Source organism: Cetorhinus maximus, chromosome 15 (genome assembly GCF_964194155.1).
Source record: "Cetorhinus maximus chromosome 15, sCetMax3.hap1.1, whole genome shotgun sequence".
In the NCBI taxonomy this organism is placed as follows: Eukaryota; Metazoa; Chordata; class Chondrichthyes; order Lamniformes; family Cetorhinidae; genus Cetorhinus; species Cetorhinus maximus.
The window spans coordinates 69,799,038-69,920,933 of NC_135893.1; the positions used below are offsets into that span (position 1 = coordinate 69,799,038).

Below are 121,896 nucleotides of genomic sequence, written 5' to 3' on the forward strand. Positions count from 1 at the left end.
GTGTACAGGTCCACAGGTCACTGAAAGTGGCAACGCAGGTGGATAAGGTAGTCAGGAAGGCATATGGCATGCTTGCCTTCATTGGCAGGGGTATTGAGTATAAAAGCTGGGAAGTCATGCTGCAGTTGTATAGAACCTTGGTTAGGCCACACTTGAAACATGGCGTGCAATTCTGGTCGTCACATTACCAGAAGGATATGGAGGCATTGGAGAGGGTGCAGAGGAGGTTTACCAGGATGCTGCCTGGTCTGGAGGTTATTAGCTATGAGGAGAGGTTGGAGAAACTCGGATTGTTCTCACTAAAGCGACAGAGATTGAGGGGCGACTTGATAGAAGTTTACAAAATTATGAGTGGCATGGACAGAGTAGATAGTCAGAAGCTTTTTCCCAGAGTGGAAGAGTCAATTACTAGGGGACATAGATTTAAGGTGAGAGGAGAAAACTATAGAGGAGATGTGCGGGGCAAGTTTTTTACGCAGAGGGTAGTGAGTGTCTGGAATTTGCTGCCAGAGGAGGTGGTGGAAGCAGGTACAATAGTGGTGTTTAAGAGGCAGCTTGACAAATACATGAATAGGATGGGAATAGAGGGATACGGACCCCGAAGGTGCAAAATGTTTTAGTTGACGGGCAATATGATCAGCGCAGGCTTGGAGGGCCGAAGGGCCTGTTCCTATGCTGTACTTTTCTTTGTTCTTTGTTCTAAAGGACTTTTACTTTGCTTTGACAAATTTTCTCTTGCTGGGCTATGAGTTTACAGGGTGTCAGCATCTGTTCTGGACATCACTCAAGTGGTCATATTTCACATATATACAAGAACACAAGAAATAGCAGAAGTAGATCACACGGCCCGTCAAGCCTGCTCTGCCATTCATTAAGATCATGGCTGATCCTGGGCTTCAATGACACAAAGCTGGGTGGGAGGGTGAGCTGTGAGGAGGATGCAGAGATGCTTCAGTGTGATTTGGACAAGCTGAGTGAGTGGGCAGATGCAGTATAATGTGGTTAATGTGAGGTTATCCACTTTGGTAGCAAAAACAGGAAGGCAGATTATTATCTGAATGGCTATAAATTGAGAGGGGGGAATGTGCAATGAGACCTGGGTGTCCTCGCACACCAGTCACTGAAGGTAAGCATGCAGGTGCAGCAGGTGGTAAAGAAGGCAAATGGTATGTTGGCCTTCATAGTGAGAGGATTCGAGTTCAGGAGCAGGAATGTCTTGCTGCAATTATACAGGGCCTTGGTGAGACCACACTTGGAATATTGTGTGCAGTTTTGGTCTCCTTATCTGAGGAAGGATGTTCTTGCTATAGAGGGAGTGCAGCGAAGGTTTACCAGGCTGATTCCTGGGATGGCAGGACTGGCATATGAGGAGAGATTGAGTCGGTTAGGATTATATTCGCTGGAGTTCAGAAGAATGAGGGGGGATCTCATAGAAATTTATAAAATTCTAACAGGACTAGACAGGGTAGATGCAGGAAGGATGTTCCAGATGGTGGGGGAGTCCAGAACCAGGGGTCACAGTCTGAGGATACGGGGTAGACCATTTAGGACTGAGATGAGGAGCGATTTCTCCACCCAGCCTGTGGAATTCGCTACCACAGAGAGTAGTTGAGGCCAAAACATTGTATGTTTTCAAGAAGGAGTTAGATATATCTCTTGGGGCAAAAGGGATCAAAGGATCTGGGGAGAAAGCGGGAGCAGGCCATTGTGTTGGATCATAATGAATGGCAGAGCAGACTCAAAGGGCTGAATGGCCTACCCCTGCTCCTATTTTCTATGTTTCTATGTTTCAACTCCACTTCCTTGCCCGTTCCCCCTATTCCTTAATTCCCTGAGAGACCAAAAAATCTGTCTATCCCAGCCTTAAATGTATTCACTGATGGAGCATCCACAACCCTCTGGGGTAGAGAATTCCAAAAATTCACAACCCTTTGAGTGAAGAAATTTCTCCTCATCTCAGTTCTAAATGATTGACCCCTTATCCTGAGACTGTGCCCCGCATTTTAGATTCCTCTACCAGCAGAAAGAATCTCTCAGCTTCTACCCTAGCAAGTCCCTTCAGAATCTTGTATGTTTCGATGAGATCTCCTTCCGTTCTTCTAAATTCCAGAGAAAATAGACCCAATTTGCTCAGCCTCTCATCAAAGGGCAACCCCCTCATCCCGTGGACCAATTTCGTGAACCTTCGCTGCACTGCCTCCAATGCAAGTGGATCCTAGAGAATGGGTGTTGGTAAACTATTTGACTGTGGAAGGCATCACTTCATGCTATGTTCACAAACGTCAATTTTCCAACTGGATAGCAGTCAGGAATTATGACCTTGGGTGAATTCTCACCTCCCCACATCTTCCCCCACCCCCCCAGCCTAGAGACCTGAGGCCAAGACAGCATCTCAACTGGGGTTCCACTAACTCAGTACACACTGTGAATCAATTCTGGAGCTTCCTTGGCCTGTGTGGCTTATCTCTGCATTGGGTGATGCATTTACATGCTAAGCTACAAGAAAGCTAAGGCACAATTAAGGGGCATTATTTTATTTATGAGCTTTGGCTCCAGCAGTAGCCTGAACAGAAAACACCCTTCATTGCTGCTGTTGTGTTAACCAGTTTGAGTCGAAGCTGAGTCTGTTTATCTGCTTTAATAGAATCATGGTGCATTTAAAAAAAAATTAGTTTGTATCACCACATGCAACAGCCAGGGTTAGTGTATTACCAGTAATTTCCATTTGTACATCTTAGAGAATTTTCCTGCAGGACTATGTGGATCCTTTAATAATAAACAGTGTAAACAATAAATATGGGGATTTTAGTGCCCTATCATTGTATTTAGTCACTCATTGGTACAGGATTTGAATATTGCTGTAAAAGAGACATGTCCAAACCTTTCATCTTGCACTCATCAGGGCACCTCACAAGAATACCAATATAAGGGGAAAAAACAATAACTTATACTGTTGTGAATAATTTATACTGTATGTGAAGAGAATGCTGATTGGTTAACAAGTAGTGTTGCCATGGAGAATGCACCAGTGATGGTGACTGAAAGTTAACTGCCAAGCATTGTTTGAAATTTAAACCAGGTAGCTTGACCCTGATTGGTCAAGGCATTGCCCTGAGGAATGAGTCAGCGAATGGCTGTGTAATGTGTGTACATGTTCTTTCTGTCTGCAAAGAACAGGACCCTGTGTATTAATATATGTAGCTTCCAGTATACACACATGTGCCACACTGCGAGCCTGACTGGCAATCTTAAATTGGTTGTCAGCGTAGTTCTTAGCACATTGAGGATTATTTAGCAAATGTTGACCAATCGCAGAATCACATCTAATTGTTGTTTTCCCCTTATATTGGTATTCTTGCAAGTGTCCTGATGAGTGCAAGATGAAAAGCTTAGACAGTTCTCATTTTTTCTGCCATCACTACTTAGTAAATCACTTCCACATGCAAAATAAATGTTTCAATTGCGAATAAAATGAATGATGTTTTATCCTTAGGAGCTAATGAGTGAGGCTCTCAGCCTTGTTGAAGAGTTAGATCATCCTGCAGTTGCCAATGTTTTCAAGGTCCAATTTCAGACTCGATCATGCACTAAGAACTGACTGATCAAACTAATATTCCCCCCTCCTTGCAAACATTTTGCCCAGAATATAATATTCCATCTCTTTACTGTATTCATTTATTGGTCACCGTTTACTTACTTTTCAATAAACCCATTTTCTCTCCCCCAGTCTGTAGATTGAGCCCACTTGTCTCAATAGCTAGCTAACACCATACAGATACATACCCATCAATCCCAATTACAGAGAATACTGTATATAGAAAGAGAAACAGGCCATTTGGCCCAACAAGTCTATCCCTGTGTTTATAATCCATTCAAGCCTCTTCCTATCACTGCTCTTCATCCAACTATATCAGCATAACCTTCTATTCTTTTCCCTCATGTTCATCTGCTTTCCCTTAAATGTGACTATACTATTCACCTTGACCACTCTATGTGGTAGGAAGTTCCACATTCTAACCATGCTCTGGGTAAAGAAATTTCTGTGGAATTCCCAATGGATTTATTAGTGATTGTCTTATATTTATGATCCCTAGTTTTCATCTTCCCCCATAAGTGGAACCATCTTCTCACTATCTATGCTACCAGACTCTTTCATAATTTTAAAGACCTCTACCAGATCACTTTGTGTTTTGTATTGTGAGCATGTGACAATCAATGGCCCTTTCATGACTGTGTCCACCTGTTTGGGAAGATGTAAAAGATCCCATGGCAGTTTCACGTGTTATTTCCTTTGGATCAGCAAACACAACAGCCAATGCCCACAAGGCAAGGTTTTGCAAACACGATTTCAGCAGGCTGTAGCACTATTGTGATAAAACCACAAGTGGTTTCCCCGTAGGAGGCCGAGTTCCTCGCTGATAGGCTAGGTACTGATTCCGGTTTGGTTTAGGTGGAAAATTTGCTTCAAGTATGGAAATGAGACGTGCCAGTTAAAAATGGCCCTGGCCTAAGGATAGCCTAATGCTCATGCCTCTGACACGCCGCAATCAGTTAACATTTGAACTTTTGTGTCTTTTGCCTCACTAAATTCAGAATCATAGAATTCAGAATCAGAACCATTTGGTTTGTCGTGCCTGTGCCAGCTCTTTGAAAGACTAACCTCCAAATAGTCCCAGTCCCTCTGCTTCTTTCCAATAGCCCCATGATTTTCTTTCCTTCTAAAGAATATATGCATTTTGAAAATTACTATTGAAACTACTTCCATCACCCTTTCAGGCAGTGCATTCCAAATCGTAACAACTTGCTGAGTAAAGAAATTTCTCCTCATCTCCCCATCAGTTCGTTTCCCAATTATCATCAATCTGTCCTCCTGATCTGTTACCAATTCTCCTTTCAAGTGAAGCAGCACTTCACTTGCACTTCCCTCAATTTAGTCTACTGCATTCGCTGCTCCCAATGCGGTCTCCTCTACATTGGAGAGACGAAACGCAGACTGGGTGACCGCTTTGCGGAACACCTTTGGTCTGTCTGCAAGCATGACCCCGACCTCGCTGTCGCTTGCCATTTCAACACACTACCCTGCTCTCATGCCCACATGCCCGTCCTTGGCCTGCTGCAATGTTCCAGTGAAGCTCAATGCAAACTGGAGGAACGGCACCTCATCTCCCGATTAGGCACTTTACAGCCTTCCGGACTTAACAGTGAGTTCAACAACTTCAGATCATGAACTCCCTCCTCCAGCCCCACCCCCTTTCCGATCCTCCTTTTTTCTAATAATTTATAATTTTAAAAAATATATTTTTCTTTTCCCACCTATTTATTATTTTTAAATTTATTTCCATCAATTGTTTTATCTCCGCCTTTTAGCCCATTTTGATCCCTTCCCCCCACCCCACCCCCACTAGGGCTATCTGTCACTTGCTTATCCTGCTTTCTACCCTTAATGTAACCATTAGCACATTCCTTAGCTAATATCACCACCGTCAACACCCCTTTGTCCTTTTGTCTATGACATCTTTGGCAATCTCTTCTTTGCCTCCACTATCACTGGCCCTCTATCCAGCTCTACCTGTCCCACCCCTCTCAAACAGCTTATATTTCACCTCATTTCTATTTTTCTTTAATTCTGATGAAGAGTCATACAGATTCAAAACGTTGACTGTATTCATCTCCGCAGATACTGTTAGACCTGCTGAGTTTTTCCAGCCATTTTTGTTTTTGTTTCAGATTTCCAGCATCCGCAGTATTTTGCTTTTATTTTAGTGCTTAATTGACTGCCGCTTCTCACCAGGAATACCTACCTTGAAGAAGTACTGCTCTTCTCTCCGACAGGATTTACGCTTGTCTCATTTGCCCTGTTCACCCTCATTGCTTTCCATTTCTCTCCTGGTGTTTACTAAAATTTGCTTTCACAGCCATATTTCATTCCTCGGTGACTGTCTCCGTCTCCGACTTACCCCACGTGGATTCCAACTGAAGTTCCATCCCTCATGTTTCAAACCCACCCAGGATTACAGGTATCTCCGGGACATACAATGCTCCTTGGACTGCTGTTCTCGACGCATCTTGAGATCCGCACTCAGTGCCATGCGCCGCCATATGAACACACTCGACCTCTCCCTCCAGCAGCACCGACGCACCCTATCTCTAAGCTGTCCTTGCCCCCAGTTTCATTTTATTCTTCGTCTCATCTGACGCCGCAACAAGAAACTTTGTCTCTTTCTTTCAGGTGCTAAGGAACGCAAGCTCCAATAACTTATCAACATCAACGCCCATCCAGGACCCTCCACCCCTGCCTGTCCCTCTGGCCCCATCCCGTCTTCCAATCCCAGCCCCGGCCATGTATTCACCATACCCCCTGACCTTCCGCTCTCTGATGCTGAACGTTCAGTGCTCAGCAAAGGACTCAGTTTCATACCCTTATGCCCTCGCCTCAATGAATTTTGGGCTCGGCACGATGCTGAACTCTTCTTCCGCCGCCTTCGTCTCCGTGCTCACTTCTTTGGGCAGGAGTCATCTCCCTGTTCAATGGATCCTTTTACCCGCCTCCAATATTCTCCCTCCACCTGGAACCCTCCCTCTGGATTCTTACCTGCTTTTGATCTTTTCATTGAGAACTGTCAGTGTGATATCAGTCGTCTCAATTTCTCTGCTCCTCTCACCCACTCTAGCCAGTCTCTTTCTGAACTTGCCACATTCCGCTCTCTCAGGTCCAACCCTGACTTTGTCATCAAACCTGCTGACAAGGGTGGTCCTGTTGTTGTCTGGCGCACTGACCTCTACCTCGCAGAGCCTGAGCGTCAACTCGCAGACACTTCCTCCCACCTCCCCCTGGACCATGACCCCACTACTGAACATTAAGCCATTGTTTCCAGGACTGTTACTGACCTCATCTCCTCTGGAGATCTTCCCTCTACAGCTTCCAACCTCATAGTCTCCCAACCTTGGACGGCCCGCTTCTACCTCCTACCCAAAATCCACAAACAGGACTGTCCCGGCAGACAAATCGTGTCAGCCTGTTCCTACCCCATTTCTTGTTATCTTGACTCTATTCTCTCTCCCCTTGTCCAGTCTCTTCCCACCTACATCCGTGATTCCTCTGACGTACTACATCATATCAACAATTTCCAGTTCCCTGGCCCCAACTGCCTCCTCTTCACCATGGACGTCTAATCCTTCTACACCTCCATCCCCCACCAGGATGGTCTGAGGGCTCTCTGCTTCTTCCTCGAACAGAGGCCCGAACAATCCCCGTCCACCACCACTCTCCTCCATCTGGCTGAACTTGTTCTCTCACTGAACAATTTCTCCTTAAACTCATCTCACTTCCTCCAAATAAAAGGTGTGGCTATGGGTACCCACATGGGTCCCAGTTATGCCTGTCTCTTTATGGGGTATGTGGAACATTGCTTGTTCCAGTCCTACTCAGGCTCCCTCCCACAACTCTTTCTCCGGTACATCGATGACTGCTTCGGTGTCGCTTCATGCTCTTGTCTGGAAAAATTTATTAATTTTGCTTCCAATTTCCACCCCTCCGTCATTTTCACATGGTCCATCACTGACACTTCCCTTCCCTTCCTTGACCTCTCTGTCTCAATTTCTGGTGATAGACTGTCCACCAATATTCATTACAATCCTACCGACTCCCACAGCTACCTTGACTACAGCTCCTCACACCCTGCTTCCTGTAAGGACTCCATCCCATTCCCTCAGTTCCTTCGCCTCTGTTGCATCTGTTCTGATGATGCCACTTTCCAAAACAGTTCCTCTGACATGTCTTCCTTCTTCCTTAACTGAGGTTTTCCACCCATGGTGGTTGACAGAGCCCTCAACCATGTCTGGCCCATCTCCCGCGCATCCGCCCTCACACCTTTCTCTCCCTCACACCTTTCTCTCCCTCCCAGAACCATGATAGAGTCCCCCTTGTCCTCACTTATCACCCCACCAGCCTCTGCATTCAAAGGATCATCCTCCGCTATTTCCGCCAACTCCAGCATGATGCCACCACCAAACGCATCATCCCTTCATCCCCCGTCGGCATTCCATAGGTGTTCCATTCCTATGGACCCTGGTCCATTCCTCCATCACCCCCTACGCCTCAACCTCCTCCCACGGCACCTTGCCATGAAACCGCAGAAGGTGCAACACCTGCCCCTTTACTTCCCCCTTCCTCACCGTCCAAGAGCCCAAACACTCCTTTCAAGTGATGCAGCACTTCACTTCCACTTCCCTAAATTTAGTCTACTGCATTTGCTGCTCCCAATGCGGTCTCCTCTACATTGGAGAGACCAAACACAGACTGGGTGACTGCTTCATGGAACACCTTTGGTCTGTCTGCAAGCATGACCCGGACCTTCCTGTCGCTTGCCATTTCAACACACCACCTGGTTCTCATGCCTACATGTCTGTCCTTGGCCTGCTGCAATGTTCCAGTGAAGCTCAACGCAAACTGGAGGAACAGCACCTCATCTCCCGATTAGGCACTTTACAGCCTTCTGGACTTAACATTGAGTTCAACAACTTCAGATCATGAACTCCCTCCTCCAGCCCCACCCCCTTTCCGATCCTCCTTTTTTCTAATAATTTATAATTTTTTAAAATATATTTTTCTTTTCCCACCTATTTCTATTATTTTTAAATTTATTTCCATCAATTGTTTTATCTCCACCTTTTAGCCCATTTTGATCCCTTCCCCCTACCCCACCCCCACTAGGGCCATCTGTCACTTGCTCATCTGCTTTCTACCCTTAATGTCACCATTAGCACATTCCTTAGCTAATATCACCACCGTCAACACCCCTTTGTCCTTTTGTCTATGACATCTTTGGCAATCTCTTCCTTGCCTCCACCTATCACTGGCCCTCTATCCAGCTCTACTTGTCCCACTCACCTCAAACAGCTTATATTTCACCTCATTTCCATTTTTCTTTAGTTCTGATGAAGAGTCATACGGACTCGAAACGTTGACTGTATTCCTCTCCGCAGATGCTGTCAGACCTGCTGAGTTTTTCCAGCCATTTTTGTTTGTGTTTCAGATTTCCAGCATCCGCAGTATTTTGCTTTTATCTCCTCTTAATGGAAACAGTTTCTCAAAAATGTATCTATGTTTCAGAGATTAGAACCAACTTTTAGAAATTGTCCAGCCCTGTGGCTACAAGAGCAGGTCAGAGGCTGGGAATTCTGCAGCGAGTTACTCACTTCCTGACTCCCCCTAAGCCTGTCCACCATCTACAAGGCACAAGTCAGGAGTGTGGTGGAATACTCTCCATGTGCCTGGATAAATGCAGCTCTAACAACACTCAAGAAGCTCAACACCATCCAAGACAAAACTGTCTGCTTGATTAGCACCCCATTCACCACCTTAAATATTCACTCCCTTCACCATTTGCACACAGTGGCAGCACTGTGTTTCAAAGCGAAGATGCAGCAATGATAGGAAGATAGCGCACAACTTCTGCATACAGTTTGAAAATCAACCAGATTCAAAAACCTCTCATGTATCCTCAAAGATCATGGTTTAGTCTCATAAGGGATTAACACAGACAAATACACAACTAAAACAGAAAATAAAGTAACCACAACAAACAGGGACAAAACAATAGATGCAATAAATTACTGCTCCACAAATCCTACAAGCCAAGCTTTGTTAAATGTAAATAATGCACAGATACTCCATATTTTCTATAGGCTAAAGCCACACTTAAAACTTATCACCCATTGCTCTAATGTATGATTCCAAGTTCTGTTTTGACACAATCAGGAACACTAAACCTGTAGAATCAAGGATGACCACACAATTATGAAAGAAGACACATCTAGGATGTGTGAGGTATAACCATGACAACAGTCTCCAAGTACAACATTTTCTTTCTTAAAAAATGTCAGTTTCAGTACACATAATGTAGTGCAACAAAGAGCAGTTTTACATTGAATACATTTCTAACCACTGCAGTTTCCTTAAGCAGAGTTTATTATAGAGGATGCAGCAGGGCATAAAGAAATACATCAAATGACGTCAGGCTTAATAATAAGTTACAGCCTCAATGTCATAAGCAGTTTATTTTCATTCACCCTGATACAGTATTTTTTTGTACTGCATATGATCTACGTATGTCTGTCTATGTAAGTTTTGAAAGCATTCAAATGCTTTGCATATGTCACACTGCAGACGTCATGCTTGGTTACATTGGCAAAGCAGTCCTCAACAAAAGGGAAAGAAAGAAAGCTTCCTGTTAGTTTGTTTGACCTTGGGAAAGAGCCAGAATTTCATAAGTAGCTACCAATCTACAGAGGAGCAATTAACCACAAATTGACTGGAGGATATGCTTAAGAGGAAATAGGCTCTTAATAGACCTCCAGACTCATTTACTGCAATTGGACCTTGTAGTTTTACATAGTTGTACATGCTATGGTGTAACGCTATTGTTCTTATCAAACATCAGTACCCAAAGGACATGGATTTAAGATAATTAGCAAATGAGTGGAGGGAGATGAGACATTTATTTATGCTGCAAGTTGTTGAGATCTGGAATGCACTACCTGAAAGTGTCATGGAAGCAGATTCAATGGTAACTTTCAAAAGAGAATTGGAAAATTTGCAAGGCCATGAGGAAACAGTAGGAAGAGTGGGTCTAATTGTATAGCTTTTCCATATAGCCAACATAGGAATGATGAGCCTAATGGCCCTCTTCTGAGCTGCATGATTCTATGGTTCGATTACTGACCACCAGCCACACCATAGGATAAATGGTTGAGCAGTTCATCAGTGGCTGGTTGCATTCCGGAGCAAATGCCAATGTTCTCACACCAGGGGGAGGTCCATTGTTTTACATACATACGTATTTGAATAAACATACATACAAATTAGGAGTAAGAGTAGGCCACTCAGCCTTTCGAGCCTGCTCCAAAATTCAATAAGATCATGGCTGATCTGATTGTAATCTCAACTCCACATTCCCGCCTACCCCCAATAATCTCTCACCCCCTTGCTTATCAAGAATCTATCTAGCTCTGCCTTAAAAATATTCAAAGACTAGGCTTCCACTGCCTTTTGAGGAAGAGGGTTCCAAAGACTCTCAACCCTCTGAGAGAAAAAATTTCTCCTCATCTCTGTCTTAAATGGGCGACTCTTTCCCCAGAAAGGGAAACACCCTCTCCACACCCACCCTTTCAAGACATGAAAGCGGTAGGTGCCTGCACCATGAGGATCTAGGATGCACTGCGCTGCATTCCTTCTATGCCATTATATCCTCCCAGTGGCATAGTTCCCAAACTGAACATAGTATTCCAGTTGGGGTCTCACCAAGGCTTTATAGAACTGAAATATAATTTCTCCCTTTTGCATTCCAGAGCTCTTGAGATAAAAGCCAACATTTCAATAACCTTTTTGATTTATTTTTGTACTTGTCTACTGACTTTTAATGGTTTTTGTACTTGGATTCCCAAATCTCTTTGCTCCGCAATACAAATCCGTGTTGATTTGTGGCCATTTTGTGTTTTAGGCCCTAAAACTTTGGGAACTGGATTTCTTTTAATTCATTCACGGGATGTGGGCTTCGCTGACTGGGCCAGCATTTGTTGCCCATCCTGAATTGCCCTTAAGGTGGTGCTGAGCTGCCTTCTTTGACAGCTGTAGTCCATGTGGTGTAGGTACACCCACAGTGCTGTTAGGGAGGGAGTTCTAGGACTTTAACCCAGTGATAGTGAAGGAATGGTGATATATTTCCAAGTCAGGGTGGTGAGTGACTTGGAGGGGAACTTCCAAGTGGTGCTATTCCCATGTGTCTGCTGCCCTTGTCCTTCTACATGGTAGTGGTCGTGGGTTTGGAAGGTGCTGTCTATACGTTTGTGAGTTCCTGCAGTGCATCTTTTAGATGGTACACACTGCTGCCACTGTGTGTTGGTGGTGGAGGGAGTGAATGTTTCCGGATGTGGTGCCAGTCAAGTGGGCTGCTTTGTCTTGGATGGTGTCAAGCTTCTTGAGTATTGTTGGAGCTGCACTCATCCAGGCAAGTGGGGAGTATTCCATTACACTTCTGACTTGTGCCTTGTAGATGGTGGACAGCTTTGGTGAGTCAGGAGGTGAGTTACTCGCCACAGGATTCCTAGCCTCTGAACTGCTCTTATAGCCACAGTATTTATATGGCTAGTCCAGTTCAGTTTATGGTCAATGGTAACCACCAGGATGTTGATAGTGGGGGATTCAGAGATGGTAATGCCATTGAACATCAAGGGGCAATGGTTGGATTCTCTCTTGTTGGAGATGGTCATTGCCTGGCGCTTGTGTGGCTTGAACCTTACTTGCCACTTGTCAGCCCAAGCCTGGATATTGTCCAGGTCTTGCTGCATTTGGACATGGACTGCAGTCAACCTCACAGCAAGCTAGAGAGGTAGAGGTAAAGCATTGGCATGGACTTGTACCTAGGACCAATTTCACTCCCCATGTGTCAGCTCCTGATCCATTCTGCCTATTTCTGTCTCCAGTAGCTGCTTTGTTTTTAGTTTATCTTTTTTTTAAAAGAAATTATATATTATTTTCCCCAGCCAATTCTTTTCCTTACCCTCCTCATCTGGGGTGCTGATTCCTTGATGGGGTATGGTTCCTCAGAAACTGGCTTCCCCCTCACCGGTATATCAGCGTAGTGGCCGTTATTCATGTCTGAGTCTATATAGGAGTGTTGATTGAGGCCATCAACCAATCTGTAGAAATGTCAGTGATATAAAAAGAACAGCAATTTTGAACACATCTTTCAAGACAGTGAGGAAGCCACAGAATAAAATGGGAGCAAAATACAACAATGAGCGATCGTGTTGTAAGTGTTCAGGAAAGGAAACAGTAAATAAATGGTATTGTTTCCTGATCATTTTAACGTTGAGAATTGTCGCGTTTCAATGATCAACAATTCAACACCAAGAAACTGAGCTTGGTGGTGTCATGTAAACACTCCTCATGTGGCTGTTGATATTTGAGCCTGGGTAAGAGATTTCTGCTGAAAGCAGTGAACGTATTATTAATACAGCACTGAATTAAACAGAGGATTAATGTTGCAGTCACTAGTTTCCTATTACAATTTAAAGCAATTTTAGTAATAATTTAAAATACTGTTAAACTGTTGCCTGGCATCAACCAAAGTCACAAACAGTGAAACTACCGCAATCTTTTCAATAGTTTTAATGTTTCAAATATTCAACATGTAATTATAAAACACTTTTAAGAATTAATCTGGAAGCCGCCGATCATTAGGCTGTGTGTGGGGAATGTTCGTTGATCTGAAAATGGAGCGTGTTTGAATTTGGTCTCTGCTCTCTAAGTTGATTTATGGCTCATATTGTGAGTGTTAGGATCTCATCCCAATTAGTGTGAGATATGGTCAATGGGTAACACTCTCACCTGAGTCAGATGGTTGTGGCTTTAAGCCCCAATACAGAGATTTCAGCACCAGGACTAGGTTGATGTTTGTATTGAGGGAATGCTGCACTGTCAGTGGTGCCATTTTTAGGATGAGACATTAAACCAAGTCCATGTCTGCCCTTTCAGGTGAACGTATAAGAGTCAAGCAGTTCTCCCCAGAGGCCTGGACAATATTTATCCCTGATCCAACACCATTAAAATGGTTTATTGAGTCCTTATGTTGGAAGTGTTGTGTTCCACACTACAGTGACCACACTACAAAAGGTACCTCATCAGCTGTAAAGTGCTTTGGGACATCCAGAGATTGTGAAAATATCAGATCAGCCATGATCTTATTGAATGGCAGAGGAGGCTTGAGGGGCTGGATGGCCTACCCCTGCTCTAATTCATATGTACATACATTTGTAAAGCGCTATACAAATGCAGTTTTCTTTATCTTCTCCAAGAAGCATCATACCACAAATATCTAACAATATTACATAATTCCATAGAAAACAGGAAAATAATCAGCCTCAGTACCTACTCCCGATCCATGGCCTCTGCTAAAAGATGTGTGCAGGTATCAGAATGGACTTTATTGTGAGGCCCCTGCATGCTCTAATTCTACCTGCTGATGCTTGATGCAAAGGCTCCTAGATCTAATATGGCTATTTGGCCAAGATATTGGAGGATTGTCAGTGGCCATGGCGTTATACCCTGGCATAAGTTACCATTTCCAGGAATGCAGGGGAGAAATGGGTGAAAAAGAACTCCATACAAAGACACCAGGTTGCATTTATATAGAAGGGTGATAATAACATACATGAAAAACACAGAGCCTGTGCATCATCCCGGGATATGTTTTCTATTTACTATAATTACAATGACAGAGAACGTATGCTTGTTAAAAAGAGAGAATTGGGGTTTGGTGTTAATTTACAAATGCCTGGATATCATTCAAATTGTCCTTCCATTTGAATTGGATTACATACAGATTAAGCTTTCTTTGAAACCCTGCTGCCTCTAAATTAATTTATTTTGTGAAATGCAAACTCTCATTATTTTTTGTCAAGATCTCATTCCTCAATCTCACTGAAAATATACATGAACCTTCATTTAGATCTTTTTTACAGACAATTATTATTTCAAAAGAATCTTTTACCGAAAAAAATATTTACCTTTATATGGTGCCTTATTACATTGCAATGTTTTATAGTCCTTTACATAATCAACTTGTTTTGGAGTTTTATGAAGGCAGAAGTTTTGCACCACAGTTTTCCCTTGAATGTTCATTGCTCTGTTGAAGATTACATTATAGTCATAGCAAAGTTCAGCACTTAATTGCAAAAAGAAAGACTTACGAAACACTAACAGTGGCACTGACATTGTAAAATGGTTGAAACTATTCCCTCAGAGAATTGTTAACATAGGTTGCAAGACCGATGAAATGAATAATGGTGTTTCTTTTTAAAACTATCAGGACGACATAAAGAAGTTATAACTCTTTTCACACACAAAAAAATGATGACTCACTGAAATACATCAAGTTCACCAGATCTAAAAATGTAACTTTCAATAATATGCAGTTACTCAGTATGGCAGTTCGATACCACAACTGGCTTCTGGTGATGGTAAGGGGAGAAAAGAATAACACAGGGTGCCCAGTCCTGATAAGTTTTATTCATTCATGGGATGCGAGAGTTGCTGGCAAGGCCAATATTTATTGCCCATCCTTAGTTGCTCTTGAGAAGGGGGTAGGTCACTTTCATGAACCACAGAAGTCCTCGTGGTGAAAATGCTCCCAACAATGCTGTTAGTTAGAGGGTTTCATCCTGACTTTAACATGTATCACCATTCCTTTATCAGTGTTGGGTCATAATCCTGTTGCTGTCATGCCAAGCAATGACTGATGCTGAACCAATGTGCATGTCGACATAGGCCTGGCTATCGGTGAAGCTTCAGTGATGCTTCCTGAATCAAGTAGTCTAATGTCACTCACTGTCTAGACTTACCCTTGAAGAATTGTCATTTGGGTGAGTTAATGAAGAGTTGTCAGTACAATGAGAAGTTAACATAAGATAAATTAATGACTTCACCAGAGCACAGAATGAAAATGGAAAAAAGAAATATCTTTAAATATTCTAAAAATGTAAAGCAAGGATTTTTAAAAATTAATTCATGGGATGTGGGCGTCACTGTCTAATAAGTATTTATTGTCCATCTCTAATTGCCCTTGAGAAGGTGATGGTGAGCTGCCTTCTTGAACCACTGCAGTCCATTTGGTGTAGGTACACTCACAGTGCTGTTCGGGAGGGAGGTCCAGGATTTTGACCCAGCAACAGTGAAGGGGTGGCGATACAGTTCCAGATTAAGCAAGGGTTTTTCAATTTTCTAAGTAATATCAGTGACATTAACTCCTTATAGTCTTCATGTTCTGTACCTATTTCTTAGTAAGTTACAGAGCAATCAGCGTTGGAAAAAATGTTTCAAGTCATATTTATCTTGGCCAACATTTATCTCTTAACCAACACCTAAAAATAAGATTATCTGGCCATTTATCACGTTGTGGAACTTTGCAGTGAGCAAATTGGTTTGTGTGTTTCCTCCATTACAACGATAATTACACTTTAAAAGCGTTTTGTGACATCCAGAGGTCATGAGTCAATGGGAACCACGGGGAAATCTCTCTGCTGGTTGGAGTCATACCTAGCACAAAGGAAGATGGCTGTAGTTGTTCAAGGTCAATAATCTCAATTCCAGGACATCACTGCAGGAGTTCCTCAGGGTAGTATCCTGTGCCCTACCATCTTCAGCTACTTCATCAATGACCTTCCTTCTATCATGAGGTCAGAAGTGGGGATGTTCGTTGACGATTGCACAATGTTCAGCACCATTCATGACCCCTCAATTACTGAAGCAGTCCATGTCCGAATGCAGCAAGACCTGGACAATATCCAGACATGGGCTGACAAGTGGTAAGTAACATTTACGCCACATAAGTCCCAGGCAATGACCATCTCCAATAAGAGAGAATCTAACCATCGCCCCTTGACATTCAATGGCATTACCATCACTGAATCCCCAACTGACAACATCTTGGGGGTTACCATTGACCAGAAACTGAACAGGACTAGCCATATAAATACTGTGGCTACAAGAGCAGGTCGGAGGCTGGGAATCCTATGACAAGTAAATCACCTCCTGACGCCCCAAAGCTTGTCCACAATCTACAAGGCACAAGTCAGGAGTGTGATGGAATACTCTCCACTTTCCTGGATGAGTGCAGCTCCTACAACACTGAAGAAGCTAGACACCATCCAGGACAAAGCAGCCTGCTTGATTGGCATCCCATCCACAAACATTCATTCCCTCCATCACTGACACACAGTGGCAGTAGTGTGTACCATGTACAAGATGCACTGCAGGAACTCACCAAGGGTCCTTAGACGGCACCTTCCAAACCCACAACTGCTACCATGTAGAAGGACAAGGGCAGCAGACACATAGGAACACCACCACTTGGAAGTTCCCCTACAAGCCACTCACCATCCTGATATATCACTGTTCCTTTACTGTCGCTGGGCCAAAATCCCGGAACTCCCTTCCTAACAACACTGTGGGTGTACCTACACCACATGGACTGCAGCAATTCAAGAAGGCTGCTCACCACCACCTTCTCAGGGGCAATTAGGGATAGGCAATAAATGCCCACATCTCGTGAATGAATAAAAAAAAAAGAAAGGTGCCATATAAATGCAAAGGTTTTAATCTAGTGGTGTAATTATTTTAAATCAACATCCCCTGGTTGCCAAGTCTAGAAATAGTTGTTTATTATATTCAAAAATAATTTAGAAAATCAGGAAGATCTGAGTATGAAGGCCGTGGAATCAAATCCCACTCAGGAGACATGAGACTTTACATGCTGACACTCCAGTACAGTACTAAGGAAGTGCTGACATGTCAGAGGTGCTGTCTTTCGGCGAGATGTTAAAGTAAGATCTCGTCTACTCAGTGAGGTGATGTAAAGGATTCCATGGCATTATTTGAAGAAGAGCATGGTAGTTATCCCCAATGTCAATATTTATCCCTCAATCAACGTCACAAAAACAGATAGCATCACATTGCTGTGTGAAAATTGGCTGCTGCATTTCCTACATTACGACAGTGACTACACATCAAAAGATTTCATTGGCTCTTTGGGTTTTGAAAGGCACTATGTAAATGCATTTTCTTCATTCATTCAGCTCCTGTTGTCTGTGTTGGAGGGGATTCCAGTCCGGGTTTTCTATCCTCCCTTTCCCACCCCCCCCCCCCCCCCCCTCCCCCGGCTTGTTATGACTTCTCGCTAACGGGAGGCACTCAGCGCTGCTCAGCCGCCGACTGGAGGCTGTGCCTGGCCGCGGACACTGACTCTCAGGCCCTGGAACAACCCCCCCCCCTCCTCCCCTCCCCACCCCACCCCACTACGTCCTCCCCCCTGGAGCCCACAGCTCAGCTGCCCGCGTCTCTCACTCCCCCCTGCGCCATGCAGGCTGCCCTCTTCCCCTCCGACAGCGAAGGCGACGACACGGGCGCCCGGGCGCTGCTGGCTCTCAAATCGGCCCCTTGCAGCCCGAGCCGGCTGAGTGCTCAGCTCAAGAGCGGCGCCGTGCGCTGGGAGCTGGGCCTCGACCCGCAGGCCCCGCCCGACGCCGCTATCGCCAAGCTCGAGGGCCGGGATTTCGAGTACCTGATGCGGCAGGAGTCCGTGACCATCGGCCGCAACTCGAGCCAGGGGCCCGTGGACGTGAACATGGGCCACTCGAGCTTCATCTCCCGCCGGCACCTGCAGATCACCTTCCAGGAGCCGCACTTCTACCTGAAATGCCTCGGCAAGAACGGCGTCTTCGTGGACGGAGCCTTCCAGAGGAGGGGTGCTCCGCCGCTGCTGCTGCCCCGACAGTGAGTAAACCACATGCAGCAGAAATAAAATCAATCAAACCCGGCTTCAAGAAAAAATGAGGCCTACACCGGGGTGGGAGTTGAAGCCAAAGCCGGGCTTGGTCGCTGCGTCACCCGGCTCCTCGATAACTCGAGGGCGGAGACTTCCACCTGGCGAGTAGGCCCCTAGCATCTAATGTAAACACAGCAAGCAGACAGCGTGTCAGAGCCAAGTTTGGAGAAAGGGGGAGGGAGCAGGGCTGTGGCTGGGAGGAGAAATCCGCACATGGAACTAAATAAAAACAGAGTTCTATATTGCCCTGAGAAATTCTAATGACTACTATATTGGATTTGTGATTTGAAGATTTTTTTTAATGTGGACTCAGAGCAGGTCATCTTATCTTACATGGTCCTTCACTCTTAAAAGGGCTGCATGCAACATATATACATGGTATGATTTATTACAGAAGGTTGTCAGGAAATGCAGTACAGCAGCCAAATGACACATTTAGTACCTCTGGTTTGCATGTGTATCATTGAAAAACAAACCGGTTTCCAGTGGAATTATAAATTGCATATTTTGCTTCAAAATATGAATTGATTTTTTTTTTCTATAAGAAAATCTCTTTGTGACTTGTAAGTATTTTAACATTTATAGGTTTTGAGTGCTGACTTTTGTGGGAGTATGTATGTATTCAATAAAGTTAATAGGTTTAAACAAGAAAAGCAGTTCCAATCCCCTCCCTTGCTCTGGGGGGAAAAAAGCTTTGCATTTATATAATGCCTTTCATGATCTCTGGACCTCCTGAAATGCAGCACAAGCTGTGAACTACTTTTGACATAGTCTGTTGCGCTGCCAATTTGTACACAGCAACAAGATAAAAATAACCAGATAATCTGTTTTTAGTGGCATTGGTTGAGGGGTAAATGTTGGCCAGCATACTGGGAAAGTTCCCCAGTTCTTCTAATAGGCCCATAGGACTTTTTTCTACCCAGCTGAAAGGGGAGACAGCACCTCCCAAGAGTACAGTGCTCTTGCAGTAAAGCATTGGAATGTTTGCCTACCCTAGATAGAGAGGTTTGAATCTGCAACCTTCTGACTGAAATATAGTACCATGAGCCAAATGTAATGCTAAATGAATAGATAGGAAATGCTAGTAAAAACTCGTGTTCTTTGAGATCCAGTTCCTTGTAATAAAAGCACATTGTTTAGAAATGATGTCTAGTAAACATGCTTCTTGATGATCTAACAAACTGTAATCAAACGTGTTTTCACTTGATGCTGAGAGGAAGTGTGATTCTAATGACCAGTACTGGTTGAAGTAAAATCCAGCAAAATTGGATTTTTTTCGATTCTGAGAAGGAATTTTGTTTAATTATGATTTAAATCTGCTGGAGTGACATTGAGCTGCTGTTACTGTTTAATGTGCCACTTCAGTAAATTGAAGGAGCGCTATGCTTTGTTTTTAAAATGAGGCTATATTGTAACCTCAAATCTATAAAGACTGATTGTTAGGATTGTATTTAAGTGGTTGGCAGTGCTTAGAAAGATTACTTGTTAATAAGTCCGCTAGTAAAATGGGTGTCAAACTTTTGCAGGGTTTTTGACTCATCTTTGTTGGTGTCCTCCCCTCACTAGAAGCCTGTGAATGGTTTCCATTTACAGAGAAGTGAACTATTTTTGAAAATATTTCATTTCTCAGAATTTGATCAAGGGACTTTCCCTTCTCGCTCTTGGTTGCTTTTGACTACTTGTATGGAATCTGTACTGACATGCACATAATACTGTCTTCTGCCCTCAATAAATAATCTGTGTTAGAATTTTTTACCGTATGTATGTGTATTTTTTTAATATCACATGTGTGTTTACTGATTTTTTTTACAATTGGAATAATTAAAGCTTCCTGCTTGTACAGTTACAACTGTAAGCATAAAACAGCCTGCAAATATTGGTGTGTGATTTTGAGAAGAGTAGGCTGTCTTGTGGGCTTGCATGCCTCTGTGCTTCCATTTTATTTCTTTTCGGATTCTTCACAGATGCATCTCTTGCAATTATGGGGATTGGCAGGTGGCCTTCTGTTAGCCTGCTGCCAATGCTGTCGTCATATGGTTTTCAGGAGACCTGCAAGATTATCTTGATGAAGGTCCTTTTATTTGGCGATAGCTTCCTTTTTTCCCAATGGTCAGTACATTTTCTTTTTGACTGTTCCTGGAGTGCAGCAAGTCAGGTGACATCTCTTTCCCAGAGACTGAGACCACTGTTCTGTGGTGCCAGAAGTTAATGTTCCAGTACCTGCTGTTACTTAGGTTACCAGTATATTTTAAGTATTTTTTTTGAAAAGGCCAAACCCATTCCTACCAAAACTGGCCATTTCATTTTTCAGTAAGGTTTGCGTACCTCCTCATTTTCTTCGAATGACTTGCAGAGCTGCGTTTATTGCTGTCCATTCACACAAGCTGCAATGGTTCAAGTAGAAGTCTGATCACCACCACAAGGCATTTAGGGATGGACAAGGAATATCAGCCATGTTAGTGATACCCATATGCTGAATTTTTTTCAAAAAATGGACGTTTTCTTTGTATTGCATACTTTTCTCGTTTTAGTTTTCGTGATTCCAGAAAATGCATTGCAAAGTATTAAATAATGATCTAAGTGTTAGTTCTTGGAAATTAATGATCAATTTCCAGTGATTGTCACAGCCCTGAATTCTTCAGTTTAGGTGTCACCATGCATCAGTGATGTGGGATTGCACAAAATAGGGAGAGATAAGGTTGTGGTGGCATGAGTGTGAAAAAGGGTGCACATTTTCTTTGTTGAGGCAAGTGTATGCACAAATTTTTAGCAGCATGGAATGAAGAGGGCATTGAGAGAATCCAGTTTTCATTTTTGGGGGTGAAGATCCTTACTCCAGTAGCATTGGATGACATATAACACAAGAGCATGGTGATATGGGCAGCTATCCCTGGACATGGGTCATAAGGCTTTGTGGAAGTTGCTGTACTGAAGAGCTACTTGTTATACTGTTGGATCAGTGATTCATTTTGAGACTAAAATTCTTGTGCTGACAATAGACAAATGCTTAACTCATTCCTTTTACCGGTATTTTAAACAGAGGTGCTAGCCCATGTCAAATTAATGGGTTAACACCTGTGTTAAAACATTGGATAGAGGAATATATGAATATCATCATTGCATATTTTTAAGCTGCAAAGGTGCAAGATACAAGTACATTTTTAATAGATTGCCACAGTACTATATCCTAGTTCTTTGTTACTATTCTAATTTATTTATCCCATTTAGTGGGGCATATTGGCTTGTGAAGTACATATGTGAAATTTGATGCTAAAATGATGGTAACTACACCAAATAAAGTCTTAAATCAACATTTTATCAGCGCATTAATGTAGACCCCTTCCTAGGGAAAAGAAATCTTGTGCTGATGTGTATGGTAATTCCACTTATGAAATTGCTACTAAGTCACTGCATGGAAGGGTTTGCAGAAAAGGGCAGAGATTTTCATATTGTTGCATGGGAGGTTGGTGAACATGGGAGAAATGAGACTTTGTTCACACCCTATACTGGCCTTATGCCATTTTGGATGAGCTGCAATTTGTGAAGGATGGAACTGAAAAGACTGGGAAGGAGCATGGAAGTAATTGGGTTCATCTCCATGGCACTTTGTTTTTTAAATGATAACTTTAGATTGATTATCTCTAGATAGTCTCTAGGTTCAAATGATGTTAGTTGTGGTTTATGGCAGGGGTTAAGCCTTTCATTCTTTGTGGGTCATGTGGGTGTGTTGCAAATGCATGAAATGGGTCACACTTAATGTTTAATTTAATGTTTCCTTCAGTTTACATATATCCCAAATTTTAACAAGCATTGATGCTCTAATTCAGGATTTATCCAACCAGACAGGCAATAAGGCCCCTTTAAAACCTCCCAGTCCACAAAATTCAAACTGTGAAAGCAATAAATAAGATTTGTTCAAATTGGACCGAGTGGCTTGGCTGTCACATTTTGGACGTCTCTGATTTTGATATCTGAACTATTGGTACTCTACTAAGGTGAAAACAGAAAGAAACTGCTGGAAATACTCAGGCCAGACAGCACAGCATCTGTGGAGAGAGAAACAGAAGTAATGTTTCTGGTCAGTGACCTTTCGGCACAACTGAGAAATGTTTTCCAGTGAGATTTTAGCTTGCATCAATTTGTCATTCCAGGTGTTCACTCATATTAACAGGTGATTTGGGACTGATGACAGATTGCAGACTTAAGAAATTGTGTTTGGTTTCTTGGTTTTTTATCATGTTGTCACAGTCCTATTCCTACTTAATTAATAATAGTAATTGCGTAAGTGGTTTGTGAAGATGTAATGTTTCAGTTCAAATGGAACTACTGTGTTCTGGTGAATGAATGCATTATATCATAAGTGTCAGTACTGATTGAAAATTGTTATTAGTACATGTATGCCTATCTCATGCCATCAGGGATAAAATGCACTCCTCCATGTCTCCTTGTAATGGCTATGCTTTGTGCTGCTCTATGTAGAGAATTATGGTTGACTGATGTTTTAATGACGTTCTAATGCATTTGGAGTGTAGCAAAAGGCATCGAAATGCGGAAATTGTCAAGTGAAGGGTATGCTTCCAGCTATATTCTATATTCATGGTTTCATACTGAGTTGTTACTGCTGGCATTTCGTCCTTAAATACACCATAAAATTTTGAAACTTATCATATCAAATATTTTATTATTTTCACAATTGGAAAATGGAATATGGTCTGTCCTCAATAGGAAGAGTGATGCACAGAACATTAATTAGCTTTTTTATGAGATTCTCTGGACATGGGCACGTTATTATGATAGGATATTGAAGCATTGTGTGTGTGGGCATCTGTGTTCTTATTGAGGTCAAAGCTCAGTTGAACTTTACCGCATGTAGGTTATTTACTGTTTATGTCTAAAATGAAATACTGACAAGCAATCGGAAATAAGGTTTCACAGATTTTTTTTTACATACGTGCTTGCCGACAGACGCTAAATGTGAAACATCAAATAAATTAGAGATTCTAGCACTATCCTCATGCCATAATTAGTTTACCCAGTTTTCTAATTTGAGGCAAAACAATTTGATAGTTCCATTGTTTGGGTGCTAGTATCAGGAATATAGAAACAGGAGTCAGCCATTCAGCCCCTCCACCCTGTTCCGTTTTTCTATTAGATCATGGTTGATGTGGACCTCAATACCTGTCTTTTCTCCAGATACCTTGACACCCTTACCTAAAGAAATCCATTGATTTCCATCTTGAAACTTTCAATGGACCTAGCATCCATTGCCTGTTTGGGTGAGAATTCCAGATTTTCACTACACTTTGTTTGGGGGAGAAGAAGTGTTTCTTGATTTCACTCCTAATGAAATGAGCTCTACCTTTGAGGATTATGTTGTTTTGGATCCCCCACCAGAGGAAACGGTTTCACTTTTTTATGGAAAACTGCTTATCGGGGGAAAGGTACACAAAGTTATCTGTGCCCTGAATTTCTTGTGCTAAGGATGCTTGATGAACGTATTTGTTAAGCTTTCTTAGTGCTTCCGCAGTATTGCAAGGAGCTGCTTGAAGTTCTCCCACCTTGCTAATGTATACCTGTTTAAAAAATCAAATTGTTTCAGTTGGCTGTCTAATCTGTTTGAATGTGGTTCTGTACAGATTTTGAGAATCATGGAATCAAAGGTTTGCAACACAGGAGGAGGACCATTAGCCCACTGTTCCTGCGCCAGCCCTCTAAAAGGCAAATAAAAAGAGAAGATGCTGGAAAAACTCAGCAGATCTGGCAGCATCTGTGGAGAGAGAAACAAACTTAATGTTTTGAGTCTGTTTGACTCTTCAGGGCTGCAGATTATTTTGTTTTGTACTGTATTGCCAGGACAATACAATCTAATAATGCCCTTTGTTAGCTTTCCCTGTACCCAGCTTACATTGCTTGTGCACCTCATGAATGATTTTGACCCAATTAAGTTATCTGAATGGGGAGGTTTCTTGCTTACCCCGTGTTTGCTATGTAACTGGGTACAGCTGGTGACTTTGCAAGATGTCACATGAATTTTAGAATGTAGCCAGAGTTTGTCATTTATAAAAAGTTCTGGGATTCTGCAGTTAGGGCCCTAATTTGATTTATTTTCTAGCTGTACCCCTTAACTAGCAACAAATGATTTTAGTACATTATGAAAATGTTGTAATGAGGCTACCCCATGGGTGCAGCAAGTTCATCAGATTGAGGACTGCAGACCAGAGAGACCTTTGGTTGAAGTTTCAGCCTTGGCCCAGTGGGAGCACTCTCACCTGCTCTAAAAGGTGATATAGATTCAAGCCCTACTCCACTTACTTGAGCACACAATCTAGGTTGACACAACAGTGCAGTACTTAGGCGGTGCTGCACTGTCTGTGATACTGACTTTCAGATGAGATGCTAAACTTAAGTGAGATTCTGCGGCACTATTTGAAGAGCAGGAGAGTTCCTCAGATGTCCTGATCAATATTTATCTTTCCACCAATGTCCTTAAATCACATGACCTAGTCACAGTTGCATTACTGTTTATGGGACCTTGGCTGTGTGCAAATTTGCTGCTGTGCTTTCCAACATTACAACAATTACAACCTTTAAAAATGTGCTTAATTGGCTGTGAAGTGCTTTGGGATATAGGAGGTCATGAAACGCTCCATATAAATGCAAGTTCATTCTTCTTTCATCCCTACTTGGTACTGATCTCAGAACGAATGGCACTACAATTGGTTTCAATGCCTTGGGTTAAGGAAGGAAAAATTGGCTAATTTTGGCATATTTATCCAGTAATCTGTGCCGTAAGTGTGGAGATGCTGAGAGAATTTGGTTTGGCTGTGATGGCCTTTGTGCTTGAAGAGCATGTTTGGTCTCTCTTTAATAATTGCCACTTCTGCCAGGCGCAAGAGAATGCCCCTAAAACTGATGTGCAGCAGGTCAGAGCAGGGCTAGACACGCCTTCGTTGTGGTCAGACTTTAAACTGGAATGTGAATTGCTCAATTCTTACTGTGAAGTGATTTATAATTCATTTTGCACAGCGGGACTGGAGCAGCTTACGTTCCGGTTACTTTGAGTCTAATCTGATTGGGGTCTGTATTGATACTGCTCTGGCCCATTGCACAATGCTTGGAGCTTGAGTCTTCAGATCATGAATTTTCTGTCCTGGATATCCAATGTACTGAAGTTGTGACTATGGTGTAATGCAGAACTGTAATCTATTCCCTAGTGCTGCTCAATTTTGACATTGACATTGCTTTGAAGTGAGCAACAAGGGATTTTTGTATCTGCAGTTTGCATTTTTTATCTTTATCCTATTCTTTTTGTTCCCTTTTCCACCATTCTGTGTAGAAAGATCATTTAAGATGATCGTATTTCTGTTGGCACATGGAATTTCACTGACTGGCGAGATGCCTCTTTGAGTGGTATAAATCTCTCTATCAAACCTTTTCCTTTGCCTTACTCCTAGACATGGATCTTCACCTTGGCTAACAACCTGTACCACCTGCAAAATCTGAATGCCAGCCAAGGATAGGATTTGAATTTTGCCCATAGCTGAGAGCTTTTTTTTTTGTTATTGCAATGTTTCACTATTTCTCTTGTTTTTGCTTTGTGGTAAGAGATCATTGCTGATGTTTCTTCAGAGATATAAACCCATCCTTTGAAGTCCTACAATTATTATAGAAATATTGATCTTCTAAATATTTTTGTGCAAACATGCAGGTGTAGCATAAATACTTTATTTGGGAAAATTGCTCTTATCAAGCAGAGAGCATTGTGAATTATGTAATAACTCTGTAGGGAACCAAGTCCATACTCTATATTGAAGCTGGAAGTCAGGACAACTTGATTCTTGTTCTCTGAAGTTATTTGCTGCTCAATATGAGGGGTGCTAACGCTGGGGAAGGAAACACGTTTTTTTATACACTGCATGTTGGCATCAAGCACTCTCTGTTCATATATATTTGCCACGCCCAGCATATTGTACCGTGTGACAATTTTCCAATTCTTATGCCAGTGATCCCGCAGCCTGGGGAGTTGCCAATCAAGGTGTCAAACATTGGACGATTTTGTACTGTGAATTCATGCTTGTTTAAAGCTGGCTTGAGACTGCCCAAATACACTTCATATAGAATTCTTAGAGTCAGCAGGCATCTCAACAGACTGGCTGGATTTAAACGCCAATGCAGAGTTACAAAATCAGCGTCTTATCACATTGCACCATCTAGCCTCCCTGTCTCCCACCTCCCAGTCTAGGTCAAAGAAGTGGAAAAATAATAAAAATTTGATACATTGTCCAGTTTTTAAAAAAAACACAGCTACTGCATTTAACCTAAAGCGATAGAGAAAATAAGAGATAAATTTATCTTTAGAATTGTACTTCTTGTTAATTTTGGCTTTCAAATATAATTTTATACAATATTTCATATGCAAGTTTGATTAGTAGCAGATGTGTATTTCTGGAAAAAGGAAGAGGTAGACACAAATAAACTATAGTAACCATGCATTAATTGATAACCTTGCCTGCATATTGCTGCACTAAAAGATTTAAATAGAACTGTTAATATGCAACTATGGTTTAATCTTGTCTTTTTTAGGCAACCCATTTACTTCATTTATAAAAAAAAACGAAATTCAGCAGTTCTGAAAACCTGTAATATAAACAGAAAATGCTAGAAATACTCAACAGGTCTGGAAGAATCTGTGAAGAGAGAAACAGAGTTAAGATTTCTGGCCAATGACCTTTCATCAGAACTTCCTTTAGGGAAAGAAACCTGTTATTACCTAGTCTGGGTGATATGTGACTGCTGTCCTCACAGCAATATGGTTAACTCTTAACTGCCATGGCATGCCACTGAATTCAGTCAGAAACTGATGAATGATTATCAACCTGACGTGTTATCTGTGGAGAGAGAAATAGAGTTGTTACCATATCTACTAAGTATTTCCTGCATTTTTTTGTTTTTATTATTTCATTTAATAATTCCAGAAAGGTGAGAGATACCATCACAAACATTTCAAACGGAGAAAATTCACATTTTAGATCAGATTCGTATGCAAGTTAAATTTTTAGCCACTTTTTAAGAAAACATTATCAAGGTAGTGTGTTGCATCATCTTGGTAACAATCTTGCCACTGTATCAATGACTTTTGTGGGCCTGAGCCTTGCACTAGAGGCATGAGCTCCTAATCTGAACTGACTTCACTGTTATACTGAAGGAACTGACATCCTTCCGATGAGATGTTAAATCAAAGCCCTTTTTGCCTGTTGCATTGGTTCAGACAGACAGTAAAAAAATCATGCCCACTAATTCAAGAAGCTTCAAGGTTCTTATTACTCTGATCAAACTTCAATAAAACAATAACTGATTATTTATTGCATTGGTGATTGTGGGATCTTGTTTGCAAAATGCCTGCTACATTTTTAAAAATTCTTTCAGGGATGCTAGTGTGCACTAGGGATGCAGGGCCAGCATTTATTGCCCATCCCAAATTGCCTTTGAGAAGGTGGTGGTGAGTCGCCTTCTTGAACTGCATGTGGTGTAGGTACACCCATAGTGCTGTTAGGGAGGGAGTTCCAGGATTTTGAACCAATGATTTTTATTTAGAAAAATGTACTTTATTCATAAAACACCTGAAAGAACATTACACAACATTTCTAAATGGCCATCACAAAAAGTGCAATCGGATTCAACTTTTACACATGGATCACGAGGTGCTTCAATACAATCAATGAATATTAGAGTCATTTCAATATGGTCATTACAGACAGTCAGACAACTCCAATACCATTGCACTATCGACATACATGATGTTGCACTCTGTGGTGCTTCAGTGCAATTATGATACATTTAGTATTCACTACATACACTTAATGTGAGTCGTACAGCCTGAGGGGTCTATACCTTTCCTAGCCCCTCGGTGCACTATGGCAGAAAGGTCTTAGACAGCGACCGTTCCTCTTTGCGGCGGCTGGCCCAAGCTTTAGTGCGTCCCTCAGCACGTAGTCCTGGACCTTGGAATGTGCCAGTCTACAACACTCAGTTGGGGATGACTCTTTGCACTGAAAGATCTTTTGAACCAATGATAGTGAAGAAACAGTGATACTACACCAAGTCAAGATGATGTGTGGCTTGGAGGGATTCTTCTATGTAACATTAGTCACTGCACTTCAAAGTAACTCATTTTGTCTGAAATGATCTCGGCCTACCCTATTCTTAAGTGCTCTCCCCGAGCCCTGAAACTCTGAGAGCTTTATTTTTCCTCCACCCTCCCACTGCTGTTTTCACCCTGGCAATGGTGGTCATGTCTTTGACCATCTCGGCCTTATCCTTAGAAATTCCTTCCCTACATCTCTCAGCATCTCCAGCTCCCTGTCCTTTTAAGACCTGCTTAAACCCTACTGCTTTGACCAAGCTTTTAATTTCTCCTTTTAATATCTCCTCCTTTGATTTGCCATTGATTTTTTTTTTGTCCTCATGAACTGCCTTGGGATGTTTCTACTTGAAGGTAAGTTGTTGAACTGTTTTGAAATAATGTCTCAAGACATTTTTATAGCACAGGTCACATTGATTCTGAGCTGAGAGTAATCTGCTGTCTGATATCTGTGTCACAAAGCGTTCATGATTGGTATTCTTAAGGCACTTTTAAAATAAAAAAACAGGAAGGCTCTACACAAATGATTCAACTTTCATGTCTTTTCATTAAAATTTTTTTTTCAAGCAGTACACCATTGAATGTTCATGTGATGAATAATCGGTGTTGGTGCTGTGGGATTAGCATTCATGGCATTGACATGGCCAGTACTTTTCCACTTCTGGACAGAAAGCCTATAGGAAATTGTACAAGTTGAGGTGCTCAATTCACCACAAAGTATGCCATGAAGCACGGTTTGTCGGCCATGAATTTCAAAAACAGTTACATTGTTGAGTGAAAAGGTGGTAGTATAGTTTATAATGAAATATGGTAGCTCTGGTTAAAAAAAAACTAAGGGATATGAATGGACTGTAGAGTTCAGTTTTTCATTACCTCTATTCTCTAATATATATGAATGAATGTGAAGGCTAGGAGAGAGCCATGTATTGATACTGAACTTGAGAGTATAAGGGTTTGTCTCGAAGAATCTCTAGGCTGGAATAGGGTTACATCAGAACAAAGAGCATACAGTTTATAGTGGAATCATCTTCCCCTCCCCGCTAGTGCTTCACTAACTCCCACTATAGATTTCAGCACCTAATCTAGGCTGACATTTCAATGCAGTACTAAGGGAGTGTTGCATTGTCAGGGTGCTGTGATTTTGGATGAAATGTTAAATTTTTGAGCTCCAATCTGCCTGTGGTGTGTGAGAAATTTCCCAGGGTACTGTTTGGAGAAGAGCAGGGACGTTTTCCTGGGCCCTGGCCAACATTCTTCCTTCAGCCAACATCACCAAAAACTGATTATTCATTTGTTATTTCGGAATCTTCCTCGGCGCCGATTAGCTGTTGATATTCCCTATGTGACAGCAGCCAGGTTACAACTTGCCTTCCCATATTCTTCTACCTAGTGATCATAGGACACTTCTGGAAGTGATCTACAAGATTAGGCTGGTACACTCGAACTTTTGCTAATGTTGCTCCATGGCGAACCACGAAGGAGTTGCAGAGCCTGTAAAGTCATTTACACTTTATTTGCACGTGGAATACGGTTTAGAAAGTGAGATGCACAATTTTAAAATTAATTGAATGAGTCTGATTGCAAAAGAACAAAAGTTGGCGGCCACTTTTACATTGACCTAATGCTGTTGATGGTAAATGTGTGAAATTCCCGCTGTTTACAGCAGTATAATGCGAGAACCATGGTTGTGATAAACAGAAAATATTTCGTCTGTATTAATTATGCTTTTTTTCCCTTTTGTGTGTGCATATTGATATTGGTTAATTTGCACACAAGTGGAGGCCAAGTCATTCAATTTAAAAATAAACATCTGATTTGTCTTTTACAGTATATGCTTTGAAGTTGTACTTGAGCTGAAGATGCATTTTGCTTTCCTCTTTTTTTATATAAATAAGCTTCAAAGGATTTTATAAGTTTATCTCAGAGAGTAATGGCAGTATCTCAGTCCTTTTGAAGCCATCAGAGAGAGGAAGGGGTTTGGTGAAAAGTTAGGAACTCTCCATGCATGGTTATCACTGGTTATTACAAAAAGCACTTGAGGCTGAGGAGGGGTGGGTGGATAGAGTTAAGATGTGGGTCAACCATGATTGAATTGAATGATAGCACAGGCTTGAAAGGCTGGATGGCCTCCTTCTTTTCCTATGTTTCTTGAACATCCACATTGAAAATACTTGAGCAATGGTTTGAGCAGAATTCTGTAGTTTGATCATGACTTCACTTTGTTTCAGGTCCTGTTTTACAATAAACTTTAGCACAGGACCTTATTATTTTCTACAATTCAATGATTATTTAAGTTTTGTATATATTGTGAAGTGATTCATTTTGGTTGGAAGAATATGGAGAGACAACACCAAAGGGTACAATTCTAAAGGGAATGCAGGAGCTGAGGGACCTGGGTGTATATGTGCATAAATCATTGAAGGTGGCAGGACAGGTTGAGAGAATGGTTAATAAAGCATTTGGCATACTGGGCTTTATCAATAGGGGCATAAAGTAAAAAGCAATGAAATTATGTTAAATCTGCATAAAACACTGATTCAGCCTCAACTGGAGCATTGCGAACAGTGCTGGGCACCACAATTTGGGAAGGATGTGAAGGCATTAGAGAAGGTGCAGAAAAGATTCACGAGAATGGTTCCAGGGATGTGGAACTTCAGTTACGTAGTAAGATTGGAGAAGTTGGAACTGGTCTCCTTGGAAAAGGTTGAGAGGAAATTTGATAGATGTATTCAAAATCGTGAACAATCTGGCCAGAGTAGATGGGGAGAAATTATTCCTATTGGTGGAAGGATTGAGAACCAAAGGGCACAGATTTAAGGTAATTGGTTTTAAAAAAAAAGCAATGGAGACATGAGGAGAAACCTTTTCACGCCACAAGTGGTTACAACCTGGAATGCGCTGCCTGAGACTGTGGTAGAGGCATGGTCAATTGAGGCTTTGAAAAGGGAATTGGATCATTATCTGAAAAGGGAAAAAAAAAGTGTTGTGGGGAAAAGGCAGGGGAGTGGCATTAGGTGAATTGCTCTTTCAGAGTGCTAGCACAGGCAAGATGGGACAAATGGCTGCCTTCTGTGCTGTAACCATCCTATCATTCAATGATTACTGTAGATAAGCTGTTATTTTACTTTTAGTAAATTTGAATGGTAGTTTAAAGCCTAAACCACAATTTGATAGAATTGTCTTTGCCTTTCTAGTCAAGATGATCGTGTGAGGCACATGATATATGTAGGAGTTAAAAGACGGTGGCTAGTGTTTTTATCTTCTCACCCTGGGACTGCTGCAGTCACCTTGATGCTGAACAGGCACACTCCAAAGTTGCACCTCACGTGGCCTTGCCTCAGAACATAAGATAAGAGATAGGAGCATGAGAGAGCCATATGGCCCATCAATCCTGCTCTGCCATTCATTAAGATCATGGCTGACCTTGGACTTCAACTCCACTTTTCCGCTCACTCCTGATATCCATTGATCCCCTGAGAGACCAAAAATCCGTCTATCTCAGCCTTAAATATATTCAATGATAGCACATCCACAACTCACCTAGGTAGAGAATGCCGAGGATTCACAACCCTTTGGGTGAGTTACCAGCCAGGGGAAACAACATCTCCTGCTTAATACGAATAGTGTTTGAGTCTGAACCTGAGGAAAATATTTGAGTATCTGTTCTATCTACTTCATCAAATCTACGCTGTATCTCCACAATTGTCTGCTCTGAAGTATGGTCCTTCTGGCAAATGCCAAATTTACTAGCAGTGTATTGCAAATTGGCAGCTAGTAAATCATTGTAGGCTCACTTACCTATTTCCATTTTTGTGCATGCAAATTATAATGAACTTTAAATAATTGAATGTTTAGCTATCCTGTCTACAGCTAACTGAAATGATTGAGAAATCAAATGGAATCCAATTAGTTATTCCTGATTTGTTTTATGGGTAAAATTTGTGTTCAGTGTGCATGCTTTTCTCCTGTAGTGCAATCAATGAAACCAAATGAAATGGTTGGCTTTATATATGATTGTATGTGGTAGACATGCTGATTTTAACGTGACTTTAATCTACATATCGATTGGACAAACCAAACTAGCAATAATACTGTGGAGGAGGATTTCCTGGAGTGTGGATGTGATGGTTGTTTAGACCAATACGTTGAGGAACCAACTAGAGAGCAGGCTATCCTAGACTGGATATTGTGCAATGAGAAAGGATTAATTAACAATCTTGTGCGGGGTCCCTTGGGGAAGAGCGACCATAAAATGAAAGAATTGATCATTAGGATGGAGAGTGAAGAAGTTGAATCCGAAACTAGGGTCCTGAATCTAAATAAAGGGAACTACGAGGGTATGAAGCATGAGTCGGCAATGATGGACTGGGGAACCTTACTAAAAGGGTTGACGGTGGATTGGCAATGGCTAATATCTTTAAGGAACATATGCACGAATTACAACAATTATTTGCAGAAGGTGCAACACCTGCCCCTTTACTTCCCCCCTCCTCACCGTCCAAGGGCTCAAACACTCGTTTCAAGTGAAGCAGCACTTCACTTGCACTTCCCTCAATTTAGTCTACTGCATTCGCTGCTCCCAATGCGGTCTCCTCTACATTGGAGAGACCAAATGCAGACTGGGTGACCGCTTTGCAGAACACCTTCGGTCTGTCCACAAGCATGACCCAGACCTCCCTGTCGCTTGCCATTTTAACACACCACCCTGCTCCCATGCCCACATGTCCGTCCTTGGCCTGCTGCAATGTTCCAGTAAAGCTCAACGCAAACTGAAGGAACAGCACCTCATCTTCCGATTAGGCACTTTACAGTCTTCCGGACTTAACATTGAGTTCAACAACTTCAGATCATGATGTCTCACCTCCATTCCCACCCCCTTTCTGATCCCCCGTTTTCCAATAATTTATAATTTTTTAAATAATATTTTTTAAAATATATTTTTCTTTTCCCACCTATTTCTATTATTTTTAAATGTATTTCCATCAATTGTTTTATCTCCACCTTTTAGCCCATTTTGATCCCTTCCCCCTACCCCACCCCCACTAGGGCTATCTGTCACTTGCTTATCCTGCTTTCTACCCTTAATGTCACCATTGGCACATTCCTTAGCTAATGTCACCACCGTCAACACCCCTTTGTCCTTTTGTCTATGACATCTTTGGCAATCTCTTCTTTGCCTCCACCTATCACTGGCCCTCTATCCAGCTCTACCTGTCCCACCCCCCCTCAACCAGCTATATTTCACTTCATTTCTATTTTTCCTTAGTTCTGTTGAAGAGTCATACGGACTCGAAACGTTAACTGTATTACTCTCCGCAGATGCTGCCAGACTTGCTGAGTTTTTCCAGCTATTTTTGTTTTTGTTTCAGATTTCCAGCATCCGCAGTATTTTCCTTTTAAATTATTTATCCCTGTCTGGCGCAAAAATAAAACAGGAAAGGTGGCTCAACCATGGCATACAAAAGAAATTAGGGATAGTATTAGATCCAAAGAGGAGACATATAAAATTGCCAGAAAAAGCAGCAAGCCTGAGGATTGGGAGCAGTTTAGAATTCAGCAAAAGTGGATAAAAAGATTGATCAAGAAGGGGAAAATGAGTATGAGAGTAAACTTGCAGGGAACATAAAAACTGACTGTTCTAGCTTCTGTAAATATGTGAAGAGAAAAAGGTTAGCGAAGACAAACATAGGTCCCTTACAGTCAGAAACGGGGGAAATTATAATGGGGAACAAAGAAATGGCAGAAGAATTGAACACACACTTTGGTTCTGTCTTCACAAAAGAGGACACAAATAATTTCCCAGAAATGTTAGGGAACCAAGGGTCTAGTGAGAGGGAGAAATTGAAGAAAATCAATATTAGTAAAAAAAAAATGGTGCTAAGGAAATTAATGGGGTTAAAGGCTGAAAAATGCCCAGGGCCTGATGACCTACATCCCAGAGTACTAAAGGATGTGGCCCTGGAAATATTGGATGCCTTGGTGGTCATTTTCCAAAATTCTATCGACTCTGAAGCAGTTCCTACAGATTGGAGGGTGGCAAATGTAACCTCACTATTTAAAAAAGGAGGGAGAGAAAAACACAGAATTACAGACCAGTTAGCCTAACATCAGTAGTGGGGAAAATGCTAGAGTCTATTATAAAAGATGTGGTAACAGAACACTTGGAAAGCATTAACAGGATTAGACAAAGTCAGCATGGGTTTATGAAAGGGAAATCATGCTCAACTAATCTATTGGAGTTTTTTGAGGATATAACTAGTAGAATAGATGAGGGAGAACCAGTGGATGTGGCACATTTGGATTTCAAGAAGGCTTTCGATAAGGTCCCACCTTAGTGGCTAGTGGGCAAAATTAAAGCACATGGGATTGGGGGTAATATACTGGCATGGATTGAGAATTGGTTGATAGACCGGAAACAGAAAGTGGGAATAAATGGGTCTTTTTCCGTTTGGCAGGCGGTGACTAGTGGTGTACCGCAGGGATCAATCCTCAGGCCCCAGCTATTCATGATATATATAAATGACTTGGATTAGGGAACCAAATGGAATATTTCCAAGTTTGCTGATGACACAAAACTGGGCGTGGTTGTGAGGAGGATGCAAGGAGGCTTCAGAGCGATTTAGACAAATTGCGTGTGGCAAACACATGGCAGATGCAGTATAACATGGATAAATGTGAAGTTATACGCTTTGGTGTGAAAAACAAAGGCAGAGCGTTATTAACGGTGATATATTGGGAAATGTGGATGTACAAAGGGATCTGGGTGTCCTTGTACACCAGTCAATGAAAGTAAACAGGCAGGTGCAGCAAGCAATTAGGAAGGCAAATGGTATGTTGGCCTGCATTGCAAGATGATTTGAGTTCAGAAGTAAGGATGTCTTACTGCAGTTATATAGGGCCTAGGTGAGACCACACCTAGAGTATTGTGTGCAGTTTTGATCTCCCTGCCTAAGAAAGGATATACTTGCCATAGGGGGAGTACAGGGAAGGTTCGCTAGGCTGATACCGAGGATAGCAGGACTGTTGTATGAGGAGAGATTGGTTCGACTGGCCTGCATTCACTAGAGCTTAGAAGAATGAGTGGGGATCTGATTGAAACGTATAAAATACTAGCAGGGCTAGACGGACTAGATGCAGGGAGGTTATTTCTAGAACCAGCGGCCACGGTCTCAGGATACAGGGCAGGCCATTTAGGACTGAGATGAGGAAAAATTTCTTCACCCAGAGGGTGGTTAACCTGTGGAATTCTCTACCACAGAAGGCTGTGGAGGCCAGGTCACTGAGTATATTCAAGAAAGAAATTGATAAATTTTTGGATATTAGGGGTATCAAGGGGTTATGGAGAGAAAGCGGGAATATGGGTTTGAGATAGAGGGTCAGCCAGGATCATATTGAATGATGGAGCAGGCTTGAAGGGCCGAATGGCATACTCCTGCTCCTAGTTTCTATGTTTCTAAGTATTTATCTCCTAGAAGACAAATAAAGGTCTTATATTTTTTCTGGGGATAATCAGGTTAGGTATAGATTGTTAATTTATTTATGCTGCTTAAAGCATAAAAATATTTTGTAGAAGATGTTGGGTTCTGCAGAACACTCAAAATCCTTCACTGCTGCCTGTCCAGTAGTACACTGCATATATTAGATTGGTTATTTGATAACTTTGGTCATAATTCATTGTGGGCTATGTTACCTCTATGTATAGTCAATAGGTCTGCAATTAAATCTATTCCCCAGTGTGCTCCAAGGATGCTGAAGTCAAGGTAGCCAAAAGTGTCATTGAGTGGTCTGCCTGTTGGCAGTAAATTTGGGGTTTCCATGTCAACCTTTGATCAAATATTGTAAAAATATTTTCTGAAACTCTAAATTCTTTTTGTGGTCAGTCCCTCCCCAGGGACCAGTTATGGTGTCGTCCATCATCCATGTCTGAGAGAAGGATTTGCCACCAGATTTTAATCAAACTCTGTCATTGCACACTGCATTTATGAGACTCAAGTGATCTGGCCAGATGCAAAACTATTTAATACACGCTGCACTCACTGTATACAAAAAAAATCATTTAGAAATCATTTGTTGGAGTACCAGTGAATAAGTTTGAGATTTAGGAACAGAAGTCAGCTATTCAACTGCTTAAGCCTTTTCAGCCATTTAATCAGATCATGGCTGATTTCTACCTTTACTCCACTTGACCACCTTTGATCCATGTCCCTGCATACCTTTGTCTAACAAAAAATCTTTCGTCCTCAATCTTGATGTATCAATTTCAGATTTTCACTACCCTTTGTGTGGAACCAGTATTTCCTGAGAAAATAGTTTCTATTCTGTATGATGGTTTTCACAGTTCGCAGAGCAGTAGGAAATAGATGGGAAACTGTTCTGTTCATTCATCATTTCATATAAAGTAAACCAGTTTAGTGGTTTGTAATCATGCTTTGTGTTGCTAGAGTGCATCTCATTTGCCTTCAGAATGCAGCTGGCGGTGTGTGTGATGTCATAATGTCTAGTACGTGCAATAGGACTGTCATGATCCACAGTCATAAGAACATCAGAAGTAGAACATATGGTTCCTCGATCATGGGTGATCTTCAACCTCATCTCCATTTAACCTTCCCCCCCACTTTTCCTATGTACCTTGATTCTTTTGCATGCAATCATATAACAGTGTATAGTAAAAGTGCATTGCAGATTGTAAGGGGGCTGGGGTACAAAGTCCCTATGTCAGTGACTGGTGACACTGAACCTAAGGGAATATCTACCAGAGATGCACGAAATTCGTCACCCAACAATTTTGCTTCTTGTTTCAAACACAGAATTAACAATTGCTTTTTAAACTTGGATTTTTTTTTGCAATAATTAGGCTGTGCAAGCTCTTAACTTTTCTTTTGCTACACCAGTTAATGACTTCCTATCAAAAAGAGAAGATTTTAAAGTCCTTCCTGTGTCTGTCTTGTTTAAAAGTGCCAGGGCCACTGACTCCCAATTATGCTGGTCTGGCAGGAGGTGGTAATTCCGGATTAAATTTAATGGATTCCTTCAAGCTGACTGTGCCAAGAAAACTTGATAAATGCTTGTATATATTGACGCTGGCATGAAAACCATGTTTTAAAATTGCCTGGAAGGGGCAAACTTAATCATAAAAGTTAGTGCAGCAGTTTAGTATAAAATAACATGCTTTCAATAATCACCATCATTATTGACAATTTCTGCCTCCATCCTCTCAAGATAATACAGGTGCAGATGAGATGCTATTCTATTCATCTCCATTCCATGTAGAGTCTACAGAACCCCCTGGCAACATCCAGCTGCTCTTTAGCAATTCCAGGGTTTCTTTTACTAAGTTGTCTTATTGGAAGTCCAGTCAATATGTTGCTTATCTTCTCTACAAATAGTAACTTTCTGACATTAGTTAAATTTGCCTCTTGCTAGTTTACATCAGTGTTTCCTTGTTCTCCTGTCTCAGCTTAGCTTAAAGTAATGTTCAGGATTTATCTTTGTCAATGCAGTTTATCATTTTATATACCTTCTATGAGGTCTGGACTCCATAGCTTTATTTCAAGGCTGTGAAGTCGAAGTTTCTCCAGTGTTTTCTCGTGTCTTAACCCTCTTGCAATTGGGATCAGTTTGGTGACCTCTTCACACAGCCTCCAAGGCTTGAATATCTCTGTCCCTTATTTCTTGTTGACTAGAATTGAATGTGTTACTCAAGATGCAATTCAACCATTTCTTGTGCGGCTTTGTCCAGCTTGTGCTGTATTATAGCACATAATTTAATATTTAATTTGCTTTGTAAGTGATTAAACGTTTGCTATCTGCAAATGGACTGCCATGATTACTACATTTCATCAATGACTACACTTCAAAAGCATTCCATTGGCAGTGAAATGTTTTGGGATATCCGGAAGTAGTGAAAGGCTATTTAAATGCAAAACTTTTTTCTTTAATTGACCACTAGAGACCACTGGGCATAGATTTATTTGATGGTCTCTATTATTTTCTCTCCATTAGCATGCAGAACAGCAATCACTTGAATATGCACCATGTGAAGATTGCACATAGAAACTAGGAGCAGGAGTAGGTCATTCGGCCTTTCGAGCCTGCTCCGCAATTCATCATGATCATGGCTGATCATTCAACTCAATAGCCTGCTCCTGCTTTCTCCCCATATCCTTTGATCCCTTTCGCCCCAAGAGCTATAATCTAACTCCTTCTTGAAAACATACAATGTTTCGGTCTCAACTACTTTCTGTAGTAGCGAATTCCATAGGCTCACGACTCTCTGAGTGAAGAAATTTCTTCTCATCTCAGTCCTAAATGGTCTACCCCGTATCCTCAGACTGTGACACCTGGTTCTGGACTCTCCCACCATCGGGAACACCCTTCCTGCATCTACCCTGTCTAGTCCTGTTAGAATTTTATAGGTTTATATGAGATTCCTTCTCTCCCCCCCCTCACCCCGGTCATCCCAGGAATCAGCCTGGTAAACCTTCGCTGCACTCCCTCTATAGCAAGAACATCCTTCCTTAGATAAGAAGACCAGAACTGCACACAATATTCCAGTTGTGATCTCACCAAGGCCCTGTATAATTGCAGTAAGACATCCCTATTCCTGTACTCGAATCCTCTCGCTATGAAGGCCAACATATTGCCGCCTTTACCGCCTGCTGCACCTGCATGCTTACCTTCAGTGACTGGTGTACGAGGACACCCAGGTTTCGTTGCACATTCCTCCCTCTCAATTTATAGCTGTTCAGATAATAATCTGCCTTCCTGTTTTTGCTACCAAAGTGGATAACCTCACATTTATCCACATTATACTGCACCTGCCATGCATTTGCCCACTCACTCAACTTGTCCAAATCACACTGAAGCATCTCTGCATCCTCCTCACAGCTCACCCTCCCACTCAGCTTTGTGTCATCTGCAAATTTGGAGATATTACATTTAGTTCCCTCATCTAAATCATTAATATATATATTGTGAATAGCTGGGGTCCCAGCATTGACCCCTGCTGTACCCCACTAGTCACTGCCTGCCATTCGGAAAAAGACCCGTTTATTCCTACTCTTTGTTTCCTGTCTGCCAACCAGTTTTCTATCCATCTCAATACACTACCCTCAATCCTATGCGCTTTAATTTTACACGCCAATCTCTTATGTGGGATTTTGTCAAAAGCCTTCTGAAAGTCCAAATAAACCACATCCACTGGCTCCCCCTCATCAACTCTGTACTAGTTACATCCTCAAAAAATTCCAGTAGATTTGTCAAGCATGATTTCCCTTTCGTAAATCCATGCTGACTCTGTCCGATTCTGCCACTGTTTTCCAAGTGCTCAGCTATTAAAGCTTTTATAATGGACTCTAGAATTTTTCCCACTATCGATGTCAGGCTGACTGGCCTATAATTCCCTGTTTTCTCTCTACCTCCCTTTTTAAATAGTGGGGTTACATGAGCTACCCTCCAATCTGTAGGAACTATTCCAGAGTGCATAGAATCTCGGAAGATGACCACCAATGCGTCCATGAGTTGCATTGTACTGCTCTGACTGAACTGTTTGTCGGCATGCTAATTTATTTTCCAACAATAAAGCTTCATCCTGTTTACTTTATCTTCACCATTCTTTAAGTAAGTGCTGAGTATTTGCAGCTGCCACAACATGTTGATCATGTAACATCTGCAGAAACCTTCTGCCAAACGTGTAGGAGAATTGGAAATAGGTAGCATTGTACTATAAGTTTGTAAATGGTTCTCCAACTGATAGAACCATCAAGTGCAGTTGTGATCATAAAATGTGATGAATGTAGAATTGCCACAACCATTTAATGTTACACACCTACCCTCTGATGCACTTGGATAGATTTAGCAATGGAGACCGCTGTGAAATCTCTTATACACAGGAGGCATCATCCATGTAGCAATGCCTTGTGTAACGAGGGCACTGGCTGTTAAGTTTCTATGGCAGCCACTTATGCAACTGATTGTTCAGTCCATGTAATGATATTCTGTGTTGGTGATTGCATTGGAGTGCACTGAACTTAAGAAATTATACATGCACTGATATAGTAAAATGAATTCAAATCTTCATGCTATGACAGTTACTTGAACGTTCATAATTTATGCTATAAATTGCTTCTGTATGAATATGAATCTTTATGACAAGTACCACACTGAAGGAAATGTTTTGCACCTAGCAATTTTAATGTCCAATGGTTGCCATGGTGTTTTTCCTGTAGGGATGTAGGTTTCAAAGCATATACTTTTGCTCCTGCCCCATTTCAATCATTGCAGGATGTCCAGCCTACCACCACCCGTTTCCCACACCCCCAGTGTTGTTGACAGAGGGTAGACAGGGAATTGCCACTATTGCTTTAGAGCTGGCTGCTGGGTTTCCAGAGTGGCTATTATTTAATTACCTATTTTCCTATGTGCCTTGAGGGTGCTTCTTTATGATGACGTGGTAGAAATTAGGGACTCAACTTGAGGCATGCTAGCAGTACAAACCAAATTATTGGATTTATTCTGTACATGCACTCTCCTTTTTCCTGTCCTAATGTGTAAAACTGACTATTAAGAGCTCCAGAATTGCAGGAAACTGCCAAGTACTTTTTTTTATCAGCAGCATTCTCTGATCACTTAACATTTTGGAGCATTGGTTTCTGTGGCACTGTCTCACTTTTGAAAGCCATGGTATTGGATTGTAAATTAAAATCTTCAGTAACTTCAGATACAACGCCAAGAAAAGACCACACTAATAAATGCTGTTTGCTGGAACAATGGAGTCATCTACATTTTTGTGTGAAAAATGCATTGATATTTTCATAAAGCCTGCTTATATTATTTTTGCTTGTCAGAAGTGCTTCAAAGATTTAAACGTGGCTGCAGATTAATGTTGTACTTGGAATAAGTAATGTGTGTGTTGCAGCCGCAGTCATTCTTGTGGTTAGCTCGTGCTTGTTTTTTCTTTATTCATTCTGCAAGTTTGAACGTTCTGCCCAACCCACAGATTTAACTGCCTACAATTAGGCAGTACTGGATTAAAGCAGTAATGCTGTCATTCTGTAGCCTTTTGAGTCTCTGCATGCCCAAATCAATTGCACATTTACCACCTTCAGGCTTGTATGTTGTCTGTTCTTCCCTAATGCTGTTTTATATTTCTGCAAAATTATAAATGTCAGTGCATCAATGTACACTTTGTTTCAGGATGTTGAATATATTTCCTGGTGACAAACCAAGAACTGATTTTTTTGAGCCTTTGTAGAGTTGATTAGGGCTTTTATTTTGACACCCTACATTCTCTTGAGCTGTAACCTCTTTGATACTGAAGTAACACTATGTATTTCTAACTCGTTGATTTTTATATGTGTGTACCTATCGCATGACCTTTTTGTTTGGGTTTCAGTCTTGAGTGCAACCCCAGCAGTTTGACCTGAAAAAATGCGGTCAGTTTTGCCAATGTCAAGTTATACCCTGGTATCCCCCCAACCTTTATTAGAATACACCCAAACTTAAAATAAGTATAGATTGTGTTTTAGAATATAACTTTTAACTTTAAGAATTAGAGTTTAACTGTAGATAAATAGGGACATCTGGTTGAGAAACTGCTAAAGACAACTGTAATGTAAATGCTGGTCAGACAAGCCTAGGTTTAATTAACCTGTTTTTATCTTAAGGTTTGAGTTGAATGTTCAAGTTTTTTCACTATATCTAAGCTTGTAATGGAGTCAGAAGGTCTGGAGAAAGGGTCGTAAACATCATTAGCAATATAAGTTATTCATATGGATTACTGAATCAAAGACTTGAGTTGAAGGTAAAATAATTAATTTAAATTTCTGTTTGAAGACATCGCAAAGAATACCACATCGTCATAGAGTTGGACTGTAAGGGTAGAAGGTTTGTTTGTTTAATTTGGCTGGGTGTTTCTCTCAGAACACAGTTGCAACTTTGAGACTGCATCTCACCAGATTGAGTCAGTTAGGCCTGTACTTTAAGCAGAGAAAATACTAACTTTATTGTTTACTGCGTGGAGTGTGGGTGGTGCTCTACCTCAGTTTGGATTTCATGAGGTAAAACCTACTGGAAGATTTACTATAGCTTGCAACCAATGGAAAAAAATCTACAGTGGTTCTTACGGAGCTTTGAGACAGAAAGCAGTCAGCAGAGTTAGCTTGGAAAGCTGTAGGAAGGCAGTTGGGCATCTGCTGGCAATCTGAACAAGAAGCTGTGGCATCCACAGTCATGAGGTCTGTAAAGAAAAAGTGGGGAGTCGCATAACCTAAAGCTAATGGAAGAACCCCATAGAATCTTACCTTGGAGGATAGCTGGAACATTGAGGAAAATTAAAGTGAATTCCTGAGGACTGTGGTGTACCTTTGGGTTGGTCCCTAGAGAAGTGAATGCACCTTCAAGATTGTTCTGACATATAAGGGAATTCTTGGTTGGGGTGGGGGGTGATCTATGTAGTTGTAAACTATAGCGTTCAGTTAATAGTGCTTACTTTGTTTAATTCTTTTTGATACACAAAAAAGCTTGTTTAAAAACATGGAATCTTGTGGCCTAATTCTCTTGGTTAATTGCTGGGTGTTCGGATTTCTCTAAATGTTAACAGTCCCTAACAGGGTTCTAACAATTGACTTGAACAAGGAAATGGCAAACCCGCACTGATATATTATTTTTTGAGTCATAAAATTTTAAGTTTCCACTCATTCAGCCATCATTCTTGCATATCAGGTACAACATGCTTATGTGCCGCTGTTCAGTTTTTAATGTAACTTATGCCAATGCAATAAAAACCTATTCAAAGAAACAGAAAATGTAGAGTGTAGAGTAGGTCTCAGTGAGGATAACTTTTTTTCTAAAAGTTCAAAACATTGCAATTAAAAAGATTTAAAGATTGTGTTTCCTGCAACACCTGAAAATCTGGTCACAGTGTTGCTAGACCACTGGACAAGTTCCGTTGGAGGATTCCCACGTTTGAGACTTAAGCATGGCCAGTTTTGTGGGATGCAGTAAGTTAAATCATGGGTTTGATGGGCGGATGTAAGAGATCAGAGAACCTTGGGCCTATTTCAATTACATGTGTATCTCCCAAGTCCAAAATTCTGCGATCTTTTAAGTCACGTAATTGGTTTGCTCCAGAGTTATGGGTGTGTCTGGGAACAAATGTGCAGGAAGTTCCAAGCATGTGTTTATTTGTTGGTATTCCCTCGTAGGCAATGGTAGGCACTTCAACCTGCCTATGATGCTGTTTTATTCAAAGGCTATTCCAGCACTGCTCCCCCCCCAGACAGTAGACAGCTGGGAAGTGTAAACAGATGCAGCATAAGAACTAGGAGCTGGAGTAGACAATTCAGCCCCTCGAGCCTGTCCCGCCATTCATTACGATCATGGCTGATCTCATTTCGGCCTCAAATCCAATTTCCCGCCCTCTCCCCATAACCTATCAACCTGTTACCAATCAAAAATCTGTCTACTCCTCAAATTTATTCAACGTCCCAGCATCCACTGCACTCTGAGGTAGTGAATTCCACAGATTCACGACCCTTTGAGAAAAGTAATTCCTCCTCATCTCTGATTTAAATCTATCACCCCTTAGCCTAAAACTATGGCCTCTCGCTCTAGAATGCCCCACAAGGGGAAACATCCGCTCCACGTCTATTTTGTCTATCCCCTTTAGCATCTTATATACCTCAATTAGATCTCCTCTCATCCGTCTAAACTCTAGCGAGTATAGGCCTAAACTGCTCAATCTCTCCTCATAAGACAAGCCCCGCATCTCTGGAATCAATATACAGCGTGCAATATACAGAGTTTTCAAAAAAACCTAGGCTGACACTCCGGTGCAACACTGAGGTTCTGGTCAGAGTTGCTGACTTTAGAATGAGGTGTGAAACTGGGGCCCTGTCTACTCTGTCAGTTGGATGTAAAAGATCCCATGGCGAAAAGTGGAAGAGCACACAACTGTTCCCCCTTTTCCCTCTTCCTCTACCCTCTCTAACTAGGCTCCTGATAGTAGTTTGGCTGGATATTCGCTAAAAGTGCAGAGAGAATAGAAAGAAAGACTTGCATTTATTTGTGCCTTTCACAGCCTTAGGATATCCCAAATCACTACAGCCAATTAAGTACTTCTTGATAAAAGCAAAATACTACGGATGCTGGAAATCTAGAACAAAAACAAAAATACCTGGAAAAACTCAGCAGGTCTGACAGCATCTGCGGAGAGGGATACAGTTGACGTTTCGAGTCCGTATGACCCTTCATCAGAACTAAGACATATAGAAATGAGATGAAATATAAGCTAGTAGAAGGGGGTGGGACAGGAGAGCTCGATAGGAGGCCAGTGATAGGTGGAGGCCAAGAATAGACTGCCAAAGATGTCATAGACAAAAGAACAAAGGGGTGATGACGGTGGTGATATTATCTAAAAGATGTGCTAATGGGGACATTAAGGGAAGCAAGCTAGTGGCAGATGGCCCTAGTGGGGTGGTGGGGTGGGGAGAAGGGATCGAAATGGGCTAAAAGGTGGAGATGAAACAATAGATCGAAATAAATTTAAAAATAGGGAAGAGAAAAAATAGTTGTAAAAGTAAATAAATAAATTATTGGGAAAAGGGGGATCAGAAAGTGGGTGTGGATGGAGGAGAGAGTTCATGATCTGAAATTGTTGAACTCAATAATAAGTCCGGAAGGTTGTAGAGTGCCTAGTCGGAAAATGAGGTGCAAGTACTTCTTGATGTGTGGTTACCCATGTACTGGGGAAAATGCGACAGTCAGTTTGCACACAGCAAGCTCCCACAAACAGCAATCTGATAAACTGCTGGTGATGTTGATTGAGGTATAAATATAGCACCCCAGGATGAACTCTCCTGTTCTGCAAAATAGTGCCATTAAGTCCACCTGAGAGAGCAGACAAAACCTCGGTTTAAAGCCTTATTCAAAAGACCACATCTCTGAGCAGCGCTGCGCACCTTCAGTACTGCACTTGAGTGTCAGTCTGGTTCTTTTTTTTACTCAAGTCTCTGTATGTTGTACATTGCATATATTTAGACTTTCCAGCTGTCTGCCCTCTGGGGAGCAATGCTGGGATATCTCTAGAATAAAAGAGCATCATAGACAGCTTGAAATGTCAAGCATGGCCTATGAGGGACTATCAACAAGCCTGTTTAGGTGAGTATTGTAATTCAAAGTGGACCAAGGACGAGACCATGCAACGTGTCGATCTTGTAAATGCATCACTGTTGGATTAGCAGGAGTTCATCATCATGTTTCAAAGGGTTGTGGTTTCAAAAACAGAAGTTAATCAATGTAATTTTTTTCTATAAAAATGTATACGGGGTACTCTTAATTACAGTGTAATTGCAGCAGTTAAAACCTGGGAATGGGATCTGTTGCATGGATATGTGTAATAACAGTTATGGGATTAGTTGCGTGGCAACACCAAACATTCCATAATGACATCAGATAGCAACAACAAACTTACATAAATATATCGTAACATCTGGTCTCGCCACAAACTGAGCAGCTTATTGCATATATTTCATGTTCTCTGTGTGTGGCATTCTGTGAATGAAGTACAGCAGCCAGAGTGTAATGTAGAAAGGCTAGATATAGTGCCTATTTTTAAACTAGCCATAAGGGAGACACTTATGTATATCAACAGTTGCTGCTTACATTGACCATAGAGTCATCGAGGTCTACAGTGCAGAAAATGGCCCATCGAGCCTGCGCTGGTCAAACAAGTACCGAACTATTCTAATCCCATTTTCCAGCACTAGGCCCATAGCCTTGTATGCCATGGCATTGCAAGTGTACATCCAAATACTTCTTAAATGTTATGAGGGTTTCTGCCTCTACCACCCTTTCAGGCAGTGAGTTCCAGATTCCCACCACCCCCTGGGTGAAAAATTCTTCCTCACATCCCCTCTAAACCTCCTGCCCCTTATATTAAATCTATGCCCCCTGGTTATTGATCCCTCCACCAAGGGGAAAGGTTCCTTCCTGTCTACCCTATTTATGCCCCTCATAATTTTATACACCTCAAATCATGTCCCCCCCTCAATCTCCTCTGCTCCAAGGAAAATAACCCCAGTCTATTCAATCTTTCCTCATAACTAAAATTCTCCAGCCTAGGCAACATCCTGGTAAATATCCTCTGCCCTCTCTCTAGTGCAATCACATCCTTCCTATAATGCGGATTCCAGAACTGCACGCAATACTCTAGCTGTGGCTTAACCAGTGTTTTATACAGTTCCAGCATAACCTCCCTGCTCTTATATTCTATGCCTTCGCTAATAAAGGCAAGTATTTCATGCCTTCTTAACCACCTTATCTACCTGTCCCGCTGCCTTAAGGGACCGGTGGACATGCACACCAAGGTCCCTCTGATCTTCAGTACTTCCCAGAGTCCTTCCATTCATTGTGTATTCCCGTGCCTTGTTTGTCCTGCCCAAGTGCATCATCTCACACTTAGCCGGATTAAATTCCATTTGCCACTGATCAGTCCATATGACCAGCCCATCTATATCCTCCTGTAATCTAAGGCTATCCTCGTCACTGTTTACCACCCTACCAATTTTCGTGTCACCTGCGAACTTACTGATCAACCCTCCTACATTCAAGCCTAAATCATTTATACATACCACAAACAGCAAGGGACCCAACACCGATCCCTGTGGAACCCCACTGGAGACAGGCATCCAGTCACAAAAACACCCCTCGACCATCACCCTCTGCTTCCTGCTACTTAGCCAATTCTGGATCCAATTTGCCAAATTGCCTTGGATCCCATGGGCTCTTAGCTTCGTTATCGGTTTGCCATGCAGGACCTTATCAAAAGCCTTGCTGAAGTCCAAGTAGACTACGTCAAATGCATTGCCCTCATCTACATACCTGGTCATCTCTTCGAACAATTCAATCGAATTGGTCAGACATGACCTCCCCTTAACAAAACCATGCTGACTGTCTTTGATTAATCCCTCCCTCTCCAAGTGTAGATTAATTCTGCCCCTCAGAATTGCTTCCAATAGTTCCCCCACCACTGAGGTTAGACTGACTGGCCTGTAGTTCCCTGGTTTATCCCTTCCTCCCTTCTTGAATCGTGGTACCACATTGGCTGTCCTCCAGTCGTCTGGCACCTCTCTTGTGGCCAGAGAGGTATTGAAAATTGCCAGCGCCCCTGCTATCTCCTCTCTTGCCTCACCAACAGCCTTGGATACATTTCATCCTCAGAGGATACCACTCCTCTGTTGATTCTAAAGACCCACCTAAAATTATACCTTTAACAGCTTTGCAAGGAAATGTTGATTTAAATTAGTTGGGTAGAAGTTCTGTAACTTGGGTCCTTTTTAAAATGTTATGTTAGGTTTTGGTGATACCAATAAGCAAGTCAGCAATTGGTGAAGTTACAGAATGCAGCAATTAAAGTCAATTGGAGTTTGTAGCACAAGGTGTCAGCTGTGGCTTAGTCCATAGCACCCTCGCCTTTGAATCAGAAGGTTGTGGGTTCATGTCCCACTCCCGGAAACCAAGAACTGTGATTGTACTCAAAAGAGTTGCAATCTGTGACTGTTGATAACTCGAAAGAATTTTTTGAAGGATAACGATGAACGCCTAGTGAGAGAAGTCACCTCTTCACTGACATCCTTCCATCTACGAAAGATGACTGACATGCAGCAAACCAGCCCATTTCAGATGGGATGTCTTCATTTGTCTCACATATGCTAATGGATGAAGAGGCCAGTATTTCAGAGATAGGTTCTACCTGAAGTGCTGTATAAGAAGCTACCAGGTGTCATTTTGGGTTGTTGTTTTCGGTATTAGTGTCTGTTGCCAAGCCTCTGTAGTCAGTGGTGGTCATGGTGGTGTATGCTAGTCCATAGGAGGTGTCGCTATTTTCCTTGGTCATCAGCTAGTGACTCCCTAGTGCAATAATCAAGGTCTAGGACCATCATGTCATGCTTACAAGCATCCTTGAAAGGGAGCTTTGGGTGTCCTACTGGTCATTGGCTCCAACTACCTCACCATACAGAAAGTCCTTGGGTATGCAACCGTCTTCCATCCAGTGGACATGCCTGGAAAAACAAAGCTGTTTGATGAGTGCCAACAAACTTAGGAGCTCTGCCTTTGAGAGGACTGCTGCATTCATGATTTTGACATGCCAGAGTATTCTCATAATGTGCCACAGACAGTGAAGGTGGAATTTGTTGAGCATCTTGAGAGAAGCAAGAACTCCAAAGACGTGCAACATTGTGTTAAGTGAGCTGTTATCCTCTTTGATCAATGAACGCTCAAACATGATGTGTAGTTGTCTGTGCTGCATTGCACCTCATCTGGGTTCAGCAGACTAGTCATTGAGCAACATTTGTTTTGAATAAGTAAGGGAATTGGACAATAAATCTGCTTGGTCTGCCTTTCATGTTACCTCTCTGGTGCTGAAAGCTAATGACATGCTATGCAGGTTTCATTTGAAATTTTTAAAAGAATGGTCAGTATTTAGTGGAAGTGAAGCCTTAACTTAAGAAAAGCATAAATTAGCTATCACACTCCTAAAACTTTGAGTAGAGCTGTTTAAATGAATAGCCATTATAGAGCTACCATAGACTGGAAGGATTCACTCACCTCCAGACTCCCCAAAGCCTGTCCGTCTACAAGGCACAGTTATGAGTGTGTTGGAATACTCTCCACTCGCCTAGATGAGTGCAGCTCCAACAACACTCAAGAAGCTCAACACCATCCAGGACAAAGCAGCCTGCTTGATTGGCACCCCATCCACAAACATTTGTTCTCTCCACCACCGATGCACAGTGGCAGCAGTGTGTACCATCGACAAGATACACTGCAGGAACTCACCAAGGCTCCTTCTTCAGCACCTTCCAAACCCATGACCTCTACTGTCTCGAAGGACAAGAGCAGTAGATACATGGGAACATTACCTGCAAGTTCCCCTCTAAGCCACACATCATCCTGATTTGGAACTATAGCGCCATTTCTTCACTGTCATTGGGTCAAAATCCTGGGACTCCCTAACAGCACTGTGGGTGTCCCTACATCACATGAACTGCAGCTGTTCAACAAGGCAGCTCACCGCCACCTTCTCAAGGGCACTTGGAGATGGGCAATAAATGATGCTCACACCCCATGAAAGAATTAAAAAAATTCAAAAAATGTGATCATGTTTCTCATAGTGTATTTAAATCCTACTTTTATGGAGTTGTGCAGTCCCCAGTCTTTTTGAATAATATCGTGAGTAAAGTTGTAGATTTGCTTCGGAATGTGGCTGTGTTTCTTTTTGAAGACACCATGTCAACTTCTGACCTTGGAGCAGTTTCACCACCAGGAGGAAGATGGAGTGACTATTCCAGTCCAGGTTCTTGCCATCCACACTCCTGCCCCTGCTGCACTTTAACTGCTTTTCAACAGTTGGGACTTTCAATTTGGACATACAGCTCAACAATGCTAATATAAAAAGAGAAAAACATGCAAAACCTGGTACTCTGAAATAAAAACAGAAAATGCTTTAAAGAGAAAAGGCAAGTTTAATGCTTTCAGGTGCATGCCCTTCAGAACTGAATGCTAGTCAGTGAACAAGCCACTTTTGTAGGATAAGAAAATGGGAGGGTGGGGGGGAAGGTAGGAAATCATGACTGATCAAAACCATTGGAAAGAAGTTGATGGGTTGTATAACGTCAAACTGCTTAATAGAGAAACTGGAACCTGGTGGATATATTTTTTAAAATCTGTGAGAATGAAAGGACTGGAGAGCAATTAAAGAAAGCACAAATTACTAAGATGGTAGGAAGCATGGAAAAAAAATTAAGTTTGAATTGAAAACCGCTAGTGCTGAAAACCTTCATGAAGCTTGCCAGTCCTAAAAAGAGAAAAACAGAGTAGTCTGGGTCCATAGTCACTCCCATCCACCAGCCCAGCAAGAGCTGTGTTTGATAAAGAGTTTACATTTTGAGATATCAGCTGCCTTCCTGCACCCCAGTCAACCGCATACCCACTCTGCCTCCTTAGTGTGCCCTACTGAAAGAAAATTGGGAGGGGGGGTGGCGGTGAAGGGAGAAACGGTTGAGGTCTGCAGTTGCTAAAGTTTAATGTCCACACCGGGGGGTTGCTGAGGGAAAGTTGAGCTTGCCTGAGATTTGTGTTGAGGAAGAGTGGAGGAGGCAAAGATGAGTCAGAATGGGAATCGGAGGGGCATAGAGATGAGCTGCAGGAAGATCAGGATCACAATTGCAGGCAGAATGGAATATTCAGCAATGTTGTCATCTAATTTCCTTTTGGTCTTTCTAGTTATACAATGTGATATGTGATGAACAGCAATTCCAGTAATTTTATGCTGCTAGGATCCTAAAATAAACACAACCTTCTTGAAAAAATGGGTTTTGTTTTATTTTGGATGACCAGACATTCTACATTTATAAAGGAGCTGAATCATCAATATTAAATTATTTGGAGGAATGTGTGGGGTTCCTTGCCTGTGGCTTTATACTTAATGCTTTCTAATTCAGGTGGAAGTTCGCCCTGAACACTTAGCTAGAAGTAAATACTGGAAAGTGGAGATATTAATAATTTCTTTCCCGTTTTTGGACCTTTTGTTTACTCAGTGTGGTTCTATTAGTAAGTATTGAGGTTTCTTAATTAACAATATCTGTATGAGTACTATTGTAAGCACTGTTCTACAATCGTACTTGCATTCCTATTAGCATTTCCTTACCAAATATAAGCATATTACCAATGTCTGAGGTTTTCCAAACTCATTATTTCTAAACAAGTGTAAACAGTTTTTGTTTTGGCCTGAAAAGAAAATCATTTAAGTTACCACAGTGTATGGTCCTGTAGCACAGCTTTATGCACAAACATCCCAGATCAACACTATGCTTGGCATAAGCCTGTGTACAGTATTTTGTAATATAGCACCACAAAGTTCTAAGAATGTGATTTGTTTTCTTCCTGCCCTATGTTGATTCTTGCATTCATGCCTTCCTCTTTTCAGGATGGTAGTCCACCTGGCGCACGCACTGCAGATGTTTTCATGACTTCCTTTTGACCAGGATTGGCCCTGTTTGAGAACTGGTAAAAAGGGACCTTTATTGTTGGGTTCCTTTCCTTTTCTTGAGGTGATAGTGTGAACTGGTCTAAATTTTCCTGGAGAAGAAAAGTTGAGGGTATTATTTTAAGGACCCCTGGCCTTGTATTGTTGCGGTTACCATTTATTTGAGCAAAGCTGTCTTTGAAGAGTTATCTACCTATTTTGTTGCACAGTGGTGAAACAATTTTTGCTTCCTCCTTCTATCTCTTTAAAGTGGCGAGTAGCTTTGTCTGTGTATTAAGTATTTGGTTCTAGGAATTGATGACTACCCTACTTATCTGAAACCCCCCTCTCTTCCAGAGTAAAGATCCATTTTTTGGACCTCCATTCTGCCTTGAAGCCCTGACAGTGTGTCTAAAGTCAATACCTAAATCTGAAAGGGGATCAGATGCACAATCTTATTTTGAGGTTATTACTGATACTAAAGTGCATGTGTGTGCATCAGGCATAATAAGGATGCACTAAAAAAATGTATATTATGTCTCCTGCAAATTGAAGATTTTATAAAATGCGGTCAAACAGGGTATTTGCAAACAGGGTATTGATGCCTGTCGTATTTCACTATGAATATTAAGTGGATTAAACTAGAATTTTAAAAAAGGATCCTGATAACCATATTCTAGGTACCTAGTATGGAGCATATTTAGACAGCCTGGAATTCACCTACTGTCCTTAAGTCTGTTAGAAAGATGGGGAGTGGCAGGGTTCTGACCCACCATTTATCTTGCTGACAGCTGTATCATTTGTTGTGCCACATTGTGTCTGCTAATTCTCAAACTAAACCATCTTACCAGAAAAGTTATACTAGAGCTGAATAATCAGTAACATATCTCTCCTGATTAGAACCAGGTGATGGAAGAGACCCAGGTATTTGATACTGCAAATGAGGGAGGTGAGGCACAGTAACAAACTGTAATGTATGTGTGACGCTCTGTATTTATGTTGGGGAGTCACCCTGTAATGAGCTCCAGATGAAACCATTGTGGTTAAGCTCCTTTCTGCTAATGAGAGTCAAGTGACACAATAACTTGGTAATTGTAAAGTGAGAAAAAGAAACTCTTATACTTGTAAAATAATTTGACATCCCATAGTTGGATTTGTATGTTGTGCTTGGTAATCATTTCTGTAGAATGGAATGGCATGTCAATATTTGCATCAGGAAAGCTTTATACTCCATATCATCTGGCTGGTTATCTCGCTTTGCGATTCTTGTAGATATTTGACATTCTGCTTTTCTTCCTTTCTAATACAATACTTGTGGCTATCTACATTAAGTCCATGGTAATTCAACAAATATGAATGTTTGGTTTCTTGGTTTTGTTTAGTGAAATATTTATAAACCTTGTATAATCTCACTTCCTGCTTGCTCAATATACTCTTTTTTTCAGTGATCTAAGCCAAAATAATTTATGGGTTCTATTCAACAATTTGTGGCAGGGAATTTCACCATCTCTGTAAATGAATATTTCTAACCGCGCTTTTAATTCCTTTTGTGATCATAAATTTGTGACTCCTTTATAATCTCACTGACCAGTGCAAACAATATGTCTCTATTTCACTTATCATAATTCTTCAAATATTGACGTCTGTCAAGTCATGCCTCAACCTTCTGTGCATTTTAATTTCTCTAGCTTGTCTGCTTAAGGGTAACTGCTTGTCCCAGTGCTTCCCAGATTTTTTGTTGGTGTGGCCCCATTTTAATGCCTCAGACTTTGTTTGACCACAGAGTGAAGATTGTTGGGGGGTGGAGGCTACAAGAACCATTGAACAGGGGGTGGGGATAGTGAGTGTCTTCAGTTGTTGAGTGGGGAACGAGGGAGAGAGGCTTGTGACAAGATGTTTACTGATGAGGAATTTCCTGATAACCCTCCTAAATTTACATTTTGTTAATTTAAGCCTTGGCCCCTTTATTTACCCATTAATTATAAGGCAAAACAATTTTCCAGATTTATCTATTCCTCACCATTTATTACCATTTAATACCTTTGCTATCTTTATGGGCTGAATTTTATGGGGTGGTTGGTGTGTGTGTATTGCTTGTCCCCATCTCTTGCTGTCACAAAAGTGGGTCTCACCCTGACCAATTTTATATTTAGAAAAAGCCATCCCATAGTAATATGCTGGGGGCAACCTCACCAAAGAGAGAGTGGGACTTCCACCTCTCAGTCGGAAGAAGACCTTGAGACCTCATTGGCTGGCAGCTCTAGCAGTGCCAGAACTTAGCAGTGGACGCTGCAGGGACTGCAAGCAGGCTCCGGGAAGAAGAGCAATGGATCCCAGGCTTTTAGGGTGGGAAAGGATCAGGCATCCTGGGGCGGGGCTGAGGAGTTGGGGGGCAATGGGTTTTGGAGGCCAGGGAGGGAGGCACGAAGGTGGGTAGGGTATCATCTTAGTGAAGGGGTGCCCCTGATGTGTACAGGGTACCCTTCTTCACCCTGAGGGACTTATCCCACCTTTCTATCCTGTCCTTTAACCAGTTCGGTTAAAAAAAAATGACCTGCCTGCTCCCACCAGCTGACCTATGCCAACCATATTATAGCAATAACGTAATATTTGAGTCAATTGGTTGCCGATTTCAGTGCCCACCCAGGGATGGGCAGGAAGGTGGTGGGCTAGGCATCTGTTGTCTGAAAATTCACCCGGCAGGGGTGGGTTGGTGTGTTTAAAATCCAGCCCTATATTTCTTCTCAGATGCGAAGACGCATGTTTCTCCAGCCTTTCCTCTTAACACCAGGATCAATCTTCTTGTTGCATGGAGAGGAGTTAGCATAGACTTGATGGGGCTGAATGGCCCCCCAAGCTGTAAATGACTCTTTGCTCTGCTATCTTAATGCTTGAATATCTCCCTTGTGTTTCAGTGATGAGGGGTGGACTCAGTTGTGGAAAATTTTCCATACCAGTATTAGTACATGCAGTGGGCAAGATATCTAATATAATGGAATCGGTCCCACTCTCCCAACTTCATAGCTTTGATATATAGTTTATATATCTCTTGGGGCAAGATATGTCCATGAGGGGGAATAGAATGTCTCTCTACCTGGTATTGTTTATCCAGATCGAGTCCTCCAGCCCAAAGTTCAGTATCTACTATGCTTTTAAAAACCCACCACCCTTGATCTCTACATCAGCCATTTTAAATGCTATCAATGAGAGCACTATTGAATGATAGATGGTATGCTATGGTGCCTTGATTCCCAGTTAAGCAATGCCTCTAATTTAAAATTCTTGCCTGTTTTTAAATCTCTCCATGGCCTCTCCCCACCCTATCACTTTAATCACTTACAGCCTTACAACCCTCTTGAGATCTCTGCATTTCACCAATTTTGGTCTCTTGAGCGTTCCCAATTTTAATTGCTCCACCATTGGTTCCATGCCTTCAGCTGCCTAGGCTCTGAACTCTGAAATTCCCTCTCTAACTCTCTCTGTCCCTCTACCACTGTCTCCTTTTGTGACATTCCTTGAAACTTTCCTTTTTGAGCAAGCTTTTGGTTATCTGTCCTGATATCTTTCTGTGGCTCAGTGCCAAATTTCGTTTGATAATGCTCCTGTAAAGCACCTTGAAACATCTTACGAGGTTAAAAGCGCTATGCAAGTTGTTATTGTTCTGTCTGTTTGAAATTGTGAGAGGATATCTCATCCTCTTACAGAAGCCCTTTAGAATTGTGAAAGAAGACCGATTTGATTTGTTTGAGTTGGATTGAGATTCAGGGCCTGCAAGTGAACAACTGGGTGCTAAAGTAATACACAGCTCTGTTCCCTGAAACATTATTTTCAGAATTCTTGAACTCTTGCTCCCAGAAGGAAGGTTGACTTCTGTATTGTTTATAATTGGGGAAGCAGCTGGAATTGGCAGGCTGTATTATTTATCCAGTTTTGTAATGCGTTATCAGGAAAGAACAGTCATGTGACTGGCAATGTTTTGGAAGCTGGAAGGTAGCTGTGTTTGAGTCGTTTTAAAGTTGTTGGGTATCTTTTTGTCAACGGCTCACTTAATGGTCAGCTTAATAAATGTAATCAACTAACAAGTGAACTCTTAGCCCTGCTGTTATTTTAGTTGTGCAGTCAGGAAATCGATTGTCATAGAGTCAGAGGACTTTTAAATCTATCGAGCAATTGTTTGTCAATGATTGTCAGGTTCTCATAGGAATGTGTGTCTATAAATGGAGGGTTCAAAGAATCGTGTACCATACTTAGTCATAATGATGGTACAAAGAATTTGGGGTTACTCCAGTTTTGCTCCACCAACCAGTTGTTTGCAAAACAAAGCTATTGCGTGATTTGTTTATAATGCTTGTTGAGGCGAAGGATGTCCCGAGCTTTGGGCACTTAATATATCGAGAGCTCCAATGGGGAGGCAACGGCATAGTGGTAATGTCACTGGACTGGTAATCCAGAGACCCAGAGTAATGGGTTCGAATCCCGCCATGGCACATGGTGGAATTTGAATCCAATAAAAATCTGGAACTAATGAAACCATTGTCGATTGTTGTAAAAACCCATCTGACTCACAAATGTCCTTTTAGGGAAGGAGATCTGCTGTGCTTACCTGGTCTGGTGTGACATGTGACTCCAGACCCAGAGCAATGCCCTCTGAACAAGGGCAATTAAAGATGGGCAATGAATGCTGGCCTTGCCAGCGACACCCACATCCCAAGAATGAATAAAAAAAAGATGAAATGTAATGCTGCTCAATTCTACTTTTGCTATCTGGTGCTTTAACTGCAACTTTAAAAAGCCATTTTCCAAGGTCATTTTCTACTGCACCATAGTACTTTCAGCAGTTGCAGTGTTGGTGCAATGTTCTGGGCATTTTTGCAGGTAGACAAAATAACCTTGCTGTTGCTCTTCAGTTCTTTTCTGATATGCTTGATGACTCGCTTCTGAGCACTACTTGTACTATGACTTGCAAACTACATCAAGTCTCATCCTTCAGATGAGAGAAAGTATTTACATTCACATTTGAGTTAATTGTATTGAAATCTCTTTTATGCTCATGAATTTCCATCATCGTTGGTTCTCCCTTCATGTCCTGAAGATCAATGACATTCTGTAGCTGTAATTTCCAACAGGTACTGGTAATGTTATTTTTTTTTTGGTACCGCTCCCAAGTTGGCATTGTGCTTGTCAGCAGCACCCCAGCTGTATCTCACCTGAAATCAACACTTTGGGATACTACCAGTGGGAGCAGGAACCTTGGCTGACTTTTGTTTCTGTTCCTGCACAGTGTGATTGAGCTGCTCATTGGATGCATTCACTGAGCCGTCAAGGGTGCATGTCCTTACCAAAGCTATAGGCACAAACGCTGCTTAACTACCTTTTAAAAATCAAACAAGTCACCCAGAATTGTGATTTTTTTTTTGCGTAGCATTCTCCAGCAACTGAAATTATAAGAAACACTGAAAGCTGTGGCTCAGTTTGTAGAGGTTGTGTGTTAAGGTCCCACTCCAGAGACTTGAGTACAAGGTCTAGGCTGACACTTCAGTGTAGTAACAAAGAAATGCTGCACTGTTAAAGGTGCCGTCTTTAGGATGAAATGTTAAATCAAGGCCCTTGTTACCCTCATGGGTGGATGTAAAAGATTCCATGACACTATTTCAAAGAAGAGCAGGGCAGTTCTCCCTAGAGTCCTGTCCCATATTTATTCCTCAACCAACAGATTGTCATGATTACATTGCTGTTCATAGGGAGCTTTCTACATTACAACAGTGACTACAGTTCCAAATCGCTTTGTGATACCCTGAGGTAATGAAAGGTGCTGTATGGCAATAAGTCATCTTTGCTTTCTTTACTTCACTGAAATTATCTTATCACATTCCTGGCTGCTCTCTCACATTCTGCCCTTTGCAAACTTCAGGTCATCTAAAACTCTGCTGCCTGTGTCCTAACTCGTACCAAATCCCACTCACTTATCACGCCGATGGCTCGCTGACCAATTGTGTGGAACAATTAGGACTCAGAGAGCAGTCCATTAGACGACACCCACCAACAAAAAAAATAATTTATAGGGGCCTCGCTGCTGTCAAAAATCAGTCTGAGCTGCATGGCAGCCATTGTTGCCTCTGAGCTTGTGACCCCAAAATCTCATTTCGCGAACCCCAGTGGGGTCCACATTTTGGGGAGCCCTACCTCGCTGTATACAGTTGAAAGATTTTATTTCCAGCTATGCGTATTACATATCAGATAGCTCCAATCCAACAACAAAACTTTCAGCCTGTTTGGAAACACAAGGCAGGCCCCAATTAATATCACCACCTTGAATAGAATTAACCTCCAATTGATAGCAATTAACCTTGAATGGATTAATTTCCCTTTAACATGTGTAATTCTGGACAGCTTCCTTGTATTTTAACAGTTTGCTTCAAATATTTTGTTGTTTAACTAACATTTACAAGATGCATAATTAAGATTTTTCACCTAAAACAGCCATCAAATAAACAGCAGTGCTAAAAATATATACTGGAAGTATTAAAAACATTTTAAAAACTCTACAACAACCTTGTATTGAAACCCATAGAATCAAATGTACTTATAGTATGTTGAAAAGTAAATATTTTTTACAGTCATTACATAGAAACCTGTTTGCATTCAGTAGATAGAACCAATGGATAAAGTAGCGTATATCAATTTGAATAGAATGTGTTTGGCATTGACAGTAATGAGTTGCTTTATGTGAAATGAATCCTTGAGGCTTATTGTCCCTTCTATTTATCTATCCAAAAACCACTTCTGTTTTGTTTCATTTATCAGTCACAAAGGTTAAAATGCCACTTTTCCTTTCGTAATTTACCACCATTTTTCCCAACAATTTTCTCCCTTTCTTTCTCCCTTGCCCACCTCTTGACTCACACTTTAGAAAGTGCAGATTTCTTGTAGCATTGTTCTGTGACCATTGGGCATTCTCCAGTAGGTTACCCAATTTGCCACTCTAGTCTGATCCTAGGTTGTGAAAATCATCTGACTGTTTCCCTCTTAAAGACACCAAAGCCAAACTGACTTCTGCCCTCACATGATGTGTACACAGATTTCTGGGGAGTTACTAGATGGTATTCAGGTGTGGGACTGTGGCTAACTTCTGCTGCTACCCATTTGCTGCCATAATCTTCATCCAGACTTGACTATCTCAATGCTCTCCCGGTCCACCTTCCATAAGCTTCAGTTCATCCAAAACTCTGCTGCCTGTATCCTTCCCTCATGTATCACTCCTGTCCTTGTTGACCTACATTGATTTCCAGTCCTCCAACACTTCAACACTTCAAATTTAAACTCCTTGATGACCTCACCCGCTCCCTATCTCTATAACCTTCTTCAACCCTACAATTCTCCAAAAACAGTGTTCTTTAACTCTCGATTCTTGTACATTGCTCAATCCTATTTCACCACCTTTGCTGGACGTGCCTTCAGCGGTCTAGATCCTAACCTCATTGCTTCATTTCTCCAGCTCTCTCTCCTCCATTAACAACTTCCTTAACACCTGCAGACATGATGGGCTGAATGGCCACCTGTGTTGTTACAATTCTGTGAGCCACCTTTTTAACTAATCTTTTAGTTACCCAACTAACATCTCTTCCTGTTGGCTTGGTACCAATTGTTGTTTGATTACATTTTTATGAAGCACCTTGGGACATTTTTCTGTGTTAAAGATATTATGCAGGTTGCTGTTACCTCTGCCCTAATAAGATGAGCTAATTCAGCAGGACAGGGATGGGGTGGGGGTGTGGTATGTTAAACCTTGGGATCTCCTAACCCAGCTAAAGCTGAGTGGGGAGCACACTTTCTTTAAAAAATAAATCCCTGATTAAATTTTTACTTTCTTGTTTCCTTTACACCTGACACTATTCTGTGGCTGAGTGAGTGTGCTTAATTATAGCAAGCCACATGCTGGGACATTGTAGTGCAAGTTCATGCTCTGTTCTGTAGCAAGGTTATTGGTATATTAGTGTGCTGTAGTGTTGGGTACTCTCCAATGCTGCCATGTGTTATGGTGAGAAAATCACAGTAGAACCACAGATTGCCATGTTGACACTATAGAGCACCAGTAATTGTTTTGATTGTAACAGCTTATTTCCTTGACGATTATCATGTAACTATGAGCACAATTTGCTTCCTTGAAAATTATAACATGACCAAAAGGTTCTGTTTGTATAAGAGTTCATTATAAAAACAAAAATATTTGTTTAAAGGAAACCTAGGGATGGATGGGTGGGTGTGTGTGTGCACGTGTGGTAGGGAAAAAAGCATGGCTATGTAACCTTGCTTATTCTTGCATCTGTCAGAAAACTACATTGTAAGGAACAAAAATGTGTAATGTGTGCATATTGGGTAATTGCAATGAACGAGCTCCGCCAGAATTACGTGCACACTTTGTGGGTTCGCTTTTTTTTGCTTTCAACTGCCTGGATCCAGTAACTAATAGTCTTTTTTAAAAATCTATGTTTATTGCATTAATTCTGCAATTTATGTTGCATAAAATGCCGATGTAGGCAGGATTTTACCTGAAGTGTTTTCAGTTCTTTTTTAAAATAGTGCACATTACTGTTTATGATATTGCAGTGTCATGGTTCATGTGAAGGTTATTGCCATCTTCATTTGATCAGATGTGATGTAGCATAAAGGAGCTGCATATGTCTCTAATTACTGATCTTTGAGAGTGCTCTTTACAGTGAGAGGAGCCCGCCAAAAGTGGGAAGAATTTAGAGTTTGGATCTACTATGTTTTGAGACCCCTTCAACTTGGCTTTTCTCCCTTCAGTGTGAAGCACTGGGAGCCATTTTTCTGTTTGAGGCACACTCCCTGTACAGTCTGCACAGAGCCAATGGCCATGAGGAATGCTGAATACTGCTTCCACAGTGTGCACAGGGCAATTTGCCATGAGGGGCGCTGTACAGTGCTTCAGATGTGAATCCAGAATGGTTTTGTTGCTTCCCTGGTGCCAGTATCAAGGATGTCACTGAGCAGCTACACAACACTCTGGTGGGGGAGGATGGACAGCCAGCGGTTGTAGGTCCATATTGGTAACAACGACATAAGTAGAAAGAGGGATGAGGGCTGCAGGCAGATTTTTGGGGAGCGAAGGGGAAAAAACTAGCAAGCAGGACCTTGAAGGTAGTAATCTCCGGGTTATTCCCGATGCTGAGTACTAGTGAGTATAGAAATAAAGAGGATAAAGCAGATGAATGTGTGGCTGGAGGCGCAGGAGGGAGGTCTTTAGATTCTTGGGATATTGGTACTATTTCTGGAGGAGATGGGACCTGTACAGGTCGGATGGGCTGCACCTAAACAGAGCTGAAAGCAGTGTCTTTGCTGGGCAGTTTGCTAGTGCTATTTGGGAGGGTTTAAGCTAACTTGACGGGGATGGGAACCAGGAGATAGGATTAGAGAGGAAAAACAGAGTTCACAAAGGATTAAGAGATGCAGATAGTGTTAGAGAAAGAAATAATTAGGTAGGGTCAGAGCATGAGGGAATGCACGAAGGTCTAAACTAGGTTTACTGTGCATGTATGTGAAAACAGTGTAGTAATTTAATTAGGTTGATGAGCTGCAGGCGCAGATAGGCATGTGGGATTGTGATGCAGTGGATTAACTATTCAAAGTGCCTGGCTGTACACTCAAATGCATGAAGGAAAGATCATAGAACTGGTCAGAATAACAGCTTTACAGAAATTCCGGATATGACGGTTGGCGGCGTATACAGTTTGGGTACTTCATAAAGGTCACAAAAATATATAAGTATGTATGGGTGGGGAAGCCATTTGGCCCATCTAGCTCAGCCTTACATAGAATCCTACGTTGAAGGTCACAGCATCTAAGTGTATCTTGAATAATTCCAGGAATGTTGTGGTTTTATCAGGTTGGGATCAGAAGCTGAAGAGACAAAGGGGGCAATTTTAGCCTAACCCACACATGGGGAAACTTGCTGGATCAGGTGCAGTTTACCTGCATTTTGTTCTTGCACTTCAGTGGAGAATAATATTGGGAGAATTGTAAAAACAGCCTGCCGTCCAATCCCAGGGGTCTCTAGCCTAGCAGATTTGGTTTAATTTTCTCCCTTGACCCACGGTGCCTGCCGTTCCAGGCTTACTTGACTTTCTTTCTCATCCCATTCCTTTGGTAGACTTTGAGATTCACTGATTTTTTTTTTTAGACATAACCTGCTTGCTATTGGCATGACTATATTTGTAAAAGATTTCTAGCTTGTTATTTATATTTCATTTTATCAATTCTCCAATAATGGCTAGCAATTTTGTGGAAATTGTTCCAGCACAGGAACCCACTAGTGCAAAGTGCAAACCAGCAATTATGCATACTGTACTACTTGCTCTTAAGCTCCGTTTACATTGTTTTAATGATGTGCTCAAGTTCCTAGCACTCAGGTTTCAAGCAGTTGGTGACATTCCCAAAGTAAGCTTGCTGAATTTGCTGAAATCATGAAAACCTGATTTCAAAAACTATACACAACTCTTCTTCCCTGCTTTAATGATTCTGGCAATGTTTACTTCATGAAGATTGCAGTACGTGTGAAAGCCTCATGTTGGAAGCTAGTAGGACTATCAGACCACTAAATCCAACAGCCAAAATGTACAAGATTACTTAATTTGTCCACTTGTATTCACATCCAAAAGTACGGAGAAAAACCACCTCAAGATGATGTTCTGCCTCTCTGTCTCTCCCCCCACCCCCACACCCGGACTCCTGGCTCCTGGTTCCCTCTAACCCCACTGAATACAGGCTGCTCCAAAGTACAATAGCTGAGCTGTTCAGTAAAATTACAACTTTATGGACCAACTTCACTGGTAAACTGTGACCATAAATTCTTAGCTAGCATTCTTGCACTTAGGCTTGGAAACATGAAACACCAGCTGGCTCATGAGGGCCAGACAGGATTTGTCTGTGGGCGGCAATTGCAGTAATATAAGCCATTTTTGAGGATTTTAATTTAATAAAACAAATGAAATTTCATCTGTTGATCCTTTCATTAAATGCTGAGAAAGCATTTGTTAAAATGGGCTTCTTTTCATAGCTCTTGATTATTATTTTGGGTTTGTACAAGGAATGGTTGGCTACAAGTCTCCATCTGCGATTTCCCGTTCTTGGTTGGGGTGTCTGGGAAAGCAGGAAGCACAGATTTATTACTTACTCTGCTAGAGGTGCAGAGAACAAAAGGAGTCATTTTAAATGAGATTAGTAACCAAATGCCCCAGGCTATGCTCTCACAATTTCTAGTAGCCAGTTCCAGGCTTGTGTTGACAGAAATAAAAGCAAAAAATGCTGGGAAAACTCAGCAGGTTGGACAGCTTCTGTGGAGGGAGAAACAAAATTTGATGTTTTAAGTGAACTTTTGTCAAAATTAGAACAAGTTTTAAGCAAGCACAGAAAAGAGGAGGATCGGAAAGAACAAAAGGGGAGGTCTGTGATGTGATGGAAGACGGAAGAGATGAAATGACAAAAGTGATGAAGGTGCAAGGCAAAAGGAGACGGTAATGGGTCAAACAAAGAAACAATCTAAAAGAGGTGTAAATGGGAAAATCAGAATCATTATCAACAACTGTCTCCTGAAAATACAGGAGCAAAAATTATGATCTGAAATTGTTGAACTCAATGAATCGGGAAAGCAGCGAGGTACCTAATTGAAAGATGAAGTGCTGTTCCTCAGACTTATATTTAGTATTGAGCTTCAAGGAACAGTTTAGGAGACCAAGGACAACATGGGAGAGAGGTGGGACTTTTTCCAATTCTGGTGAAAGGTCATTGCCTGAAACGTTAACCCCTTTCTCTATCCAAAACAAAAATAAAAATACCTGGAAAAACTCAGCAGGTCTGACAGCATCTGCTGAGAGGAACACAGTTAACGTTTCGAGTCCGTATGACTCTTCAACAGAACTAAGGAAAAATAGAAGTGAGGTGAAATATAAGCTGGTTTAAGGGGCGGGGGGGCGGTGGTGGTGGGACAAGTAGAGCTGGATAGAGGACCAGTGATAGGTGGAGATTGCCAAAAAATGTCATAGACAAAAGGACAAAGAGGTGTTGAAGGTGGTGATATTATCTAAGGAATGTGCTAATAGGTGGCATTAAGGGTAGAAAGCAGGATGAGCAAGGTACCATTTGAACACACCACCCTGCTCTCATGCCCACATGTCCGTCCTCGGCCTGCTGCAATGTTCCAGTGAAGCTCAACGCAAACTGGAGTAACAGCACCTCATCTTCCGACCAGGCACTTTACAGACTTCCGGACTGAATATTGAGTTCAACAACTTCAGATCATGAACTCTCTCCTCCATCCCCATCCCCTTTCCGATCCCCCTTTTTCCATTAATTCATATATATTTTCCTTTTCCCACCTATTTCCATTATTTTTGAATGTATTTCCATCCATTGTTTTATCTCTACCTTTTTAGCCTATTTCGATCCCTTCCTCCCACCCCACCCCACCCCCACTAGGGTATCTGTACCTTGCTCGTCCTGCTTTCTACCCTTAATGTCACCATTAGCACATTTCTTAGCTAATATCACCACCGTCAACACCTCTTTGTCCTTTTGTCTATGAGATCTTTTGGCAATCTCCATCTATCACTGGCCCTCTATCCAGCTCTACCTGTCCTCCCCCCCCCTCCCCCCTAAACCAGCTTATGTTTCACCTCTTCTCTATTTTTCCTTAGTTCTGTTGAAGAGTCATACGGACCTGTTAACTGTATTCCTCTCCGCAGATACTGTCAGACCTGCTGAGTTTTTCCAGGTATTTTTGTTTTTGTCATAGGTTGACATGTCTGAGAAGAATTGCTATTGTTCCAAGGATTTGCTAATAGAATTTATAAAGTCAGAGGGTGGCGATTCAGCCTAGTATGCCTGTGCTCACGCTAGCCCTTCATCTGGAGCTTTTGACTTAATCCTATTTTCTTGTGTATTTCCGGTATTTCATATTCATTTCAAATAGTTATTCAATTCGTTTTTTAAATGGTGTTGGTCCCTGGCTAAATGGTACTTATGGTAAAGTATTCCACCTTTGTAAAAAAAAGTTCTACTAGCTTCCTCCTCCTCCTCCTCCTCATGATACACTGAAATCTAACAACTGATTCACTAAGAAGTGGAAACTATCTTTCACTATTTACAGTCAAAACCATTTAATATCTTGAAAGCCTCCAGTGGAAAAAGCCCCAATTTTTCAAGCCTTTCTTCATGGCAACAACCTCATTTTCCTGGTATGATTCCAAAGAATATTTGCTGTATACTTTGTGGTTCTGATGTATTTCCTATATTAGGTACCCTACAATTTTCCAACCTGGCCTAACCAATGTGTTTTACCAATTCACCGTTACTTCCTTTTTATACTTTGTGCCTCTATTTATAACACCCGATATCCCATTTTACATTGATCTTTTCTATTTGCAGTCTAATCATTTAAAAGATTTGAATATCTGTACTCTTAAGAAGTGTATAATTTAGGATAACTTCCTTTGGGTATATTACTACAAAAGTGCACTTCACTGCATTGAATTGTTTCTGCCAGCTATCTGCTTACTCTGTTAACTTGTCTGTTTTCTTACAGCTTTCTGCATTCTCTTAGTTTGCCAAAGCCCTTACTTGATATTGATGTTTGCTGCTGATACTGTTATCTTTGGTACTTCTGCCTCTTGGGTTCAAGCTTTATTCCAGAACTTGAGCATATACTTAAGCTTATACTTAATTAATGGGGGAGTACTGCATTATCAGAAATGCTGTATTCAGATGAGATGCTTCTTATTGTGGCCATCTCCCAATCAGTGCCATGCATCTTAACTTTGGCGGCCAGCCTTCTATACAGCATTAAATACTCAGTGGAAATCCATACATATTCATTGCATTCTTTTTATCCATACACTGATTTTTCTCTCAAAAAATAGCCAACCACGATCTGTCATTTACAAACCTATTCGGACACTTCCTGATTAGCCCAAGACTCTCTCAAGTGTTCAATAACTTCATACTATATTAGGGACTGTAGGAGTTTATCTACAGCGAACATGAAACAAATTGGCCGTTAATTTCCTGGTTTATTCTCTGCCCCCCCACCCCCCACCCTTTTTTAAAAAAAAACGTTTGCCACCCATTGGCATAACTCCCATTTCCAAAAGCTTTTGGTTCAAGCCTCTATCTTTTCCTTAACTACTTCAATATTTTCGGATGCCTTATACTTGAGCATGTATTTCCTTTGAAAACTCATCTCTACTAGTGGGCATTTCACATTTTTCATAAGAACATAAGAAATAGCAGGACTAGGCCATTCAGCCCTTCGAACCTGCTCCGCCAATCAGTAAGCTCATCGCTGATCTACCGCAACACCTCCTTTCTGCACTATCCTCATATTCCATGATTCCCTTTACATCCAGAAATCTATTGATCTTTATCTTGAATATATCCTGAGCATCTGCAGCTCTCCGGGTACAGAATTCCAAAGATTCACCAGCCTTTTCAGTGAAGAAATGTTTCCTCATCTCAGTCTAAAATGGTTCATGTGACCCTTGGTTCTAGACTCGCAGTCATGGGAAATGTTTTTCCAACATCTGCCCTTAAGAATGTTATGAGTTTTAGTGAGATCATGTTTCATTTGTCTATATTCTAAGGAATATAGTTCTAGTCTACTCAATTTCTCCTCGTAGGACAATTCCCTCTCCCTAGGAATCTATCTAGTGAACTTTTGTTGCTATTTCAAGTGACCAGCAGTTACAGTCCTCTTCTTAACCTTAGTCCATTTTTATCACTTCCTTTTTATATCCCTGATTTCTTCTGTTACCACACGGTTGTTTAAAGCTCATTTTTACTTTGGCCTTTTGATCTAAGGCATCTCTACTTCTGATATGTCCCTTTCATTCCTAGTTAAAATATACTTATCTTGTATCTTCTCCAGCATTCTTCCACTGCTGGTCTGCTGTTTGTTCAATTTTCCCAGCCAGTTATTCTAGATTAGGTCCTCTTTCATCCCAGCAAAATTTAATTCCAGATAAATTGGATTATCAGCATTTTCTTTTAACCAAGAAGGGGTTGGAATGTAATATTGCTGCTTAGAAAGTCTGGTAGTCAATTTGTGTCTCTCTGTGTAACAGGATGTTACCAAATTGTGTGTTTCCTTATATAAACTCCACTTGTTCCCCACCCCCTCAAAAGCTTTATAAACCTTGTCCCTTTTTAAAAAGTTCCTATTCTGTGCCATCAGACTGCCTGTTTCTTTTGAGTTCCTTATAAATACTTATAAGGAACATTGCTTTATGCTTTTTATTGCCATGCTGCTGCCAACAGCTGCTCTGACTTCAGTGGAAGCGCTGTAGAGTAAAAGAGGTGACACTGCTGTGTTCGGAGGTGCCCAGAGACCTGGCTTTTAGGTTTGCCCATATAGGTTGGCAAAGGTGTTTCTCACTTGCTGACTTGACCTATATGGACTTTACCTCCGTCTGGTAACCAGAAAATGAGGCTGACTGCCTGGCTTGTACATGAAAGCTCGATTACAGAATGCTGTATCCCCCGCCTTTTATTCCTCCACTACCAGCTGTTTCATTTTACCCCTACTCCTTCTAGCCTCACCACCATATATGAGGAGCTCATGGACATTGTTCATCACTAAGATTGAGACCATTTGTTCAGTTATTTCTGCTACTGCCTGGATTACTTTCTGAAATAGCTGCATGCTTGGGAGCCAATAACCAGTAAATGAATGTTCTAAATATTGGCAATTCAATGCCGATGATCAGCTGCGCTAATTTGCACAGAACCTGGCTGGCATCGCAACACAATCAATTATTCCTGCTGTATTTTAAATTTCATGGCATGGAAGCCTTGTACTGAGCATTTGCTGCTAGCAATTTGTGGCACAGTGATTCCTGCTTCACTGGCTTCACGGTGGTTCTGCTTTACATGAGTCACATAAACGTAAAATGGCATATGCTGGGGATCTGAAATAGAAAGTACCAAAAATATATAATGGATTAGTTATAGTGATAGGGGGAGGGAGGGAGAGAGGTTAATATTTTGGGGTAGGACATGTCGTCAGTATTGTGGAAATGTGGTGAAAGTGCAAAAGAATGAATTGGATATGAGTGGAGTATTTAGGCGACATGTTCGAGCGCAGCCTTGAGAAGCTGAAAATGTAGCGGTTTTGCTGTTTGTGCAATGTTGACTAAAGAGGAAGGTGCCAGCTTACTTGATTTTTGATAGGTATCAGAAAGTTTTGTAGAAATGTTTGACAACTTAACCTTTTGTCTAGTCATTGGATTGCTTTGTAGAGAAAGAAATATTAGCCTTGTTCATGTAGCCAAATAGGTTACATTAATATCCTATTTGGGTAGTTTGCGATCTTATCTTTCCCACCATCCCTTGCTGACTCTCTTTCCCTTTCTCCTTTCAGGTGTATGTTTCGTTTTCCCAGCACTGTGATAAAGATTACGTTTACGTCGCTTTACAGTAAGCAGGAGGTGAAGGAGGAGCAGCCACCATCTCCCATCCGTCCGCTCCGCCCGCAGATCTCGCCACTCAAAATTAACATTCCTGATCCAAACATTGACCTGGTCAGCCCCATCCCCTCACCCACTGGTACCATCAGGTAGGAGCCTCAAAAACTGAGAATTGTATCTCCTATGAAAGAGTGCCACTGTATGTCCCAATTGGGAGCCCTGGGACGTGGAAGAGACTTGTTGTTGGGTATTGGGGACAGTGCATGTGGCAACAGGACTGGTTGCAAGAGTGGCCTAGGCCACTCTGAGATGGGCAGTTTACTGCACCAGAATTGTGGTTACAAAGTCCTGCTTTTAACTCCCATGACAGAGCATTGGGAACCATGTTGTATTTTGCTCCTTTACTAAGTTGGAGGTTTTTTTTTGTTGTGTGTGTGTTTGATTAAAGCAACACAAACATGAGTGCAAAGTTCATTATCAGTGCATTGAACTATATGTTTTTGGTTAATTTTAAACAAGCATTTTTGCAATAGCTGTAAAGGCAATCCTTCTGTCAAGCTCATTATTATGTGACTGAAGCCAGTCTTTTAGTGATGCAGTAAGGATTAACTTGCATGTGCACAGTTGGGCTGTTAGTTCAGTGATGAAGATAACTTTGACACCACTTGGTTTGATGTTGGATGGAAATTAGCTTCAAAGGCTGATTATTTTTTTCAAACCATCAGAGACCAATTTTTTTTCCAGTGGTGAGGGGGACCGGGTGTTGGGTTGAGTGGGCAGGATTTCTCTTTCCCCAAAAGAATAGTAACACGTGAAGACTAAAATTTAAGAAATAAATAGCCAATATAAGGAATGTTAATTTGAAAAGGTTAAAAATAGCTTGAAGTAAAAATAGAGAAGAGGAACATGGGGAGGGGGACAAAGATGGAATCACAATGGGAAGACAGGGCAGACAAGTTTGAAATTTTATTTTAAGATGGCTGCAACAAGATGAGGCAGCTGCAGCAAATTGCCATCAGGAATAGAACAGGGAGTTGGAGACAAACCCCATTAAAATTAACCAGGAACTTTTGTGAATCGTAAAGGCTTCTATACTAGTCGGAACCTTGGGCAGAAATCTCTTGAGTTTGGGCCTTGTTTTGCAGGCTTTAGATTACAAAGTTAGACCATTTGATCAGTTTTTAAGAGCCAACTGAGGCGCAAAAGGCAGTAGTGGACAGACAGGAGGTCTTTTTAAAGTTAGCTGAGGTGGAAAGAGCTTTCTAGCTGGTTGAGCTGAAAAGAGCAATAGTGGGGTGTGCTGTTGGGCTTGGGTGAGCATAAAATAAATTCCTGTCCAATTTGGAACCAGTATTCCTGAAAGCCTTTTGGATATCTCAGGAAACTCTCAGTAGTGCTTTGATTTCAGTGTTGGCAAATTCCACTGTTTATAGCTACAGGCTTATCTTGCTATTGAATATTGACTGCAAAGAAATGACGAAGGTACTAACATTACATATGGAAGCAGTGGTTCCACATATTATAGTGATCAGGTAGGATTTGCTAAAGGCTGTTAATCGGAGTAAACTTGCACACATTTTCAAACTACTTGCAGTGAATACCATATCCCAGGGACATCCGATTGGATGCTGAGAAAGTGTTCAATAGGATAGAATGACGGTATTTGCTGTGTAGCTTGGAGAAATTTAACTTTGGCCCTCATTTCTTCAACAGGATAAGAGTGCTGTACAAACTAGCTTTAGTTACAATAACTATTATCTCCCTTTTTGATTGTGCTGGCCAAGTGTACGAGGCTTGTTGCTTGCTTTTTTTATTATTATTTGTAGAGTCTGAGAATCCCTGACAATTACCATAAGGCTGGATCCTCATACAAGGTTCAAGTGTGAAAAACAGAAGATTTTCTGAATGCACACTATTAGTATTGTTACCTGTCCCCCTCCTGTCTAATGATGCTCATCAGATTAAGGCCCAATTTTAGAATACAGTATTAAATGGTGCAAGTCAGACACTCTTAGCTTAAATGGCTTAATTTTACTAAGGGTTTGAAGGTGTAATGTGAAATGTTGCCCACCTTTGGTAAATACCTACATGTCTATGTTGACTAGCTTAAGTTTGACGTGTCACATTTTAAGGAAATTGCCTTGTTTATTGTATGAGATAGCAATCACCCATACATTGTAATTTTTCTTGGTTCTATTTGGGAAGAGTGGCCTCTGTGCCAGTTCCCTGTCTTTAGATCATCATCATCATCATCATCTGGCATGGGCTTCCCTTGAGTTTTTGGAGGGTAATACATATCTAAGGAGACCCATTTTTCTGTACATACACGAGTGGGGCGATTGCATAAAATGACACATAATTACATAGAATATGCAGCACAGAAACAGTCCATCCAGCCCAACTAGTTTGTGTTAATGTTCATACTCCATGCTGGTTTTCTCCAATTCCAACGATCTGATCTTTAGCCTTTCAACATATCTATTTCCCTTTTCTCATGTACTCCTCTAGTTTCCATTTGAAAGTATCTAAGCTATTTGCCTCACCCACTTCCTGTGGTAGGGAGTTCAACTTTTGAGTAAAGAAATTTCCCTATTAGATTTATTAGTAACTTGTATTTATGGTCCCTAGTTTTGGATTCTCCCACAAGTTTTCTTTTTCTTTCATAGGATGAGGGCATTGCTGGCAAGGTCAGCATTTGTTGCCTATCCCTAATTGACCTTGAACTGGGTGGCTTGCTAGGCCATTTCAGAGGGCAGTCAAGAGTCAACCACATTGCTGTGGGTCGGGAATCACATGTAGGCCAGACCGGGTAAGGATGACAGATTTTGTTCCCTGTCGGGCATAAGTGAACCAGGTGGATTATTACAACAATCAATGATGGCTGTCATTGGTACCATTACTAAGATTAGCTTTATATTCCAGAATTATGAAGAGTTTAAATTCCACCATGCTCCCCAGGGCATTTGCCTGGGCCTCTGGATTACTAGTCCAGTGACATTACCACTATGCCACCATCTCCCCCTAAAGTGGAAAAAGTCTCTTCACATTCTACTGTGTCCAACCCAGTCATAATTTTTAAAGATCTCTAATTCTTCTCTTAAGAAGTAAGCCCCAACCTGTTCAATCTCTCTTCATTGCTGGAACCTCTTGTTTCTTGTACCATCCTTGTAAGTCTTTTGTGCACTTTCCCCAGTGCTGCTATATCCTTTTTATAGTATGCTATACCAGAACTGTACACAGTATTCAAAGTGCATCCTGACCAGAGTCCTATAGAAGTTTAACATAATTCTTATTCTAGCAGGGGGCAAGAAAAGCCACTGAAATTATATATTTATCTGTAGTGGCATATATGTAGCAAATGCCATAAAATGGAAAGGACTATACAGTGTTCCCTGAACAGTGGGAGTTGCAGAGGCCAGAAACGGATTCAGTGTTGGGTCTGCACAATGCAAGCATACTTGCAAGATAAAGTAAATTCACTGATGATATGAAAACTGTGCATCTGTTGTCTATTGCCACCTTGCCCCATCCATCAGTGCTCAGAGACAGCTGCTGCTGTGATGTGGAGCAGTCGGCATTTTCCACTACTTGGTTTTTAAAATTGTACAGAAAAGGATTCGACAGCCTAATGATATTAGTTAGTGGTGCTGAGAATTGTTAATGTAATTTTAAATGATTTGGTGTGCACCTTGTAGGCACCACTTTCAAGGTAAAGGTTGTTTTTTTGTTTTAAGTAATCATCTATTGATGTATTACAAACTAATACTTGGCTAGATTGTGTTACATGGCAACAACTGATTGAGAGCTCAGACGATGTTCGAATCCATTTGAACAAAGCTGGAGTGATTGAATATAGTTCCAAAGTGCTTGCTGTTTAACAAAGCATAGCTATGCACTTTTTCTTCTTCTTCCATGAGATGTGGGTGTTGATGGAAAGGTCAGTATTTGTTGCCCATCCCTAATTCCCTTGAGTGGTTGGTGGTGAACCTTCTCCTTGAACCCTTGCTGTCCATGTGATGTAGGTACACTCACAGTGCTGTCAGGAAGGGAATTCTAGGATTGACCCAGCGACAGTAAAATAATGACTATGTAGTTCCAAGTCAGGGTGTTGTGTGACTTGGCTGCCCTTGTCCTTCTAGGTAGTAGAGGTCATAGGTTTGGAAAGTGCTGTTGGAGGAGCCTTGGTGAATTGCTGCAGTGCATCTTGTAGGTGGTACACACTGCTGCCACTGTGCATTGGTGGTGGAGGGAGTGTTCTGTTGAAGGGTCATGAGGACTCGAAACATCAACTGTACTCTTCTCCGCCGATGCTGCCAGACCTGCTGAGTTTTTCCAGGTATTCCTGTTTCTGTTTTCGTTGTGGAGGGAGTGAATGTTGAAGGTGGGGTGCCAGTCAAGTGGGCCATTATGTCCTGGATTGTGTTGAGCTTCTTGCGTATTGCTGAAGCCGCACCCATCCAAGCAAGTGGAGATTATTCCATCAGGCTCCTGACTTGTGCCTTGTAGATGGTCGACAGACTTTGGGGAGTAAGGAGTTCCTCGCTGAAGAATTCCGCAGTATTTGTATGGCTTTTCCGGTTCAGTTTCTGGTCAATGGTAACCCTCGGGATGTTGATAGTGGGGGATTCAGCGATGGTAATGCCATTGAATCTCAAGGGGTGATGGTTAGATTCTCTCTTGTTGAAGAAGGTGATTGCCTGGCACTTGCGTGCCCCAAATGTTACATGCCACTTATCAGCCCAAGCCTGAATATTGTCCAGGTCCTGCTGCATATGGACATGGACTGCTTCAGTATCTGAGTTGCAAATGGTGTGGAACATTGTGCAATCATCAGCAAACATCCCCACTTCTGACCTTTATGACAGAGGGAAGATCAAGCAGCTGAAGATGGTTGGGCCTAGGACACATTTAAAAAAAAAAATAGTTTAGTGTATTTTAAAAGACACAAATTAAGTACAATTAACAACCAGGCACAAGTCAGGAGTGTGATGGGTTTACTGTCCACTTGCCTTGGATGATTGCAATTCCAACAGCACTCAAGAAGCTCGACACCATGCAGGACAAAGTAGCCTGCTTGATAGGCACCTTTTCCACCAACTTAAACATTTACTACCTCTGCCACTGCCACAGTGGCAGCTGTGTGTACCACCTACAAGATGCACTGCAGCAGCTAGTCAAGTCTCCCTTGACAGCACCTTTCAAACCGGCAAGCTCTATTACGTAGAAGAACAAGGGTAGCAGATGAATGGGAACACCTCCGTCTGCAAGTTGCCTTCCAAGCCTCACACCATCTTGGGTGTACGGCATTACCTGGACTGCGGCGTTCAAGATGCCGGCTCGCCACCACCTTCTCGAGGGCAATTGGGAGTGGGCAATAAATGCTCAACTTCCCAGCTCCGCTTACATCCCATGAACGAATGAATAAATAGAGAAAAAAAATGACAGTGAACTGACTAATAGAAGTGATTTTATTTGAGCTGTTTGGTACTGCTATGCATTGCACAGAAGATACTGGATATAGCTAGTGGAATGCAAGAACCAAATTCAGTTGAGTATTATGAGAGTGTAGGTTAGGTGAAGTTTTGTACCTGGAACAATTCTTGAAGTTCCTAATTGAAATTTATTTTGCACTACCAAGAAAGTAGGATGGTTTCTGTGAAATGATTAGGATTTCAGGAGTGCAGTGGAGCAGCACATAATGTATGGCATGGAAGGATACAGGTTCAATCCATCAGATTCAGTTTCCAATCTCCGTGGCGTTGCTGTCAAGAGGTTAATAGTTAGAAAGGAGTTGTTCCTAAGCTGGAAACTGGTTAAATAGAGATGGCCGTTTGATCTCTCAGCTGCTGCAGATACATGACCCAGTGAGATGCGTATGAGGATTAAGACAAAATGTAGGGTTTTATATTTCAAAAAACGCTGTTAGGCTAATGGGAACAAGAGCAGACTTTTCTCAAGCCTGTTTCATCATTCATTAGATCGTGGCTGATCTGTATCTAATTCCATTTTACCTGTCTTGGTTCCATATCCCTTAATACCCTTAACCTAACAAAAATCTATTGATCACAGTTTTGAAACATTCAATTGATTTTCAGCTTTAACAGCCTTTTTGAGGGAAAGAAGAGATGTGCTGGAAGTGACAGCATGCTCTTACAGGTTATTTAAAATCATATAAAATCCAGATACCGGCCACAGTGTAGAAGGGTGGAGCAGGGCCAAAAGCCAATATGACTGGGTATGGTAGCATATTGGTTATAGTCTTGTACTGGTAAACTACATGTGAGGAGGTTTTGTGGCGCAGTGGGTAGTGCCTCTGCCTCTGAGCCAGAAGCTCAAGTCCGACTGCAAGACTTAATGGCCATGGAAGGCGCATTTATAACGTGGCCGAACAGTTTGAGTAAATCTTTCCAATATGCCTATGGGGGTGGTAAATGTGGGAGATATTCCTGGTCAGTCATGTGATAGAAAGAAAATTGAAGTCTCTATTATCACAATCCATGGCTCCAGACTAATATCCATGCAAATGTGCATGTTGCCACAGTAACTTGGACTCTTTGGGGGATGGGAAGTTGGCTGGCTCAGTTGGCTGGAAGGCCAATGTGGATCAGATTGGTGCCAGCATCATAGGGTTTGATCCCTGTTCCAGCTACGGTGGATTTGGGACCTGCCTCCTTGTCCTACCTGTGGCGGAGATTGCAACGCTATGGGTTGGACCTGCCTTCAGGCAGAGAACTGAAGAAGAATCCACATGCAAGTTTAAATTCCGCATGGCATTTAAAATAAATCTATGTAAAAGTAACCACATTGCCCACCAGCATCTTTGCCGAACAACTAGAGATGGCTAATAAATGCCTAGATTCAAAAAATGAATTTTAAAAATAAATGCTCATACCAGAGACATTGAATATTGCAGAGGAGAGAGAAAGTGTACCTCAACCATGGGGCCAACATTCATGAGTGAGCCTTGATGTAATTGTCGACAGGGTGTTTTAGACGGTGTATAGCCTGACATTCACACTTACACTTCCAGCAATTGGAATAGGAACTATGACTGACTGTTTTCCTCTGCCTCCCCCCCCGCCCCAGTAACTTAGGTGAGCTGAAGCAAGTTACAGTGGTCCTATCACCCAGCTGAGATCAGCTAACTTAGCTGGAATCTCTCTGTTCTGAATCACTCTGCTGTTCATTGAATTACATAGGGTATGTGGCAAAGAAACAGGCCATTTGGGTCATCCAGTCCAAGCCGGCATTTATGCTCCGCTTGAGCCTCCTCCCATCTTTTCATCACCCTCTATCCGCTTCTCCCTCAGTGATGGGAGAGCCTTATTTATAAATTTTTTAAAATCTCTAACCAGATTTAACAATGTTTTAAGGCTCGATGTTGCAAGGTGATTTGAGTATTAATAAATAATGAATGTGTTAAAGCCCTTAGCAAATCCTCTGGTCAGCAGGCAAGTGACTAAATAATCAAGTTGATGTGATGCTGCAGTATTGTGGGATTGTTGGGGTTCTAAGCAGCCAGTTGTTCCGAGGAAGAATTTAGCCAATGTTCCTGATTGTTGTCCTCTGACATCAGAAGGAAGGGAATACATTTGGTGAAAAGATGATCAGTTTGATTGTGATTGACTGTTCTCTTTCTCCACCTCCCTGCCTTAACGTTAGCTACCATCTTTCCCCACTGTCCATGCTCATTTGGGTTATGTGCGAGCAGGCTGCCTTGCCTATGGTATGGGTCAACAACCTCTGGTAAGCTGGGGTAACAAGAGCGAGGCAGAGGCAGCTTTTTGCAGAAGACATGAGGAAGAATGGGAGGAGGCTTGAGTGGAGCATAAATGCTGGGATGGACTGGTTGGACCTGATTGCTGTTTCTGTGCTATGTATTCTATGTGAAACGTGCAAGTAATTTAAGAAACAATTATTGGATACTTCAATGAAATCTTGAGAGTTTAAGCCAGCATCATCAGTCTAAAGCTTCGATTTATAAATGGAAATTTTATTGAAATTATGCAAATATGTGGGGTTTTCTTTTTCTTTTTTAATTTTCCTGAGATTGACTTCAGACAGGACATCCTGAAGGTAGATGGTTTTCCCCAGACGTGGTATGAGCGTATTTTCAAATGGAAGCTGATGCTGTATCTTTGGACTCTTCACAGATTTTTGCTTTTCTAACACTTGGAGTTCGGTAACAATTTCTGGATTGTTCCTGGTCATCATTGCCATCGTTGCCAGCAGTTAAAATTGAGCTGCTGCTTTTTGTTTCTACCCCTTGATATTGATGTGGTACTTCTGTTTGCAGGAAATGTGTTTGCTGTCTCTCTACTAGTTTCAGCCATTGAGCACTAGATAAAGTGTGAACTGGCATTGACTTCACTAAGATGTCCCAGTGCAGCAGTGTATTTATATGGAAAAATGTTAGCATCAGATTATTTATAATGCAAGTTATTTTAAATGTGTGGATCTTCACTCTGTGATGTATGTGCCTTTCGTTTTGGGTCTGGTAATAATGAATTTAATTTTATCTATATTGCATTCCACTTCTAAAGAATGTTGCTGCTTTGTGCTGATCTTTGGCACAGCATGTGTACGAATCACTGCTACTGATTGAAGTATGCAAGGAACCTACAAATAGTAGTTTAGGACAGTCTGTTTAATTGGGAGACATGAGTTTTTGCTGGAGATCGACAGAAGATGATTTTTCTGTACTGAAGACCATTCTGAATGCTGGCAAATAGGAAGGGGAAGAAAAATCTCAAGTGATGTGGGCATGGAGTCAGCCCTTGTCAATTCTTGTGCAATTTCCCTGGCTTCTCAGTAGCTGGGAAATGTCCATGTTGAAATAGTTTATCCATTTATATAAAACCAATGAATTTTTTATATTTATCAATAATTGATTGGAACCTGGTTGCTTGTACTTGACTGAGGGCCCAATCCTGTGCAAGATCTGGTACATTTCAGTCGTTTCCAACAAATAAAATCTTTGCCAAATGTTAGGAGCCATGTGCTACAGCAGCTGAGCAGAAAACCAACCTGTAACATTTCTTCTTCTTCACTGTGTTCTGTAGGTGGCTCAGCTGTACGATTTTCCACAGATATTTCACTGAAATAAAGTTCCCCGAAAATATAATTTACAGTGCAAATAGATGTTATTTTTCATAATTGTCTTCTTAACACAAGAATAATTTAAACTTATTCATCCTATTTTGTTTCTTTCTTGTAGTGATGTATTTTTTTATCCTTCTCTAGTAATTTAGGGTTTTGTCTTTTTTTCCAAATAGACTAGTTGGCTTTGCAAGGAGGTTTTTATTTCTTATATTTTTTTTAAAAAAGCTATCGGTAAGATTAGTTTACGTAGTTCTGTTTTAGTTTATGTAGTTTATTCTGTTTTATGATGGGATTTTTTTTTGTCACATGAACGTTTTGATTAATCTCATTGAACAATTTTAAATATATTATCCAATACAACAGTTGCCCATGTTTAAGTTGTCATTTGCAAGTTGCAACACTTTCACTTAGCACATGTTTTTGTAAATTACAGTAAAAACACCTGAACCTCTTTGCATCACTGGTTTTCTTGTGTCACTAGTGTCTGCTAATAACTGGGACAAATATGGCATTGTAGTTAGCCCTTATTATTAAAGTTGGCCTGTTAAAACTAGTCAAAAATTCCCTTTGAACGTTCATATAAATACTCAAAGCCTGCCAGTCAAACTGCTGCCAACCAATTACCCTGGTCTCCGTATTATGTGAATTTGTAGATGATCTGTCTCTTCAGTTACTGTGCCTCTCCCTTTTTAAAATGGCTGTCGTCACCTCTATTCTCAAAAAAACCCCCACTTTCACCCTTCTACCACTGCATCTCCTCGAATGGGCTATATCCCAGGTTTATGCCCAGCTTTCCTGCAGTGCCATATTTGAATCGGGTTGCAAGACATGTATTCTGATTAAGGGGTTGAATGTTGTTATAAACCTAGAGGAACATCTGTGCTGGTTTATAATGGTTATCTGAACCCTTGTGTTCTCAGGTGGCTGTTAACGTGATGGTTTTATCAAGTTTTCTTTTTGCCATCTGCATTTTTCAAGACCCATTATATTTTGATATTGATACAAGATGATATCCATATTGAAGGATTATATCTGATGTAAGCAGTGAAAACTTAATTAGATAACTTGATATTGATGATTAATAAATAAGCAGCCTTTATTTTCAAAGGATTTTAAGTATTTCTGAAATATACCTGTTCTGAATTCCTAGTCGGGTACCTGCTGTTAAAGGGAGAATTGAAATGGTGAATGAGAAGAAAGCATTCTAAGGGTGAATCACCTTTTTTTGTTCTTGGACATTGTGTGACCTTGTATTACCTTGTGGTCAAGGAAAACTGGATTTTTGACTGTCTGACCTTCAGTATTTCACCTCATAAGACATGCTGATTTGGATTGTCACATCTGGCACAGCAACTTAAAGCATGGCTCCTTTGGGAGCTGGCATGTAAGAGTTGAGTTTCTATCAATCTATGGTGGCAACCCTGGTTCCTTTTCACAACATCTAATTTGGAAGCTTGCAACACAGTGAAAAATCTTAATCTATTAGTGCCAAAGCATGACTATAACTAGCAGGGGTGTGATATGCCAACAATTAAGAATGTTGGTAGATTCTGGACACCCTTAAAAGCTCGCTGGATGCATGTAGCAGAAATTTCTTGAGTTTGATTCTGAACAAGCCAGAGTTAGAGCCCTTAACCTATAGTTCTCTATGAGCTGAAGCTTCACTGAAAATTCTTCATTTGCTGGCCCTTTATTAGGGAAAGCAGGCTGTCACAGTAATTTCAGGGCCATTGGCACATGCAGTGTTGGAATACCAGCATCTCATCAGTATCTAACCCAAATCACCATTTAAACCCTGTGCTCACCTGAAATAAGAGCTTGGCACACACCTTACTTCAAGCAGGAGCAATTTACTTCACTGGTATGGCTTTATAAACGTTAACCTGGGATGCAGAAAGCATTCCCAAAAACATCCCATTTACTTCTCTTTTTAAGAAATAACTCGCATGTAATGACTGGCACAATTTGTTGTACTTGAGGATGGAATATTGCATGACCTACGTTGGGTTTAGTCTTCCTTGTTTTTCAGATGGAAGTTCAACCTTCACATACTGACAAACTTCCAGTGGCCCCAGAGTTTCAAATAATATCTGTCCATTGCAACATCAGGCACAGTCTCACAACCTTCTGAAGGATGAAGCACTAGACTGTAAAATTGCATCAAGAGTAACAAAAGACACACAATTCATACACTAGATCGGTGTCAAGATAAGGATAGTCTTGTGAACTTCGAAAGAGAGTCAGACTAGAGTTTCCACCCAATTACACTTCTTTCAGTGCAATTCCCCTCTTAGCAGTGCAACCAGCACAAAAGAACCACTTTCAAACAGGCACAATTTCCACCGTAATTGTTGATTGGACAGAGGAATCTCTATCCGTTGAACTTTAAGTAACTGAAACGAACATATTAAGATAAATAATTTAATATTTTACTTCATCTATTGAACCTACTCATAGAAACAAAACAAGTTAGTGCAGAAAGTGGAGGACGCCCCTGAGGCGGTGTCTTCAACCTTGTGTGAAACATGGCAACCCTGAAGCTTTGATCAGAGTTGTCAGGATAAGACAGTACTTTTAAAGAAATCAAAGACCAACCTTGTCCAAGCTACAGAAAAGATGTACTCTACTACCCATTTTTTTGATGTGTCTTATTCCCTAAAAAGAAACAAATAATTGCCTATATGCAAAAAGAACTTTGTAGCCAGAGTTTCACTTGCAAAGACTTCTCTTCCCACTCCTGCACCATTATCTCTGGTGTTGATCAAGGATCCCATGGCCCTCTCCTATTTCTCACTTACATGCCCCTGGACAACACATTTATGCTGACAACACCCTACCTCACCACCTTATCAGATTGCTTACCTGGCATCCTGTACTGGATGAGCAGAAATTAAATATTGGGAAGACTGATGCCAAACTCTTCTGTAACCACCGACTTCATGCCCTGACTTCACCCCATCTCAGCTCATTTGCCCCTGAAACATTCATTAATGCCTTTGTTACTTCTTAACATGATTATTCTGATGCACTCCTGGTGGGCCTCCCACATTCGTAAACATGAGTTCATCCAAAGCTCTCACCAAGTCCCATTTGCCTATCATCCTTGTGTTCACTAATTACGCTGGCTATGGTTCAAGCAGCGCCCTAATTTTAAAACTCTCAAATTCCTCCTTTGTCTTGCTGCCTGCTGTCTCTGTAAGCATCTCCAGCTCCATGACCCTCAGATATCTGTGTTCATCTAATGCTGGCCTCTTGAGCAGCCCCTATTTTCATCACTGCACCATTGGTGGCCTTGCCTTTAGTTGCCTGGGCCCTAAGCCCTGGAATTCCCTTGCCACACCTTTCCTCCTTGCTTTCCTCCTTTTAAGATATTCCTTAAAAATCCAAGCTTTTGGTCATTTGACCTGAAAGCTCCTTATGTGGCTTGGTGTCAAATTTTGTTTTATAATACTCTTGTGAAACGCCTTGGGAAGTTTTACTACGTTAAAGGCACAATAAACTTAAGTTGTAGCTTTATAAAGAAAGCTAAAATACATCTTAACATAAGCGAAACTTCCTTTCAGTTTAAATATTAGTCAGTGGATAAAAGTCTAGTACCTTGATTTTCTGAGACTAAGAGTTCAGATGCAGACAGCAAATAAATTGAAAGAATTTCACTGCACATGTTCCAGCCAAAGATGGTGTACTCATTGCTCAAGCCTGCAGTTCACTGACCTTTCATGCTGCAACAAGAGCCAGCAAATTAATTTTCAGTGAGATTTCAGCTCAAAGCAAAACCAAGGGTTAAGGATTTCAGCACTGGTTTGTTCAAAACCAAACTCAAGAAATAGCTGCTGCATGAACTCAATGAGCTTTCATAGGTATCCAGAATCTACCAACCTTCAATGGAATTGTTGGCATATCACACCACTGCTAGCTATAGTCATGCTTTGGAACTAATAGATTAAGCCTTTTTCACTGTGTTGCAGGCTTTCAAATTAAATGTTGTCAAAAGGAACCAGGGTTGCTACCATAGGTTGCCATGGCAACAATATTCTGCCCTGGAGGGTGCTGGGAACACTCGTGCTGGAGTTTCACTGCAAAAGTTAAAAATGGTACAGCCCCTGCAATGGGGTATCTGAGTTCCGAGTGAACTGGGTAAACAACTATATCGTCTTAACCAATCTCACAATTTACCCTCAAAACTGGCAATGACAGCTTGCATTTATATAGCACCTTTAACGTAGTAAATGTTCCAAGGCATTTGAGAGACATGATCATCAAACAAAATTTGATGTGGGGAGATATTAGATCAGTTGACTAAAAGTTTGGTCCAAGAGGTTTTAAGGAACATCTTAAAGGTGGAGAGAGGGCTAGGAAGGTGGTGAGATTTAAGGAGCAAATTCTAGAGTTTGGACCTGTTGAAAGCATGATTGCTAATTGTGAAAGTTGAAAGCATGATTGCTAATTGTGAAGCAATTAAAATAGGAACTGTGCCAGAGGTCAGAATTATGGGAGCACAGAGATCTTGAAGGTTGCATGGCTGGAGGGGTTTACAGGGCTGGGAGGGCTGAGGCTGTGGAGATATTTGTAAACAAGGTCAAAAATGTTAAAATAGAGGCCTTGTTAGGCCAGTGAGCTAAATCCAGTTATGTTTCTTTCTAGTATAGTTCCTGAAAATCAGTTCTGTGTATTTCAAATTTTTTTAAAAATTCAATATCGTAAAGCTATTACAAAGTAGATAACATGTAGATTTTGAAAGCTAAATGTTTAGAACTCAAAATATGGTGGGCCATTTGTGTATTACTGGGTTTTTCTTGGTTTATGTGAGGCTGGGGGCTTATAGTGTATTGCGCCCTGGCATTTGTATACATGAGGCTGAGGGCTTTCTGTGTTCTGAGCTTTGTTTTCCATGACAAATGTGTTTTTCCACATTGAGTTATGGAGATGCAAATATATCAGGTTTGCTAAATTGAGACATTTGAGAGTAAAGAAAATTGTAAAAATTGCACTTCCAAAAGACTATCAAGCCTAACTTTCCATTCAGGATTTGCTTATAAATATTAAGTTTTATTTGCACAGTATGCTTAAAAAAAAACCCCTGCTTTTGTAGGGAATGTTAGTTTAGTTGTACAGTCTGATCCAGCTTGTTTACACCGAGTGTGTCATTCAGCTTTCTACCACCTCCCTTTACTCGCTCTCTGTATGAGGAGTTGAAGCAACAAATGCGTTCAGCACTTTATCTGCCCTTTGCAGTGCCTCCTGCGTAATTTTCCCTTATTTGGTTTATGTTTTGCTTGCTGCTTTCTCATTGGTTAACCAACTTAAATTAATGAACACATTCAAGTTCCTTTTCAGGGAGCCTTTGCCCATCCCCCTTCAATGCTGTGACGCTATAAAAAACACACACACACACACACACCGAAAACAAACAGCAGTACCCTTTTGATCTCGTGGCCAGTGCATTCCGTTTTCTTGTAGCTCCCAGTCTGACAAGTCCTGCTTAAAATCAGCATATCTTGGCAACGTTTTGTCAATTTCAGAACTTTTTTGACTACCAAGTCCCGACTTTGCAGTCAATTTCAGAACTTTTTTGACTACAAAGTCCCGACTTTGCCACTTCAAGAATAGGATAGCTTTCCATCATATACTATAGTCTCTGTAGCGGCGAATAGTGCTGAATCTAATTAAATAACACCGCTATGTGATCACTTTGTTCTCCAAATTTCTCTGAATGAAGTTTACCAAAAGTTCGTATTTGGTGTAAGAGTACTGCTAGTGTCCCAGATGTGTTTACAGTAAATTGTGTTCCTTTCTTCCTCCCTAGTTGTACAGCCCAGGACTAGGTGGGATAAAAAGCAATTTCCCGCACACTATTCTAATTGTTCAAAAGACTACATTTGCGTTCATGTTGAAAGGATTAAAGCAGGCTGGCACTAATATTAATTTGCTCAATTACTTTCTCCCCACTACTATTGTTGCTGCTGCCCCTTGTAAACTAGCTTTTGAGCAGTTTCACTTTTGGCTGAAGGTTGCCTCCAGTTTGAAACTGACACTAAAGGCGAGTGAGTTCATGAGCATGAGGCCCTAAGCTCTGGAATTTTCTTCCTCAGCCTCTCCACCTATCTACTCCAATGCGATATTTCTGAGAACCTGCTTCTTTGTCCATTCTTTTGATCACCTACCTTACATGGCTTGGTGTCAAATTTTGTTTGATGACGCTGCTGTGAAATGACTTGGGATGTATGTTGCTGTAATAAGAGGTGGTGACTAACATTGAATATGTCTTTTGGGAGAGTTCTGGCCTACTTTAGGCTATTTTAAGGAAGAAAGAACTACGTTTGTGTTTTGAATATTCTAACGCCTATCTCTGTGCAGCTGGCTGAGAAATGACATGCCTGAGGATTTTCCTTAACTTAAATGGATACAAATTATTTTCCATGAGATTTTTCTGCAGACGTGAATTGAATGCTCAAATCTGCTTTATTCTGAACTTTTCTCTTTTTTTTGTGCATGGGGTCTCCTTATTTTGTATGGTCCTTCATTTTTCTGCATTGGATCTGAAAACTTTGTGCAGTCATATGCAACCTATTTAAAAAAAATTCTATTCAACTTGCATTTAGATAGTACCTTTAATGTAATAAAACGTTCCAAGGTGTTTCCCAGGGAGTAATCATGAAATAAAATTTGACAACGAGCCACACAAGAGATTTAAGATTATGTGTGTCCCAAGAAGGCAAGGATACAGTAAAAGCCATCCAGCAGTTTAATTTTGTATTTTAATCAGGGAAATAGTTTGTAAGATCATATTTAATGTGAATACTTTATCATTATATATAGTCGGTATGTAGGTAAGAACCCTTTTGGTGTATTTGGTTATATTAAGAGAGCTGATGAAAAGCTTGGTTAAAGAGTTGGGTTGTTAAGTGCTGTCTTAAAGGAGGAGGGAGAGGCAGAGAAATTTAGGAAGGAAATTTCAGAGTTTGAGGCAGAGGCAGCTGAAGGTGGAGCCAATGGTGGAGCGATTGAAATCAGTGATGCACTAGTTGCCAGAATCGGAGGATTTTTTTAAATTCTTTAATGGGACATGGGCATCACTGGCTAGGTCAGCATTTTTTTTATTGCCCATCCCTAATTGCCCTTGAGAAGGTGGTGGTGAACCGCCATCTTGAACTGCTGCAATCTATGTGGTGTAGTTACACCCACAGTGCTGTTAGGGAGGGAGTTTCAGGATTTTCACCCAGTGACAGTGAGGAACAGTGATATATTTCCAAATAATGATGGTGTGTGACTTGGGGCACTTGCAGCTGGTGGTGTTCCCATGCGTCTGCTGCCCTTGTCCCTCTAGATGGTAAAGGTCACAGGTTTGGAAGGTGCTATTGAAGGAAGTGCAGAGATCTCGGAGAGTTGTAAAGATGGAGGAGGTTGGTGATGAGGGGTGAGGCTATGGAGAGATTTGAAAAGATGGATGAGAATTTCAAAATCAAGACATTACTGTACTGAGATCCAATGTAGATCCATGCATACGGGTGATTGGTGGATGGAACTTGGTGTGTGTTTTGAATGAATTGAAGTTCTTGGAGGGTGGAAGATGGGATGCCAATCACATGTAGCTGGATACAGCTGATCTTCACATGATTTATTGCATTTGAAAGAAGACAAAACAAGGTGATTAGATTCATAACATTACAGATCACTAGGATAAATGCTTATTTTCTTTCAGGATTTGTAATGTCAGGTTAAGGTAGTGATCACTGACAATTAAGAATAATCATGCAGCTACTGAGCTCAGTTTGAAATCCCTGCATGGTTTAGCCTCCTCCCTATCTCTACTTCAGCGCCACAACCCTCCTGAGATATCTGCGCTTTGCTTGAGCATCCCAATTTTAATTGTGCCATCAGTAGTGGCTGTGCCTTCAACTGCCAAGGCCCTAAGCTCTGGAATTCTCTACCAAAACTCTCAACCTCTTTTTCTCTAAGATACTCCTCACAGCCTACCTCTTTTGATCAAGCCAGTTTGATTCACTCCACATGATATCAAGAAATGCTGAAGACACTGGAAACAGCAAAGGCTATGGGCCCTGACAACATTCCAGCAATAGTACTTAAGACTTCTGCTCCTGAACTAGCTACAACCCTAGCCAAGCTGTTCCAGTATATCTACAACACTGTCATCTACCTGGCTATGTGGAAAACTGCCCAGGTATGTCCAATCCACAAAAAGCAGGACAAATCCAAACAGGCCAATTAATGCCCCATCATTCTACTCGCAAATCATCAGCAAAGTGATAGAAGGGGTCTTCAACAGTGTTATCGAGCGGCACTTGGTTAGCAATAACCTGTTCACTGACACTCGGTTTGGGTTCTGCCAGGGTCACTCAGCTCCTGACCTCACTACAGACTTATTCCAAACATGGACAAAAGAGCTGAACTTCTGAGGTGAGGTGAGTGGCTGCCCTTGACATCAAGGCAGTATTTGACAGTTTGGCATCAAGGAGCCCTAGCAAAACTGAAGTCAATGGGAATTGGGGGGGAAAACTCTGCTGGTTGGAGTCATACCTAGCACAAAGGAAGATGTTTGTGGTTTTTGGAGGTTAATCATCTGTCTCAGGACAACACTGCAGGAGTTCCTCAAGATAGTGTCTTGGGCCCAGCCATCTTCAGCTGCTTCATCGATGACCTTGCTTCCATCATAAGATCAGAAGTGGGATGTTTGCTGATGATTGCACAGTGTTTAGCACCATTCGCAACTCCTCAGATACTGAAGAGCTCTGTGCGCACATGCAGCAAGACTTGAAAAACATTCAGGCTTGGGCTGATAAGTGGCAAGTAGCATTTGTGCCACACAAGTGGCAATGACCATCTCCAAAAAGAGAGAATCTAATCATCTCCCCATGATATTCAATAGCATTACAGTCACTGAATTCCCACTATCAACATCCTGGGGATTACCATTGTCTAGAAACTCAACTGGATTAGCCATATAAATACTGTGGCTACAAGAGTAGGTCAGAGGCTGCGGAGAGTAACTCACCACCTAACTCTCCAAAGCCTGTCCACCTACAAGGCACAGGTCAGGAGTGTGATGGAATACACTCCCCTTGCCCAGATGAGTGCAACTCCAACAACACTCAAGAAGCTCAACACCATCCAGGACAAAGCAGCTCGCTTGATTGGCATCGCATCCGCCACCGAAGCATAATGTCAGCAATGTGTACCATCCACAAAATGCACTGCAGGAACTCACCAAGGCTACTTCGACAGCACCTTCCAAACCCACAACCTCTACCACCTAGAGGGATGAGGGCAGCAGATGAATAGAAACACCACCACCTCCAAGCCACTCACCATCCTGACTTGGAAATATATCGCCGCCTCTTCACTGTCACTGGGTCAAAATCCTGGAACTCCCTTCTGGATAGCGCTATGGGTGCTCCTACGCCGCGTGGACTGATGCAGTTCAAGAAGGCACCTTGCCACCACCTTCTCAAGGGAAATTAGGGATGGGCAATAAAAATGCTGGCCTAGCCAGCAAAGCCCACATTCCGTGAAAGAATTTAAAAAAAACTTTTGATCATCTATCCTAATGTCTCCTTTATATGGCTGTGTCAAATTTTGTTTGTTTGATAATGTTCCTGAACCCCCTTGGGATGTCTTATTATGTTAAAAGGTGCTATATAAATGCAAGTAGTTGTTGTTCAGCTTTGGAAGTAAACGAAACAGTGACATGAAAAACACTTATACACAAAAACTATAAGCTTACATAGTTGTGCATCGTTATGAAACCTAACTTGCTTTAATCTTGAGCACGGAGGTCGGGAACTCCAAGCCCTGTCAAACCTCGGACCTCCCCTGCATGCTCAGGCCAGGAGTGGGCTGCACATATACAGTTCTGCATCTTTACGTCCTTCGGGTCCAGGACAGGCCCTGCGCGCCTGCCCATAAAGAAATAAAAAAATGTGCAAAAAGGTGGGTCAGGTGACCACAGTGTGAAATGCCGTAGCCAGCAAGGGAGGGTGATGGGGAGAGGTCCTAAGAGGAAGTCCCAGGTAAGGGGCAAAGACAGGGGACAGCAAAGAAAAAAGTTAAGAAAAAAGGAAGGAGCAGAGAAACAGGCTGCAAGTTAGATAAAGGGCTGCAGAGAGCAAACTTTATGTAAAGAGGGCTGAGGTGAAGTCCTGATAATTGAAGAGGGCCACTGGGGCAGAGGCACCCCTTTGGAGCAGTAACGTTCTGCTTGGCATAGCCAAGGAACTGAAATTGTACTTGTGAATTGGTGTATGGGTGTACTCGGGAATCCAGGGGAACAGAATCTCAGAAGGCAAGATTGAAACCCTGCGAGGTGGGCCGTCGTTGAAGCCGTCCGAATTGGAGCAATTTTTGGAGAGAATTCCAAGGCAAGATCTTTGAAGGTGAAGATGGGGAGTTCTCATGAGAGAGACGGAATTTCAATGAGATTGCTTGACTCAGTGTTACTAATGTCAGGGTGGGTTATTGAGAAATCCATGGAATCTGTTTTGGGCGCATTTGGCACTTAGCGTAATGTGTGTGTTCAACCACCATTGGCTTGTTAATTCATATGTACCTCATAGAAACCCTGACTGTTAAGAGTATAGTGTAAATATTGTAAATTGTTTTATCGTTTTGACCTTGTAAAGTTTATTTTTGTTTGTTCAAAACCTGTGGAATCTTGTGACTTTCTTCACTGAGCAAGTGTCTTGAATCTCAAACTTTGTCTACTTTAAACAAAACTTTATCAGTACCAAACCAGATCTCACCAACAACCTGGGGATCTGGCCAAGGATCATAACAGCATAAATACAGATACAATCTTATTTTTGTAGAGGTGTGAGCCTTGCTGCTATAACCAGAACAATTGTGTTAATTTTTCATTATTATTTTGTGGTTTATTTTGTTAACTCCACCCTAAATTGTTTGTGAATATTGTTGTAACATTTCTCTTTGTAGTAACTGTGTTTGGTCTTGCATGGTTGTGCAGATACACTCTGATTCTTGGAAGCTACTGAGATATGGGTTATAATAGCAGATACTTCAAGGGGCCCATTCCAATCTCCCTGTGTCCTTACGTAGAACTCCTTTGCATGTGGAGAGGTGATGGCATAGTGGTATTGTTGCTGGACTAGTAATCCAGAGACCCAGGGTAATTCTCTGAGGACCTGGGTTCAAATCCAAATTTGAATTCAATAAAGATCTGGAATTAAAATGATGACCATTGTTGATTGTTGTCAAAACCAATCTGGTTCACTAATCTTTTTAGGGAAGGAAATCTGTCGCCCTCACCTGGTCTGGCCTACATGTGACTGCAGGCCCACAGTAATGTGGTTGACTCTAAAGTGCCCTCTGAAATGGCCTAGCAAACCACTCAGTCGTATCAAGTCACAAAAAAGGAATGAAACTGGACGGACTGCCTGGCAGTGACCTAGGCACCGGAAACGACTATGGCAGCCTCAGCCCTGTCGACCCTGCAAAGTCCTCCTTACTAACACCTGGGGGCTAGTGCCAAAATTGGGAGAGCTGTCTCACACTAGTCAAGCAACAGCCTGACATAGTCATCCTCACTGAATCATATCTTACAGACAATGTCCCAGACACCACCATCACCATTCCTGGGTCTGTCCCGTCCCACCGACAGGACAGACCCAGCAGAGGTGGCGGCACAGTGGCATACAGTCAGGAGGGAGTTGACCTGGGAGTCCTCAACATCGACTCCGGACCCCATGAAGACTCATGGTCTCAGGTCAAGCATGGGCAAGGAAACCTCTTGCTGATTACCATGTACCGCCCTCCCTCAGCTGAGGAATCAGTGCTCCTCCATATTGAACATCACTTGGAAGAAGCACTGAGGGTGGCAAGGGCGCAGAATGTACTCTGGGTGGGGGACTTCAATGCCTGTCACCAATAGTGGTTTGGTAGCACCACTACTGATCGAGCTGGCCGAGTCCTAAATGACATAGCCACTAGACTGGGTCTGCGGCAGGTGGTGAGGGAATCAACAAGAGGGACAAACATACCTGACCTCCTCACCAACCTGCCTGCCATGGATGCATCTGCCCATGACATTATCAGTAGGAATGACCACCACGCAGTCCTTGTGGAGACGAAGCCCCGCCTTCACATTGAGGATACCCTCTATCGTACTGTGTGGCTCTACCACCATGCTAAATGTGATAGATTTCAAACAGATCTAGTAACTCAAGACTGGGCATCCATGAGATGCTGTGGGCCATCAGCAGCAGCAGAATTGTATTCAAACACAATTTGTAACCTCATGGCCCAGCATATCCCCCACTCTACCAATACCATCAAGCCAGGAGATCAACACTGGTTCAATGAAGAGTGCGTGCCAGGAGCAACACCAGGCTAAGAATGAGGTGTCAACCTGGTGAAGCTATAACACAGGACTACTTCCATGCCAACCAGCATAAGCAGCAAGTGATAGACAAAGCTTAGCGATCCCGCAACCAACGGATCAGATCTAAGCTCTGCAGTCCTGCCACATCCAATCGTGAATGGTGGTGGACAATGAAACAACTCACTGGAGGAGGAGGCTCCACAAATATCCTCATCCTCAATGATGGAGGAGCCCAGCACATCAGTGGAAAAGATAAGGCATTTGCTACAATCTTCAGCCAGAAGTGCCGAGTGGATGATGCATCTCGGCCTCCTCTTGAGGTTCCCAGCATCACAGATGTGAGTCTTCAGCCAATTCAGTTCACTCCTCGTGATATCAAGAAATGGCTGAAGACACTGGATACTGCAAAGGCTATGGGCCCTGACAATATTCCGGCAATAGTACTGAAGACTTGTGCTCCAGAACTTGCAGTGCCCCTAGCCAAGCTGTTACAGTACAGCTACAACACTGGTATCTACCCGGCTATGTGGAAAATTGCCCAGGTATGTCCTGTACACAAAAAGCAGGACAAATCCAACTGGGCCAATTACCACCCCATCAGTCTACTCTCGACCCATTCCATTACTTTACTGATGATCATCAACAGTACTATCAAGCGGCATTTGCTAAACAATAACCTGCTCACTGTTGCCCAGTTTGGGTTCAGCCAGGGCCACTCAGCTCCTGACCTCATTACAGCCTTGGTTCAAACATGGACAAAAGAGCTGAACTCCTGAGGTGAAGTGAGAGTGACCGCACTTGACATCAAGGTTGCATTTGACTGTGTGGCATCAAGGAGCCTTAGCAAAACTGAAGTCAAAGGGAATCAGGGGGAAACTCTCTGCTGGTTGGAGTCATACCTAGCACAAAGGATGATGGTTGTGGTTGTTGGAGGTCAATGATCTCAGCTCCAGGACATCACTGCAGGAGTTCCTCAGGGTAGCGTCCTCAGCCCAACCATCTTCAGCTGCTTCATCAATGACCTTCCTCCCATCATAAGGTCAGAAGTGGGGATGTTTGCTGATGGTTGCACAATATTCAGCACCATTTACGATTTCTCAGATACTGAAGCAGTCCATGTCCAAATGCAGCAAGACATGGACAATATCCAAGCTTGGGCTGACAAGTGGCAAGTAACATTCGTGCCACACAAGTATCAGGCAATGACCGTCTCCAACAAGAGCGAATTCAGTCATTGCCCCCTGATGTTCAATGACATTACCATCACTGAATCCCCCACTATCAACATCCTGGGGGTTACCATTGACCAGAAACTGAACTGAACTAGCCATATAAATACTGTGGCTAAAAGAGCAAGCCAGAGACTAGGATTCGTGCGACGAGTAACTCACCCCCTGTCTCCCCAAAGCCTGTCCACAAGGCACAAGTCAGAAGTGCAATGGAATACTCCCCACTTGCCTGGATGAGTGCAGCTCATAACACTCTAGAAGCTTGACACTGTCCAGGACAAAGCAGCCTGCTTGATTGGCCGCACATCCACAAACATTCACTCCCTCCACCACCGATGCACAGTAGCAGCAGTGTGTACCATCTACCAGATGCTCTGCAGGAATTCACCAAGGCTTCTTCAACAGCACCTTCCAAATCCACACCACTACCACCTAGAAGGACAAAGGCAGCAGATGAATGGGAACACCACCACCTGGAAATTCCCCTCCAAGGCACTCACCATCCTGACTTGGAAATATATCACCGCTCCTTCACTGTCCCTGGGTCAAAATCCTGGAACTCCCTTCCTAACAGCACTGTGGGTGTACCTACACCACATGGACTGTAGCGGTTCAAGAAGGCAGCTTACCGCTACCTTCTCAAGGGCAACTAGGGATGGGCAATAAATGCTGGCCCAGCCAGCGAAACCCACATCCCATGAATGGATTAAAAAAAATGCATTCTAGATTTTTTGTAAGCCTGGCAATTGCATGTGGCAGTGACTTTGAATCTAGTGCATGAAGTTTGTGTACATGTCTGCCATGTGTGTGCAAGTGGTTGTGTATTTGAAGCTCATGTTTGGTTATTTTGGGTCTTTCTGATGACCTTCAGAACCCCTTCATTATACTACTGGGAGTCTCATGATTGTTGGCAGACTTTTGAGATGTCTGTACATTGTTTCAAATATGGTGGATTACGGATGCATCCATTAAATTGCCAGACAACCGCAAAATCTGAAACTAAAGTAATTTATTAACAGAGTTTATTACCGGGATGCAAGATTGTCGCAAGGAGTTCCCGTTCTGGTGTAATTCCAAAGTGTGAACAGACTTTAGGTTGGATTTGCTCAAACTGAAAGTACTGCTACAGAATACTCTCAGCTCGCGGATTCCATCAGCCGTAACCAAAGTGCCGGTGGAGACCGCAGGGAGGTGGGGGGGTGGCGCGATGCGACTGCATTAGCAATATCAGAAGAGTGTTTGTTTTTTTTTGTGTAGCACCCCGTCACTTGTCAGTGTCCAAAAGTGATTCATGTACAATGACTTGCTTTTAGAGCATAGCCACTGTTATGTAGGCAAAGGCAGCAGTCATAACGTGCTCAGGAATGTCTCTCATAACAATGAGATGAACGACCAGTTAATCTGTTTTGTTGAGGGAGAAATGTTGGTGACAGTGCCAGGAGAAGCAGAAAATTAAGAACAGCCATGATTGTATCCTTTTGAACAAATGTAAAGCTGTAGTGTTCATTGCTGACCTGTGTCGTAATATGCAGCAGAAGTAGTCTGTATTCGAATAGAATTACATGGAATTTACAGCACAGAGCCAGGCCGTTCAGCACAACAGGCCCATGTTGATGTTTCTGCTGCACAGGACCCACCATCTGCCCTACCTCATTTCACAGGATCAGCGTATCCGTCTAGTCCTTTCTCCACTATGTCTTAATCTCATTTCCCTTAAAATCCATCTGTACTATTTGCCTTAATTACTGACACTTGTGGTAGTAAGTTCTACCTTGTCACCGTTCCCTGAGTAAAGGTGTTTTAACTGAATTCCCTCTTGGATAGATTGGTGACTGTCTTGTATTTAACCTCTAGTTTTGGATTTTCTAGCTAGTGGAAACATCTCTGTTGATCTTTTTTTTATTCATTCATGGGATGTGGATGTTGCTGGCTAGGCCAGCATTTATTGCCATTCCTAATTGCCCTTGAAAAGGTGGTGGTGAGCTGCCTTCTTGAACCGCTACAGTCCACTTGTTGTAGGTATTGACCCCCTTCATAAGTTTAAAGACCTCTATTAGGTCACTCAGCCTTTTCTAGAGATAAGAGCCCCGGCCTGTTGACTTCCTTGCCCTGGTAGTTGTATTCTCGTTGTTCTGGTATCCTTGTAATTATTTTTTGCATCTTCGCCAAGGTACCGCTGTCCTTTGGGGATGTCAAATATAGGCCAGAATCTTGTGGGGACGATGGGGGTCTCGGCTGCTGGATGGAGAGCCAGCCAGATCCCTGCGTTACCTCTTTTTTTCGCAAGGCCCGTTGCATCTTGTTCCATCTGTGCACTTGACAGGCTAGAAGTGGGTCTTTCCCAGGATCGAGGACCCCAGAGACGGAAGTCCTGCCTGCCAAGAGCTGCCAGCCAATCAGAGGCCGGCAGCTCTATTGAACTGCAGCATCTCCAGAGAGTTGGTGGCTGCTGCCGGCACAACACCCACCTGAGGCCCCGGAGCCCCTCTGGATCCCAAACCACAGGGAGTGATGCAGGGAGGCAGATTGTGGGAGGGTGGAAAGGGGCATTGGCAGCAAGGGCAGTGCATTGGCTGTCATCAATGCCTGCCGCCGCCGCCGCCCCCCCCCTGCCAATGGAAGTGCACAAGCAATCCTGATGGGGTTTGCTTGTTGTGCTTCCCTTATGGCCAGCTCCCACCACCTGGGTTAATAGCAGCAGCAGTAGAATGAGACCCTTAAGTGGCCTTTAATTGCCCACTTAAGGGTCTCAATTGGCAGTAGGGCAGGAAGCTGTCCGTGGACTTTCCTGCCATGGTCTTAATTAGGTTTGGAGGCAGAAAGGTGACAGGGTCATCATCTGCCAATCTCCCACCTGGTTAAATGCCTCTCAGGGGAGTTCACCAGATGCTGCTCATAGTTATCAATTTTCCTACCTCAAAGTTTCTTGCACTTATTTGTAATTCCCATTTTCATTAACTTTTCCACCATCTACTCTGTCTCATGTTTCTCTCTTTCTATTTCACTTCCCACTTCTCCCCTCCTGAGGATTAGCTGCCCAGGTTCAGTGCACAAAGCTATTTACTCAACCTGGTGTTTCTTTATTATCCCATCTATATAAATGTCTGTCTTGTGACTTTGGAAATAGAAGAGAGTATTAAATTGACACACAAACTGATAATGAAACCGGTGACTTCTTGGCTAATTTGGATAGTGTATGCACCATACAAGAGTGTTCTGATAGAGCTCTTATTATGCAAGCATAACAAATCGAAAATTCTTGATTTTGGTTTTAATTAAAGAAGTAGATGGTGCCTTGGAACTATATCAGGTTTGTTCATTAACTACCTCCCTTTCTTCCTTTGAAATGTTACTTAAGCCCTACCTATCTTTGACTAAAGTTTTGGTTGTCTACCTAATTTCACCTGTGTGGCTTGTTTTCTAATTTTCCTTTATAATGCTCCTGTGAAGTGTCTTGGGAATTTTTATTATGTTCAAGGTGCTATATAAATACAAGTTGTTGAATCCTATTGAGGTCCACAGTGGATCAAAAGTATTTATGTATTATGGATATTTTAGTATGTAGCTTTGTCATTTCTGTTTCTGCATTATTCATCTTGGAAACCTGAATTTCAAACAGTTTAAGGGATTGAAAGTAGGTCTCTGAAATAGTCTTGTGATTCTGGTGATAGATCTGACCTTTAACACTCCTGCACTTGTTTCAGAGGTACCTATTTCATGCGTGGCATTATGCTGCAATGCTATGATAATGACATTGGTGCAAGAACATTAAACACATTTAACATGCCTTGGGCCTTGCCAGTAATCTGGCCTTTGGTATTCAAGACTTAAAGAACTGCTTTATATTTGATCAGAAAAAATCTTTGTGTACAGTTTTCTTTATGCATGTTTGTAATTGCAGCATTTACTGTGACATTTGTGCTACATATTACTACAACAAAAACTTCCATTTATATAGCACCTTTAACATTGTAAAACATTCCAAGGCACTACACAGTAGTGCATTTTTTAAAAACTGACAATGGGCTACATTAAGAGTTCAGGTCACCAAATGCTTGGTCAAATAAATAGGCTTTTCAGGATAGTCTTGAAGGAGGAGAGAGGGGTAGAGAGGTTAAGGAGGGAAGTTCGAGCTCTGGGCCAAGGAAGCTGAAGGCATAGTTACCAGTGGTGTAGCAATTTTATTTTAGAAAAAAATTGTGGATGCACAAGAGACCAGAATTGGAAGGATATGGAGATTTCGGAATGTTGTAAGACTGGAGGAGTTTAAAGATGGGGAGGAGCGAGGCCAAGGAGGAATTTGCAAACATGGATAACAATTTTAATATCAAGGCATCGCCAGACAAGGAGCCAATGTACAGGATGTAGAGTTTTAGATGAGTTCAAATTAACAGGGAGCGGGGGGTGAGTTCAGCCAGGAGAGCGCTACTCAACTGAAAATAAATACTTGTCTGTAAAATCTGGTCTGAGTAATGAATGCTCAACTTTTTGCCCTGAGACTATTAAATTCAGTTGGCAGAATTCTGCAAGTGTGGTAATTGCTAATCCTTGGGTCTCTCAGTTCTGCAAAGGTAAATTCCCCAGTTCAGACTGGACAACAATTACTTGCAAATACTGCTGTTGAACCATTGAGGGCAGTAAAATATTTCTAACACAAAGAAATACTGGAAGATGATGATCTTTCATTGCTGGAAATTACCTAAACTGTCTAGAGAATAGTTCAGCTCAATCTTTACACTTTAGAGTTTGCCAGTTTGAGTGGAAGCAAGAAATTCTTCCTGGAACCGATTACAGTATGCCTCTCTCCAGCTTGCAATTTATTGTGAAGTTGAAACATTCAACATAAGGCCACCTTTTTGGTGCCTTTCTCTTTGCAATATTTTTGTAGGATGTACCGACTCCTTCGTCACAACTCCCCTGTTAATGAAGCAGTCCCTGTCGATACTCAGCAAGACCTGGACGACATTCAGGCTTGGGCTGATAAGTGGCAAGTAACATTGACACCATGAAAGTGTCAGGCAATGACCATCTGCAACAAGAGATAATCTAACCATTTCCCCTTGACATTTAGCGGCATTTCCATCGCTAAATACCACCACCTCCCCCACCCCCAAACTAGCAACATCTTAGGGGTTACCATTGACCAGAACTGAACTGGACTAGCTATATAAATATTGTGGCTACAAGAATAGATCAGAGTCTGGGAATTCTGTGACTAGTAACTCACCACCTGCCTCTCTAAAATCTGTCCACCATCTACAAGGTACAAATCAGGAGTGTGACGGAATACTCTCCACTTGCCTGGATAAGTGCAGCCCCAAGAGCACTCAAGAAACTCAACATCCTCCAGGACAAAGCAGTCTGCTTGATGGGCACCTTATCCACCAACTTAAACATTCACTGCCTCCACCGCGCCCCCATGCACAGTAGCAGAAGTGTGTACCATCTGCAAGATTGCCTGCAACAATTGGCCAAGGCTCCTTTGACAGTACCTTCCAAACGTTTACCACCTAGAAGCACAAGGGCAGCAGATGCATAGGAACACCACCACCTTCTTGAGGGCAATTAGGGGTGTGCAACAAATGCTGGCCTTGTCAGCAACACCTACATCCCATGAAATCAACCTCAAAATAAAAAAAAGGCCTTAAGTAGCCACATGGCCATTGACATTAAGAATACTGACCTTGTGCATTGTTGAAATTTGTCTTTGTCTCGATCTCAAATCGATGTTGCCTACCTTTTTTTATAGATCCCCTGCTCTGGAATCATTTAAATAAAAGCTGAGCCGCTTTGCTTTAGGTTGTTCATTCTTCAATATCATTATTGAACAGGTATGTTGAGGGCGCCATCTTGTGACAGTTAATGCATTTTTTTCCCTCAATCTTCGTCAAATATATTTCCTGTCAATGTTTTATCTTTTTGGGGGGGCTGTAGGGGCATGGCTGCATTGTGCAAGAAAGGATAGGAACAGATTGAATTCCATATGTGTTGGAAACTCGCATGACTACCCAGAAATGAAATGTTTTGTTAGTGGTTTGGATCCTCTTGCACTTATGATGTAGCATACCAGAACAAATACAGTATATGCTTCAGTTGTCTGGGCCCTAAGCCCTAAAATTCCCTCCCTACACCTCTGTGCCTTTCTACCTCGCTTTGCTTCCTTAAGACACTCCACAAAATCTACCTCTTTGACCAAGATTTTGGTCACCTGACCTTAATACCTCCTCATGTGGCTCAGTGCCATAATTTCTTTTATAAAGCTCCTGTGAAGTGCCTTGGGACTTTTAATTACATTATAGATGCCAGTAGTTGTGTATTAAAATGTATTGCAGTAATAAAATTATGTAATTAAAGACTTCAGTGTTGTGCTGCCAGTGCAGTTTGTACAGAGCTGCATTTATCTCTGACAATTAGTCTGGGTGACCATATTCTGTAGGTATAACTTTTTGTGTCAGCTTCTGCTCAGTGGTAGCATTTTTGCCTTTGAGTCAGACGTCAGGACTTGGATCGTAATCTAGGCTGATGCTTCAGTGCATTGTTAAAAGTGCTGTGTCTTTCGGATGAGCTTTATTAAACTGAAGCCTTGTCTGCCTTTTTTGGTTGGACATATAACTCCCATAGCCTTGTTCAAAGAAAAGTAGGAAACTTCTCCAGGAGTCCTGCTCAACATTTATCTCTCAACCAACATAATTAATTATCTGGCCATTTACCTGGTTGCTATTTTGTAGGTCCTTGCTTTGTGTAAATTGGTTGCTGTGCTTTTCCTATGTTACGATGTAGATTATACTTTAAAATGCTTCATTGACTGTTTAGCATTTTGGGATGTTCTGAAATCATCAAAGGTGCTATATCAATGAGAGTTGCTTTTGGCCTTTGTAAACACCCTAAGGTTTAATTCCCATTATTTGAGATTCTGATCCAGCAGATGTACCGTTACAAACTGGAGAACTTTGCATTATCTTTGCAGAGACACAGCATATAATGTATTGCAATGTGTGTTTCTTGTACAAACAATATGTTTTTATTGCTTTTGAGCTGTTTTCAAGGGACGCTGACAAATGGTAGTTATCTTAAGGAATTTATGTAGAAAATCCCAGCAAATTGGTTCAAAAATGGTTGTGACTTCACAGTGCCACAAAGGTTTTGTATTAACAGTGCCACATTGAATTTGGCTACACCATCCCATTTAATTAAGTTACAGTGCGAATTTTCCTGCCACCAGAGTAGCCACAAAATGTGACAGCAGTAATCAGAGGCTTGCATGCAAACTTTACTGCACTTTCACCGATTTAATATACAATTTCATCTGCACTCAAAGTCCTTTTTTTGAATTTTACATGTTTGCTGGTCAGCACACATGCATGATGTTTTTAGTCCTTAATGCTGCTCTCTGAGTAATCATGTTTGACAGATCACTAGAAATTGATAGCTTTCATTTTTATTAAGGTGAGGAGTTAGAGAAAAGTATAGAGAGTTGCAATTGTGCATAAAGAGTTGGGGCATATGAGGAAATACTGGTTTTGGGTACATAACCATGTTTAAAAAAAAAAGATTTGGGATTAAGTGAGCATCTCACTCATCCACCCCACTGCTTGTACACACTAAAGTACTTAGAAAATTTCATGAACAGTGAGCAAGAATACCTGGAAGCAGAAATTCTTGTGGAAAACTGAGATGTGCTTAGTGGTGGAATCATGTTGTAAATGGTGGAAACTGATCTGGCAAATATTGAACATGGTTAGAACACGGGGTTGTTTGTGGTGGGGGCGGTCCTTGCTATTTTAAAGGATGAGGAGTAGCGATAGAATGGGTATGATCAAGGCTGTTGGTCATGGTCCAGTAGTTTGTAGAGATTGAGCGTGCACATGCAACTACATGCAGCAGAGAGAGTGGACTGCACAGAAGCTGAAGTCAGTAGTTAGATGAATATTGAATATCTCACACGTATTAGGGATAGATCTAAATGACTAATGTATTTCGAAGGCTGTAGATCCAATTCCTATTTCAAGTGAAATAGTGTAAAATGTCCTAGTTATGATCTCGCCTTCCCCCACCACTCCCCTCAAAAGTATCTTCACAGCTCTGAGATACATAGTGATGCCTTTTCAGTTACTGCTGTGTCTGTTCTGTGTTACTGGTGAGTGCGCAACTGCTGCGCTTGAACTGTGATAATCAGCCAGCAGTATGATTAAATTATACATTTTGTCCTTGCCAAAGTTGGACAGTCGGGAGAAATAATTTGGTGCTAAATAATGCTGGGGTGAATATTGATGACTATAGGTCTGTCCTGATAGTGGGAACAATTTGAGATGATGAATTAAGACTGCTGCATTTAGTTGCAATTCAATCGTTTGAGGGGAGTTGTAGAGAGTAAAAGTGCAGAGTTGTCTCTTAACAGTTAATGTGCTGTAGACATTTAAATTAGTTGGTGGTAGGTTAAATGCCCAGGAGAACCAAGAACAATTTTTACATCTGATGTGACACAGCACTGGATTTACACAATGTGTCAAACAGATGTGGAGTGAATCTTTCTTCCTCCTGAGAGTTCCACCATGGAATCGAGCCAGCCCTGTATCTGGATTTACACTACAATTTTAGCATTGGTTCAAAAGGAAGACTGAAAAGAAGAAACTTAATGTACAACATTAAAGTGCGTTATTTAAAATGGATTTCTTTCCCATGGTATATTGACATCCTAGCACTTAAAAAGCCTAAGGTCAATGCTGTAATATTTACTCCCGATGGTTGCAAGTAAAACATTCAGCAAGGTTGTTTGTTGGCCTATTTCCTGTGTAATGAGCATCTTTATGTTTTGAGGTGGGGAGATTGAATGTGACTGGTTATGTACTGACTCCACATTGAGGTTTTGTATTGTGGACTTCCTTTTTAACCCAGTGGAATTTCAGCCTGTCACATTGATCTAATGCTGACAACCCTATTAAAATGGTGTTGCAGCAGGGCTGATAACTTTTGCAGTGTTGCCTGATGTTTGAGAGACACTCTTCACTATAATACAGGAAAGAACATTCAGAAAGCAGAAGTTCTTAGAATCCCAATGGGCTGTTTTCTATGTGCTGCACACAAGAAAAATAGGAGTTCTTGTGGTGAGGGAAAGAAAGGGGTGATCCAAAATAACCCAGGGACTTGCATTCTTCCCAAAACGCTAGATTTTAAAACGCTGGGTTTTAAATTGGTTAATCGAACTGAACTTCCTCCCTGATAGCACTGTGGATGTACCTACACCGCATGGACTGCAGTGGTTCAAGAGGGCAGCTCACCACCACCTTCTCAAGGGCAATTAGGGATGGGCAATAAATGCTGGCCTAGCCAGCGATGCCCACATCCCATGAATGAATTAAAAAGAAGTTAATCTATCAATTTCATTTTTCTGGATATTTTATACATGTGGCGGTTTTTAATCCTAAATGTTTTCCAACTTTGAACAGTGTCCCTAATTCCTGCCCTGTGAGTCCACGTGGTGCCGGCTCCTCTGGATACCGTTTTGGACGCAACATCACCAGAGATCTACAGCTAGCAGCAGCGTTTGCAGAAAAAGCAGCTTCCGAGCAACAGGCAGAAACATCTGGTGGTGACAGCCCCAAGGTTTGGAAATGTGTTAATAGTATAGATCTCAGTTCTGTAGTTGAAGTGATCTTTCCACCTCCCCAGATTTGCTCCTCTTTTGTCTCTGCTGCTGAAGATGGTGACTCATGCTGGTATAAGAACGTAACATAAGAAATAGGAGCAGGAATAGGCCATTCAGCCCTTTGAGCCCACTCTGCCATTCAATGAGATCATGGCTGATCTACTTCAACACCATTTTCCTGCACTATCCTCATATCCCTTGATGTTTTAAATATGTATAATCCTATCGATCTCCATCTTGAACATACTCAACGACTGAGCCTCCACAATCCTCTGGGACAGAGAATTCCATAGATTCACCACCCTCCGAGTGAAGAAATTCCTTCTCATCTTAGTCCTAAATGGCCTGCCCCTTATTTTGAAACTCTGTCCCTTGGTTCTAGACCTGCCCCCCTAGTCAGGGGAAACATCCTTCCTGCATCTACCCTGTCAAACCCTGTAAGAATTTTGTATGTTTGAATGAGATCACCTCTCATTCTTCTAAACTCCAGAGAATAATGGCCCAGTCTATTTGATCTTTCCTCATTGGACAATCCCTCCATCCCCGGAGTTAGTTTGGTGAACCTTTGTTGCACTCCCTCGATGGCAAGTATTTCTTTCCTTGGGCAAGGAGACCAAAACTGCACAGAATACTCCAGATATGGTCTCAGCAAGGCTCTGTATAATTGCAGTAAGACATCTTTACTCCTATACTCAAATTCTCTTGTAATAAAGGCTAATATACCATTTGGCTCTACTGATGTCAGCAGCCCTTTTAATAGCTTGTCCAATTTCTTCATACATGATTCCAGACATTGAGTTTCAGTCGTCTGTTGTTGCCCAATATCAACAAATATGGTTTCTAGCAAAAGTGCTGGACAATGATCAGATCCACAGTGGGAAATCCTTCTGTTTCACCCTCTGCTTTTCTCCCCACTCCTCCCTTTCCCCAGCTTGGGGATACTGATCCCAAATACCAACATATAACGCTGCTCCAACTGAGATCAATTAGCTTAGCACAAACTGGAGATCAAAATGAGGACCTTCCTGGCCTGTGTGTGTGAAAATTGATTTGTAAGCTTCTAGGTGCACCATGTCATTGTTCAGGGTGCATCATCATTGTCCTTTACTACATACTTCAGAATCTTTACAAGAATGCACTGTTTGAGGGTGATACTACAGAACTCGTGCTTGTATTCTGTCCAATATGTTAGACCTGGGTTTTTTAATTAAATGTCAGTAAAACTAATTAAGTTTAACAAAGAATGTTCTGTTGAAATTCTGACCCTAACCATTTTTCAAAGAGGTGTACCGTCTCAGTGTGAGTCTGTGTTTTTGTTAATATTGAGTTTCTTTTTGGCTAGGATGATTCAAAGCCTCCCTATTCCTATGCACAGCTGATTGTACAGGCCATATCTTCTGCTCAGGACAAACAGCTAACACTAAGCGGCATCTACGCACATATCACAAAGCATTACCCTTACTACAGGACAGCTGACAAAGGATGGCAGGTGGGTGAACTCATGAAGTGGCATTGGCATAGAAATGTAAAAGTGAGAGCAATTTATTTGGTAATTTACCTAGTTATGCCATGAATGATTTTATCAAATTAACCAAACTTTGGAAGTGTCTTGCTCATCAGATACTAATCTTTATCTTTACAATGTAAGTGTAATTTGGTTAAACATTATTTATGGGGATTATTTAAATCTTATTGAATTAATAATTCTTTTTTAAAAAAACCCAGTTCACGCCCAAGTAAACATCTGACAGAATTTCTGCCTGCTGTATCCCACTAATTTGAAGGTTATGCCTCCTTGTTCTGGATTCCCCCACCAGAGGCAGTAGTTTCTTTATATCTGCCTTATCAAATATCGACCTTATCAAATCACTTTATTTTAAACAGCTCTATAAGATCACCCCTCAACTTTCTACATGCAAGCCATGCTTATGCAATCTGACATCATAATTCAATTTATTTAAGCCATGTTATCTTTCTGATTAATCTGACCTGTACCTCCTCCAAAGCCAATATATCCTTCTTGCGTACTCCAGATGGGTCTGACCAAGATTCCACAAAACTGAAGTATAACTTTCTTCCTTTCATCCTCCCACCTTTCGTGTTGCAGATTGAGGTAAAGTCACCATTTCATTAATCTTTTTGTGCCTGTGCACAATGTTTTAGTGAGTTGTCTTCTTGGACACTCAAAATCTCTACGCTTTTTCACAGGCTAGGATTTTCCAGCCCTGTTGTGGCAGGACCCGCCAATGGAGACTCAGCGGCCCTGCCAAAAGTCCATTGACTTTCGGCACAAACGGATGGTCCTAGCAGTGGGCGGGGCCAGAAAATCTCACCCACAGTTCCTATTTTCTTACCATTTTAGAGAAAATACTCTGATTTGTCTTTCTTGAATCCAAAGTGAATGACCTCATACTTCCCTTTTGAGCTCCATTTGCCTCAGTTTTGTCCACTCATTTAATTTGTCTCTGTTAATCCTGCTTCCATCCGTGCTAATTATTGTCATCTTTCAATTTGACTATACAGCTCTGTATTCCATCTTACAAATCACTGAAGAATATGGTGAAAAGTTGAGGTCCCAGTACAGATCATGGGGAACATCACTTGTTACATCCCACTGAGTCAAAGTATATACCCTTTATCCCTATAACAGTACTGAAGTTCACAAGTATTTGTTATCTGAATTCGCTAAAAGAACCAGAGGCAAACGTGAGGGGGGAAAGAAATTACACAGTGAGTTGTCATGCTTAAAAGGATGGATAAAAGCAGATTCCATAACTTTTGAGTAAACACTTGAAGCAGGAAAAATTGTTGAGCTATGGGAAAGAGCAGGAGGTAAAACTGTCACAGATATAATGAGCCGAATGGCCTCCTGTGCTGTATCATTCTATGGTTCTGGATGTAATTCTATAATCTGAAGATATGTGAATTTAAGCATTGCCATCAATGCACTTCGATTTATAGCCCCTATTTAAAAATGAGCACGGGCTTGACCTTTAACTGGGAGAATGTGGACGGTGCAAAGTAGTGGATGATTTATTTGGGTGGTGTAAATGCAGTTTTTGGGGTCAAAACTAGTATTCGATGGTCATACTTGCCAATATCATGTGTCACAGGCTGAAAAAAGTCAGAAACTTTGTTTCCAGATGAAAATTTAATGTGTAGTGAATAATGAGACCCCATATAAATCCTGTTCTTTATGCTGGGACTGTACTCACCATTGTTCATGCCTGATAAAATGGGTGTTTATTGTCATGTTCTGTCCTGAAAACACACAACTCATTTTCAGAAAGGATCCTTGAAGCTTGTAGAAAGAAAAAATTATCGTCCTATCTGTCCAGGCTAGTTTTGATACCCAGGTTCTAAAGGTAAAAGGACAGTGCGCTATTTGTGCTGCCCATTCCTCCAAAAAGTAATTTCTTAATTAACAAACATAATTCCTGTTTTTGACAGGAATTGGAATTTATGACTATAGGAACACAAACCTATTCTGAGAGGTTTTTTCCCCAGACTTTTTTTCTGATTTAAAACTTAAAATAGTTGTTATAATCAGAGACAGAAGAATCAGAGATTCTTAATTAAAAGCAATTCGCTCCATTGCTAAATTAACTTTTTAGATTCTTGATGGTGGATTAAAAGGTTCCTTCTTGATTCAATTTCCATATTACAAAGCATGTGCAGAATGTGATGTGGCGGGGGCTGCTTTTGTCATAGTAAGGTCATTACTCAGCCTGTATAAAATATATTTTAAAAATTATCTTAAAATGCTAGAATGAGCTTTTTTCTTAAAGACAAAAAACTAAAATGGTGTGGGATAAGGAAACAAATTCAAAAACCAAATGCTCCAACCAGCAGGACAAATAATAAAAGATTAAAGATTAGTGGCTTCATCTTGTGAACAGACAACTGCCCAGACTTCCACAAGTATGTTGAAAGACAGCGAAACTGGATTTGTGGTTTGAAGCAACACTCAGCAGATGGGTTTGATGTAGGGCTGCAAACTAGAAGTTGTAATACAGAAAGGAGAACTATACAATGGGTGCATAGTATACTTGGCATGTGTCTAATAGACTTCAAAAAGGACAGTGAGTTATACAGGCAGTTCCCCTGAATGGACTACAAGCTCTTGTTGATATGTGCTTTGGCTTACATTTTTATAATGTATGCTTGGGAATTGGATGTAGACTTGAAAAGTAAAGATTTTCGGGGTTCTGGGGAAAGATTAGGAGATGGGACTAATTTGGATAACTTTCAAGGAGATGGCACAGACGTGATGGGCCACAAGGCCCCCTTTGTTCTATTGTATGATTCTACGTTAACTTTCAGGTGAAAAATAAACTTAAAAGCCCTTGCAATTTTACATTACATGACTTGTTATGTAACTAAAATAATTGCTGTGTTTTGTTCAGTCAATCTGACCTTGTGTTTTTAATTGTAGTTGAGCTTTCAGTATTATTTTTTTCCTTTGAGACAGAATTCAATCCGCCACAACCTTTCTTTAAATCGCTATTTTATCAAAGTACCACGGTCGCAGGAAGAACCCGGAAAGGGGTCATTTTGGAGAATTGACCCTTCATCGGAGGCAAAGTTGGTGGAGCAGGCATTCCGAAAACGCAGGCAGCGAGGGGTCTCTTGTTTCAGGACGCCATTTGGACCCATCTCCTCCAGGTTGGAAGCTATACCAATTTGTATTTCAAATGTTAATGATAGTTTTAAATTGTAGAACACAAGTGAAATGCTTTTGACTGAGCTCATGATAAACCTCAGGCCCTGCTGTGTAAAGTATTGATTAATGTAGGGATAGCTATTTTCAGTTGACCCTAATGAAATCTGGAATAATATACACCTACCTTTGCTATGATAGGAAAAAATGAAGAGCTCCAGGTACTTAATTTATATTATATCTATATATTATTAATAGTTATTCCAGACCTGTGTCTTTCTCTAGAGTGATTCGTGATGTAAACAAGATCCAGCTGAGGAATGCTTTGGTAAAAAGATAGCCCCAAACTGTACTTGTGGGAAATACTGTGAATGTTCTAAGACATAGATAACCTTGGGCTATTTTTCTACAGATGTAAATCTCCAATGGTCTGATACTTGACACATTTAATCCAAAATTTTCACTGCAGAGGCACCCATCATCTCATAATAGCTGTGGTACCCCAGATAATCCCCAAATGCTGTGGTAAAAACACTAAATGCTGCAGTAGTGCTGACTCTTTTTGCCTTCTTTTTCCCTTGTGCTGTCCTCTGGCTGTGTGCAGAGCTGAGTAAGTGTTTTCTGTTGTTCCTACTGTAATTATACTGTACCAATGTGCTCACTGATGGAAGTGATTTCTTAACCCATCTGTTTTAATTTGTAGAAAAATAAGTGGGACTGAAAGAAGTTGTAGGTTGTGTGGATTCCTAGTCTCACTTGGCTCAGTTAGTAGCATGTTCGTTTGAGGCAGACGGGTAGTGTGTTCAGGCCCCACTACAGTCTGGAGCATATGATCTAGGCTGACACTTCAATACAGTGCTGAGAGACTGCTGCATTGTCTGAGTTTCCCTCCATTTTAATTCACTGGGATTGTTGAGTATCTATCGTTTTCTGTAGGGCTGAGCTATGTCAAATGAATCTGCCTCCAGCCCTATGACCTAGATTCCTTCCAGTTCAAATCATATTTCTGATGCAATTTCAGGCTTTCCTTTTAGCTCTTTGGTTTGAAAATTTGAATCTTCAACAAAATGGCCCAAGAAACTAGCAAATTCAAACAAAACTTAGGTGGGTTCCAGTTTCATCAGTTTAGATTCAGTTACTGCTGCTCTTGTCATTGGGTCTCCACTCTAGTGCTAGGATATTTGCCAACTTTAATTTGGTGTTGCTTCCTCCTTTCCTTTGCCAGCAAAAAAGAGCAAAGGAATGCTACTGAAGCAGAACAATCCCTGCTTCCAAATGGCAAGCGAAGTTTTAGTGCAGACTTCCACCTGCTGCTGTTTTGCTTGATGACCTGGAAATGAGTGAAATCTCAGGCAGTAGTATTTGGTCATGTTCGTGGTTTTCTGTACAAGCAAGTCTGAATGGCACTTTTGAGGATGGTGGTTTCCTGGTCTTTCAAGTGGAAATTTTAAACTGGAATTTGTAAACTTTGGCACAGTCAAACGATTTTTGAACTTAATTCATTTGGTAGCCTCCTGTTCTTGATATCCTGCAGGATTTCAAGAACAGGAGGCTACCAAATTAATTGAGCTCAAAAATCCTTTGACTGTGTTTTAAAGCTAGTACTGGCTCCTTTCTGTATTTTCAGCCTCATTAGCAGTGCAATAGAGTAAAAGATCAATGGCTCCACATTTAGATTACAGAAGCAGTGTGGTCTTAATTACATTGGACCTATTTTATCCTTTTCAAATCAATATTTCTAAATTACTTTATTCCCTTTCCAATTTCCATTAGCTTTCCCCATACATTTAGTTGAGCAGGCATACAGGCAACATACTACCTTCTTCTAATTTCTTTTCTATAACTCTGCTTGGGCCAGGTGACGTGTTATTCTTCTCCAGTCTACCACCCTAAGTAAATTTGAGTTCATCCAGACTCCGCTAATGCTCAGCCAGCCAGCATCATCCATCACCCCTTTGCTTACTAATCAACATTGGCTCCCAGTCCAACAACTCCTTAATTTTAAAATACTCGTCCTTGCTAAAATATTCATCCTCGTTCTGAGATTGCGAAACTAAGACTTGGCATATGATCTTGAAAGAGATGGGCCATAAGTAACCAATTTCCTGTTCCTAAACTTTTTGTTTTATTTACTGCGGGGTGACGACCTAGAATGTAGTGATTCACAAGATAGTTTTGGATGAAGACCCTTATCATTCCAGAATACCAAGTCTATTGTCTTTCCATTGTAGCATCCTGCTGGTTTCTTAGATGTCAGTGCCCTAGTTTCAGTCACTCTTTTCATCAAGTTCTTTTCAAAGTGGACTCTCAATCTGTGACTATTTTAACTCTGGCACATTTCCTCTTAAAACAGATTTTGCCAGTCTGCCTTCAATAGTGCCGATGCTTTAAAAGTATACAGCACTAAGTGTAAATGGTTCATTTTACTAGGATAACTGCTTTATTAGTATTAATTGTGGTCCTCCAAGGGCAGAATTTTCCAGTCAGTGTGCGGGGATAGGCCCGACACGCCGATGCGTAAAATGACGTACGATGATGTCAGGCGTGCATCCCGACGTCATTGCGCGCCATCACGATATTTCGTTCGACGGGTACGCGCCAGAGTCAGCTGCGCGCCCGCTAAAATTTAAACGGCCTATTTAGGCCATTAAGAAATTAATTGAACCGCTTGTGAATGCTGCCCATCCAACCTTAAGATCCCATTAAGGTTGGCAGGCAGGTGAAAAGCCCAAGTGGCCTTCGCGTTTTTCAGGAAACCTCACCCATAAGCGGGATGTGGTTTCCTGAAGCTTTTATTAAATAAATAAATATTCATAAATATAAAAACATGTCCCCACTCATGCGACACAGTCACATGAGGGGACATGTTTAAATACATTTTTAAATAATTTCATTGAATGGATATTAAAATAATTAATCTCCCTGAGGCAGCTCCGAGCCTCAGGGAGATTGTTGTGCTCTTTCACGCGCATGCGCGAAAGAGCGCTGGCACTGACTCTCCCTCCTCCCCCCCGCCTGCACAGATAGCGCTCTGCCTGTTGCGTATTACGCTGGGCAGGCCTTAATTGGCCCACCTGCATAAAATGACGGTGCGGAGCCAATTTGCGGGCGGCGATCAGCTCTGCACCTGCTCCGCCCAGCCTGCCTGCCATAGGAAAAATCCTGCCCCAAGAGTTTTGCTTTATCATTAGCACTTACTGAAGCAATCAACCAAACTCCATTAGAACTAGTTTAGCAGCAGTTGCAGTTTTTTTTTTCATTTTATTAGATTGACGGAAGCTCATGCGAGCAACCCCCAAGAATCCAGATTTACAGAAATAGTCTGGAATATCAAATCCCTTCTTCTAATTTATAACACTGTTGTGAGATCTTAATATTGTCTTCCACAAACTTCCAAATGCTGCTTTTAAGTCATTTCCATGTTTTTGACGAAGGTCAACCCTTGTCTTTTCTGACAGTATGTTGAATTGGTGGGCTTAATCAGTCTTGTAGTAAATCCTTATGTAGCATTCTAATTGGATAGTCCTTAGACCTTAGGCCAATAAATACAAGAGAAGCTGTTTCATTTTCAGATTATAGTGTTGAAATTCTTTCTACCATTGCATTCCTCAGAGATCAAATACATGAGTGCATTCCCAAATATTACAGTTCTGTTATACTGCAACAATGAGGGTAAATTTTCCAAACCTCGTGGATCTTGTTCAACGAAAGTACAGATCGGAGAATTGAGCTTGCGGTCTATTTTGTGATGTTGCAAATTCTCCATCAGTTGAGACTGCACAAGGAGTAGAGCCTTAAGATGTTTATTTGGATTGGACTAAACTTATCTCTATTTAAATGGACATCCACTTCATGTTGAAGATAAGACCTTAGTGAACTCTCAACACAAAAAACTTGATGTTAGATGAGTCGTGGTGTGTACATTAAGAATTGGCAAGTTAATGGTACTGCTAAGCTGTCATGGGCAAGGTTGAGAGACGCTGAGTTTCATTTGTAACATAATGCCTTTTCTAAATGCACCTAACCATACTTGACTCCCAAAAAATTCGTTCATTTTGACATTTGTATTTGAAGCAAACTTTAATATTAAAAATTATTAATTATTAAAACATGCTGCCAAGATATGGTGTTTTACTCTGATATTCTTTCTTGGCGTGCAAAGCTAAGTGAACTTGATAGAAAGTATTGGAATGTAGTTTATCCTTTTCATATCTCTCTTTTCCACAGACAAGCTTTGATTTGGGGTGTATTGACATTATCATCAATATATTGTTTTCTATGCTGTGTAGCTACAGTCTGCATGGCAGGCTGAATTTTTTAAAAAAAAGCATTGGTATGTGGCTGGGTTTTTATGTAGCATGGGATTGCAGGAAGTTCGGATGACTTCAGTTTATAAGTAATTGGTAGGTGCACTGTTTCTTCCCATCCCCTTAGCTGGTCAGTGGCCTTTCGTATATGTGGATTATCATTCTGCCTGATCTCTGGACACAGTTACACACCCACCTGTACAACATCTCTTGTAGACAATTATGTGTTGTGCAAACTGATTTAAAAAAAATACATATTAACATTTCAGGAGTGCCCCTGCGTCTCCCAGTCATCCAGGTCTTCTCTCTCCTCACTCGAGTGGGCTGCAGACTCCTGAATGCTTATCTCGTGAAGGTTCCCCTATCTCGCATGACCATGATTTCGCAAGCTCCAAGCTGGCATCAGTGCCAGAGGTTCGTTACTCTCAAAGTGCACCAGGTAACTATACCTTTTTACAAGGGACATTTTTTTATAGATACTCCTGGTTTTGTGATCTAGCACACATGGCTGACTGTTCAATGCCTGACTATATTTGACTATGAATGAAAATAGAAGTTCTCACAATTATGTGGTGGTCAAAGTTCCCTGATTCTTTTGTTAAGTAAATTTCAGTTAAGACCCGACAGAGGGTAAAATGACGCGTGATGACGTCAGGCGAGTGTCCCGACGTCATCGCACACTTGCGTGATATTTTGGTCAGCGGGCACCATGCTGGAGTCAGCAACGTGCCCGCCGACAATTAAAAGGCCTATTAAGGCCATTAAAAAGTTAATTAAAAGAAATTTTTCACTGCCTGTCCAACCTTATGGTTGGCAGACAGGCGAAAAGGCCAAGCAGTCTTTGCACTTTTTTGGAAACCTCATCCACGGGTGGGATGAGGTTTCCAAAAGCAAATAAAAACAAAATAAAACTTTAATTTTTCATTAATAACATGTCCCTGCTCAAGTGACAAGAGTCACATGAGCAGGGACATGTTTCATTACATTTTTATTTTTTTAATCCTTTTTTTCACATCTCTTCATCTCCCTGAGGCAGCTCTGTGTCTCAGGAAGATTATGAAGCACGTACTTGTGCACATGTGCTCGCCTGGCTTGCACCCCCTCAGTCGCACAGGCAGCACTAAGAGCTGGCGCTTGTGTTTCACGCTAGGCAGGCCTTAATTGGCCCACCAGCATGAAATTGCCTTCCTGCCCCAACTGCGGGTGGCGGTCGGCTTCCCGCTGACCCCGTCTGACTTGGGTGAAATCTTGCGCCATATTTTCCCCACTCTCTCTTTCCATCCCTCTTCCTTTTGATCATGTCCCATGTACTGCTCCTTCTATTGAACAGGACATTGGGCAGAATTTTCCTCCTGTCGGGGGGGAGGGGGGGATGTTCAGGAGCGGGCATGTGGAGGCGCGCCTCCGATCGGCATCCCCAATTGGGGGCGTGCTGCCATTTTACATGGATGGGCCAATTAAGGCCTGCCTATGCGCTCCCTGTGCGGGCTGGGGGGATTCCCTAAGCCGAGAGTGCGCTCTTTTGCGCATGCGAGTGAATGAGTGCACTCATCTCCCTGAGGCTAAGTGCTGCCTCAGGGAGATCGGCGCCAAATTCAAAAATGTTAAAAACAGAAAAATAAAATTTCCCTGAAATGTCCCCTCATGTGACACAGTTGGGACATGTCCAACACTTTTTTAGTTGAACTTTTATAAATTTTTTAAAACCTACATGAAATCTCATCCCGCCCGACGTCATCCCGCTCGCTGACTGGGAAATCCTGCCCATGTTGTCTGCTTCCATACATTTATTATACCACCACCTAGTCAACCGTATGAAGGGGAATAAAAGTTGTCCCAGGATAAATTGGCTACTTTTTAGCCCTTGTTGTTTGTAAAGCAGCAAGCTTCTACATAATACTTTCCCCAACAGCTTGAGAAAGACCAGGGGCTTGAACCATTGTCCTGCAATTCTGTGATGCGCTGTGTTGACTCAATAATGTTCTAAACTGTTTAAGCCCAGCCACTGTTATCAGGATACTGAGGTTGCAAATGGTCTGATTCAGCTTGAGACAGTGACCAAGAAGTGAGATGGAGTTGATGGCCAGGGAATAGAGTTTATAGCGGGGATGGAAGACAATGGCTTTGGCCTTCCAAAAGTTTAGTTGGAGGAAATTGGAGCACATGTGGGACTGAATGTCAGAGAAGCAGTCTGACAATACAGAGGCAATGGAGGGGTTACAAAAGATGGTGGTGAAGTAGAACTGGGAGTCATCAACGTACATATTTCAGTTCTGATCTTTGAAACCCAACCTCCGAAGGGCATTTATTATTATTGTTAATATGGAGATGGGAGAAGAACAAAAATGTTTGGATTGAGGTTTTACACTCTAATGTGTTTTCAATGAGAGGTTGACTTTGAATTTTTATGTTGGAAAGTTGTGCTTGAATCTGCTAACTGTGGTATTTTGTTTCCAGGCTCTCCAGTTAGTGGCCAACCTGTTATAATGGCAGTTCCACCCCAACCACCTGGTGTTGTAACAAAATCTGTGGCTTATATGCCTACCTCCCTAATAACTTCCCAACAATCCACTGGACATGCCATTCATGTGCTTCAACAGGCTCCCACTGTAACCATGGTGAGGGTGCTAACAACATCGGCCAACTCCTCTAATGGCTACATCCTAACCAATCAGAGCCATATCGGAAGTGGACAAGTGATACATGATGGCTCCAGTGACCAGAAAGGTAAATAATTATAGCTTTGTTGACTTGCTTTAGAAAAAAAATCTGTGTTAATGCACCTTGGCTGTTCATTAAACCTTGCATTTTGTCACATTTTTGGCACACCTTTGTCTCTTTTACCATTAAAAATCCTGTATTCACATTTATGATGGAAACTACTATACTAAACTTGTCATGCTGCAATTACATCCTTCTGCCAGGGGCGACAATATAGTGGGTAGAATTTTTTCACCATCGGGGGAGTTGGACGGGAGCGGGCGCGTAGCTGATTGCCGCCCGCGATTGGCTGCGTGCCGCCATTGTACGTGGGCGGGCCAATTAAGGCTCGGCCAGTGTGATGCGCACCCGGAAGCACTGTGCGCTCCCTGTGCAGGTGGGGGGAGTAGGCTGAGTCGGGGCCTGTGCTCCAAAGCCTGCCTGCAAAGAGCTGCCTCGGAGATCAATTTTATTTTTGAAAACTTTAATGAAGAAAAAAAATTTTAAGACGTCCCCTCATGTGACAGTGTCACATGAGCTGGGACATGTCAATGAATTTTATTATAAATTTTTTATTAAACTTTAAAAACCTTCATGAAACCTCATCCCGCCCGTGGATGAGGTTTTATGATAAATGCGAAGGCCGCCTGGGCTCTGCGCCTGCCCGCCAACCTTAAGGTTAGACAGGCAGCTCAATTAATTAGTCTAATTACTATTTAAATGGCCTTAATAGGCCTTTGACAGTTCGGCGGGCGCGCAGCCGATTCTGGTGCGCGCCTGCCGAACTCAAGATCTGAATGACGCACAGTGACGTGGGGATGCACGCCCGACGTCACTGCGTGTCGTTTTACACGTCGATGAGCGGGGCCCACCCCCCCTCGCCGACCTGAAGGTTCTGCCCAGTGTCTCGAATTTGCATTTCTCAGCTTTTCTGCCTGTGCTAGAGGGAAATATCTCACTAAGTATCTTGGGCCTGAAATTGGGTGCAGTCTTTGTGAACATAACAGCCCGAGGACTATCCTAAATTGATTCTTAGGGCTCATCATATTACCATCATTATCATTCTGTTACTGTGGGAGTCTCCCATCATTTGCTTGACTTGTTAGCATGAAGGCCCAGCACTACTTCCTGATCCAACTCTACTCTGCTATCCATCTATTGCCTTTAACCGTGTACCCCTTCCATTCTTATGACTCCCTCACCCCATTCCTTTACTCCTCTGTGGCTGCCTCTTTATGCTTCAACTCCCTTTTTCTGCATTGCAGCACAATTCCTTACCTGTTTCAACCACACTATCTATCCACTGTTCCATGTCCATTCTTCTGTCAGAGTATTCTATTTATTTCAAATTAGTACCTTTACTTCTGTCTTATCTTGCACTCTTCCTCCAACTCCTCAATATCTGCTAGCTCCATGGCCACAACAACCCTAATTTCCCATTGCTGATGTCCAACTATTCACTTCCCCCAACTTAATTAGTGGCCTTGTGTTTTATCCTCCAATACTCCTATCCACAGATTTTCCTACTCCTACTTTGCCACTTCTCACTACTCGTCAACCCCCTCCCCTTAACTACTCATTACTTCTTAGTACTCAGTCCACAATCACTTGATCTCCAACAAAAATCCTTACTATTATTCGCCATTCACAGATTACTCCAACTTTAGTACACGAAATACTCTCTACCCCATCATTATTTAATATTCAGTACTCAGACCATCATCACAAAGCAATTCCCCTCAAAAACCATATCTTAACGTTTACTGTCACTGCTAACTACACTATATTCTCTTCATTATAAACTGCAATCTCTTCTGACTTTTATCATCAGCAATACAATGGTAGACCCAGCAGCTATTGTTGCATGTTTATTTTGCGGGTTGTGTTTAGCAACGTTGATTTGCTGCAGACTGTATGATGGCAACCCTGTGGTGACCTTGTGCCATATGTGGTAACTGTAAAAGTCAAAAGACCACTGTGATTGTAAAGTTCATCATTGCATGTTGCAGAATTTGAATGCAAAATATATATTGGAACGGGGGATGATTTTTTAAAAAACTATCTGCAGGAGTCCTTGATGATAAATCTCTGGTGACCTTTACAAATGTACCTACTGGCAGTCGAGTGATTCAAACAGTTAGCAGTCAAATCCCCCAACATGTACCTGGACAGATGGTCACTATCCTGCAGCAGGCACCTGCAACTTCAATGGGGCAACATCAACTTCCAGTGAAGACTATAACTCAGAATGGCAAACATGCTGTTCCTGTGACAAGCCTTCAAGGAAATACTTATGGTAGGTGATTTTAGTAACCTGGATTTTTTTTTAAATATAGGGTCTAATATGAAACCTTTATTAGCAACCTGGGGAGTAGCTCAGTGATTCCTTCACTGGACTAACGATCCAAAGGCCTGTATTTGGAGAAGAGCTGCAATGGCAGATGGGGAATTCAAATTCCATTAATTAAGTAAATCAGGAATAAAAGAAACCTCAATGTCAGTGATTTGATTGTGTAATTACCAGATTGTATTAAAAATCCATCTGGTTCACTATTGCCTTTTAGGGAAGGAAATCTGTCATCCTCACCCAGCCTACCTGGCTTAAATGTGATCCCTAGACCCACAGCAGTGTGGTTGACTCTTAACTGCCCTCTGAAATGGCCTAGCAAGCACCCAGTTGTATAGGAATGGTTAATAAGTGCTGACATTCCCAGTGATGCCAACATATGGACAATGTAATAACATCCAAATAAGCTGCAAATGTTTATAATCCCAGTACTTTTGCTGTTTTGTTGGCTATATGACTGAAGTAGGCAGAGATTCTTTATTTTTATTACTGGTTATTACCTTTATGATTTGTCAGAAAAGTGAATGTGAATGAACTGTATCTCAAAATCCTGAGGCTGCAGAGAAAAGTGAATTGTAGCATTCCAGATGCTTGACCTCCATTGAGATCAGCTGATTCAGTGCATCATAGATTTTTGTCATAAATTGTCCTACAATATTTTCACGAGATTCATTCAAACTCCCATGTTTTGAAATCTGGTTCCCACAATTTATTTTACAGAATAAATTGTATTTGCATATGTGTTGTTTTTAAGTTGGAGAAAATGTCTTTGCACTATCCATAAATGTGTGCTTTATTAAAAACTTTCAACAACTTGCTTTTATATAGAAACTCAGGCAGTGTTTTATGTTGGCATTATGCTCAACTGCATTAGATTAGTGAGTTGCTTTTTAAATTTAATTGTAATGCATTCTGAACCAGGGAGTTCTGTCTAACTGGGATTTGAATTTGCCTGTCCTCATTGGTGGATTTCTCAGACAGGAGCAAAATACTTCAGTGGAGCACTCCACAGGGAAGGAAAAGCTGTCTGGTCTAACCCTGGCCCAGAATGCACAATTCCTATCAGCTGATCACAGGGCATCATTGACAGTGGCTCTAGTGAAGATTGAAGCTCAGACTTAGCCACCATCCATCTGAAACCGGAAGTGTAATGCAGCTTTGAGGAGAACCTTTGGAAAGAGCAGGAAATTTGTGCCCATCAGTCATGAAGGGATTTATAGATTCAAGGTAGAAGTTTTAATAAAACTTGTAGAATAAGCACACTATTTTAATTATAACTTTCTTCACCTCCTCAGCTATAACTAATCCACTACAGATCCTGGCTGCACAAGCTACATCTTCCTCCCCTGTAGTCGTGAGCAAGCACCTTGTCACAGAACCACAACATTCAGCTATGTCCCTAGGTGAGCCTGAGGCCAAACGGCCTAAGATGGAGGAGTCAACTGGTTCAGGCTCTGGTCTTGCTGTGATTACATCAACTCCACAGATGCAGGGTGCCAGTGAATAAAGAAAACAGGAATCGAGGAAACCAATTACAATGGTGAAGATATACTCCATGTGTTTCACAGAAAAAAACAGAATTCCAAGGTGCCAAACTAATGGGAGTGAGGATAAAAAAACCAAGCCTACCTTGAACTGAAGCGCTTGTTTTTAATGAGGAAATGAGACAGCTGATTGTAGGATTAAGGGTGGCTGAGGTGGAGAATGCAGCCATCTCCATAATTCAGGCTTTGTTGGTGTTTTACAAGCCTTAATTTTTAAAAAAATGTTATAAAGGATTGGTGGGAGGGAAGCAGATGAGATGACTTGAGTTCCTCTTGACACAACAGTGGGATATTGCCAAGAACCTATCTTGGTGACATAGAGATAGTGCTCAGTAAGTGTGCTAACTTATGTACTTAATTACTACAAACCATATGGGTACTGCTGACTTGCCATTTCTTGTGCACATGGTCTTTCCAGAAGAACAGAGAATTAAATAGCTTTGATGTCTAATGATACTGCCCAGATCATGTTGGAGACATTTCATGCTCTCGCCCAGTGCCACAAAATTCAGCCAGTTTGCTCTTTGTGTACTGCACTTTGCTATACAGCATCCCCACATTATGGCTCATTTGTGGAGGACCACACGGGACCCATTATAACCAGGTAGTTTGGTTGGGTGGGAGTTTGAAATGCAGTCGCTCCCGTATGAGTGAAATTTATTTTTAAAATGGGAATTATTAAAGCAAAACAGGACAATTAATTAATATTGTTAAAGCCAGCCTATTGGGGGATGATATTGGTGCGCTGAGTTTAATGTTAATAACGGAGGAATAACTCCCTCATACTAGGGTTGTCAAACTAGATTGGTTCCTGTGCTAAAATGATTTATCCTCAGTGCCTGCGGCCCCCAAACTTTCAAATAGAAACATTTTGCCTCACTGAATTACCTCGTCCAGTTTGACAGTGGTGTTCATTTTTTTTCCAAACTGTGCAGTAATGTGTTAGCCATAGTTTTGCCCACAATTGACCAGCAAAACAACATTTGAAGCTTCGATGTAACTTATTGGGGGATTGGTGTGATCAGTGCTGTAATTTGAATCAGTGAGGACGGGCCTATCATTAACCTTTGACATAATTTTTTTATCTTTGAAGTTAGTAACATTTCTTATGCTCAACATAGCAAGCTATCTAGGAGTAATCAGTCTTTTTTTAAAAATTGCAAATTATAGAAAATTTTCACTATTGGATTCATTCTGAACTTAAACCCAGAATCAGATCAGATGACGCATATATAATCCAGATTTTTTTCTGGAATTGGCCTCCCAGTGTACATCAGTTTAGAAATGTGAGTTGCATGCTCTTGTTCTAAATGAATGTTCATAAATGCAAATAGCTTAAGAAATGGGTACAACAAATTGATTCAGATCCAGTTGATCACAATGTGATCTGCTTGGGACGCAATATTACCTCTGTGTACCATTTCAGAACCCTTAATAGAATTCTATAATTCACACAAGCTCATCTATTAACTTATGGTCATAGATTGTGGTGTTCCACTAAATTTTCTTGTTTTATACTTCCTCCTAAAAGTTGCATTTCAGCAAAAGCAGTTTCTTTTAGATCTGCTTTACACAAGTGTAATTATATCACAGCCAATATATCTTTGGCTCATTTCGTGGCTCATTCTTGGCTAGACCTTGGTTAAACTTGTATTGGTAATGTTGCCTGGAAAAGTATAATCAGTTTAGATAATGTTTCCAGTTGATGAAAAAGGAATGTCAGAGGCATGCATTATGACTGGCACAAGACTGTTAAATATCGATAATTTTTTGGCAGACTGGACTTTTATTGAGAGTAGCTATGAATTGCTCTCCACACCACTACGCACCTCCCAATACTGCAGGAATAAAAATGTGAAGCTTCATTTTGTAGAAATTGAGCTTTCTAAAGATTAGTCATTCTAACAAGTCCTTTGTTAACTTTGAGGTAAATTACATGGTTTTCATCTGCACCATTAACAAAGGACGCATGAACATATCAACAAAGTAAAGGAAGCAAAGCACACAGTTGAAAGTAAAATGATGATGACCTCAAATTGGTCAGAGGCTTGTATAAATACATAATGTTTTAAAAGGACAGTATTGGTTTGTTATCTGAACTTTCAGGAAAGCATCGGTCATCACAGTGACTCAAATGTGGAGAAGCAATAGTTCAACGAAGTTTTATGATAGATGCAGTGGAAAGCTGTTAAATGTGTGTCTGTACAGAATAATATTGCATTTCTGAAATATGTCCTTTAAAAATTGAGAGCCTCTTGCATCTTCTACTGGTATATGCAAAGGTTTGTCACGCATTAAAATGCTATATTTGTTTATGTATCGTTTTAACAGTTCTCCACTGTGCATATCATCTAATAAATTTTAAATACTGGTGGGCCTTCTCCAAGAATTTCTCTTCTTTAGTCTGAATATCATAGACCTTGAAGAATGAGAACAGTCAGAGATGTGAAAAGAGTATTGAAGCTCATATCCTTCAGAACCCAAATTCTCTCATCATCCAGTTGCATTTTGAACAGCCTCAATATTTATTACCTTATCTGACAGATTATTTCAAACATTTATTATTTGAGAAGTTTTTATCTCTGGTATCTGCTCTAAATGTACTTTTGAGTAATATCTGTCTACATTCTTTGGCTTACTTTTAAATAATAATTTGAAGTTTTAGAGCACTGAACTGAAAAGATTTGATTTGGTGAGGATGGGGATTTAAAACAATATTCAATGATCTTTCTATATATCTAAGCTTCCTTATAAACTTATATTGAAGTACAAAAGCAAAAAGGGTAACTGGTTCATTAGGTTTTTTAAGTGTAATGTAAAATCATAGCATCACAGAATAAATTTTAAACATTGTAAGATAATTAATTGATATTGATAGTTACTTAAAAGAATGTGCATATCATTTGTGAATGATTTAAAACTACAAATGAGGTGACTGATGGAAAAAAATACTGTCTACTTATACTGGGACAGATCAGAAATTATTATGTGAGATGTTTCTCTCCAGTGCTCATTTCTTGCTCATTCACAAGAGCATCTGACAAATCTGGACTTGAAGCCCAGTCCTTGTTCCTTTCTCTGTGTCATGCAGTGCTACACACAGCATGCATAGTGTTCCACATAGACTTCTTCGTTTGTACTTGTATGCAATTCAATTGGAAGTTTTATGTTTGAAATTAAATTTTCTCCAGCTGTGAAGATATATGGACAGAAGGTGAATTGCAATGTTTGACTTTGGACAGTGCAAGTCCGATGTGGGTTGTCAACACAACTTGTTTGATGAGGACAAAGATGGTCTTATTCGGACTTGAAATGGCATTTCTTCTGGCAACACTGCACACTCCATATAAACACAGCCACATCTGTTATGAAATGAAGCCAATTTCAAGTGTTAAATTTGCAATAATCAGTAGCCTCTAAGCAAATCTGCACTATTCTTGCAGTGCAGTACAATCACTGTTGTTGGCAGCTTTTCCCAATCCTGATCATATTGCTGTCCAACATTTGGTGCAGTCATCCTACAGCTTGTAAGGGAATTTGCTAAAGGTTTGTTTATATTACCATGACAAAAGTGTACAGTAAGAATATTGCATAAGATCATTTTGTTTGCTGTTAATTAATTGTCAACCAACAAAGTATGATTCATGCAATGCAAAATTTTTGCTAAGTCTGTGTTTGCAATCAGTCCAAGCTAGAATGTCCTTTTTTTTATAAAAAAAAGCACATGTAGGCGATGCACTATTATTTGAAAATACCATGTTGTGTTGTAACTTTTACATTTTCTATACTAAACACAAAGATGTTTAACAATCTCACCGCAAAGATCACTCCCAAAATCCATTAAAGTACAGCTCCTAGCATCTCAACATGGGGCTGGGGAAGATGAGAATTAAAATAAATCTCATCAAAGATATTTTTAAAAATTTTGTATTCTTATTTATAATGTGGATTTTAAAGTACAAATCCAGTATTGGCACTTTTTATACATTGAGAGTGAGCTTCAATGGAATGGCATAGTTTGAAAACACCTCATAGGACTAGATTTTTACCTTGTGAACAGTTATGCAAGAGTTAGATTCTACATGTGAGATGAGGCCTGTATGTATTCTCTGAATAAACTGATAAAAGAGATAGTAGTCTAATGTAGTGTCTGTCTCATCTCTATGAAGGGCCAGTATCATACTACAGATAAAATGTTATCCATTGATTTTTATTTTGTGTTCAGACCATCCTATTGTAAAACATATCTAAAACGATGCAGAGAATCCAGAAGTACACAATGTAAGGGAAACAATAGAGAGTTATATGTTTTGATTCAGAATTTATAGCTATTTCTTTTGGATCTGTTTGACATAAGTCAATATACTCACGGGTCCATCAGTTGCCTTTGCAATCAAAACATTTAGATAAGTCAGCTCTAAATATTAGTGATACCCTAAATTCAAAGTCATTATTTTGTAAACCAGACAGTTTAATTTATGAAACTTGGTATAATTTTCTTCATTTAACATGACATTTCCTAACTGAATTGAAACATTGCGGCTGAAAATCCATTCCTACAGACTACTCCATATCTGTCTGGTTCCATCCATGTATTGATGGCTCCAGAATGGTCTTGTAGTGGCAAAACCTCCACCTGACCATTACAAGTCAACTTTTTTTTTACTGAGTGCCTATGTTGGGATGTTGCTGCTCCCTGACTTTGTCAGGGCCAAACATAGTGCTGATGGAGGTACATCTGGTTTTGCCAGGCATACCACTGATAATTGGTGAAGTTGGAATTGAGGTCCAAGCCTCCAAAAGATGCCAGGTTGTTGAGGAGGGGTTAATGGTGAGTGGAGTATAGTTCTCTCCCCTCCCCATCCCCTGCCCCCATTATTATTGAAAACTGATACCAACAGTCTCCACACCTTCTTTCCCCCCCCCCAAACACACACACCGCCAAAAAAAAAAGATAGTGTGAGACCATAGATGTGCCACCAACCAGTTGACGGCCCACGCTTCTTCACCAGTAGCAGAGACTGGGCCGGCATGTAACCTCCTTTCCTACCTCCATTGGATTTTCAAGGCTGTGGAATCAAAATAGAATTAATACCTAATATGTGACCTGACTTTATTTTTAAAACCCAGCTGCAAGCTCTGAGGCTGGGATTTTCCAGTCCCCCGGCTTCCCGCCTGAAGTCAACGGACCTTTGGCCGGTCCGTCAAATTTTCCGCCCTGCCTGCGACGATTCCCACCGTGGGCGGGACTGGAAAATCCCGATCTTAGTCTTTTCTATATTGACTAATTTTCCCATGTATACTGTTCAATTTAATGAAGTACTGTCAACTGACAGTTTGACTTTTGTTGGAAAATTGTCTTTAAAAAAAGTAAATACCACATATTCCAGAAGGTTTTGAGTGTGCTTTAGAGACATCACAAAACAAGAGGCTGCATTTGTAAAGTTTTAAAACTGTCCACTTTGGCAACCAAATATGGCAGCTAATGCAGTATTAGCATTGTGGTTAAATAACTTAGTAAAGATAAGAATTTTAATGTAGATAAATATTTGTAAATAACACAATCTAGAGAAATGGAAGTGAGCTTTGTCCTGTGTCAAATTGGTAAACTTTTAATGGTTTGATGTTAGTCTGCTGTGCTTTTTACATGTGTTGATTCATTGCAAATACATTCTGTAATGTTGCATTTTCAAACAAGTGGTTGGTGTTCCTTTTCCCTGGTTTCTAACATGACCCAGTGGATCAGTGGAAGGAAATTTTTGCAATCAAGTACTTCTGATGACCTGTGATGCTTTGTATTTCCTGGTACTGTTGTCCACTAGCCATGTATTGCCGGCAGACACCTTGGCAGAAGGAATGCTGCTGCTACTTTGTGGTGGACAATTGCAATACCATGACAAAGAAATATCTCAGGAATACCTCATGAATGGTGAGGAAGGCAAAATGGAGTAATGAGCTTGTGTGTAAATTATCAAAAATCTGCCTGT

General features: G+C 41.4%; 1 protein-coding gene across 1 annotated transcript; it reads left to right on the forward strand.

Moving 5' to 3' along the window:
• The first annotated feature begins 17,859 nt into the window (after nt 1–17,859).
• On the forward strand, nt 17,860–116,574 carry foxk1 (forkhead box K1). The gene is made up of 9 exons (XM_078558603.1): nt 17,860–18,331; nt 67,977–68,171; nt 100,152–100,308; nt 101,694–101,840; nt 104,823–105,016; nt 109,588–109,757; nt 111,776–112,045; nt 114,087–114,314; nt 115,661–116,574. The coding sequence occupies exons 1-9, from the start codon at nt 17,916–17,918 to the stop codon at nt 115,870–115,872; spliced, it is 1,989 nt and encodes a 662-aa protein (XP_078414729.1). The 5' UTR covers nt 17,860–17,915; the 3' UTR covers nt 115,873–116,574.
• The last annotated feature ends 5,322 nt before the right edge of the window (nt 116,575–121,896 follow it).

What these genes read in the sequence shown, in the direction of transcription:
- foxk1 (XM_078558603.1), top strand. Translation starts at nt 17,916, where the DNA reads ATGCAGGCTGCCCTCTTCCCCTCCGACAGCGAAGGCGACGACACGGGC. An exon ending in CAGCTGACAAAGGATGGCAG is followed by an intron (nt 101,841 to 104,822) that starts GTGGGTGAACTC and finishes CCTTTGAGACAG; the next exon opens with AATTCAATCCGCCACAACCT. An exon ending in TTTGGACCCATCTCCTCCAG is followed by an intron (nt 105,017 to 109,587) that starts GTTGGAAGCTAT and finishes TTAACATTTCAG; the next exon opens with GAGTGCCCCTGCGTCTCCCA.